This window comes from Convolutriloba macropyga, chromosome 7 (genome assembly GCF_964194025.1).
Source record: "Convolutriloba macropyga chromosome 7, txConMacr16.3, whole genome shotgun sequence".
In the NCBI taxonomy this organism is placed as follows: domain Eukaryota; kingdom Metazoa; phylum Xenacoelomorpha; order Acoela; family Convolutidae; genus Convolutriloba; species Convolutriloba macropyga.
The window spans coordinates 28,793,364-28,937,542 of NC_134474.1; the positions used below are offsets into that span (position 1 = coordinate 28,793,364).

Genomic DNA, 144,179 nt, shown 5'->3' on the forward strand with positions numbered 1-144,179 from the left:
AGCTCTTTGAACTTTTACAACATTTGCGCGCTTACTGGGCCGCTCAATGAAGATTTCCGAAATTTCTTAGTTCAATAGCAATGTAGCCTTGAATCTTCTCACGGGCTTGGAAAAACCATAAAGGTAGACTAAACAAAAGGTAAATACTTTTGCAAAGTTTCCGCTGAATGTTTTCATTTATTACGCTTTTAATTTTGTAATTTACAGTGACAGTTGACAATTGAAACGCATACATAGCCAATATGTGTTCAGTTGTTTCCTGGACAAAAGTTTTCTGTCCAATTACAAATCCGTTACATATGTGAACGTTAATAACGCTGGGATCTCTTGATATTGACTTAAATTCTCTCTTAGGTGCTGCGACGCAACTTTGTCCTTACGTTCAAAACCCCGTTCTTCATAATTCAATTTAGACTCTAATAGTGGCCGAAGGGATCATGTGCAGTCTTTGTATCACCCAAAGTCAATTTATGGAACTTCTTAGAGGGATTACAGTCGCTTACCTTGTTCACTCGTAGTTTGAAACAGTCATAAAACCTGCAGATAACCGTACTTTCAAGTTTGTCTCAGACCAGCCATATTTAACTATAGGCTTTTATCTAACTTTTTGTTTAACTACAACTTTTTCGTCGTATAACTGTTTATAAGTTATGTCTCTCTTGAACTTATCGCTTAGCTTGGTTATAACAAGTCAAATTTTCCCGACTGCGCTTTTTCAAAGTGATAATTACTTCGACAAAACTTACTTAGCAGAAAAAGTTTTAGAAGGCTACAATCGATTTATACGACCTGTAAAATCGGATGAGACAACAGTCAATGTCACATTTGACATCTCGCTCTATCGTCTTGCAGGGTTTGATGTCAAAGAGGAGACTATGACAACATTGCTATGGCAACGGATGTATTGGAAGGATGAAATCATTCAGTGGGATCCGGAGGAACATGGTAACACAAGTGTTCTTCGATTTGAGATGAACGATGTCTGGACTCCTGACATTTTCCCTTTCAATGATGTCGCCACTTATGACCCGAATATGTATGAGGATTCTATCCCGGTCAGAATCTAGTTAGTTTAATTTTGTGACATTTTATTGGGGTTGATATAGAATAAAATAAGCTTTTACTCTCCCAGCTTGTTGAGAGGCAGGTAGAGGAGAACCAAAAGTAAATTATTTTTAGTTCGTATATTACGCTGGAAAGTGAAAGACTATTCTCTGAATCCAGAAGTGGCTGAAAAAGAGTTGCGCCAGCTTGAACCTTTTAGTATCCCGGAGGTTGATGGCAGAGCAAATCAAGGCTGAATCAGTTTCGAGGCATTCTGTTTTTAGGATGGCCAGAACTCAATCATGTCACAATTTACACTGGCCAGTTCTAATTTTTGAGTAAAAATTACTGCATGAAAAATAATATGTTCAGCTTATTTCCCGCCAACCCGGTTTGCTTTATATGCGATTCAAACTTCTGCTTGGGTACTTGCATCATTTAATTTGCGTAACAAGTCGTAACCACTAAGCTAAATGGGCTTTTTGTGGTAATTGTTTACAAACTAGCTTATGTATAAATATTGTGTATACTACTATAGCAGTTACCAGTTATAAGCTACGTAAGTATGAATTTATTCTGCTCAGGCTTATTTTCAGTTTGTCGGTATTTTTCAGACAATACAGGATAAGTTTTGCCTGGGCTAACTCTTTGACTTCAAAATAATCATTATGAAGAAAAACTGCACATAAAGAAGCTTAAAACATTCTTGAGACACAATGTTTCATAACTGAATTAAGTTTTTACTCATGAATTGTACTGGTTCAGTGCTGAAATGCTCTGGGACTAAAGTCCTGGATAGCCAAATAACAAGACTCATGGAAGTTGAGAAATTGTTTGAAGCAGTCATTGCTCGAGTACATTTATATTTTACGTGCTACTTTAGTATGGTCGTTTTCAACCGATTCCAGAAAATTGCAATACTTTTAACTATTACTAGTATTAGTTTTCGTATTTTATTTAATTTTTTTTTTGAAAACGGATACCTCAAAATGGATATCCATTATAAGAAAGTAGAATTAAGATGTTTTGCATCATGGTTACTTTAGCAAGACTAGGAAATTCAATTAATGGACAGCCTCTGGTAGACATCATTAGGATTTGATTGGTGTGTGTGTGTCTGTGAGTGTGTGTGTGCGTGTGTGTGTGTGGGTGAGTGTGTGTGTGTGTGCGTGTGTTTGTGTGTGTGTGTATGTGTGTGTGTTTGTGTGTGCGTGTATTTGTGTGTGTGTATGTGTGTGTGTTTGTGTGTGTGTGTGTGTGTGAGTGAGTGTGTGTATGCGTGTGTGTATTCGCTTTTGTGTGAGTGTGTGTTTGTGTGTGTGTGTTTGTGTGAGTGTGTGTTTGTGTGTGTGTGTGTTTGTGTATGTGTGGGTGTGTTTGTGTGTGTGTGAGTGTGTGTGTGGTCTAGTTGCCATAATACGGTGTAATAATACGGGGTACATAATTCTATTTAATTTAACATAGTATGTGCACGCTTGGAAAGTTGTTAGTCAACTCTGATTGGTTAGTAAATAGCTCGCTTAAATTCTATTCAAGAAAAGCCCCCTTTTGCAAAAAGGGAATAGCCCCGTCTCTGATATACCAGAGCTAAATAGATGATTTTAAATAAAGTACAAGATGTACTTTTTTGTCCTTACAGATCCCTTAATTTAGTCATACCGGTACAAGATTTGATGTATTTTTGTAATTGTTTGCCAAAAAAGCTGGGCAAAAACAGAAAAGATCCGTTTTTTTCTATCGAGCAAGTTTTAGCTTGACATTCAAAATTAAACTAGGTGCTAAAATTTAATTGAGTTTAATACTGAAAGCTACAACAATAATTGTCATCGCGTTTCAGATTCATATATCTTTCAGCAGAAACGAAACAAATTATTATTAACCACGTTCTCAATTTATAACGCGTTCGTCATAGTCTGAGCAGTAATCGCCGTATAGAACAATTTTACATTGACTTTCATAAGATATTAAGTCAAGTAACTTCATTTGGTTAGTAGCATTATTGACCTTGTATTAAAACTCTATCGTTGGTATGTAAGAATAAGAAATTATATGTAATTTATAAATAGCGAAAACCAACTAACGGTTGCAGCTGCCTCGTCAACTCCTTCTGCGTTTTCTCGACAAAAACTGCTTGTTAGAACTACGTTTGCACTGTTAGGAATAACGGTTACAGTTCTCATCGACATATCTCTTGATAACGAATCAGATGTATCTGAAAACAAATCCATTGTCATTAAAAACATTATCACCAACAAGGGAACTTGATCTTACAGTAAACACCTAGTGATGAGCCAATGTGAACGCTTTGGAGCGTCTCCACTATTGACAAGTGATGAGCAACTTGTCATCCTCACGTTTACCTGTGACCTTCATTTGTTGTCCCAATCGGGAAGATAGCTCTGGACTCTCAGGGTGACCAGATGAAACAATAAACTTGACCACCCCCCCCCCCTCAACAAGATTACTTGATTCTGTAATGCTCTCAATGAGTTCTTCTGTTTTTTCAAGATAAAAACTGTTTGCTTAGTTGGTACATCTGTAACAGATCATTCTAGGAACCGAAGGGCGAACTACATGTTGTTGGCTGGTTATAATGTTTGCTCGCAGTAAGTCGTTTTGTTATATTTTCGAGATCCTGATTTATTGAACAGTGTGTTGTTACAATTGAGGATAACCAGTAGAGATAACTACATCTGATATTTGTTCGTATATCTTAATTAAATCCGGATGTTTAATTGACTGCACATCTATTCTCAGATTTCTGGGTGATATTCTGGAAAAAACTGATGGCAGTCCAGCAAACACCGACAAAAGCAAAAAGAATGACAACTTGAACTTTCACACTGCTTGCAATGACCCCGATAGTGAAAAGGCAGCAATTGTGAAACGACTGAACAATTTATTTTATTTCGACAAACGGTTCAAACCCCCCTCCAAGTACGCATGACGTCTGAATATTATTTGATTTGACTCCTCCAGATCAGCCTCGTACGACTTCAGGATGACGCAGTGCAGATAACGCGGCACGTTGAGAATTTTTTGCCATTCATGCTCGATTTTCGAAATTTTCAATTATCTGTTCTGTACATACTGATAGTTTGGTGATCATGATGTTCAGACTAAATTCAGTAGAAAATATGCACGAAATTGGAGCCGTGTTGAATCATTCTACACAGAAAGTGAGCCGTGTTAAATCATTCTACACAGAAAGTGAGCTGTGTATAAATCGTATATACAGAAAGTGAGCTGTGTATAAATCATGCTACACAGAAAGTGAGCTGTGTTCAAGTAATTCTACACAGAAAAGGAGCAGAATGTTAATTTTCTTTACAGGATGGATACAATTAGAGTATAATGAATCAGTACTGATATAGCCTATCACTAGGGCCCGGGTGATCTTTGTGGTTGATTTTCCGATTATTGAGCAAGATACAATTGCTCAATTGACATTTTTTTCAGTCTATTAATGTCATAACTTAATGCAATTCTTATTGACAGAAGCATGAGGTTGAGTTTGTGATAAAACAATAAAAGTTGGAGTCAATTTCTTCCCTATCAAATCCTCAAACTAGCTTTTTCTGAGATAAAAAATAATATGGAAAACAGATTAAAACGATTAAAATTTTTAAAAAAAGGTTCTCATTTGGTGCTCAACTTTGTTTATAACTGGAATTTCTGTTGCATGCTATCCGATTTTTGTGATCCAATCTCAAGAAATGCTAGCCTTCAAAACAATTTTTTTGCCCATCACTTATTAAACCAATACTGCTAAGATTACCCGCATTACTCATTTCTTAACTAATGTTGCGAAGACATGCTTTCACTTTCGAAACTGTGGTGACGTTGTTTTGGGACTCTAGTGCTGATTTATCATACATAACAGGCCTGCCTATCTTGTGTTTTTGTTTTGCATAGCGCATTTTTGTAATCATTTTTTGCCAACATAACGGGTTATTTCAAATCTTTTGTGTAAAGTATTTTCATTGCAAAGACAGATTTGTAATATTGCTGTATTCAAAGCAATCATCGCTTTTCTTATAGATTATAGATTCTATGCCGGAATACCCATGAAACACGAAACAGATGTCTCAAATAAATGATTCATCATTTTTCAGCTACGATGGGTCTGCGATATGGTCTCAGCCTGTCGTACTGACAACAACATGTGTCATGGACGTGACTGACTTCCCCTACGACTTACAGAGATGTTTGATCACTTTTGGACCATGGCAACACACCGCTGACGAGTTGGACGTATTTTGCCAGGAAGAATCCATCGATGTGTCAGCCTATACCAACCATACACAGTGGGCTCTATTAGGTACCATTTTTTAAATTACTTAAAATTGGTAGACCTGTTGGTAAAAGTGGCAAAATTGGCAAAATGATAATGTTTGCTGCGAATGCTGAAAACTTTATCGAGAATATTTCACTCAATGACAGAAGATTCCCTTTCATTTTTTGGACATTTTTTAGCAGCCAAATGTCAAATGTTACTGTTCTTCTAATCCGTCACCTGAAATACTCATTTTCAGTTTTGCTCTCTGTTTTGGTCAAAGCTCAATCTAGTGTTAGCTCAATTAGTGTTTAGATAGAAATTGAACGCTAATTTTCACTTAAAATAATGAGAACGCAAATTGGAGTTATATGTCAACCATTTCAATATGTATTAGCAAACAAATTTCCAAAGCTCTGTAGAAGTTTATGATAAATTTTGTTTAATTTTTAACCAACGCTTCTTCAGCTAATTGAAGCCTTTGGATTGTCACAAGAGCCCTCATTGTTAGCACCAGCAATTGTAGCGGTATCAAAACCAGCTATTTGTACTTCTAAAAAATTGAACTTTTTCAAGGGTTGCAAACCTGAAAAAAGGTTAACCTCTTTACAGGTTTGCTTCTTTTCAGGCTCAAAACTTCCTCTTTTGGAACATTTGTGACATATGAGCAAAAGCAGATGTTCTAGAGCTCAATCCTTGTATCCTTTGTGGTATCGCCGGTCAACTTTGTTCACCAGTTTTAGTTTCAATAATTCCTTGATGTTCTTTCTGTTCTTTTTTCTTGGTATATGCTTAGAATCTGGCACAAATCTCGCAAGATAACCAATAAAAGTTAACGGGGGGGGGGGGGGGGTGGCAACAAATTTTTGTTTGTTTAAAGGAAATGAGGTGGTTAGTCTGATGATAAGAATAGAAATATCAGCTTGTGGACAAGCAATTCCCGAATACCCGTTTGACTGCAGATAGTTCACCTTTATAAAGTATTGCAGGATCTTTACTAAAATACTGCATGATCTATTCAATAAAGAGCCGAAAATCAATTGGAAAAATAAAACATAGAATCATGAAAAATTTGTTCGTTTGTTTTTCTTTAAGTTGCTTATAGTGCTCATTCTGTTCTACACTTTGTAAAATTTACCATCACCACTGAATACTCTGATATCAGTTGTATCAACATATGGAAAATTTCTTACTGAACAACAAAATAAATGCCTAAGCCTTCCTCTAGATAAAATTATTAGGTTTGAAGTTTTTCACAGGTTTGAAGTTGCATTTCCAAAAGTTAAGTGAAAGCTGATGGTGCGATAAATGCAAAAATGCTTTCAAAAAGGGACTCTGGATCGAAAAAATTTCGCCTTGGTTTTAATCGGCATTATGAAACTTCTAAGGTTTTGTTATGACTACCATAAGGTAGATTAAGAGTTTATTGGTCATATGCACTTATAGTAATTGCATGCGTACAAGTTTACCTTTCAGCAGATCAAAAGTTTATCGCTCATATGAAACTAAAACAATTGCGAGATATAATTGTAAGCTGTAAAATCAAGACAATGTGTAGCTCAGACTTTAATTTGCTATAAAATAATTGATCTGAACTTTTGAATGCTCAATTTATTCTGAGAAAATTCAACAACATAAATGAACAAAAGTGCACATACAAAAACTGCAAATAATTTTAAGATACAAGAGTTGGAAACTGAACTGAGTTTTAACTAAAGAAATGCGCTGATTCGGAGTTGAAATATACTGAGAATTAAAAGCGGGAAAAATATACCTAGGACTCTGAAAAAACTCTGTACCGCTTCACTACTGTTTATTCGTATCTCTTCTCATAGCCTAACATTGCCAAAGATCGGGGTCAAATTTACGCAACTGAGGATGTCGAAGTTTACTTACCAAAAAGATTTCTTTTCAGTTCGTATTTGTTTCAACCCCAAAATAACTCGGTTTCGACTTCAGTATTACATTAAAGCAAGAGATCTAAGAGTTGTCATGCTGACGGTAAGCAAAGTTATTTGCATCAAGGTTGAAATATCCATAATACTTGTTCACGATGCCTGTTTTTGAGCAAACGTGGATATTTTTCCAAATTTTTCTCAACATTGTTCACGCTCATTGCTTCTGTACACGCTGTCACTATTGTCCAAGGTTTCAGTATCAAATATTTAACCGACAGTTAACAACATGTCAATTTTGACCAAAGTGAAGAAAATCCCACTTGAAGTGATTAATTACAGAATTTTCCCTCGCAATGATGATCATGGTTCCCTGAAACAATTAGCAGTTTTCTCATTTACTCATATCATGGCTCACAAAAACAACTAAGATTCAGATTTCAGTCTCAATTCATTGTTTATGAGTTTCGAGCAAGAACTTTTCGGATAAGTGAATGCTCAAACCGTTGCCAATGGTTATCCTTTTTATAAAAAGTAATGCAAGCATTTTCTGTCATAATTGATCATGGTTAACGTATGTGTTTTTCATCGTGGATAACAATGACGGTAAAAAGAATATGTGCCGAAGTATTGTCAATAGTCCAAGAAAAACAACGTCAAAATTAGCATAGGTAGTATTGCAACGTATTGATCACTTGCATATTAATTTTTGTTCAAAGGTGGCAAAGATGAAAGAGTATGCGAAATCCGGTTTGAAAAAATCACTCCATTGTATTAAGATTGAAAACAGGATACAGTTATCAATCAGAATACTTTTACTTACCTTTTAAGAGTTTAAATGAGCCAATTTAACCCCTGTAACGTAACGTTTCGTTACGCGTCAATTAAAAAAACAAATCTTGGATCTTTGTCGAACTCAATCAAGGCCAGAGTAATAAGAGACTTAACTTGCCCAGGATAGTCAGAAAAACGAAGACAGAGAAGTCGTTTGCAAAATCCAAAAAAGGGGATAAAACCAAACTTCACTATCGTTATTTAAAAATATTTGGCTCAAATTCCAGCATTTATCATACGCTCGCTCATCACAATGATATCTCATTTTAGAGACGACTTGCACACGTGTTGCGCACTCTTTTTCATTCGGACGATTCAGTGAAATCAATTACATGCTCGTGTACAAGCGACTGAACACATTCTACACAAAGAACCTGTTGTTGCCGAATGCACTGTTGTTGGGAGTGACTGCTCTGGTGTTCTTCCTGCCGGTGGACTGTGGGGAGAGGATTGGGTACGGGGTCACCCTCACCCTCGCCCTCTGTGTCAACCTCATGATAGTCACCGAGTACATACCCGAGACATCCCGCACCTTCCCAGACGTCGGAAACTACTTCCTCAACTCCATCATACTATCAGGAATTGCCATCATTCTAGCAGCGATATCCATTAATATACATCTTTGGTACCAGAAGAAACAGATGAATGAAAAAGTGCCAGAGGATAGAAGACAGTCACATTTTTTCACAATGGAAAATTTCACCAATAACGTGACCGTATCAGATGCAACACAAACCTGGGACGATCAACCTGAACAACCGGCGAGGAGGAAATTCTCGACCTATCGGAGTCGATTGAGGGCCGCTTTTAAGCAAGATGGAAATCACTCGCCATTTACCACTGCAGATTGGATTGTTGGTTCTATTTATTTTCTGGTCGTTAACTTCTACTCAATCTACTTCATAAAAGACCTGGCTAGCCGAAACTCGTAAAACTTTTATACATTACCGCTCAAAATTTGATAGTTTCCCCCACCTCAAGAAGTTGTCGCTTGATTCGAAAAACTAACATTATGCAAAAGTAACGCATGAAAAGTATAAATTTCTTTAAAACTCACTTTTGTGCCTTTTTTTAGATCCTTATTGTTCTAATCCGTACCCAGGATAAGGTCAGTGACCCTAGACAGGTGTTGACCAGACCGATTGGGTTGCGGAAAGGTGTCTGGTGCTCAATGGTCTGGAAAATATTTTGGTAGCACCTTCTGTCTTACCAATTGCAAATTTTTAGTCCGCCCGGTCTGGCCAATACCAACATTTTAGTCTGTTTGATCTGGCAAATGCTGATTTTTTGGTCTGTTCGGCTAACTTTTTGGTCTAGGACATTATCCTGGGAAGATTTCCAAAAAATAGAAAAATAGATAAATAATGACAATTGTTTTTTAAAAATATTGAGTTCATATCACATATCACCCTCATTCAGCTGGTGTCCAAAATCACCCTCTTTAGTTATCACACATCGCCGTCCCTCTCCACATTTCCGTCTGTTCTGTCTGGCCAATGTCCAATTTTATTGGTCTGGGCATTACTCATATCCTAGCGCAGAGGTCACGCCAAATGAACAGCCTGTTCTCTGCAAAATGTTAAACGAGTGGTGCATTGACTCTTCTGGAAAGTAAAAGCCGATAAAAGGCGCAACCAACACCTAGGTGATTAGACTACTTCACCAAATTAATATCTCAAGTTCGCAAATGTCTTTCAATCGACGGCTTTTTTCAATGAAAGTTTTGATTTTTTTTAGTTTAAAAATGTGAAACGAAGAAAAAAATATATTTTTTGTTTCCACATGTTTAATTGGGCTTGACCTAGGGTTTGATGGTCTGGTCAGTGGTCTGGACAACCGTCCGGCGCAGGGGCTGTTTGGTCTGGGCAATGATCGCCGCGAGAGTCTCGTCGATCTGGTCAATGGTTTGTTTCGTGATGTGGCCCTAAATCTGGTCTAGGTTTGTTCAGTTTGGCAAGCAGCGACTAAGGTCTGTTGGGTCTGGCCAGTGATGGCCAAGTCTGGGGCCAGTCTGGGACTAAGGGCGGTCTGGCCAAAATTTTTCTTGAGTCTTGGACCTCATTCTGGGTAGCTATTGCATTTAGGCGACTATTGAGGTTGCTTTGTAGATAATTATGAGTTTAGTGAGTTGCTCAGTATGAACGACTAACCACTAATAAGAGTTTCATTCCAATCGCATTTGGTTTTCATTTTACCATAAGGTATCCGCGAAGAAAACCAAGCGCATGACTTGAGTAGCCTTCAGGGAGCATCAGGTCACAAAAAAACATCATGGATCATCCATTGTTATAAACGCAACAAAAAAACTTCAGGGAAAAGTCGTATGATTTAGTATTTCTTGAATGACTCTGCTCCCACCAAAACGGCTGACTATCTAAAAACAACTTAAAACGTAATGAAGTATCTGAAATAACTGTTGTGCAGCAATCATTCTTGTACAGATTTTAAAATTTGTTTACTGAAATAGAGCTTCACTTTCATGAGAATAATTTTGAAAACTCGGATTATCATTCGGTTGGTATATATTTTATACTAAAATAAAATATATGATTTAAAAGTTATTCGTAAGAATGAAAGTTGGGAAATTTTTCATTTATGACGTACCTCATTACGTTAGAAACGTCCATTTTCTGGATTAAATTTACGGTAGTTTGTCACAATTAGTGGCGACCATTTTTTCAGATTCGGTTTAGGAGCGTGTGTCGACATTTGTGACAAGCAGTGAGTTTATAATTCAAATTAGCTTTAATCCTGGAAATATCCGTAATCTTTGTCCACGAAGTCTGTTTTTGGAGCAAGCTTAGACAATCGTGACAGACGGTGACAACGCTGTTACTGTTGTCCAAAGTTACAGTAGTAAATAATCGCGATAGCTAACAACATGCCAATGCGACCGAGCTGAAGAAAATCCTACTTGAGGGGATTAGTCACAGAATTTTTCGTCGCAAGTTTAATCATGGAATCATAAAACAGTTAGCAATTTTGCAACAACTCATCTCATGGTTCATAAAAACAATTAAGGTTTAATATTCGGTCTCAATTTACTGCTTGATAATTTCGAGCAAAAAAATTTAGAAATCGTGAACGCTCAAAACCATTGCCAATGTTTATCTACATCCTAAACGTAATTCAAGCTTTTTCCGTCCCATTTTCCCGGTTTAACGTTTTCTTTGTTCATTATGGATAAGCAGCATTGCATTAAAAAGAGTTTGTGACAAAGTGTTGCCAGTTGTCCACAAGAAAAAACCAAAGAAGCCACAATTTTATTGAATGTAACTTATGCAGCATTCGGTTACATTACATGTAATAATTGTTCAAGGGTTTCAAAGATGAAAACTGGTGTAAAGACCCTTCCCATGAATCAGGATCGAAAAACAAATTCTATATATATATATATATATATATATATATATATATATATATATATATATATATATCGAGTGAAATTGAGTATTTCTTTAACCTGTATATTCAACCATGGTAAAATAACGTTATGATTCATTTTAAAAAAATAACTTTTGGAGTCTTTCCAAACTCAATTCAAGGCCATATAAAATGAGACACAAATTTTCCAGGATGACCTGAAGAATTAACAGGGAGAGGTTGTTTGCAAAATCCAAAAGTAACTATCCTTCATGGAGCATAATATCAAAGAAAAGCACGGTAACGACTACCGATATGCGTGTACTAAAAATAATCTAAAAATGTGTAATAGAAAAAAAACATTTGATTTGGAATTTCTTGAACTATTCTGCTCTCATTGTTATACTGCTGAACTGTATCTTTAGTCAATTGAGCCACGATTGATTATTTTTAGTCAGAATAGGCTATTGCGGTGCGATTGCTAACTTTTCAAGACTGATTTAGAAATTTTCTTCTGAAATTGGGTATTCGCGACGCGAATGACTACTTCACTTTCTCAGCTTACTTTTCAAAAGCGGTGTGGTATAGTAGAACATTGTATAAAAAGGGGCTATTGATTTGGATATAACAAATCTTTTTATTTTAGTTAGTTTTAATTTAATTCATTTTGTTTGTCATTTAGTTTAAGTTCGTTTCCAATTTCTTGTTTGAAGATCAAATCTTCGTATTTCAAGTTTCTTAAATTTGTTTACATCCTGTGTTTGAAAACCCTGTCTGTTCATGAAGTCTTGTGATTTGAGTTGCCGCGATTAGAGATATTTTGTTGTGATCAAATTGTTGTTCAGATTTAGTTAACTTTAATTCTCCTTAATTTCATCTTTCCTAATTCAAATTTAGTTGTCTCTCTTTTAATCTGAAATCCGATCCGCCAAAGCGCTAATTCGTATCGAACAATTCTGAACTATGTTTCGTGACGCGAAACACGGGTTTAGTTGACAAATCTCATTTCGTGCCACCAATTTGACGTATTCTCTGTACTCCTCAGAAAATTGGATTAATAAATTACAAAATTAATGTTGAATTCGCTCCGCGAAACAGCTTAGAAATCCGAACAATAAATTCTGTAATTTGGCACCGCAAATTTACTCAGACTACAGTAACTCAATCTGTACGGCATGGTGCAGTCAGCTCGTGAATCTCGGAAAACGCCGCTGTCGATAGAACCATTTTTGGAACGTCCTAATTCGGATCCTCCAATAAGATGGGAAAAGTGGCGCATTCAAGTAAAACTTGCTATTCTCGCTCGAGAAAACATTAGACTAGATACGCTCCTACAACCAAAACCAACAACTGTCTGACTACCAGCTGAACCGAAGTATGATATGACTATTGAAGATGCAACGGAAGACACCGAAATAGATCGTCAAATAAGGAATAGTCAATTGAAACTTCAATGGGACTTGAAATGCCAAATAATAGTGGAGGCAGGCGTTCTGTGTGGAAAACGGCCATTGAACATGTGTGACCAAAAAAGTGTCTCGCTCTTATACCTTAGTATTGGAACAGAGGGACGACGTCTTCTGACACAAAAAATCCCTCATGAAAACATATACAATCTCACCAATCTCAAGCCCTGGGAGATGATGGAGATAGCATCCATTCGTCCATGAAATATCACTTTCGATCGCTATGTGTTTTTCTCAAGAAAGCAGAAAAAGGGCGAAACGGTAGAACAATTCTACAGTATATTGAAAGAATTGGCAGAAAATTGCGACTTCGAAAACCGAGAAGAGGTCATAATTCGAGACATCTTCATTACAAAAATGTTGGACGATGACATTCAACGTGAACTTCTGCCAGACACAGTTGACCCAGAGAGAGCTCTCAGTATAGCTGTAAATATGGAGATGCGCAATCAAAATCAACAACGGACTTCATCAAGCAACAATAACAGCGTAGCTAACAATACAATAAACGTAATACAATCCTACAATCGATTTCGCGGCGCGAGTGCACGTGGAAATCCGACAGGCAGGGTAGCAGTCAACCGTGCACCGATTGGTCAATGTAGAGGATGTGGCAGGTCTTGGACTACAACGCACCGCCAGGTTTGCCCTGCACTGGGTAAGAGATGCAATCATTGCGATTTGTCTAACCACTTCGCAAAGGTATGTCGAAAAAAACTCAATACTACACAAAATTCACGACTAGGTAATTGTATTAATAATGTAGAAACTGCTAAAATACAGAACAAACTGCGAATTCTGAAAATCAAAACGTTAATTATATAAACTATAATGAACAATTCAACTCCGGTTACGATTCTTTAAATGATAATTACGTTGCAACGGTAGAAAACGTTAGCACACCGTCTATTGCACTGCAAAATAAGACAATAGCAACTGGAAATACGGACTGTCATTTACTTCTCGATTCTGGAAGTGGTTGTACTATTATTAATATGTCACTCGCAAGAGAAATAATGCTTAAATGTGCGCAATCACAATGGTCGGAGAAAAAACCACTCGAATTAAAGTTTTCGAACGATATAGTTGAAACCCTAGGAACTTTAAAAACGCCAGTTCGTTGTAATGACTGGAAAATTTATAAAGCAAAAATCACGGTAGTAGCAGACGGATTTTGACCCATCCTTGGACGGGACCTGTTTGATCAATTGGGAAAAACAATTTCACAGAAACCTTGCCCAAATACAGAAATTAATAATATCGAGGCACCCTGTGCAATCAAAAAATCATTTGCGAAAGAATTTCTTGAACTTATCTCACGATTAGGAAAATCGAAGCACCATATGGTCAATTCAAAATTTCACAAAAATTATCGAGTTACACATCAAAAAGGGAGGAAAGTGCCCATTCATCTCCAACCAAAAGTAAAAACCGAACTTGAAAAATTGTTGAATGAAGCACATATCGAAAAACTAACAAATAGCTCTGATCAATTTTTCATATCTCCAATAATCATTACAGTAAAAAAAGGATCAATCAATCAAAATAGCACTAGATTGCAAAATCCTGAATAAAGTTATCCACAAAATTAAATACCAAATGCCGAATATAGACTCGCTTATCCAAATCATTTCATAAACACTGTCAACCACGCCGCAAGAGACGGCCTATTTTACGACTCTCGATTTGCACTATGCTTCAATTTACATAGTGATACGGCCCGCCAATGTAACTTTAATCTTCTAAGTGGAGATATGACCGAAACATATCGTTTTAAAACGGGATTTTATGGTCTAACGGATATGCCAGACGGATGAACATGAGAAACATTTCAAATTGATAAAAGAGAAGATTGCCGAAACAACCGAAAATAAGCATTTTTATCCGGACTTAGAAACACGTATAAATTGTGATGCCTCTCGAAAATTCTTGGGTTGCGCATTAGAACAACGAACTGCTAATGGTTGGCACACCGTGGCATTTGCATTGCAATTTCTGAATTCTGTGGAAGATAGATATAGCATCAATGTGCTCGAGCTATTGGGTGTTGTCTGGTCAATTGAACACTTCAAATGTTATCTATAGGGCAAGCCATTTACTGTAATAACTGATCATAGGGATTGATTTTTGATCATGAGAGAAAATAGAGCTAATAAATCTTACAATAGTCGACTAACACGTTGGGTAGATTGACTACTACCTTTTGATTTTACGATCGATCATCTTCCTGGTTCAAAAATGGGAATAGATGACTACATATCTGGCGACCCACAAAAAAAAGCTGTTAATATATCTGCTTATGACGAGCAATTCATAGTCGCTAAATTGGATTTGATTAAGCGCAGCGCGAAACGCTTTTATTAAATGCCGAGAATTACGTTGACTTTGCAGCGCCAAATTGGCTTACAAAACCAGTCTCAAATACTCCAAATTCCAATAGCCAACTATGTAGTGAATTCGCACCGCGAAATCCAGAATATTCTGCAATTGCGGAGAATGATAATTCAATTAGCAAATTAGAAACAAATAACTCAAATTCTAATCTTCAAATCGAGACAGTAAACTTTCCTCACTCGCTTTTTGCCTTGAACCGTTCTACGGATAAGTTGCCTACTAAATTGAATAATTTCCAACGAATTGCTAATAAGTTCAATAGTGTCTTCATGATGTCGAACTCTGATGAAGAAGCCCTGATGCAAGTAAAACATTCGACACGCTCCAAAGTTAGATTCGCCGATGAGGCAGGACCGTCAACGGCTCCTGTGATACAAGCAACAACCTCTACTCCGATTGCTGATACTACAACAGTCACGTCACCTTCCACCGACGATCTGTATACAGATGCCTTCAATTTTTCACTATCAAAAACTTTCTCCAGTACACTGATGGCCAGTCTAACCACCAAGGACGCGATCTTCAAAGAAATAAGAGACTGCATCTTGACGGAAAACGAGGACCAATGCAAACAGATTTCACCGTATATCCATTCCTTTTGGAAGGATTTGCACGTCAAGAATGGATGCCTGTGCATCGATGAAACGATAGCCATCCCGAACTCGATCAAGGATGCGTACGTGGAAGCCATTCATGCAACACACCCAGGGAGCTGGGGGATGACAGAATTGGCGACTCATGCATGGTTGCCCTACATGCATCGGGACATAGTTACAAAGACGGCAAAGTGCAATCCCTGTGTTAAAATCGGTAAAAATTTAAAGTCTATTATTCCTGCTAGCAAAGGGGCACCATTAAAGATATGCAAAGTACCAAATGAAGAGATCCAAATTGATTTTGGTGGACCAATATATATAATGAAAAAAATCAAGAAGTATACTTCTTTCATGTATAGATCGATTTTCAAAATTTCGGAGGTATTCGATAGAGCTAATCCCGATAATATTTTGAAATTCCTTCAAGAGTATGTTTTGCTACACGGAATACCCCGTTCAATTAGATTAGATCAAGCTCGATGCCAAACGGGTCACCAAATTAAAGCATTTTGTCGTCAAAATAATATACAGCTAATTGAAGCTCCAATACACGATCACAGAGCGATTGGACTAGTTGAAAGACAAACCCAAACAATCAAGAACCGTTTAGCTTGAATTAAAACGGCGGCACGAAATCAATTTAATTTAAAAGCATCGATAAATTCCACTATTTACCAGCTACGTTTATGCCGTCAAAAGATTACCAACATCTGAGGCTCATCTTGGTAGAAAGGCTAACACTCCATTGAGTAACATATCAACGAAACCTGACTCTAAAAGTCTCACGTATGAACACATTTTGAACAAATATTTAGATTTGGAGACAGTCCGTTGGGACGAACTCATCTCGGAAGAAAACTGGGACGCAGAGGCCAGAAGTGATACGGAACTCGAACATAACTGGGACAAACTGAGTAAAGATGCAGCTAGAGGAAGGAACGCGGATCCAGAAAAAGAATCCAGAATGATATCTCATCCTGAAGTTGGTTTGCCAGTACCACGGACACCAGCTTCCCTAGCAGTCAAATTAGCTAAAAAGAAGCCGATGACCAAAAGGTCGAAGAAAAGTTTAGATGGATTGTACGAGGTTTTGGCGCCAGGTTCCTCAGTGGTAAAAACAGACACTTTTACTTCTGTCATATACATAAAAAACCCGGAAAAAGAGACGTCACAATCCGCAATTCAGAATTGGCAAAATTCGGAACGAAAGTGGAGCGCCAGTTGAACTCCAAATGTATGCCAAAAGGAGGCCCAAAATACCCTCCGGAAAAACAACAGAAGACCTCATAAATCACCACGCGAAAGAGGCAAGAAAGAAATTAGAGGGAAACAAAAGAATGAAACATAGGAAATTAGCCGACGACGCTAGTGGGGTATCTTCAATTCATTCGAACGTCACAAGAGCACTCAAAGTACGCATGCCAACGAAACCCAAAACAACAGTCATAGCAGCACCGCCACAACCACCTACTGAAGACATAAGTAATTTCCCGCCGCCAATTGAACTTCCATTGACATCGATTGTAATTGCGGAGACCACAACGAGGCCAAAAAGGAAAGCTGCTACCAAGGCAACAGCAGCACTACAGCCATTAAAGAAAAAACGATCTTCTCCGTCAATCGCGGAATCGGACGAGTCGTTGGAATCCATTCAAACCTGTCCACCAACAACTTCTAGCTCCACTGCACCTTCGCGAAGTAATTGAAGACAACTTATCAAACAGACACAAATACAAAACAAATCGATTGTTACATCAATTAGGAAAGCTGCTACTCAAAGTCAACATGTAGAAACAGATTTTACAGTGGGGCCATGTTCCCCTGTACAGACGTATCCAACCCAGTATTACATTTGAGCCAATTACGAGTGCCCAGAGATGTCAATGACAGTCGGAGAGGCGGAGAGATTATATGAAAGTGATACAGATTAAAAAATTTACAAAAACATTACAGTATTATTTATAGTAATCAGTACATATGTTATTAATTTTCTGATAGGTTTCTTCGTTGTTTATTTTGTTGTGGGGGTAAATGTGGTATAGTAGAACATTGTGTAAAAAGGGGCTATTGATTTGGATAAACCAAATCTATTTATTTCAGTTAATTTTAATTTAGTTCATTTTGTTTGTCATTTAGTTTAAGTTCATTTCCAATTTCTTGTTTGAAGATCAACTCTTCATACTTCACGTTTCTTAAATTTGTTTACATCCTGTGTTTGAAAACCCTGTCTGTTCATGAAGTCTTGTGATTTGAGTTGCGGCGTTTAGAGATATTTTGTTGTGATCAAATTGTTGTTCAGATTTAGTTAACTTTAATTCTTCATTGTTTCATCTTTCCTTATTCAAATTTAGTTGTCTCTTTTTAATCTGGAATCCGATCCGCCAAAGCGCTAAGTCGTATCGAACAATTCTGAACTACATTTCATGACGCGAAACACGGGTTTATTTGACAAAGCTAATTTCGTGCAACCAATTTGACGTATTTTCTGTACTCAGAAAATTGGATTAATAAATTACAAAATTAATGTTGAATTCGCTCCGCGAAACAGCTAATAAATCCAAACAATAAATTTTGTAATTTGGCACCGCAAATTTACTCAGACTACAGTAACTCAATCTGTACGACAAGCAGTTTGCTAATTTTGAATTGGAACGGATTATGAGGAACATAAATGCAATAATGAAATGAAATTATACAAATTAAATTTAAAGGAAGTTAATATAAATCATAAGGTGATCACACAGAAGAAAGGAAGTTAGATTTGTTTATAAACGTGAATAGACAGTTTCCTGTCTAGATCAAGAACAAATTAGAGATTGCAACAATGACGATTGAATGAAATGAAGATTAAGGAAACTGAACTAATTAACTGCCCTTGAAAATAAAAGAATTAGGTTTAAAACTAAATACAGTAATGGATATTTTCAGAACAATTATCCAGTCCGTGTGTCACCTACAAAAAAGATAGTCAAAAACTGCCTAAAACAGTTGTGCAATTTAAGAATCTATAATATGAATGGAAACAAGAAGTAAATGCTTCGGCAGCAATAATTCTGGCACTACTATTACTATTTGATTAATAAATTGGAGATCCAATTGAATGAGATTAATTCTGCAGAAAAATTTTGGGTCGTGTATGACGGAAAGTATATGACTGCAAAAATATCCATACAAAAGAAAGAGGTGAACTTTTGCGTTTCTGACCCCTTTACGTGAAAACTTCCATGTTTTTCACTAATTGTTACGTCCATGTTTTAGGTTTTCGGAAAGAAGAGAGTTTGACCATTTGCTACATTAAGAGAATTTAGTTCGAACTTGCTTCATATTTTAATATTTTTCGGTTCTTTTTCATTTGTTCATGATGTCAGTTTTTGACATGCGTGGAGAATATTGATACTATTTTGATGCTCTTATTCACACTCCTAGTCACAATGTCCACTCGTTTTTCTGAATTATGTTCTTAAACCGCGATAGTTAAGAACTTGCAAATATTATGCGACTCTTGAAATATTATGCAATGATATATCCTAATTGGTGTTCAGAAATGCCCTTGCAAAATTAATTGCAGAATAAGCAGTTAATTGTTAGTTGCACCAGGATATGAAGGGCGGAGAGAGAGGTCCATAACTACAGAGAGGTCCATTGCATTTCTAAATGTGGATTAAGAAACATTTAGTAGTTTTTCATTTCTTCATTTTACTGCCCACAAGAACATTTAAGTCGGTGAACCGAGTTTACGTATGAATAGTGGCGAATATGAGTGACGTGCGCGGAGTTTTCTTGCAGTTCACTTCAGCAATGATTCAGCATCTTTTTATCATGTATTTTTGTCTTACAAGAGTTCTGATCATGATATATTTTACACATATCATAGCAAAATTCATAGCCTTTATCTGCCATTTCTTTGCCTAGGATGGATATTTAACTGGAGTTTGCATTCGCAGGATGAGTTATTTAACGGAGGTTTGTATGCGCAGCATGAGTTATAAACAGAGGTTTGTATGGGCAGGATGAGTTATAAAAGGAGGTTTGCATGCGAAGAATGAGTTATAAACTGAGGTTTGCATGCGAAGGATGAATTATACACGCAGGTTTGTATTCGAAGGATGAACCATACACGCAGGCTAGCATGCAAAAGAGGTTGTATGCGTAGTTTGAATACAGCGGTTACAATTAATGGCGAGAATTAGTACATCAAGTACCTCAAAACAAAGACGAGGCTGCTTATAATAAATAATTTATAATAAAATAAACATGTGGTGAAGATTGAACTGAAGATTATATTTCCACTTTCGATTAATCAATGGCACATGCATTTGGGGTTGGAAATAAGTTTAAAAATTAATTAATTTATAATATCAATTGTAACATTTATATCATCAAATGTAGCTTTTATAACATGAAATAAACGCAAATTTCAGGGAAGACTATATATCGACTCAATCAATTAAAATGGCACATGCATTTGGGGTGGTTGCAAATTATGCAGAAAAGGGGTTTATTCTGTCCCATTTACCCCCATCCTTCCCCCCCCCCCAAGTTTCTTTTAAGCCCCCAATGCAAATTATGAAATTTTATATAGCATGTTACTCTTGCTTTCACCTGCTTTTAAATTATAGTTGCACATTTTTGAAAAAAACGGTTGGTGAGGAACTGAAAGAGTTGAAAGGCGAAAGTGCAGAAATTGAAAAAAAAATCTAGCTTTTTTTCCATTTTCAATTCAAATATGAAAAAAAAAATCGAGAAAAAATTGAAATCCAGTCTGGGGTTTTGAACAATCGCCTTCAAATCAGTTTTAGTGGTTTTTCGAAGAAAGGTTGGGTGCTAGAGAAACTGGAAAAAGTTTAAATGAGCAAAAAAAATGCAAAAATCATTTTTTTTTTCATTTTTGATCGAAATTTTCTATCTGACGCAGCGAAAAATCGACCCCCCGACCTAAGTTTTTGAACCCTCCAGTTCTATTGCTCTTAAATTATATAAGCGGTTTTTGGATCGAAAATGGTTGGGTACAACAAAAACTGGAAAGTGTTGAGAAAGAAAAGCAAAAATCCGAACTTTTTATTTTCAATTGAATTTTTCTGTCCAACGCAGCAAAAAATCGAACCCCCCAATCTTGGTTTTTGAACTCTCCAGTTCATCTGCTCTCAAACTATATGAGCAATTTTTGGATCGAAACTGGTTGGGTACAACAGAAACTGGAAGGTGTTGAGAAAGAAAAGCAAAAATCCTAACTCCTTCATTTTCAATAGAATTTTTCTATCCGACGCAGCAAAAAATCGAACCCCCCAATCTAGGTTTTTGAACCCTCCAGTTCACCTGCTCTCAAACTATATGAGCAATTTTTAGATCGAAACTGGTTGGGTACAACAGAAACTGGAAGGTGTTGAGAAAGAAAAGCAAAAATCCTAACTCCTTCATTTTCAATTGAACTTTTCTATCCGACGCAGCAAAAAATTGACCTCAAACTGCGTGAGCTCTCAAACTCTTTTGCTATGAAGGTTGGAAGCAAAATTGATTTTCTTGTAGTCAATTGTTCTATTTGTATACAACATTTGTGCCAGAGCAGAGAATCGTTTAAATTAAAATCAGCAATAATTTTCAACGGAAATTTTTTATCACAGCCAAAATATATTTCGTGACGTTTTTATATGGGTCATATAAATACGTCCTTTCAGTTTACATTATTTTTAGACTGGTCCAAAGTGAATGGATAATGTGTGCAGAGATGTTTTTTTAAGGGCAAACAACACCAGTAGTAAATAATAAGAGTGTTATGAGCGGGGGGAGGGTATTCATGCGACGTTAAACATAGAAATATAGGGAGTAATCACGAGTGGGAATTAGGTTAGGAGGGAGGGATTGAATAGTTTGTACATGTAAAAATCTTTCCCTTCCGCTTTATTCCAATCTTTCTTTCTTGCCGCTTTCTCAGTACTCTTAGCCCATTCAAAACACTCAATCAGTTTAATTTAAAACCAAATACCTAACTCCATGCAAAATCAAGGCTTGTACAGTTTTGCGCGCGCTTTTCTGCGCTATTAAATTTGATTACACAGTCTAATAACGCCTGGCAGTTTTAAACACTGGTTCTCCTGGTTCAGTGTCACTATCGGGACTGGAGTTTTCATCCGAACTTGCATCAAAATCGACTATATCATTGCTCTCAATATCCGAATCGTTTATCAACTCAGCAGCTAGAAAACCAGGGTCGAATGGCTGCCATGTGTTGGAGCTTTGGGTGTTGGTTTCTGGAGACGATTTTGGCACAACGAAACTGTTATCCCACTCAGGACTTGAACTAAGCTGTAAGTCACTAAAATCGCCAGAATTGTCATAACCATACTCCACATCGTTGTCGCTCCAATTTATTTCATCTATAGCATAATTGCCCAGTTCATAGTGGCCAAGATGGAGGGTTTTTATGCCATCGTGTAGTATGTAGCGTTTATTATCAAACGCTGACAAGCAGATTTTGTTTGAAGTTTCTGTGCGCAGCGAGTGGTGGTCAGAAACAATCTGGGTGTTCTCTGCACGTACACTGTTGCCTGACAGCAGGGTGTTCACAAAGTCTGCGTCCCGTAGATGTTGATGCGCAGACTTCGTCACTCCTTTTGCTGAGAGTTTCCTACAACCTGAAAAGATAGAAATAAAATGAGAAAAAATAGGCGCTATTTTAATTACTAACCCTCTATATAATAACAATACAAACTAACAAGTTCCAGATTGGTCTAAAAATTAATTTCAAAGAGAATAAATTTACTTGTTGACAGAATGGAGTATACTTTGGATTTAAGCAGATGAATTCGGTAATGTAGTCGCCGGCGAATTCATTCTTAAATTTAAGGACTACTTTCATGTTACTGGCATTAAACAAGAAATGATCAGACGGGTAGTTTGAAAAATCGAAATGGCTCAGAACTGACTGCGGCTTTTCTGATAATTGCTTGTAGAAGTCTGGACTTTGAACAGAATATAAGTGGCTGTCCGTATCACTATATAACAGGCGACATTTTTGAGTTTGGACGCATGGCCCGATAGTGGAAATAATGCATGTGATATTTCGCCAAATCTAAGATAGTGGCTCCCACAATAGTCAGAGGGTTCCAAATGATGGATTTTGGGCGTGTCGTCCAAGCAGCCATGTTTTCACCGATTATCATGTAGCGGTCAAAATCAAACCTAGACAATACGTTCAGAACTTGTTCAGAATTACGCGTGATTGTAATTTTACTGCGGCGTCGCTTAGGTTCACAGTTCTTGCCGTATACAGCGTTGTTCATTAACATGTAAAAGTTCTCCGCGAACTTATTAGCTGCGACTTGTCGTTTTTCACTCTTTAGCGTAATATATGGTGATAGCCAGCTTTCTTGGCGGAACTGTAGCACTCTTTGCATTTTTTGGATTACAAGTCCAAGTTCAATATACAGTTTGAGCAATTTGTAGTGAACCACATATCTCGCCTTATCAAAAAATTTTGTAATAATTTCTTCACTTTTGATGTGGGCAGGTTGTGTTGCTCTTTTAATTTAAGTTGGTATTCTTCCAATCACTCCTCCTCAACAATGTCCTTGGTAGGGGCCATGGGGGAAATCCCGGTGATCGTCATGCAATCCTGGTGGGTATGAAAGGTCGACCTCCACAAAATATCCCACGCTGGCGTTGTCGAGTGTGTCTAGGACCTCTTGAAATATAACTTCTGTGTTGATGCAAACTCTGAGAGGGGAGTTTTTCAAGTTGCATCACTCCTCCGTATAAACTTTTCGCATCAACACAGAAACCGAATTGACGATCTTCTTTGCTATTGTAGTTTGGAATGATTTGGTTATTAGCAATGAAGCGCGGGTTTTCGTAGACAGATGTGACGCCACCGCGGATTGCAGGCTCGATCATATTTAGATGTTCTCGCTCTGTTAATAACTCGACATTTGCTTTGCAGATCCTCAATGATTCCTTTTTGGCCATATTGGGTAAAGTAAAAAAAGTGCATGCAGTCCAACTTTAAGGTAGTAAAACTCAATTCTCTGTGAACTGTTTGTCAGCTCCGGGTGAATAAAATCATGGGAAGCTTGTTGCGTGCTGGTTAAGTCAAAAACCATAAGGAAATGGCTGGGATACACGCTCAGTTTAATTCCATGACCGTTGTCAATATAAGCCAAGTCGGATATTGTGATAAAATAAAGACGTTTATTGTCATCGGTTGATATTGGACTATCCGCTACAGGCAGTCCGTTGCGATAAATATTTATATTTGTTCGGGACCATATTTCCGATAATGAAATGGATTGAGTCTGTTATTGCCTAAGAAAGCTTCGTTGGTGTTTAAACAAATTGCAAGTCTGCGGATTGGTTCCCGCGAGAAAATATCCTCTTGCTTCCAACTATGAAGACCAGCTGAAGCCAAAAACGTTTTTGTTATGGTTTTGAAGTAGGAATAAGATGCGGGATTACTTTACAAAGTTTTTTCAATGGTTGACATAACGTCATCACTTAGCGTCATCTTGCGGACATACAAAACAAATTGGCCTCTAAAATTTCTAACTTGTAGTGTTTTGCAGGGTCAACGGACATGATGACAAGATGATCAATTGAGCGTCTGAAAGCAACGCGAAGCGTAACACCGCTAAGCAGATGTCGATCACAGGTGAAGAAGTCAATGGCAACTTTTCCATAAAAAGCGCATTCGGCTGATTTTTTAACTAATTCTTTCCTCCTGTCAATTTCTGTTGTCGATAATATAGCCGGGTTCTCTTCGAATGAGTGGCTTTGACATGCTAGCCAATTGTTTTTTGCGTCTTTGTTGTGAGAAAATTCGGTCTCGATAAAACTTTTGTGCGCATAGTTTCCGTTTGCATTTGATATTTTCAGTCCATTAGCAGATACCGTACAATCAGAAACAATGAATGTAACACATTGTTGCAAAAGTATGGAGCATCAGTTTTTGCTTTGTCAGTAGGAGCTCCTGCGTCGTGTTTCAAATCAGCTCCGGACGACTGAACAAATTTACATTTGATTTCAAGAAAAATCTTTTGTAAATCTATAAAATTATTCCCACCACCAGAGACTTCAAACTCTAACATAGGTCCATTTGGACTGTAGAAAGGTCCCAATTTTTGGCAGTAACTTCCATCAAACGTTACTAAGAGAGCTGTTTTTTCAAATAAATCCAGAGAAATTTAAGTTGCTTCTTTTGGCAACAAATTAGCGATCATCGTTAACTTTGGCGGAAAAATCTGACCGACTTCTTTTCAGGGGCCTCCGAGTGTAAATGATGTTTATCCGTTTGGTTACTGCTGTTGACCTTTTGGAAGAGCTCTTTGACCGACTTCTTAGTCTACGTTGTCGTAATGTTCCTTTCCGTGATCCACCAGTCTGCTTTTCTACTGTTTTAGAAATTGTGTTTTTGAGATTTTTGGAGATTTTTACTGCTTACTACGTCCAGTAGCTCTGGAACACTCTGTTTCAACAGTTCCTTTCGATTACGTTTGGCAGTCGGTAGAATGAATCGACGTGCTAATGGCAGAGCAACACGACCGATACCCGCAGCCGAAGCTCCAAAGCCACTACCTCTTTGTCGATAGTGTCCAGAAAAATGCGGCAAAGAAGTTGCTTGATTTGCGTAATATGAATCCATTTTATCTTGAAAACTTTTTGAATTGTAACGTCAAGAGAACTTTTTCTGTTCCCGAGAAGGGAACCAAGTCACCTGTTTCTGTTCGCAATTCAACAGAAATGGACTGAATTGTGTTTGTCAATAGCTTTTTGTAATCCAAGTTCGAAAAAACTGTTCGATGTGTTGGCTCAACTTCGCACACACTACCGCTTTTTAAACGCTGTTTTGAAACAATGACTCGTAAAAGAAGCGCTTTGGCATCACCCACGCACTGACATTCAATAATATTTGCATTTACAAATATCAAATGTTTACCAGCCAACAGATCCGCTGGTAGCTCTCCGTAATAAGCTTTCGTTTCGTCACTTTTCATTAACTTATCTGCAGTCGTGTTCTTTTTATAAACAATATGAATACCATGCCATCAGGAACTCCCTAACAACAAAGGATACTTGGAATTTTCTTGCTTAAAAACGTAATTCCTTCATGTTCTCAAACAACATTTCGTATTTTCCAGAATTTCTTATTTCTCTGAAGGAAAAGTAAGGCAGTCCGGCTGTACGTTTAATTAATGCTAGAAGTAGATTTACGTTGTCAAATGTCCCTGGAATAAACCCTAATTTTGATCCATATTATGGTCGTGAGATAACATTGGCTTCTGCAGCTTTTTTCGTAGCTTCTTCATATTCTTTCAAGCTGAAAGCAATAAATTCCCCCTCCACGACGTTTTCAATTTTCGTTGGAAAAATAATTTCACTTAACGCTACCCTCCAATCGCCAGAAAATTGAATTTTATCATTAAAAAAGTTTCGAAATGACGCTAGAGTAATTGATTTGAATATTTGCATCGTTGCAGACGATATAACATGTAATGTTAACTCATCTTCAAATTGATTGCGCGCCATTTTATTTGCTGCGTTCATTAGCCAGTTGTAATTCTGGCTAATAGAATTTACTCTCTATTTTTTCTTTGTTTGCGTCAATGATAGAGTAGTTTGGGGGTGACAACGTTGGAATATCTGTGATCTCAAATACTTCGTCAGTAAAGGATTGTTTGTATGCTTTTCTGAACGCTTCGTCCTTTTTGACAATTCTAACAAAGTCTCCAATATAAAACTTTTGTCTTAGAAGAATACTTGTTTGAGCACTTAGGGAGACCAGTCTTGGTACATCTTTCTTTGTAACCTTATTGGGGGCAAGTTTGGTGACCCGGTTAACACGTGAATTAATTGAGTTCACAAACTGATCCAATTTATCAATTTATGAGTAAGTCCACTTTTCTTCAAGGTATCTGTAGATGAATATTTTTAGCGAGCGAATGTTTCTCTCTGCAAAAGCAGACTTTTTTCAATAAAGGTGTTATATAAATGAATCCCTCTTTTCTCACACAAGCTTTTGAAAGCTCCAAGAAACTCTTTACCGTCGTCAACCCATACTTTTGATGGTTGTTTGTACTTGATCATTTTTTTGAATGCTTGGGCTGCCTCTGTCGCATGTTTCGTTTTCATTGATTCCACTCTTAGATATTGTGACAGACAGTCAACTGCTACCAAAAGGTGTTTGACATCTCGATTGTACTTTGCAAGTTTATCAACATTAGCTAAATCCAGAGACCAAAATTCATTAATGTCCTTTATAATGACTCTTAGTCTTGGGAACTTTTTACGAATTGAGCGGTATTTTGTGAAGGACGGTTTGGTTTCTAAATATGACCTCACTTTAGTCATTGAATTTTTGCTTTGTGTATCAAGTCGCTTTCGGCTACCAAAAGAAGCAGGGCTTTTTGAACAAAGGTATTCCAAGGTTTTTATCTCAGAAGAAGAAGGGATCCCATTTTTTTGGTTCGCTCTGTTTGTCTTTTTGATTTTGTCATTTTTTTCTGTTGGGCTCGTTTTGGATTACCACTTCCTGATTGTGGAGTTTGTTGGGTTTGGAAGATTTCTTGTTCATTTTCATAGGCTTGCATGATTTGCTTGGCGTAAGTGTTTGCAACAAATTTAGGCTCAATCGGGAGAACAGCTAAAATTTGGGAGTGTTCTGATTGATCAATTTTAAGAATAGGTTGTTGTAGATCATACAAAAATTTGGAGACTTGTACACTTGTTGGTTCTTGATTGATGTACAGTAACTTGCTTTCCTCTCCAATTGTTACCGCTTCTGATTTGAGGATAAGATCAAGCAAGATTTCTGCACTTTAGATTTTGGGTTTTTCTTTCAGTTTCACTAGTGCCATTCTTGAATCAAAAGTTGCGGGGGCACTTCCGATTTTTTGTGACAACTGGATCAATTTTGCTTTCATCACTAAGAGAGTCCATTTTTTCGGGCTCTTCTACTTCTTTTTCCCGCTCAGTCAACACTGGCTCTGTTTGAACTACTCCATCTTTTCTTTCCACGCTACCGTTGGAACTTGGCGTATTTCTTTGCATGAGTGTTAACTGAGCTGCTTTGTTTCTATAGGCTGGGTTGTCAAGAATTTCGCTTTTTAATGGTTGTTTTGACGTGAACATTCGCTTCGGAATCAGAACGAATTCTTTTGCATACATTATGGTTTTTTCAAGTACAGATAACAAGCAAAGCTAACCGTTTTTAAAAGTTCTATTTCTCTTACAGAAGTTTTCTTTTTTGCCTTCAAACTTGTCTGTTTAGTTAAAATTTTTCTGAATGAACTTTCGTCGGTTTCTATCAAGTTATTCTTAATGGGAATGTTACCATTAACTACGTTATTGAAGCATTGGCAAAGCAAATAAATAAACTTTTTTGTAGCCGACTTGAAGATATTTTTAACTTGATATCCAATACTTGCAGCATTTGCTGAAGCATGCATACTTCTTTCTCTTTCATCCGTCAAAATTGTAATAACAGATTTGCTGAAGGTAAGTAAAAAATTGAGGGGCCTGGAGGCACAATATTATAGGAGTAACGTAATGCGTCTGAAATTTTTGGTTCTAGACCAATTAAAAAATGACCAAAAGGTTGCTTTGTTGTTAACTCGTAACTTTCTCTCAAAATTTGTCAGTTGTTGAGTTGTCGACCAATTAAACCAATTTGTTGAACCTCGCGATGCGATTTAAATAAAAAAATATGTGTTGTATTAAGATCAATCATTCTGGACCAATTGCTCTGTTGAAACAAGTTGTTCATCACGTAAATCACACTGATTTTTTTATGACATCCAGCTGTCGCTAACTTAGAAAATTCTTTATCATTAAAAATTTCTTCACATGAATAGTTAAATTCCAAATCATCTAGTTCTGATATTTGCTCAAAACTGGAAAACGTTATAAATTGAATGTTTATTTTTCTCTCAATGAACTGAAATTCAGGTTGGTCATGCTGGTAGAAATAAAATATTGATTCAAGTTAGGTGAGAAGGTGTCTTGAAGTAACATTTTGAAATTCAATTCAGTTTTTCCACAACATGAGGGGCCACAATTAGCCATAAAAAGTCTATCGGTAGTTGAAAGTATTTTATTCATAGTTTGGGGTTAGGTAGAGCGTATCCAATTGTGCAAGAGAGGAGTGAAAACCAAAATGTTGATTCTTTACAATCGAGTTTAAAAAACACCAATTTGAATAAAGAAAACCCTATAAGAAAAACTATTTTTGAAAATTTGCTCAAAATAAACGACCTCAGATCTAAGAATTCTAGAGTTACAAAACCGCCAAGATCGCCTTTCTTTGTGTTTTTCGTCAAAAACTAAGTCAGTTATAGCTCCTCCAGCGTCAATTTCGTACTCGGATGGGTTCATTTGAAACAGTTTTTCAAGTTAAACAATCAATTGAAGCTCAAACTCATGACAATTATTTGACAAAAAAAGTTTCATAACAAACAAATTGTGAGTTTTTATCAGGTTTTTGGTAAGCAATAGTATAGTTTGCATTAACATTGTCAGTTTTATCTCTGAACACAACTGACTCTACGTTGCTGTCTCTGATACTCTCCTTGATTTCAACCGGAAGACTTTCATCTGTTGGAGATATCTGAACTGGTACTGCATGCTTGGGCATAGGTAAAGAGGCTAGTTTCAGTCTTCGCGCATTCTGTTGAATTGAGATGGTATAATTTGAAATACTTCAAGAGGGAAAGGTACTTTTTAAGTGTTTCTATTTCTGTGTCAGAACAGGTGACTTGTTTCTTCCTTAGCCCAGTTTTCCTGAAGTATCAACTTTCTCTTCTTTAACAAATGTAACGGTTAGCTGGTCTTTAGCCGTTATGTAACTGTAACCTGTCAAATTTGGAGACAAATTCACTTGAAGGAGAGATGGAGTTGATTTCTCCAAACGGCGACTCATTCGTCAGCCACTGGTAAAACAATTTGGCCTTCTTAGTAGCACAGTGTCTTCTTCGTTGTCGTTTGAGACAACTGACCGCTTGTAGATCACAAATTGATATGTCGCGATATAATTTGGACATAACCTTTGGACATAACAACGTCTCCAAATTTCAACCTTTGGACATAACAACGTCTCCAAATTGATAACGTCGTTCTGGAGTAACTTCTTCTAATGGTCCGCTTTTTCAGTTTCTTTTGCATAAACATTGGCAAAGGGAAAACGAAGTTTGATGATTTGAATAATTTGCTGCAAATAGCGATCGGAGTAATCTCCGCTCTCCCAAGTTAAACCGTGAAGAAATTTTGAAACGCACTGGTAGGGCTTTTGTTCACTTGAGGAAAGTATATTGAAGGAACTTGGGGGTCGAAAAGAAACTGTAGCGCTGTAAATATGAGTACATACATAAAGCTCTTTGATTATAAAACCCGATTTTTTATGTCGAAAGCCTTCAATATCAAGAACAACTGGTCGCAGTTTCAACATTCCAATAAACTGAACAAATTTTTCTTAAACGTTTTCACATAGATGCAGAAAACTATGCCTGTCACGTGACCGAGATACTCACTTGTGACTGGACAGGGCAAGACGTAAGAATAACCTGGTCCTTTTTCCGCTGTGTTCAAAGAGAAAACTGGAAGCGTCATGGAGAATAGCATGCAATCTTAAAATTTTGTATGGTTTGAAATATTTGTCAAGTGTAGAATTGTCAATACAAATGAGACCACCATAGGGTCTTAACTTCAATGCAATATCCAAATACAGAGCAGGATCCAGGTAAAAACAAGTTGCTAAGAAGTACAGATACCTTTCACTCTACCCTGAATATTCTTTTTTCACTTCAAGGTATAGCTCGTGAAAACTTTTGAAACCTAACGTTGCAATCGTTGCCATTGAGCGCTCCTTGTGAAATGACACTTTAAGCCTAATCCCCCAATTTTTGTTGTTAAGCAAAGAGGTAGATACATAGAAAACAAAAAAATATTGAGAAAGAAATTGCAATTTAATCCAACCAAACCTATTTCAATAGTTTTCAACGTTGACCTATTTACGATCCCGCCCTAACCTTCCAATCCTATGCTCTTATGCCCACTTAGGATAATCCCGTTTAATCCCATGTTTATTCATCTTAAAAAAACCCGCTTTAAATAACCCCATATATTCCCATGTTTAAGTATCGTATTATTACCCACACCGCATAAGGCCCTAAATGCACTAGTTCAGGATCCCAGGAATGCCCACCTGGCGATCGATCCCTATATTCCCATGCTTAAGTATCGTAAAAAAATACCCACTTAAAGAAACTCACTTGTTTGAGCTCGCCAGTTTTTTCGTATTTCTGTCAACATATAGCCTTGTCTCAGTTCAAACAGGCGCAATTTTTTTAGTAAACTAAAACTTAATTTTTGTCTCGGTTTCATGCTTCAATTGATAATCATTTAATGGATTTCAAACAAAAAGTTTCCAAAAAAAATTTCTATGGTTTTTACCCCATTTTTTGTTTTTTGTTTTCTCTACACATGATCAATCGAATTACGTATCCCATTGTCACAAGAAGAACGCGCAATGGAACAAGATGTTTTTAGTGAATAGCTCAAGGTTTTTGTCAGCCTCGACACCGTTTTTCTGCTAAATTTATTTTATTTCAGATAATTGTTTGTATATAATTCGTCTTTTAGTGGTATGTGATACTCTGGATAATAACAATCCTCATTGGCTTCTTATGGATTTTTCCATGAAAGCAGTTAATGATTTCAGTTGCATGCAAAGGCTTTAGTGAATACGAAATTTATTTTGTTCAAAAACGTAAAAAAAAACGTTGCCAGTTTTTGTTCTTTTTTGTCTAAATGCCCTTCTGTCATTAATGACAGATCTCATAAGTGTTCCGTGACACATACAATAATCTCCTTCTTTACTGATGGTTTGATGGCTTTTACACTCCGTGTTGATAAATAATGGTGAGTTCTGTATATTGGTCTATATTTGTGGTTCCTTCTGTTTTTTTTTTCAAATAATTCCTCAAAAAGAAGGGCGCTTAAATAATCAAATTAGATCCAGTTAAAAGTTCGTAAATTTTTTTTTTCTAAGGATAGGGCCCATTGGCTTAATAGTTGATGTGAGTTTTGAAAAAAAAACGTTTTTTTTTCTGAAAAATCTTTTTATTATATTTTGTGAACCTGTAGCATAATCTCAATGCCTTATCATTGAGGCATGTCTTATCCTCTTACATATGGATAAAAAATTTAATTTTTCATTGGTTATTATTTTATTATTTTGCTCTTGGTTCTGTGACTTTGATTGCAGGATTTTCATAAATATTGTGATTTTTTTATTTGCATTATTATTTTTATTGCCCTCAAAGTTTTATCAGTTTTTTGTTTTTGCTTTTAGTTGTTGAATTGTTGTAGTCTTAGCAGATATTTACGATGCTTAAAAAATTCTTGGTTTCATTTGTAGACATAAATGAACGAATTTAAGGAACTCGATTGATAGCTTATGATTTTAATGACTTCGATAAAAGGCCCGGATTTTTTGAACTTGGTCATTTTATTCATTTTTTTTCGACTTGTTACCTATTCTCAATAAGGGAAAGTCCCATATAATTTTCTCTGAAATGCATGAATTGAGTTTTCGTCTGATTTCTATTCGAATTTTTTTATATATATTTTTTAGAAGTAGACATCGTGTTTTTGATTTATTTTGCTTGTTGTTGCTGTTACGTGATTTTTTTTGTCCTGTCTCACAATCTCGTTATGGGAAGGGCTTATTGGCCGTGAAATGCGGCACTGTTTTATTCCTTTTGGTTTTCTTTACTTATACATCGAATTTTTTTCCGAAAAATATGTCAATTTTTGAAAGATTTTTATCTCTCCCTATCAGGGAGAAAATTAAGTCTAACATTTTGACAATTTGGAAAGCAGTATGATGTATGAATTCACAAAACCGAGATTTTAATCTGAATTAGTTATTAAAAATTGAGAAATAATCTGTTAGCTGAGTGGAATTGTTTGTGGGAAGTGATCAGTTCTAAATTCAATCAAAGTTTGTTTTTATTCGCAATCTTTTAAGACATATTTTGTCACTTGAATTTAACAATTTATATACAAAACACTATTGTTGTCTCTTCATTGTCCAATATCTCAAAAATTTATAGTACAGCAAAAAGTATAATTGATTTAAAAACTTTTTGCTGTTTTGTTTTTACAAAATTTGTGAGGCGGCCTCCAGTCGAGGCTGATAGAAGAATGCAAAATTTTGAATAATTAACAAGATTTTATACGCTTTTGTATTATGACATTTAATCTCTGTAGTTTTTAAACCAGATCGATGGAGCAAATAGTATTGACTATTAACTACTTTATGTTGTCAGTTGAAATTTTAATTGCTGGTTCTAAAGTATCATCTAAGTCGGAAAGATGAACATATTTTCCAATAATTTCCCCAAAATTTTCTTGAGCACAATCAATTTTTTGGGTTACGTTTCATCTTACCGTTTTGTTGTTTTTGTGTAATTTGAATTATAGTACCGTTTGTACAAAATTTTGTCTCTAATTGACAGTTTTAGCTCTAGATTAGACACTGGCAATTAAATACTACAAACCTGCTAATCACATTTTTGCTCTGCACATTTTTGTCTTGATTGTCAACCAAATGAGGAAACGACAGGAAACTTCCAAAAATTCCCACACTGTTTGCAGATATGTGGTTTATGAATAATAGAAAACCTAAACGGATTAAATAACTTTGTATTAGATAACCGATGAGACCTGCCACTATTAAAGCAAGGCAATAAATCGACAAAAAGAAGAAAGAGGGGGCAAAGGTAGAAAGTCATGGGATTTGTTTTAAAAAAATTGATTTCAAAAATCACAAGAAACATTAAATTGATAATTAACTTGAAAAAAATAAATTACTTGAAATATAAAGAAGCCAATGGGGCCTTTCATTATCAATTGTCATACTACAAAGGAACAGCAAATACAAGAAAACGTTTAGAACAATCGATGAAAACAGAAAGATGTCAGCATTAAAACCGTAAGTTGTTGATCATTTAGTAAGGAAAGGATTACGTAAGATTATTTAGTTCAATTGTTCCTTGTATGAGAACCAAAGGGTCACATTTTCAAAGAAACAACTCAAAACAAAAAAATTTTCACCAGTATCTAAAGCACGTTCTTTTTTGGAAACACAGTCTCAGAGTCATGAAAACATAATAAAATACACAAAAGCAGTAGAGATGTTAATATCAACTTCACAAGAATTGTGAAGTTGATATTAAAGTCAGCAACAATTCAAAGTCAGCAACAATTGGTGTACCAGGAGAGGCACGTGCTAAAAACTGTAACTTTGAACACCAAGTCATAATGTTGATTATACAGATATAATTCAATGGTTAGGAAATGGATGACTTTTTCACGGTAGCAAAAGAAGATTTGTGAAGCAAATCTCAAGAAAGTTATAACTGTTGAAAAGGAACAACAGTGGGCAAAGGGTAGCCCAGGCATATCGTGCCAAAGTAACTATAACTCAAGGGTCTTTTTTGAAACACCACCAACACTGGCGTCAGTGAAGCAAGCTGATTAGTTTGCTTCTCTGACGTCCGGCCACAACACCGCCAACACTACACATTCAAAATTAACTGAAGGCGGAACACCGCACAGTTTTTTTTGAATGTGTAGTGTTGGCGGTGTTGTGGCCGGACGTCAGAGAAGCAAACTAATCAGCTTCTGGTACAATTGGAAAAAAGAGGAATATAGAGAGCATAGCTCTAAAATGCATTGACATTTTTAAACGAAAAACTCAGGGCCATTAAAACCAGTAGCTGTCAACTGAAGAAAATGAATAGGTTGGTTTATAACTTCATTGGAAGCCAGAAGTCAAAAATAGAAGTTTACTTCTGGCTTCATAAAAAGAGAACAGTATTGAAGCAATTAGAAAGATAAAGTATCAAATTGATTCGCTTTCAATGTCAATAGGCTTTTTAATTAGTGTGATAAAGTGAAATTATCTTAAAAGATACAAATATGTGCAAATAACAAAAATCACATCAAATTTTTGATATTTAAACTAGATTCGTATTGTCAAAGTCATAAAACCACCAATTTCAAGATTAAACTACAAGGCATATTAGAATTCGTTTAACTTGAAATCAGATGTGACCTATCAATGAGAAGACTCAGCTATAAGTTCACAGAAATGCGTTTGGAAAGGTGATAGATTTCAAATATTAACTGATATTTTTTACACAAATATATTGAAACTCGTAAAAGCGAATCGTTATCAAATGAAAGAATTAAATATGTTTACGACTACTTTATATTCACAATTGGATAATTGTTTTATGAGAAAAAATCATAAGACCGCAAAAAGAACAACAAAAACATGCAAAACTCAAGAATTCACTAAAAGTTGACAAAAGTTTCGTGATGCTATGAAGCCGTGAACTTTCTGAAAAACCAGAATTTGTTCATTGGGTCTCATTTAAACAGAAATGGGATCCGAAACAAAAACGTAAATTCAGACCGAAAACTGACTTGATTGTAACGGACAAAAAAAGCGAAAACTGTTTAAAAAAATTACAGTTGCAGTGTACCTTCCACAATTTTTTTGGATTGAAAATTTAAAATGTGAGCATAACTAGCCCGCTAGTGCCAGACATATACTAAGTCACCTAGTTTTTCTAAAATTAGCGTCATGCATAAATTGAGATCAAAATTGTAGCTTATCAAAACTAAACAATACTTTTTGTTTAAACATCGATTTAAATAAGCAAAAAATCTACGAAAATTTGATTGCAGAAAATTCTCAAGGGGTGCCGAAAAACTCCTCGCTTGAGTTTACAAGGAACATGCCCACACAATTTAGATTTGTATGTCAGGTATATTTGAACAGAGTAGGCTAAAAAAGGCTATTTTTGTGCCTTTTTTGATGAAAATTGCAAGGTTTTAAAATTTAAAAATTTATCCAGAAGCTTTGCCAAAAAAGTCTGATGAACCAATTGAGCCAATTTTCTATATCTTTAAAAAGAAAAACATTAACACTATTGCCAACTTTTTAAAAAAGTTTAGCAAAATTGATTAAAAAAATTTGGGAAATATTTAGGAAAATGTGAACAAACACAACGGTAATCTTCAAAATGTTCGCAAAACCTTAAATTTCGATAACTCAATAAAATCGACAGAATTTCAAGGAACGTCTGTAAAAAATTTTTTCGCTGACTAGCTTTCCAATGGTACTTCGCGCAAAATTGTACTATGAATAAAAGTGAAATTAGGCAGTAAGATGGAAACTAGGCACAAGTCACGTTATTTCTTTGATAGGTATGAATGGAAATCTAGATGATGATACTGTTTTATTTCGATACATCAATTTGCGCTCAAGATGGTCTTAATGGTCCATAAGTGCTCTAACCATAAATCGATTTGTCAAAAATCTCAAATTGCATAGTTTGGTCACTTTTTTGGTGTGATTTGTTATAGGTTATTGACAAGAGAAAACTCAGAAATGAGAAACGAAAATACGTGACACTTTCAAGAGCTTGCAAAACTTTTGAAAAAAAAATCTCTTCTTTTCCTTCTTTAATTTAGAATATGGTTTTGTTTCAAATGAAACGTTCAACGACAAGCAAAATTTAACTGGCATGTGTTAAAATGCTTTCAAATCATTTAAATATTATGGTTATTTTGTCTTTTCCCACAAAATAATTGGGGTCAATAAAATTTTTTGGAATTAAGTTATAAATTTTTGTTTCCTTTACTTCTAAATGATGTTCTAATGACTATTTCTTAACAATATGTTTACCAGTTAAAAGTGTTTCCGGTTGTACTGGTTTTGCGGCGTGAATACTCTTGAGGCATCATATTTTTACAGTCTCGATGGAGAAAAATTATTTTTGTTGAGAAATTTGACAAACAATACATTTATTTTTAAATTTTAATTTAGTTCAGTTGGTAATTGAGCTGATCTTTTCGTCAATTAACTTAAACTTTTTTGTTTTAAGTTTGTGAATCAAGTGTAAAATTTTTTTTAATGGTTTTTCGGCAGATACGACTCATCGATTTGATTCCGGAAGAATTCCGGCTATTCTTACACTAAGATCTGTTCAAAATTTCTATCGAATTTTAAGTCAAATTGAAGTGACAAACTTGCTCACGGCTTAACAGGAAGTGCAGTGAAGTAGCATGACTTTTTTTAACGTTGAAGGAGAAAACCGTGTCGAAACAAAAATTCCCTTTCTCGATTGTGGTTTTCCCACTTTTCGCATATTGACTAATTTCTTGATCAGAATTTTCTTTTTTTCTTCTCATTTGCTCATTGCCGTATTTATTCATTGGGTGTCACTTAAACGGAAATGGGATCTGCATTAATAGAAACATAAATTTAAAACTGACTTGAGAGTAGCTAAAATAAAAAAGAAAAAAGTTTTTCGAAACAGAAATTTCAATATGGGGAAACACTTAAATTCTTAAATTGTGCTTCAGTTCATTTGTTTATCGAGCTAAATTTTTGTTCATTTAACCAAAAATTTTTAATTAGTTTTATTTTTGTGATTCTAGTGTAAAATTTTTCTTGAAGGGTTTTTTCGGCAGATACGACTCATCTGTTTTACGCTGTTCACATTTTCTGTTCGCATTTTCCGTGGAACCTTAAATCAAATTGAAGTGAGTGACGAATTTGCTCACGGTTTAACAGGAAGTGCAGTGAAGTAGCTAGTGGTTTATTGACGAGGAGTTTTTATGACTTTTTTTAACGTATAAATAGAAAACTGTAGGCGCTTTTTGGCCGTCTGAAGAGGAGGCATTGTTTTTTTCTGTTTTTTTTCTCCAAAGTTCAATTACTGTTTTGATTTCGAAGGGATTGATGCCAACAAAAAGAATAAAATAAAAGAATAAAACTGATGATGTCTGAAAAAAACGGTTTGTCTATGTTTGTGTAATCTAACTGGGTAGTCACACAGGAAGACAAATTTTGCTCTTCACTTTTTTTCTCGAGAACTTTATTACTAGTTTTTTCAATATAATTCTTTTTGCGACAAGAATTTTTTTCTATGTTTTTTCTGTGTATATATGAGTCTACATATTACTTTTTTTTGTTTTTATCTTAAAGTTGATATTTCGCAGAGCAAATACTTGTTAGATTCCATCTTTGAAAGTTACTTTTGATTTAACTTCAGGAGATGTCTCGTTATAATTTTTTATTTAATTACAATTTTTAATGATAGAGGAGGTTATTTTTTAAGTTAGCTACATTTTAGGTATCCCTAATTTCTTTTATTATAATTTCATAATTTCCGTTCCAATATTGATATTTTGATGGGAGAAACCAATTTTAGCATCAGCTTTTGCTGCTTTAATTTGTACAGTCTTTTAATCGAACGTCCATTTCACTATCTGCGGAATTTTTCATACACACAAGTAGTTTCTCATAGTCAAGCGTGGTTTTCTTCAGTCTTTAAATTCATGATAAGTTTATATTTTTAGCAATAGGCTTTTTTAAGCAATCTATTTTAATTACAAGTAAGATTTTTGTTTCAATTAAAAACTTTTGACTCCTAGTTTTTCATTGTTATTTTGAAAAAAACTTGTTTAGTAAGCAACCACAACTGTCCTATGGCAATCTAGCACCAATAGTTCAAATTACTGCCCCTTCTGAAACCCGGTCAATTTTTGTTGAGTTAGCAGACTTCTGGTTTTCAACTATTCATGAAAAGCGCAATTCACAAGTTGACCTTTTGATTTGTTTTAATGAAAATGGTTGGCCTATCTTATCGTTTATTAAATATTATAGCGTTCTGTTCTCTTCGTTTTACGAAAAATCGAGACATATTGCTCAAATTGTTGTGTTTATAAGAACAGAGTTTAAATCAAAAACAGCTTAAAGAAGCTTTCAAAAACAGCAGATTTTTTTTAATCTAAAATGAAGATGAAAAAAAAGTTTTTAGTTGTATTTGTAGTTGCCTGAAAATTTTCGTTTTTATTCAATATTGTAAACCATATTTAAAGACTTCATTTATGTAGGAGAGGCCAAGAAAGAAAAGTCTCAACAAATAAAATCAATTAACAACTATCCTTCAAAGCTTAACTAAATAAAACAAAAATTTGTTATTAAACCTGTAAATGTTTTACAATTTACATCCGATTTTCTCAGGGAATTTACACACTTTTTTCTGCTCAGCTTCTAGTATTGCTAATTGGATAACGGCCGCCACAAATACCGAAACTACAGAGTCTTTATAAGTATTTAACCGTCGACTTTGTGAACACTTTAGACTTAGTCTAAGAGCTAGTCATAAGCCTCGTGATTTGATAGTCGTGTTGCTTGACTCAATTTTATTCACGTACGAGCCTAGAACTTGCTGTTGGAGAAAATCAGTTTTTCAGCTCAACAAGTGCGATTCAAGCCGTTTTTCTTCAACAATATTTTCTCTCTTTCTCTCTGTCTCCTCCGCTTCTCCTCCACTAAGCGGGGAAACACTGCAGCAATTGTAAGTCTGCTGATTGTATAGCAAAATAAAATTAGGGTAATATTTACATCCAGCAGTAAGATGGTTTTAATTACTTGATTTAGATTAGATAACCCACCATATTTTCAACGTAGGATTTACCCCCAATTGTGCTCTATCTTTTTTATCTGATTTTTAATTAATCTTTACATCTAATCACTTTTATTTCTAGCAAATCACACATAGGCAATTAGAAAAGGACATTGTGAGCATATAGTGAGACTTATTTTAGCACTTAATTAAGGTCACTTAAATAATATTGGTTTAACTCTAGTATGGTCTCAATGTAAGCACACGCGTGTTATTTGTCGATAATTTATCAGAAACTAAATTTAAAAAACTGATTTGTACTACTTGGATTACCGCTTGAAGTTTTGCGCAATAGAAGTGTCAAAGCTTTGAAATATAACAAACATCACAATTTAGTTCTAAAAATATGGGTTTCTAATGCTCGTTTTGAGTATCGTGAATTCTTTCCGTTGTCTGAAATAGTATCCAAAAGCTGCCAACTTTAAATCAATTACTTTAAATCAATCAACTTAAAGCAATTTTGCTGTAAAAACCCCTCTTTATAATTGGCAAATAATTGCATTATATATATATATATATATATATATATATATATATATATATATATATATATACATATATACATACATACATACATACAAACACACACACACACACACACACACACACACACACACACACACACACACACACATATATATATATATATATATATATAAATATTCATCTGTAATCTGTACGAGATGAATATGCGTGCTTTTTTTCATTAAGGACGTTTTAAATGGAAATTTGCTTGATAGAAGATATGGATTTATTGCTGACCGTTTATGAAATAATAATTCAAACCTTATATAAAAGGAATGTCCTAAAATGTAAGACCTGTCCTGACACTGCAAATCAAAATATGTCAGTTTGGAGACATTGACGCGATCTTGACAACCATCAATTCCCGAAGATTGCCCTAAGTGCCAAAATTTTGCCTTTAGAAGCTGAAATTGTGGTTTTGTCCATTATCGGGGTCGGTTTGTAAAATCATGTTCGCTATTGTTCTCTTATGCCTCTCGGATAAATATAACTTTGCGGTACTTAAATATTGAATCATCTCAGACTATAATCTTATCAAAATGTTTTTCTCGAACAGTTGAAGTCTAAATATACTTTCATTAGTGACATGACATGTTCATGGCACGTTTATCAATATTTGGCTGATAACATTGCAAACTTGTTTGTTCAAAATCGTGTTCTACCGATCCCTCCTCCATTTGACAATGAGATTATTTCAACAAGATAACATAACCAAATCAAAGAAAACTTAAAATAAAATTACTCAACGTGAATACAGTCAGTTTCAAATCTGCCAATCTGCCAAACAGTTTACTGACCTGGTTACTCAGTTTTTGGAACCAAATTTTTCCTCAGTAGGTTCCTCAATTTCAAAATTTTGGTAACTTTGTTTCCTAAAATGTCGGTGTGCAAAATTTTGCTGGCATCAGTCCTATTTCCTCTAATCCTGTGCGATGAAGAAGTTGCAGACTACTATAAAAAGACATCTGTCCAGGAGTCTCTGCTGGATGGGTACAGCCGGTTCATCCGACCTGTCAAGTCCACCCAGACACCAGTCAACGTAACTTTTGGTGTCTCACTCTACCGTCTGGCAGGATTTGACGTAAAAGCAGAAACCATGACAACGTTGCTATGGCAACGCATATTCTGGACGGATGAAATTCTACAGTGGAACCTAGCCGACAGTGGTGACGCGAGTGTTCTGAGATTTGAGATGAATACAGTTTGGAGACCAGACATTTTCCCATTCAATGACGTTAACTCATATGATCCGAATATGTACGAGGATGCGATTCCTATCAAAGTTACGTAAGTAGTTGAGTTCATCTTAATGTTTTTCATTGTCTAACAAATCACTCTTGATGATTATTCAAATGATCAGATATGAACTTTTGCTTTTTTCCTCATCGCCGGAGAATCAAAATGGAAAAATAGGCTCCGATTCGTTATTTATCTTCACGCACCAGTTGAAAGAGTCTAATTTGAAGAAATAACTGTTTCTGACTCGGGTTTATAATACTGTAGATGTGTTTGAAATATGGGTGATAATTAGGATTTTATTATTGGGTAGGAATGAAGGGAACGCGATGTGGTTCCAGCCAGTGGTGTTGACTTCCACCTGTTCGATGGATGTGCGAGATTTCCCCTACGACACGCAAAGGTGCACAATCTCGTATGGACCATGGCAGCACACAGCTGACGAAGTTGACATCTTCTGTGAGAAGGACACAGTTGATGTCTTATCCTACACCGAACATACCCAATGGGTTCTTCGAGGTTTGCTTCTATTACCAAATTTAGGTTTAATTGGACAACAATATTTTACAAAACAATTTTTTATATTTGTAAAATTTTTTTCAACTTCAAAAAGCATGGGGGCGCAAAAATTGGTCACTTTAGGAGAAACTTCAATAAGACAACGACATTTATTAATAATAAAACTTATAACACACTTAAAAATTGCAAATTAAATGATTGAGAATTTCACTTTTCGATTTGTGTACCCATCTAACAAAGACAACAGATCACATGTAATTGCTATAATACAAAATTTCAGTCTTCATATACACAAAAGCCTTGAGATTTTGTCAATTTTCTAAAGGAGATCAAATGGAACAAAGACTAAGGGGTTCTATTATGAGCTATCAAATAAATATATAAACAAATAAATATATAAAATTACCCCCATTACCCCCCTCCCACAGCATCGAATTACCCCCCATTACCCCCAAAATGATGCAAGAGTTTTGCGAGGAACTGGCTAAAAAACCCTAAATCTTACATCCTTTTGGGGTAAAAATTCGATAGGTGATTGCTCAAAAAGGAGCGTTTAAATGTTTGTTTTTGTTGATTCAGAGACAAGTTGTGAACGTCTGGAGGATTATTTTCAAGAAAAAAGATTCAGCCATCTTCAATACGAGCTTGTTTTCGAACGCCTGAACACATTCTACACAAAGAACCTGTTGTTGCCGAATGCACTGTTGTTGGGAGTGACTGCTCTGGTGTTCTTCCTGCCGGTGGACTGTGGGGAGAGGATTGGGTACGGGGTCACCCTCACCCTCGCCCTCTGTGTCAACCTCATGATAGTCACCGAGTACATACCCGAGACATCCCGCACCTTCCCAGACGTGGGAAACTACTTCCTAAACTCCATCATACTATCCACTCTTGCCATCATACTTGCAGCTCTGTCTATCAACGCACACGACTGGTACGAAAACAGGCGAGGGGACGATGAAGATGCTAATGACGAACACCCTGGAGAAAACAACAAAGTGAACCATTCGAAAGATTGGGAGGAAGAGAAAGAGCGAAGAGCTAAAGAGTCTTGGCTGGAGTGGATTCGAAACAAAAGATTTCTCGAACAAACGGGAAAGTATTCGCCTATCACTAAAATCGACTGGTTTGTGGGTGTGATATACCTTCTCATTGTCAATCTTTATTCATTATTTTTTGTGATTTCTCTCGCGTACCTGAAATGATACAAAACGCCGTTAATTATATCCAATACGCCCTCTACAAACTTTTGCCAACTGATATTCAGATATTGGATCCATCAGGATGCTATTAATCATCGACTGCGATTGTGATACATAACTGAACAAATTTGCATATCTGTTTACGCCTGACTTTTAGAAAAAAATTTAACTTTGCTCAACTGTGCATAAATCTTTCTGTCAACATTTTGAATTTATTATCATGATGTAATTGGATTGATATGATTATGTTGGTACTGAACAAAATTTTTAAAACTATGAATTTTGTCTATTGCCATTAAATCAAAAAGCCCGAAATGAGATCTGGGAATGAAAAAGCAGTTGGGTTGATAGTTTTCCCAAGATGAAGTCTGTGAATCAGATTTTCCAGATGGAATTGGGTATGAGCCAGACGGATTTGGGTCGCGAGGGAGGATCTGACCTAACAGACCCAAACGAAACCATGGCACAAACCAGTCAGACTCGGACCCTGAGCCAGGCTGAATAGACCCCTGCCAATCACATCAAAAAGTTTTGTACCACATAAAAAAAATAGTTTATGCGTTTCAATTTTCGAGGCCGAAAATTACCTTGAACTATTTTGACTGCTTTTTTAATAAAAAAAACTGTCAAATCCAAGAACTATGCAGTTTTCAGTAATCAATTGTTGGTGTTTATTTCGGTGTTTGTTCAATCGCCTAAAGTTACGTTGCAAAGATGCTTAAAATCAGATCCTGCTTACAAAAATGGTCATTTCAGGATTTAAATATTTTCTTTGCAGAGGAAGGGCTAAGCCTTGAATATGTATATGTACACAAAAAAAGGTATATGTGAGTTTCCGTGAATAATATACAGGTAGGGCCATGTGCCGGTAAAATTTACCAGCATTTTGTACCCCAAAATTACTTGCCTACACATCATTCAGGATACTTGTAATTTTTTCAATTCATGGCATAAATTAGAAGCAAAAAATTTCCAGAAAAACTGCATTTTGAAATAATAATATGTAAGCCATCATTTTTTACAGCAAAGAACATTTCGTGGAGTTTCAATATGATTTGTTCCAAGCTGGAATGAAATGAACTGTAATTTTTATTTTCTTCATTATTAAACTACTTCTTAAACACTGCAAAATTTCAATTTTGAATCTGGGACTTGTGAATTGGGCAGGGAATTTTTATTTGAAAAAAAGTACTGGTGAACAGAAAAAGTTTTGTGATTTTGACCCAAATTAAACCTCAGAGTACCCTTGCTGTGAGAGTATATTACATGAAAAATTAAGATAAAATGTGCATCTAATTTATCCTTAATTTGTCCGGTGCAGGTAAATTACAGGTAGTTTGTGCGGGAGCACTGCCTGTTTTTTTAGGTAATTTTAGCTGAATTTGCTGTTACATTCAGGTACTGTTCAGGTAGCTTGCAGAAACGCCAAAAGTCGTGAACAGTTCAAGATAAATTACCGGAATTTTTCAGGTAATTTTACCTGCACAGTTTTTAGATTGTATTTGAGTTTTCATTCGAACTAACTGTCCTGCTATTACCTCTACAAAGTGGTTCAAAAACTGAAAAAGCTTTTTTACTTGAATATAAAAAAGGGGCATTGACCAGACCTAAGAAACCAAGGTATAGGCAGTTGCCAGACCAAAGAAAATGAAGTATGTGTATAGGCCAGACCCAACAGACCAAAATCAGGTATTGACCTGACCAAAAACTGGCAAGTGCAAGACCGAACGGACGCAATTCCGGCCAGATGAAGCGACGCGACCGAAATTTGTCCAGACTATCAGCTCGCTTGCAGCTCCGTCTGGCCCCTAGTTGTCTTGGATCGAGAACGTCGTGTTAGTTTTTTGTTGATGACGCACCGTTTTTATCAATATAACTACGGTTTTTGGTCATTTTTCTTTCATGACTTTTTACACTGTTATATTGTAAAAAATGTCCCTTTTAACATTTTTCTTGTGGTTTATAACATAGACCCGTAAACTCTAATTGGATTGAGCTACGTATGCCTCACATGTTTTCTTGGATTTGAGTTTCAAATGTAGATAAACATTCTTAGTGTATGAATACTTTTTTACAGTAAATAAATACAAAGAAGAGCTGCCTTCAGTAGACAGAAGCAAAGTAAATATAGCAAGGAATTAGTGTAAGATAGAGAAAAACATTCAAAACTGTGAGTGATTGACTATCGTTAAGTGCTTGATTTTGCGATACGCAATAAAACTTGAAATAGTGAATCAATAGGCAAATTTACCAAAAACTCAACCACCTTTTATTAAAAATAATTATTTGATCGAAATATAAACAAAAAATCCACAAATAAAATCTAAGACCGAAATTCACAAAAGAAATTGTTTCCTGTAAAAATTAGGAACCTGTCAGTTTCATAAATAAAAAAATCTACCCCGGCAATCACCTTCTACAATCAAATATGACGAAAATGACCCGACATTGGTGAAAAGTCAATTTATTCCAAAGTTAGTTTTTGTTTTTCCGCACCTGTTTGCGTTTGCAATTGATTTTATTTCTCAATTGCCATTTTTCAGTTTATAAATCACATATGAGCTATTTGTCTTATCTGCAAACCGTCGAAATTTGCTTTAGATAAAATGATTGAACAAAAGTTGAACTTTGTTTTTTCTTTCATCTCCTTGGTTGATCGCCATTGTTTCCGAAATAGTAAATAACCAAGGCCATCTTGTAAAGGCTATCTCGTAAAGGGCATATTGTAAACACCATCATGTAAAGGCCATTTTGTTCATTAAACCCCGTTGTGTGATAAACAATCATTGCAAGTCCCAATGATTTTGAAAAAACTATAATTTTTAGCGAAAACTGGTGGAGCTCAAAAAGTCAAGCAATAAATGCGCAAACATCTCAAAATTTAGTCTCTGCACTAATTGAAAAGAAACTCCCATGTTCACCATAAGGCTTTGTAGGTTGAAATTTTATCATAAGAAACAATGTGAGCAAATATGTGGTAGTTTTTATGTCTTGAGTTGATATAATTTTTTAAACTGCTGATGATCTGACTTTCTCAGATGAAGCAGGAAATTAGAAGTAATTAGCTCAAAAACCAACCAATCTGAATTAAGTTGACGCTAAAATTTCTTGGATAGGAGAAGATGAAACATAGAATGTTATTCGTAGTGTGATTAGTTGGTATAATTTTCTGAAACTGTCCATTCTTTCATTATTTAATTTCAAAGATTTCACAACTTCCGGAGATTTGAAACAGTTTTGATGTTTTTACAGTAACTTCTAGAATGGCTGACAGTTCAGATTGTGCTGCGCTATAATAAACATACAATTAGAAGATTGGAGAAGCTCTCAGGAGATCCCAGGAGCTCTCAGGTTGGAGTTCCCGGAGCTAGCTCCCATAATAACTCAGACCTGACTCAGCAGACCTGAATTCAAAACTAAAACTTACATTTCTGATACCTTAAAAACGCATTGTAAAAGCAAACACACTGTGCTTTTCAAGGTTTTTTATGTGTTGCTGACCTCCAACCAAAGGTATAGTCTGTTCTAAAACCACACAGCGAAAGGTACGTTCTGTTGTCATTAGGTACAGTAGCAGGTATGTTCTGCAGTTTATCAGCACAGAGGAAGGTACAGTCTGAATTAATAGTGAACAGTGAATTGCAAGTTTTGTTTCGATCGCAGGCTATACAGAGTATTTGTTATCCCCTTTTCATTTTATCTACAGTTTAAATGTTACAAACGAAAAATTCAAGAACCTAACACGCATGGCAGAATAATCGAATAAAACAGCAGATTTCACGGTCTATATTGTTTTTTTTTACTTGATTTATTGTTTCGTTCACCGGCACAACAGAATATGGTCCAGATTACTTCAGTTCTGATATTTCATGTAGAATGGTAACAAGAATAGCTTCCGTGGAACAACCAGCACGCCACGGCTGGTACTTAAGATGAGTATAGAAGACACAGAGCTTGAACAAATGCTGCTCATCAAATAAACAGAGGCTAAATTTCCCTACTGTAAAATCATGCTGTACATTCAATATATTGACATAAAAAGTTTATGATCATTTGAAAAAGTCAGTATTGAGAATTAATTTTTCATTTCTGATTTTCAATGAAGCTTAGCTGCGGGTTAAATTGCGTTAATGTTACACTGAAGTTGATGGGCTCAAAATATCTGACCTCCTTTCCATCTCAATCGTTTTCTTTGAAGTTTTAAATCATATTTTGATTCAATAATATCCTTTCACTTGTTTAAATCCTTAAATCTTAAATTTGTGGACTGAAAAATCATAAAAATAGCAAAAATAAAACCTAGGGACTAAAATTATAGCTTTACTGTTCAAAGTAAAGTCGAGAGCAAATTCAAAAAAAATAATTTCTCATGATTCAAACAGAGTCTTTCCGAAAGAAGAGAGAGTCTTAAGAAATGCACTTCATGAGCCAAGAAAAAATGTTTTCTCATTATTTAGCTAACGGATAAAAATCGGATATGAGGAAAAAATGAGAGTACTTTAGCGCCATTATAGCAAGCATTAGCCAGCGCGCTACTTTGCTGTCTAACAATTTTCACGGATTTTTTCTTAGCCATTTTTCAAATCTCCCAGTCTGTGTAACAAAGATGCTCAACACAAGTTCTAAGTTGTTTGCTGTTATAATAAGTCTCATTTCTGCTCGCTATGCATTTGATTACTACCAGTTCGAATTAAGCATGAAAAAGAAATAATCCGAAAGATTAAAAAAGGATAGAGCATAAATGTAGACTGTTTTATCTTGAAGAAAATATTGGTTGGTGTCTAAAGTTAAATGAAAATTAGTTAAATATTAAAGCTCAATAATGAAAAATGTTGATTGAGCGCAATTAATTGACAGACTTATATTTCTGCTTAACAATTTCTGTTTAGAGGCTCAAAAAAATTTGGTGCCTTGCGCAGAAAAGCAGAAAAAAGCAGAAACCTTTTATTTGTGTTTAAAATGATTCAACGCAAAAGTAATCTGACCAGCTCCGAATTGGTTCATGTTATGGAGCAGTCTATTATTCTTAATTATTTTTAAAACTACAGTTTTACAATAAAATTTTTTTACAGTAGTTTTAAGTTCAATCTTACGTCTAGGCGTTTTCAAGTAATTGAGAAATTTAGGTTATCGAAGCATTTACCTTACAATTTTTACCATTTTTTCCACAGAAGCGCGAATAAAAAGTCGATGCAATTGCTGTATACAGTGAAACCAAAATAAATAAATGACAACAATAAAAATAACGACTCAGAAATTAATTTTGATCGCCGCAACCATGATTGCTTTAAAATCAAAAACATTGGATTTTTTTAAATGCTTTAAACTCTTGTTGTTAAAATTGTTAATATAATGAAGGTTTTCTTTTTCTGTTAGATTATTGATCGAAAATAATTTGTTGAACATCCAAAACAATTTGTCTTGAATTTCTGGATTTGTTCTAACAGTGATATTAATTGAAAAATCACAACTTTGAAACTTTTTGCTTCTCATAATTTAAAAAAGTTGCTGCACAATACCCTTTCCCTTATTTTTATTTCTTCGTTTATCATTTTAGTTATTTGAATAAGCATATTGAGAAAAAAAGGAAACTTTTATGAGGTCAATTTTTCTGCTAATACTTTTGCGCTATATTAGTTCTTGTTCACGGTCAAAAAATTGTGTTGAGTTTACAAAATTCAGGATGAACTTTAAGGCTTTAACCAAGAAAAATTATCATTTTGACGCATTTAGAATCAAGAAAAATATTTAACTTGGCAAAACTATGTAAAAATTTTAACTAATTGCCTTTTCTGAAACTCTTTCAAATTGAGAAATTCAAATACCTAATCGCTTTGAAAGATGGGGTATGAGCACCTCGAACAATTTTTTAATAACTAAAACCTAAATTAGTTGAAGCATGATTTTCAATGCTAACTAAAAAGTTAACTCTTATGTGCCCAGGATATAATGTTTATGTTTAATAATCTTAACATAACAAAAAAATCATCTAGATTGAAAGATGGAAAACTTCTTTTCAAAGACCAATAAAGGTAATATTAAGAAGATTATTTACTTTAGCAGATATCAAAAAGTCTCACAGTTCGGCAAACGAATCTCGGAGCTATAATTGTATATTTTGGTAAAAAAAACAAGGAAAAATATTCAAAACTATTTTTTTAATACAAGATATGTTTACCTACGCTGGACCATCAACATAAACATAAAAGAGCTGAAAATAATTGTTGTAAACTGAGAGATGCAAATTGAGTCGAATTCAGTTTTCATTTGATCAATCTGCTTCAAGATGCAGAAAAATCTCTTTTCAAAAAGAAGACAAAACAATGCTGGCCCAGTGGTGTTTTCTTAGCAGAAATTTGAAATTTCATCCAGTTATCAAAACTGAATTAAAGATTAAACTCTGATGCAACTTTTCATTATAAAACAACTTTGCCCACATTCTTCTGTGACAAATTGTTCCCTATTTCGAAATCCCCCATTGTTGACGAATGAGATCACAAAATTCTTACAATTTTTGACTGTGCCATTTGGTTGAAAAAATGAATAACGATATCAGGCGTAGTAATAATATAGCAGCAACTGTGATACAGCCTGGCCGGAGTTTAACTTTTCAAAAATGATAATATCAGGAAGAACTGAACCTGAATATTTGTGCGCTTTTGGATTTGTGCGCTTTGAACCACAAAAAAAAAATTTTTTTCATGCGCTTAAAACAAAAAGTGTGTAAGCACCCAAAACCAAAAACAAAAACTTGTGGGTAATTCTGACAGCAGAGGACAATGATTGAAGATTCGGACTATATTGAACAGTTTGCTTCAAGAATCTTGCACGATTGTACAGTTTGGTCCAAGAATCTTGCCAGATTGCGAAGCTTGGTTCCAGAAAATTGTAAGATTTTGCAGGTGGGTTCCAGTATTTTGCAAAATTGTACAGATTGTTTCAGGACTCTTACAATATTGTACAGTTTGGTCCAAGAATTTTAAGAGATTGTACAACTTGGGTCAAGAATCATGCAAGATTGTTCAACTTCGATGAAGAATCTTGCAAAGTTTAAATTTTGGTTCAAAATTTTTGGAAGATTGTCAATTTGATTCCACAATGTTGCAAGATTATAAATTTGTTCAAGAATCTTAAAAAATTACAGATTTGGTCCTTAATCTTACAATATTGTACAACTTGGATTGAAAATCCTGCAAGATTGCAAATTTTGGTTAGAGAAAATAGCGAGATTGTACAGTTTAGTTGAGGAACCTTGCGAGATTGTACAGTTCAGTGCAAGAATATTTTCAAATTGTGAAAATGGGTTCCAGAATGTTGCAAGATTGTATAGTTTGGTTTCGGAATCTAGTGAGATTGGAGAGTTTGGTTCAAAAATTTTGCAAGATCTACACTTTGGTTCAAAGTTTTTGTAAGATTGTCGATCTGCTTTAGGAGTCTTGCCAGATTGTACCAAGTTTATCAAGAATTTTTCAAGATTGTAAAGCTCGGGTTAATAATCTCGCAATAGTGTTCAGCTTGAAATAGGAACCTTTCTAGATTGTGAAGCTTGAATCCAGAATATTTTGAAAGATTGTACAGTTTGTTTTAAGAATCTTGCAAGATTGTACAGCTTGGTACAAGAATCTTACTCGATTGTGATTGTTGGATCCAGAAATTTGCAAGATTGTACAGTTTGGTTGAAAAAATCTTCTAAAATTTACACTTTTTTCAAGAATTCTGGAAGATTGTACAGTTTGGTTCAAGAATCGATCTTAATTTTGTACAATTTGGTTCAAGAATCTGGCAAGATTTACAGTTTGGAGCAAGAATTTTGCAATATTGTACAATTTTGTTTAAAAATCTTGCAAGATTCTCCCGGAAAAGATCAACCAATTGGCTGAACTAAGGTTTGTTCTATGCAAGAAGTTCACATGTTCAGACAAAGTTGTTGAGTTGTTTTATTTTTGCCCTATAATCAAATTATTTCGAGTAAAATCAAGGTCAAAAGAATGAATCTATTGAATTAAGAACTGCACTCTTCAAATGTTCTGGTGATAATAAATATTTTTATAAGAAAGTGGAACGTCTTGATAAAATTAAGCCTGATTCATCGTTTTCTCTGATACTGAGTCTGGAATATTTCTATAAGTACTCGATAGAGGATATGGAGACATCGAATTAAGAAGCATTAAACATTAAAACTTCTTGATACAGTTACTGCAAGATAGATAGATATCCTGATCTAATGATAAATCATAATAAATACAATTACAAGTTTGCACAATTCAATTTTGTTAATATATCGTGATCCCTCCTTAGGTTATATCTGATGTCTAACAAAAATAGATATCTTATCACAGGAACCACAATTATGTCAACAATATCAAAAGATTATCAATGTCATAATAAACGCTATTTGGAAACTCACTCGCACAGCCCATATTTTCCGCTTCTCATTAATCATGATCTAAATTCTCGTTCACAAATGCATCTAATTTTGTTTATTTAGAATCGCAACTTATATTCATCCTCTCTGGTAAATTTAAACAAACCAAACAATCCTATCACTAAATAAAACTATAAGCAAGCCAAACTTGTCAAATTTCTTTCTTTTTCTATATTTGCACCAAATACAGCCCTGTTAAACATAAAATTTGAGCAAATTTTGCGTCAAAACTTTTAAATAGGTTGATTTGAAGATATGTGGCCTAAAATGATATTTTTCGTGGAGGTCTTGCTCTTTTTGATGCTAATGCAAAGAATCCGATGCGAAGAACCTTTGCCTGAAAACTACTACATCAAGACCGCTTTACAAGAAAAACTCTTGGAGGGCTACAGTCGTTTCATTCGTCCAGTTAAAATGAGCGAAACGCCAGTCAACGTGACATTCGGCGTTGCTCTCTACCGACTTGCCGGTTTTGATGTGAAAGCGGAGACAATGACAGTTCTGCTCTGGCAACGGATGCACTGGGTTGACGAAATACTGCAGTGGGATCCGGCTGATCATGAAGATACAACTGTCCTCAGATTTGAGATGAATTCGGTTTGGAGACCCGACATCTTCCCCTTCAATGATGTGAACTCGTATGATCCCAACATGTACGAAGACTCCATACCAATCAGAGTAGAGTAAGTCGATTATTTTTTCAAATCCAGGAAATTTTCGGATAAAATTTTGTGATATCGGTCACGGCCCATAAGATACGCTTTGAGTAAAAATCAGTCCGAATCAGAATAATTTGCAGAAAGATATCAGTGCAAATTCAGAGCCATCTAGTGCTAATTTGCTGCACATTTTTCTCTTATATATTTGATTCACACACTGATACACAGTTAAATACACTGTTTCTACATGATTCTGATCTTGAACTCTGATGTTGTCAAACTCAGATACAAAATGTCGTTCTCATTTGGAGTTTGATTCAGAGGCTGCTATAAAAATTAACCCTTTCAGGACTTGAAAAAGAACATTAGCTAAGTTTATGAGCAAAGGAAGCTTAAACTCATTAGTAGTGGAAAAAACAAGGAAATGAAACACCACTAAAATTTTGTTTTATTTCCTAACACTATCACAGGAAACCAGCCACCAGCATAATTTGTTCCTTTCTCCTAACGCTAATCGCGCATGTCGAGCAGGAACAAATTTTACTGCTTGCTGGTTTCCTTGTTTTATCCACTACTACATATTCACTCTAAGTCTAACATTAAAATATGAAGTGTTTTAATTCTAGAAAAAAATAATATACAACTCACCAAAATTTTTGTTTTATTTCCTAACACTAATCACAGGAAATTAACCAACACTAAAATTTGTTCCTAAAATCAATCCACGAAGTGGTTGGGGAACCAAGACCGAAGGTCCTTACATCAATCACACATTTCGACTAGGAACAAATTTACTATTGGTTTCCTTAACCAAACACCACTCAAACTTGATTTATTTTCCTCATAGAAACTCAGAAAATAAAGCAAGTCGTCTGCTATCTGCTTTCCGTGTTTAATCCACAACTACAGCCACCAATAAAATTTAACCCCTTCTCCTTACACCAATCCGTCAATAAAAAACTACATGACAGATAAATTAATATTATACTTATAAACATGCTCCTTGAATTGATTTCTAGTATGGCCATATCTGTATCTATGAAGGTAAATACACAATCTACACTTAGCATTTCTAAATCTATAGTAAGAAATATGTTTATTAACCCCACACATACAACATGTTAAATATAAATTCTTATCATTATAATGTTTTCCTAAATGTTCAATATAATCCTTTACTTTGACTACATTCTCACATATATAACAAGAATATTCTAATTCTTTACAATTATCACAACACTCTTTCCAAGGCTTATTTTTACACTTATCACACTTCATTTTTTACTTTCGAAAAATTATTTTTTGCCATAATTTTCCCAACAAAATACACCATGTCTCACTCAACAAACAGTAATGTAAACCTTTGTGATATATGTGATTTATCCTTTGGTTAAAGGAAGGATTTTCTCAAACACACTTTAACAAACCAACACCAGAAAAGAGCTAGGGATATTATTATGGATCTTGATGAAGCTGAAACTAAAACTAAACCTAAAGCCGAAGACAAAATCTACACCAGAATTAAATCGGCGAAGCCGTTGGGGTACCAAGGGCAGAGCCCCTTTCACGGATATGAGTGTAAAGAATGTCATGAAGATTTTAGGAATAAAATAGCTCTAACTACTCACTCATATAGTCATAATCGTAAGTATATAGAAAACACAGAAGACTTTGATATAAACTCCAGTCAGAACATGAAAGAATTTTATATTACTGATAAAGGGGGGAATTACATTAAAGATATAGATGAAGCAACTTATTACTCTTTAGAAGAAATTAAAATTGCTACCAGAATCGTAGAGCTAAGGGTTTTAAATATAAGATTACAGTCGAGTGTGATTATAATAAGAGAACCAAAGAAGACGTTAAGATTGCAAAAATATTTTTCAATACTGACTACATTAATAATAATGCGATTTATGAAAATGGAGACTTCGCGGATTGGCTAAGCTTCGAAAAGGAAACTTATGAAGGTTATGGTTATGATTTCGAGTTTCTTGGAATAAGAAGTATTCAATTAAACATTGAACCAACTAAAGCATCTATTGGTAGCTATATAGATTTACCAGCTGATCTCAAAAACTCTAAATCGATATTAAATATACGCAATCCCAAATACAACTGCTTGCAACTAACTGCTACTGCTTGGCTATATCCAGTCATAGTTAATGCAACACGTGAAAGTAAATATGTAGATAAACTAATTGAACCAAAACAACAATATGAAGATGACTTTGGATATATATTAAGAATACAGAAATTATACAATATTAATATTTGGTTATACACACCTTGTGGTGGGGGTAAAGTAGAATTGTTTAAACCAGTGGATGACTTTAATAAAGATAGAAACGATGTAAGAATACTAGTTTGGGGGGATGGTACTACAGAACACTGTGCTCTAATTAAAAACATAGAAAACTTGTTAGATCGCCCAAATAAAAATAACATTAAATATTAATACTGTGATAGATGTACATATTGGTTTGATTCAAAAATTAAATATGATTAACATGAATGCAACAACTCATTCAAACCAGAGATTGTTTGTCCTAAGAAAAAACATATTACTTTTATAAATGAACACAAACGTCAGAAAATAAAAAATACTATAACTGCCGATATAGAATGTTGCATTGTTGAAGTCTCAACTAATGATTGTAAATATGTAATAGCTGAACATATTCCAATAGCTGTGGGTTACACCTGGCAAGGTAACTTCAAGCACTACTTCGGTCTTGATTGTATCAAAAGATTTGCTAGAGATCTATTAGAGATAGAAACGGAAAATAATTTCAAACATAATGAAAAGATGATATTCACAGGAGATAAATTATACCATGAAACTAATAACACTTGTCATATCTGCAGCAAAACATTTATTAGTAAAGTAAGAGATCATTGTCATGAAACTGGTAAATATAGAGGACCAGCATGTAAGATTTGTAATCTGAGGTATAAACAACAAAACTTCATTCCTGTAATATTCCATAATGGCTCTGGCTATGACTTCAACTTACTATACAGTGAACTCTTCAAACAGAATAATGATAAAAGAAAAGTAGATAACATACCACTAGCTGCTGGTAAGTCTAAGATGTTTAGCATTGGTTGTCTCAAATTCTTAGACAGTTATAACTTCATAGCTATGCCTCTAGATCAAATTGCAAAGATATACGGATATAAAACAAAAACATTATATCCATATGAATACTTTGGTTTAGACTCCTATAATAATCTTATAGGTAACCTAAAAATAGAAGACTTCAAATCCTCACTACATAATAAATTACCAACAAAAGAAGAAGTAGACAACTTTAATAATGAAAACAGTCATAAAACTGGTAAAGATCTAACTATAGAGTATTTACAGAATGATGTTAAAATATTCGACTATTGCATGAATGAATATGTTAAATTAAGCATGAAAGAATTCAAGCTCAATCCACTACATTACGTAAGTCTCCCAGGTTATAGTTTTGATTGTTGGTTAATGTCAAGTGGTGTTACACTAGATACATTGCAAGATAAACAAATGTTAGATGATTTTTTTGTAGCAAAGAGAAGTGGTATATGTGGAATAATGGGTGATAGATATATTAATAATCGGCGAAGGTCCATATGGTACTTAGACGCAAACAACCTATATGGTTATGCAATGATGCAAAAGCTACCTTATAAGGACTTCCAGTTTACTACTACTACTACTACTCTAGACACTATACTAAATACTCCAGATGATAGTGATCATGGTTATTATATATTTTGTGATATTGATTATACTAATGAATGTAAAGAGAGAACAGAGCAACTAGCACTAATGCCTAATAAGAGAAAGATAAATGATAATGAATTAGGTTACAGAGAAAGAGATGGAGGCAAAGCAAGATCAGAGAAATTAATCTTAGATCAAAACAACAAAACAGAATATATGGTTCATTATAGGATGTTAAAGTTCTATGTTAAGATGGGAGTAAAAGTAACAAAATACGTAGAGTAATTAAATTTAAACAAGACTATATATGTAGAGATAATATACAAAACAACACAAACAAAAGAGCAACAGCTAAAACTGAAGCAGAGAAGGATTTAAGGAAATTAATGAATAACTCCCTATATGGAAGAATGTGCATGAATCCCTTACACTTCCTTCAAAGGAAGTTCTTGCATGATGAAGAAAAGATAATGAAAAGTGTAAGTAAACCAATATTTAAGAATATAACTAGATATAGAGATTATAGCCAAACAGAATATATAAAGAAAAAAATAGAATATAGCTCACCTGTATATGTGGGAGTAACAATACTCGAACTTAGCAAATTACACATGTATGATGTATTTTATAATATTTTACAACCATCCCTCAAAGATCTAACACTTCACTATATGGATACAGACAGTTTTGTATTAAGTTATAGTGAAGGTAAAGTTAGTGATGAGCATATGGATCTATCCAATCTCGAAAAACCAATCGAGACAAAGAATAAAGTCCCCGGCAAGTTTAAGCACAAGCTTGGGAGTAGGATTATTGAGGAATTTATAGTCTTAACACCTAAGACTTATAGTTTTAAAGATAGCCCAAAGAATACTAAAGAAAAAGGAATAAAGAAGCATAATAATGCTAAACATGAAGAGTATTATGATGTATTAGTGAAAAATATACAGAGAACAGTAGATGAAGGTAGAATACAAAAAGTTGGTAATAACTTGACAACAACAAAAACAACTAAGATTAGTTTAAATATATTTGATGATAAAAGGTTTTATGTAAATAACATTAAAAACTATCCTCACGATGAGAATCTATATCTATTCAAAAGAGATCTAGTAAATAAAATCTGTGAAGCATATTTAAATTTAAACAAAGACCTACTTATAAATAATATTAAAGAGCTAACCATTAATGATGATAGAAAGTTAATCCCTGCTGCAATTACACTATATAATGATTTATTATAATTATAAAAAATGACTAAACTAGAGAAACTTATAGAATTAAATAATCTAGAAAAACAAAACAGAAGAAATAGATTAGACGATAAATTAAAACAACAAGAGTATTATGGTGAAATAGAAGAGTTATTTGATCCTTTAAAACAAAAACACTAAATGCAAACAGTGAACAGAATCTAGCATTAAGTGAACAAACATTAAGAGCAATAGATTGGCAAAATCAAGAGTTAGATAAACAAACTAAGATGATTGGTGAAACTGCTTCGCAGATCGAGCAAAATGGTTCCCAGTTTAATGAAACTGCTTCCAAGATGGGTGAAACTGCTTCGCAGATTGGTGAAACTTTAAAGGGGACCATAAAGCAAACTCAAGATATAGCACCAGTTTATGTTGATACAAAAACAGCCAAACTTCTTCATGACATGGGGGCTCAAACTAATCCTCAATTAAAATTAGAACTCGTAGATTTACCTAGTAGGAGCTATAAAATGAATGGTGTTGCTATAACTCTAGAGCAGGGTGCATTTTTAGTTAGGGATAATGTATATGAGTTTTCAGAAAGATTTACTGATTTTCTTACTAAAACAAATGTAACATATGAAGATAAGGTTGAGGAAGATGAAAACAAAATTAAAAGGTTTTTAAAGGATATTAGATATGATTTAGGAAAAGGGGATAAGAAAAGCGCTAGATATAGAACAATAAAACGTATAATGGAGGTAAGAGAAGATATATTTGGCAGAGGATTAAATGGCAACCCAAATAATTTAGTAGAAAGACTAGAATTATTAATGCTAGAAACAAAAACTGGTCATGATGGATTATATGATGAAATGCTAGATATTTCTAAGCAACTATTATCTATGAATATTATTAATCAAGACCAACTAGATAATTTTGTTTTTAACTATTGTAAATGAATAATGATGGAAAAACAACAACAACTAGCTAAAGAAGTATTCAGTCCTCAAATAACAAAGTTTAAAAGACAAAGAATAATACCACTATATAAAGATGAAACATGGTTAGCTGATTTAATTGAAAAGTCATCTCTAAGTAAATACAATAATAATTATAAGTTTATAATAACAGTTATAGATATATTCACAAAATTTGCATGGGCTATTCCTTTAAAGAATAAATCTGGTTTATCTATAACTAATGGCTTTAAAACAATCCTATCAGAAGGACGAAAACCACAAAAAAATTATGGGTAGATAGAGGTAGTGAGTTTTATAATAAAACATTTAAATTTTTACTTAAAGAATATGGAACCGGCAAAGCCGCTTCAGGGATCAGTGACACTGCTTCGCAGATAGAGCTATATTTTACTTATAGTGATTTAAAGGCTGTGTTTATAGAGAGATTCAATAGAACATTATTACACATAATAAATAAACCAATGTTCATCAATGCTGATGGTAATTGGGTAAATATATTAAGTGATGCAGTCATAACATATAACAATAATATCCATTCAACAATTAATATGACACCAGTTGATGCTTCTAATAATCCTGATAAGGTTAAATACACTTTTAATTTTAAGAATACTAAGCCAAAACTTAAAATCGGTGATTATGTTAGAAATGCAGATAAATGCAATATCTTCTCTAAGGGATACACTTCTAATTGGAAGAGAGAACTATTTAAAGTTAATGAAGTTCTAAAAACACAACAACCAACATATAAATTAGAAGATATTAATGGAGAGATAATAGAAGGTAAATATTATGAACAGGAATTATTAAAATCCAAGTTTGATTTCGAATCTAATAATAAAGTTTTGGAAACATTAAATATAAATCTTTCTGTAAACAAATACAAAGATGACAAGAAATAGATTCAATCAGGCTAAGCATCAAGGGACATCAACAAACAACCTAACACTAAGTAACGCTCATGGGTTATTCCTAGAAGATAATGATAATATTGATATGAAGGATACCTATAAATTTACAAATGTTCATCCTCCAATAGATGAAAAGGATGTGGTTAATAAAGAGTATTGTGACAATAACTTATTATCCTCTTCTAATAAAATTGGTTTTTTAAGTAGAAACATAACTGAACTAAGAAAAGGTGAATTTGATAAAGTTACAACTAAAACATTACAGCTAAAAGAAATACAAGTTAATGAAAATCTAGTTAAAGAATTCATTAAATCAGCAAATGAAGTCACAAATACTGTTAACTTTTGTAATAAAGTTGCCGCTGACACTATCTCTAAATACAATCAATTAAAACAAGAATATGATAATAATAAGTTTAATCAGAATATCACTAACATACAACTAGATGAAATGTTTACTAATGGTCTAAGGGAAATGAAAGAATACAATAAATCTCTTAGAGGTGTTACAGTACAATATTTAATTTCTATACTTTTACGAAGTAAGTTACTTGATAATAAAGAGCAAGACAGACTTGAGATGCATTATGCTTTTAAACAAGAAGATATAACAAAAAAAATAGAAAGTTATTTTACTACTGAAAATGAGTCAGCCAACAGCACCGAGTGAGAGATTACTATATCCAGATTTGTCATCAGTATCAGAACGATTGATCCGCGAAGCGGCTGAGAAACAGATCAGCAATGCTGCAACTGCCAATGAACAGTTGATAAATGAAAAGATTCAAGCTAATAATAAATTTAACAATAATATTAACATTATAAAAGATATTAGAAATTATTATGAAACTGAAACTAATAATTATAATAGGAAGTTAAGTAGATATAAAAATTATATTAACGTAGCTGAGATAACAGAAATACTATTATCATCAATTGCAACAACAGCAACAACAACATCAGTTGCATTAACAGGTATAGGATTACCTTATTCTATACCCAAAGCTTTTGCTGCAGCAACTGTTTCTGGTTCATTATCAAAAACAATTAATACTAAAATTCGAAATAAAATTATAAAGTATTCACAAATGTATATTTTAAGTAAACAGTTTAGTGATAAGTTTAATAAACTATATACTAAATCAATGAATGATAATAAAATAGATAATGACGAGTATAATGAATTTGTTAAGTTATATGAGGATTATAAGAAGAATAAGAAAAACAAGCTGAGTATTTTTTTAGATTAAAAATATTAGTGCTTAGTAATAACAATGTTTTCAGTAATAATAATATTAGTATTAATATTTATCCACGAACAGACTTCGTCTGTGGCAAGCCAAGCGGTTACACCGATCGATAAATATATAATCATCATCTTAGTTATAATCATAATATAATCATAATCATAGCTATAATCATAATCATAATCATAAACATAATTATAATCAAATAATTATCTTTTCTTTGTACCTAAGTATAACCCTCTTCCTTTTTGAACTACCTTTTTACCTTCACCAGTAGTTGCAAATTTAATTAAATCAGGTGTAGCCGCTAGAGCTGCTTTAGGGTTTCTAGATGCAGCTGCACTTCCTATTTTACTTGCTATTTCTAATGCTCTTACTGGATTATTAGCTACTTTCTTTCCAAAGTTAACTGTAGCCCTACCAACACTTTTAAAGAATTCTTTAAGTCCTTCTGCTTCTATTGTTGCATCAGATACTGTCATTGATTTATTCCTTCTACATAAAACACAATTACCTTTTAACATCTTAGTTCCTTTTGAAGTAATAGCTCCTCTTATATTAACAGTACCACTATAATGTCTACCTCCAACACAATATGAATTAGTTTTGAACTTATTTAAAAGACTCATTTCTATATATAAAAAAATAATGGAAGTTAAAAAGTATAATCCCTTTGTTGTTATTAAGCCTAAGCCTAAAGTTAGGCCCAAGGCTAAGATTAAGCTTGAAGCTGGAGGCTTAGCTCTAGATAATAGAAAGAAATTAGATATTATTTATGCTAAAGGTTTTGTTAATACTAATAAGAAATAGTTGGGTATTAACAAGAGTAACAATTAGAGCTGACTAGCTATAAATATAAGTATAAGTATATGGTTATGTATAAGTATATAATTACAACAATAACTATGTTATACTATAGTTATAATTATCACTAGAGTTATATCTAAAATTATAATTATCGCTAGAGTTATATCTAAAATTATAATTATAATTAAGACTTAAATTATATCTGTGATATTATGTCTACCATCCTATTACCATCACTATTCACACTAATAACCTTTCTAGTTAATACTAATGCATGACAAATAACATCTGCAACTGCAGCACTAAATTTAAAATTAAGATGTATTGGTTGTGGACCTATATGATCTCTTTGATATCTAGTATCGAATACATATATTCTATTATTACTTTTGAATGTTCTATGATTTATATATGGTTTTATATTATGTGGTAGCCCATTATAATCTTTATTAAAGCAAACAATCTCTTTAAAAGCCTCATTATAATCATTGGTTCCATAATTAATATTCATTCTATCCTCGAGATAAAACTCACTACCAATCTTACAAAAACATTCAGTAACATTCATTATATCAAATGTACTTGCATCATGAGTTTGTTCATTGACATTATTATTTTCAAAACCAACTATTATATATTGCCGTCTTTCCATACCACTTTCCATACCTAGATCAAACAAGAAGTTAGTAGCATTGGGTACATTCTTATAAAACGTCTTTCTTTCATAATAGCTAAAGTCTACATTATTCTTTTTACTTAAACCCTTTTGCACAATAATTCTGTTGTTATTACTAGGATCAATACTAGGTACACACCATGATATATCTCTAATTTCTATATTACCATCATTAGCAACTGCACCAGGATTAGCATTAACTCTATATAGAGCTCTATCATTATTATTCCTTTTTAATAATAGTTTAAATCCTAAACCATATATAATCTTTTCTAAATCATTTATGAAACCAAATAGATCGCTGATCTTAATCATCATATACATATGACCTCGTTGTGCAGCAATATGGTCTCCTTTAGGTTGACTATCTCTATTGCCTTGATTTTTAACAAAACCACTCTCAAATTCATCATCAGTACTAGTTAATAACTTATACATCAATAGATTAGGATGACAATGATCTATATATTCAATAGTCCTACCACCACTAGTTTCAAGCTTAATTGAACTGAACAATGCCATCATACCATAATTAACAAATCTGATATTAGCATCATTAGCAAATACACCACCAGCATCATCTGATACAACAAACTGTATCTCTAGATAGGAATCGTGTATATTTAAATGATTCTCTTCTCTATTGAGTATGATATTAATGTTAGTTTTGATTGTATTCATTGTTGCCAGATTATTTGGTTTATACTTTATAATCTTACTTCTGTGTATATCATTATTATAACCATAAGTTGTATCCAAATTAAAATCCATTTTCATATACCAAAAAGTTTAACTTTAAGTATCCACGAAGTGGTTTCACCAATCAGGGAACCTGCTTGGCTTGCCACGAGCAGAGCTCGTTCGCAGATGTTTCACCATAACCATAGCTATAATTATAACTAGAAAAAAAATCTTATATTTGAATATTAAAAAATGACTGACAGTTTGATCTTATGGGAACTACAAAAGATACATGATGCTTTAACTAAAACTAAAGAAGAACACACACTTAACTTTAGAATGATAAAGCCAACAGAAAAGTTTAACTTTAGTGAACCTATACTTAATACATCAAAATTAGGTTTAATTAGATTATCAGTTTATAACTCAGTGTTTAATGTGAATAGAATGAACAATCAACTCATATATGATACCCAAGATGAAACATGGTCAAATACCCGTATTTTAGGTATTATACCAGTAGCATATGAATTAAAAGAAATAGCAGAATTAATAAAAGAAGAAACTAATGGTAATGTTATAATAGAAACCGATAAGAATACAATTTAAAGTTTAATGGAAGTAAAACAAGGTGCAATTAACTTTGACATAGAAAATTCAAAAGCCCCATTACTAGGATTTAGAAAAATAATTTATAAAAAAGGTAAATATACATCTCAGAAAATTATTGATATTATGGGTTTTAGTAATATTAACATTCATTGTAATGTGATATCTGGTGTTAAAGATAATGGTAAGGATACAGACATACTATATACTTTTAATCTAACTGAACCACCAGGTTTTTGATAATTATTATACCAACTAATATCTTATATCAAAATGTAACTAATGATAGAATAGAATATATAGAGTTTCATATTAAAGATGAGTATGGAAGACCTATAGACTTTAATGGTGATGTATTAAGTTTTACTTTACATCTGATTTAGGCTTAGACTTAGTCATAGATATAGACTTAGACTTAGACTTATCTGCGAAGCAGGTTCCCTGATACTTAATCCAAACTACAAAACTCTCCGATCCCAATTAATTCTTAGTTTACCATTAATATTTTTATTTTTAGTTATATCAATGACAATGTAATTATAGGGCTCTTTCCATACCTTGTTACATATATTAGCAAAATCATTATAACTGAGTTCAACATTATTAAAGAAATCTTGATATATCGATGCTAGGGCTTTACCTCTCTATTCAAATAAAATAAATAGATTACAGTTCTCTCTAACACTCTGTCTATCCAGAGAGAACAGGTTTTGATTAAGATATATCATATTACAATTATTGTGTCTACCTCTACAAAAGTATTCGTTAATAATTGGTTCTTTGGCTCTAACATCATCAAATATCATTAGTTTCTTTAAGTCTTTGGGTAGTTTATCAGGAGATGGTAAATATTTTATATCTTTAATAAATTCTACATCTGCTTTGCCATTATCAACACCTTCATCTGCGAAGCAGGTTCGCTGATTTTGATCACCAGTAGGACCAATGATGTATAGCTTATCAAAATATATACTCGCTAAAAATAGTTTTTTTAATGATGTATAGCTTATCAAAATATATACTCGCTAAAATTAGTTTTTTTTATAACTACTTCGTAGATAAGGGAACCTGCTTTGCAGATCGGTGAATTTGCAAAACAACTCTGTTGAACCGCTTCGTAGATCATTATCTTTATCATTATCATTATCATTAGCATTATCATTATCATTATCATTATCATTATCATTAACATTATCATTAACATTATCATTAACATTATCATTAACATTATCATTAACATTATCATCTGCGAAGCAGGTTGGCATGCCACGGACGGAGTCCGTTCCCTGATTAACATTATCATTAACATTATCATCAACCTTATCATTACTACAACCTAAACAAAAACACTCATTATACATTCCTGGATATTTACATTGATTATCTGGAATATTCAAAGCAATGTTAATTCTAAATCCTCTATCAATGAGATAGATCATATATAAACAATAAGCCCCAAAAAAAGATTCATCATATTGTTGTATTCTCTCATTAGAGCCTAGATCAACATATTCTTCTAAAAATAAAGGTGGCGTCTCAACACCAAAACTATCAGAGTAATAAACAGGACCACCTTCTCTTCTTATAACTAAAACCCAATGTGTACCTTCAGTTGGATGTAAATTTACAATAATGTTGAAGTTAGGTTCACTGATAGGACTTCGTCCATGTGTCACCATCGGGGAACCCGCTTCGCCGATCTGTGAAGCCGTTTCACGGATACTATCTGGAGTTTGATCTCTCATTACAATTTCGATTGGTGTTAGACTTATATCTTTACCTATATCTTTTATTCTGATATCACTCATAGCATTATTATCAATATTAAATTTATTATTGAATTCCTCAAAAGTTAGGATAAGCATTTTTTTAAATAAAGAATATTATATTTATCTATGTTTTCATTTATAAAAATGGAGACAGGTAGTGTGGTTATAATTTTTATTTTCTTAATTATATTTTGTTTTATAATATATGATTCAATACCGAGTAAATACGCAAAACTGGAAGAAAGCTTTGGCGGATTTATGAATAGGAGTCTAGTTAGATTTGAATATGAAAAGTCACCTTTACATACTATTGTTTATGGTGGAACTGGTACGGGTAAAACAAATTTTATGAGACAATATTTAAAATTATACTCAGTTCAAAATCAAGATCAAGATCAAGATCAAAATCAAGATCAAAATCAAGATCAAAACCAAGATCAAAATCAAGATCAAAATCAAGATCAAAATCAAGATCAAAATCAAGATCAAAATCAAGATCAAAACCAAGATCAAAATCAAGATCAAAATCAAGATCAAAATCAAGATCAAAATCAAGCTAAAAATATAGTTATAGTGTGTAAAGATGACAGAGACTGGATAGATCCTGAGACTAATAAGTTTTATACTGGGTTTAATAAATGTGATATAAATATGATCACAAAAAACAATATGCAAAAATTTCAAAAATGTGTAATTGTTCTTGATGATATGGGTGATAGGTTAAATAAGGATATAGGTTATTATTTTACTGAAGGTAGACATTATAATATTCAAATGATTGTAATGTGTCATAAATCAGCTCAAATAAATAATATAGCAAGAATGAGTTGTGATACTATTTATTTAACAACATATAATGGACCTGATCTATTTAAAAACTTTAATGAAATATTTAAATGTGAACATGACTTTAGTAAAATAATTAGTGAGTTAAATAGTAACTATTATAATTATACAGATGGAATGTCAGATGAACTTCGTTATGGTATAGTTAAATATAATAAGAAAGAAAATACTTTTATTATTATTAGTAGTAATAGAACAATGATATATGATTCAAGAGTTGGTTTCCTTGATTTAAAAGCTCTCGGTTTAAAAGATGAGTTAGGAAGAGAAAATATAAATAAACTTATAGCATATATGAAACCACTCATGAAAAATGCAACAGATAGAAATGTTATTAGTCATGATAATTATCAGTTTTATTTTAATAAACTTCTGAAATTAAAAGGTACTAAAATACAAAATGATGTTTTAACTCAGGAAGTGGTTAAAGCAAATGGTCTTAGATTATTTTCAACTATTTTAGGTATTATAAGTTCAGGTTTAATGATATATAATTTCATGAGTCCTGATATAACAGTAAGAAATGCCGGACATGTGGCAACTGCAGCGAGTACTATGTTGAATAGAACAAGTAGATTAATGAACTATGGATTTGGCAGAAATCAAGATCAAGATCAAGATCAAGATCAAGATCTGGAACATGAAAGGGAATATATAGATCAGCGAAGCTGTTACACAGATCTGCGAAGCAGTTACACTCATAAATATACTGGAATTTTAAATAAAGAGGGACGAGAGAATTTAAACAGTCTATATGTAAATAATGAAAAATTTGGAAATGAAATTATAAATTATGTTAAAATAAAATGCAATTAAACCTTGAAGCAATATTAGATAAGAGATGTAAAACTAATATACTCAATACCTTAAGAAATAAATATTTAGCAGAGTGTATCAAATCTAAAGATAATACTAAAGATGTAATTGAAATCTTGGGTAAATATGTTGAGTGTAATTGAAATCAGTGAAACTGCTTCGCAGATTTGACCAATTACAAATGGTTATAAAATGTTTAGAGTGTAACTACAATTGTGGAAACATTGCTTGTTTAAAATATCATTACGAATCATGTCATAAAGATAAAATTGATAAATGTATATGTGGTAATATAACAATAAGTGCTATTTGTGCTAATGATTTTTCTCCATGGGGTTGTTCTTTAAAAATTGAATCTAGCTCTAGTTCAGGTTTTGGTTCTGGTTCTGGTTCTAACTCTAGTTCTAGCTCTAGCTCTAACTCTAGTTCTGATTCTGTTTCTAGCTCTAGTTCTAGCTCTAGTTCTGGTTCTGGTTCTGGTTCTGATTCTAGTTATAACTCTAGTTCTAACTCAGACCCTAACCCTAACTCTAACTCAGTCCCTAACTTTAACCCTAACCCTAACCCTAACCCTAACCCTAACCCTAACTATAACTCAGAAGTATTAATCAGTGAAAGGGACGAAGTCCTTGGTACCCCAACTGCTATGCAGATGGACCTTCGGTCATGCTACGCCATCAGAGAAGCTGTTCCACAGATCAGAGAAGCTGTTCCACAGATCAGAGAAGCGGTTACAACGATGGTGAAACATGGACGAAGTCCTATCAACGAAGTGGTTTCACCAATCAGAAATTGTAATAAATGTAATTATATAAAACCATTAACTGATTTTGATGAGAGTAAGTATACATGTAGAAGTTGTACTTCAGCTAAAGTTAATTGTCCATATTGTGCTTCTATTGTGAGATATGATGGGATACGAGCACATGTAAAGAAACAACATCCAAATGTAGAATTAACTAAAGGATTTAGTAGAAGTCTGCGAAGCAGGTTCCCTGATCTGAGTGGGACAAAGCAAAGTTCTAGAACTGTAAGTCCTTTAGTCAATAAACAAGCTGAAGATCTGGGAACCAGCTTGGTAAACAACGAACAAAGTTCGTTGGGTACCATGACGAAGTTGTTCACTGATAGTTGCTCATGTAAATATTATGATTTTGTATTATTTCTTATTAATAATGGAATAAATATAGAAAAAGTAAAAGAAAATATAAATTTATTGAAAAGTATAGATAATTTGAAATGAAAATATATATATTATAAATACAAAATGGAAATGAAAAGATTTTTAGCTTGTAGAAAACAGTGTCATAGTATAGGTGATTTCGTTAATCATGTTAAAAATCCAAATCATGATAAACAAACTATTTCATCCTATTCCAAGTATGTGCATACCCCTAAGAAAATAATAGACTTTACAGAATACAATAAAAATATATTTGCAAAAGCGGGAACGTTAAGGGATAGTCCAGACCCTATGGCAATAATGATGGCTGAGATGATGATATATAATATATTAACTACTAAACCAGCTGATGTAATACATGAACTATATTAATGAGTAGTAATATAACAATCATTTTTTGTATTTAACTGTAAATGTTATAATTTTGTATTGTTTCTTATTAATAATGAAATAAATATAGAAAAATTTATAAAAAGAGGGAATCACTCTTTAAGAGTGAAAAAAGCGATATTTCTACTGGGGGGATCACTCCGAATAAGAGTGAATCACTCTTAAAGAGCGAAATGTAAATTTTGCATTTTTTGATCTAATAGAATGTAGTCAAAGTAAAGGATTATATTGAACATTTAGGAAAACATTATAATGATAAGAATTTATATTTAACATGTTGTATGTGTGGGGTTAATAAACATATTTCTTACTATAGATTTAGAAATGCTAAGTGTAGATTGTGTATTTATCTTCATAGATACAGATATGGCCATACTAGAAATCATTTCAAGGAGCATGTTTATAAGTATAATATTAATTTATCTGTCATGTATTTTTTTATTGATGGATTGGTGAAAGGAGAAGGGGTTAAATTTTATTGGTGGCTGTAGTTGTGGATAAAACACGGAAAGCAGATAGCAGACGATTTGCTTTTTTTTCTGAGTTTCTATGAGGAAAATAAATCAAGTTTGAGTGGTGTTTCATTTCCGAGTTTGTATGAGGAAAATAAATCAAGTTTGAGTGGTGTTTTGTTAAGGAAACCAATAGTAAATTTGTTCCTAGTCGAAATGTGTGATTGATGTAAGGACCTTCGGTCTTGGTTCCCCAACCACTTCGTGGATTGATGTTAGGAACAAATTTTAGTGTTGGTTAATTTCCTGTGATTAGTGTTAGGAAATAAAACAAAATAATTGGTGAGTTGTATATTATTTTTTTTCTAGAATTAAAACACTTCATATTTTAATGTTAGACTTAGAGTGAATATGTAGTAGTGGATAAAACAAGGAAACCAGCAAGCAGTAAAATTTGTTCCTGCTCGACATGCGCGATTAGCGTTAGGAGAAAGGAACAAATTATGCTGGTGGCTGGTTTCCTGTGATAGTGTTAGGAAATAAAACAAAATTTTAGTGGTGTTTCGTTTCCTTGTTTTTTCCACTACTCTCATTGATTTTTATCTGACTCGAAATGAGATGTTGTCTGTGGGAATACGCAAGGGAGGACATTGAAATGAACTGAATACTGAATTACTAAGTAAAAAGCACTACTAACATTAATTTTTCTCGGTAACAGCAAATTGACCAGGAGAGACGATACCAGCTACTACAGACCCCATAAATAGCCCCATTTTAAGAAATTTTGCTCCATTTGCTTAGAAGATTTTGCTTCAGTCCAGAGGGACTTGAACTACCTTGTGAAAATTAGTTAATTTAATTTAGATTAATTTTTTTGGATTGGCTAATTTGTGAGAGATAAAAGTAAAGGTAGGAAATAAACCCAGGGATATTTGTGAAACTATTACAGTTTCTCAGCGACACATTGATGTTTAGTCATTTCATAGTGTTTTTACATGTTTTAAGTAATAGTCCGGCAATGTTTTTATAGCTCTTTGACACATAAAAAAGTTTTCAACAAGCTTGCAGAATTTGCATGTGAAACACAAAAAAAGTAGGCCTGCAATAACTGGCAATGAAAATGAAAAGAGATAAAAATTGCATAAAGGTGCGGTGCATTATTAACACTTGGACTTTGTTTTCTTTTGTCGGTGCCCAAATTATATGATTCTTTGATTAAATACGACGTCTTTTTTTCCATTTTTGTAGAAAATAGTTTAAAAAATGATTATCTTGTAAGATTCTTCCAGAAAAAAATGGCTGACAGAAATTGGGTATCTTGTAATAATCAAAAAAAAGTTAGCTTGTAGAAGTCAAGCAGAAAAATGGGTATATAAGATTATCGTTTAGGAATCTTGCAAAAATTTCTGCAAGAAGATGCATGCATTGCCTTGTAAGAAACTGACAAAGTCTTCCAGTTTTCTACTTCATAGCCATCCGGTTTCGACCAGGTTAAACTGACTGGAATGGAGAAAAAAATTGGTAACTGCTGAAAAGTCAACTTGAGGTTCTGGAGATTGAAAGATGAATTTCAAACGGTTTCCTGAGGAGTTTCTCAGATGCATCAAGTGGGTGACCCCATGCATCAAGTGGGAGAGCTCATGCAGTAGGGACATGAAACATCAATTATTTTAGGCCAACGTTGTTTTAGATAAAGTTTTTTTAAGACAAGTAAGAATGTAAGAGCAACACCTAAACATTCAAATTCGTAAACCTCAATGAATAGGTTATCAGACTATCAATTCATCCCTACAAAGTTTTATTAATAGCCGCACAGCGATAGCTGAGGCTATTATTGGCCTTCTCTTGGTTTTTTTTTTATTTCGTCGTCATGATTTTTGTTACGACCATATGACGTCACAGCCATTTTTTGTTCATTCGTTCATGCAATTTCAATTGAATTGCATGTGTGACGTCATTTTTCGCTCTTAGTGGAGCGAGTTTTTTTGTTCATGCGCGTGATTAAATTTTTGGTCACACTTGACTTACCTCACTCTCAAAAACGACTTCCTCACTTTGAAATTGACTTTTATTTACTTTAATTCAAAGAGATAAGGTCAAATGGGTGTGTATCACTCTAAATGAAGGTTATTTGAGATCAGCTAATAGAGGCAGCAATAACTTATACAGATTTTTAATCAAAATATAACAGATCAGCCTTCAATGAAAAGATAAATTTTTTTGGTCTGTCTTTTTTACTGTTTTTTTAGACTGCCGATCTACGAATCTATTGCGGCTATTTTCTGGCAATCTGCCAGCTATGTTTCATATGTAAGAGAGTTTTAAAGATTTAGATTATAAATGTCGCAACTTGGTTCTGAACCAGATTTCCTTTCAACAAATGAATGTCTTTTTTTCGTTGTTAGGAAATTTCTCCTTCAGATAATTTTTGATTTCAAATAAAATGAAGTTCATTTTTAACTCATACCCTCAACGTTAAGCTAACTCAGCTCAAATCTCAGTACAACAGAAATTTCAGCCGGCCCCATTCTTTCGAAAAAAAACTGCCTCAATTTTTTCCTTACAAATGTCTGAGGTTAACAGAACCTGAATACTAAAATCCCTAATAAAGTCAGAGATGCTCCTGTAAACAATGAAAATAATTTTCATATAAAATTAAACGGACAAATCAAAATAATTTGTCAGATATTAATAATCAGAGATAGAAAAAATCAAACTTTTCGTGTTAAGCTATACAAAAGAACATTTTTCTTTCTCATCAATCTTGATCAATCTCAGCAGCAGTATTTGTGTTGCAACAGACAAACATAAAACTGAAGATTTTTAAAACTAGTAACAATTATTCAAACAATATGTTAGTTCACAATTCTTCCTAAACTTCAACTACTGCGATTAACCAAAACAATAAGTACATAACTTAATAAAATCTTTTACGCCTAATTATATAGTAATTATATGCTCAGTTGTTTTCTAATTTTGAATCATAATTTCACTTTTTATCATCCTTTTCATTAATAAAAAACCTATTCATCGATTGAAAACACAAAAAAAAATCAAAAATTATAAACAATGGAACATTTTCGGCCGAAATGAGAGCTGGTTTTCTGACGACAAAATTTTTTCGTCCAGAGTTTCAGAAATAAGCGCTGTCTGACCATTTTTATCAAGTAAGTTTTTGAAAATCTTTTTTATAGTAACTAATGTTTATCTTTAGGTAAACAAAAAAGAGATTTTTTTGAGCTTAAAAAGACACTTGAATTATTCTTGTGCTCAGATTTGACAGCAGTTCAAGGCCTGATTTATAACTCTGCTCTGCTGCAATTTGTGTTAGCACCATCTCTTGAAGTGGGATATCTTGCAGTTTCTCTTCTTTGTGTATTTACCTTCATTTTCTTACATTAATTTGTTAGACCTCTTCCAAGCTTTGATTTGAAACTAATCAGCGTGATTGTAAGTACATCGAAAAAATTGATATGGTGCTGCTAATTGTAAATTAAACATCTTAATTGATAGAAAATTCGTTCGTTTGTTTGTTTTTAACTATTTTATAAACGCCTTTTTAGAAAAACCCGATTTATCTTCCGACACAAGAATTTTGCACTTGACAAGTTAAGACTTCCTTTACAAGGAATTTCTTTTTGAAGTCAAACATGTTTTTTAAACCTCTTGATGCTATTGGAGCAATGACCTGCAATGAATACAGTGCTCATATCTATCTTTTACTGGTAGTTTTCATAAGTTAATTTTCTGAACTGCAAAAGCAATTTTTATAAATTTTCTCATAATTCACTTTCATAAATTTCGGATTTGGAGAAGTTTTGCATATCCGGACTAGTTTCCTGAGAAGTAACATCGTTGTTTCTTCCCTGGTACGTAAATTTTTCTCTGACGAAAGAATATCGAGTAACGTTTTCCTCATTTAGATAAACTGACATAATCCGCTTTAGTTTTTCTGGACACAATTAGCCAATTGTTTCTAGAAACAGATTCTGAAGCAAGCCCGATTTCTTAAAACTGTAAATCTAGTATCGTTTTGAATGTTTCTGCTATAACAATTAATGGCTTCGCAATGTTTGGAAAACAATTTGCTGAATTCAGAATCGAAAAATGGAACCACTGTCTAGGGCTGCACCATTTAGAGAAAAAAAATCTATATTGTCTTCCCAGCACCATTTTATCTTTTACGAAACAAAATATTTGTCAAGCAGTGTTGCATTTTTCCGTCGCTTGAGGTCAGCTATTGTCTGACATTAAATTCATCATAAAATGTACACATCTTCGATGATTTTCACGTTGTGTTGTGGTAGAAAACTTTACAAATTGTGTAGTGATCAAGCTTTTATTTCAAAATTGCATCAAATAGTTGAGTAAGTGTGCGAACATAGCAATATAAAATAGTCTCTGATTTGAGATAACATAATTTGGGTTCATTGGAAAATTTCATTTTGATTCAGCACTAGTATTGGTTGGCAGTATAGGCTTCCATCATGAGGCTTTATATAATTAATTCCTTTAACTGGCTGTAAATTGCCTTTAAAAAGGAACAATCAAGGTGGAGTTCCATCAACTTAATAAATAAATTGCTTGATAGCGAAAGCACTAATCATTCAATTAGCCGTAGGTTCAAATCAACCATGAGCCCTATAAGTTTCAAACTATACATTCATTACATATCAAAAAGCACATTTGCTTGAGTATATATACTGGGCAAACCACTCTTTTACGCATGTTTATAGGCAAATGTAATAAAACCAGGAAAGTAGACAAGTGCGAAAAAGTGAGATACGCTCGAATTTTGCTATTTAGGTTTCCTAATTTTTGCATTTTACTGTGCGCAAATACTAGCGACACGTCTAATTGATTCTGATCCTTTGATTTCGTCACTCTTTTCTGCTCGTTTGATGTCGGCGGCTAACACTCTTTATGAATTTTTTTTAAGAATATTGTTTTAACTGAGGGATTTTAATGAAAATTTTAAGTCGGAATAATTAATAATCAAAAAGCGATAAATTAACAGTCGATTAATTAGTACCAAAACGTAACTACTGAGACGACGAAGGAATTGTACAAATTGGTGCAAAAATTAGCTACGCGGATTGGGGAATTATTCGACGATTTTCATAGTGCTATTGCCGCTAGAATTCGCTACCGGAATTAGCGACAAAGGAACGACAACTTGGTCGGTGATTTTCGCATTGTCGCTGATTTCTATAAATTTGGTTGTATTTTGACAAAGACACATGAAAAAACATATGTCCATTTGTAAATTTTTTAAAATGGCGTTAATTGATCTTGCTCGCTCAATGAATGTTATAAAGAGGCGATGATACAAACCTGAAAAAAATTGCTCGGAGCATGAAAAGACATTTGCTTTACTTCAACTAGTATGTAGTCAATATGGACCCTCCTCCTAAACTTTTAAAATCTTTTTCATTTACAGAAAATTATTTCTGTTTACAACATTTGGAGGAAAACTCAAACATCATTGTACTGAATTGTGTAATTTTAACATGATGCTTTTTGCTCAGAAACGTAACCTCTAAAATCTTCAAGCACTCGTATTTATGTATACATATGTGCGCATTTGTAGTAAAGTTTTTTACAAGTTAATATAATCGCCTACATGAAAATTGCCTCTTATCAATGTTCATTTGCAATCTCTAAATTCAATTGAGTATTCATAAATTCAATTGCCCACATATGTATACATAAATACGTGTGCTTGAAGATTTTTGAGGTTACGTTTCTGAGCAAAAAGCATCATGTCAAAATTACACAATTCAGTGCAATGATGTTCCAGTTTTCCTCCAAATGTTGTAAACAGAAATAGTTTTCTGTTAATGAAAAAGACTTTAAAAGTTTAGGATCTCAATTGATAACGTCATCAATTGAAATCTGAGCCTAACAAAAATATCGCAGTAAAGTAGAAAGGTTTACATTGTTGATAAATTTAGCAACGAGGGCAGAGCGCTATGGCTGCAACCTGTTGTCTTGACATCAACGTGTGTTATGGATGTGACTGTTTTCCCCTTTGACAAGCAAAGGTGCATCATATCGTATGGTCCATGGCAAAACACGGCAGAAGAAGTTGACATTTTTTGTCATCATGATCACGTGGACACCAATTCTTACGCCAAACACACCCAGTGGATGCTCCACGGTTAGTTCACATACCCGGACAGAGGTGCCAATCCCAAGCAACCCAGGCTCAAACCCAAATTCAGATCATATCGATCGCACAGTATTGTATTGTAATAGGGCCAACCAGAATAAATGATTTGGAAAGCATAAGATTGCATAATGGCTTGACCATAGATTTAATTTTGGTATGGAACAGTGCGATCGTACGCAAGTATTGGTAATTACCTCAAAATGCAGGCCCAGACTTATAAAGCGGAGTAAAGGCCTGAGTAGAGGTCAAAGAGTGGAAGTGACCTGGCACATTACAAACGGCCTGTAAAAGATATGGTTCGCCAACATAAAATGGTTGCGTGAGGGGCCCTTGTTGCACGCCTCAAATGGGGTTGCACACGAAAATAAAAGAACCAGTTCCGAATTTAGTATCACATTGATGAGTTTGAAAAAGATTCTCTGATAACAACAACTCGATTATGTTCCGTCTCCGTAGATCAACATTCTTGGCCTAATTGTCAACCAAATGAAGCTGAGATGAGAAATTTTTAAAAATCAACCAAAGGAAATTATGGTTTGTAATTCAAAACTGGATGTATTGTGAAATAAGGACAGACGTGTATGCCAGTTTTTATTTAAATTGAAGGGAAAAAAGTTGAACTGAGCAAGTTTTTTTGGTAGAAAAAATAAATAAAGCTTCTCAAGCAGAAAAAATAAAAAAAACCACTTGATTTTGCCATTCAACAAAAAAAAAACGACGAACAACAGAAAATATATCCCATTTAGAATAAATTTAAAACTAGCATCTTCCGAGCAACATTGACGCATAAATATCAGAGAACATTGACTCATAAATATCGTGAGTTAATCAGTGAGAACAGAGACTGAAAACCGATAAAGACTGAGCTAACAAAAACATAACAACAGAAATTCAGCAGCAGAAGCAACAGAGAAAAGTCAATCTTTAATTTCTTGGCGCATTATGAAAAATCAAAAATTTAAAAAATTGACAAAATGAAAATGTCAGGAGAGGTCCTGAAAAGCAATCCGCGAGAAGAAACTATTTAATTACTTGAAAAGCAACAATTTATGCTAATAAATTGATTTGAAGAGCTCCACTACGGTAACGAAAGCCTTTGTTAAATCAAAAAAGTAATGAACTAACAATAGATGTCATAATTTTTACACTTATATTTTTTCTAATTCCACTGAGCAGCAAAATAGCGAAGTTATCAGCAAGGGAAGTGATTAAGAACCAAAAACGTCAATAGTCAAAAAGAACGCATTTGCAAACAACAGATGCTTCAGAAAATTAATTTACATAAAAATTTAAGTATTGAAATTAATAACGAATGAGAAAATTATTATATAACTATGAAAATTCGAATAACTTAATTAAAAACAAAAGCACTCTTCAGACTCATATTTGTTCCATTAGCAGGAACCATGAAGCGAAGAACATCAATAACTTTGAAAACAATTAATTCCAAACCCACGAAAAAAATCTATATAAAAAGAAAACAGTATATATTTTCTTTTTTGGTTTCTTAAAACCCATAAGGATCTTTGGGCAATTAAAATAAAAGATTAGATAGACAACAAGGAGGCTCGGTAATGTGCATACGCACATAAGGTTCCGACCCCGCTCATCCACATTCCTGACTTAATTGGCTACCAAATGATGAAGAGGTAGAACACTTTCAAAAACATACATATCGTTCCATAAACAACCAATGGAATAAAAAACGCCACCCTAAACGGCCGATGAACGTTGTTGATAATAGGACTACTAGAATGGACAAACATAGCTGGCAGATTGCCAGAAAATAGCCGCAATAGCTTCATAGATCTGCAGTCTAAAAAACAGTAAAAAAGACAGATAAAAAACTCGTCTTTTCAATGAAGGCTGATATGTTATATTTTGAATAAAAATGTGTATAAGTTTTTGCTGCCTCTATTAGCTGTTGTCAAATAACCTTCATTTAGAATGACACATACCCATTTGACCTTATCTCTTTGAATTAAAGTAAATAAAATTCAATTCCAAAGTGAGGAAGTCATTTTTGAGAGTGAGGAAAGTCAAGTGTGACCAAAACCTTAATCACGCGAATGAACAAAAAACTCGCTCCACTAAGAGCAAAAAATGACGTCGCGCACGCAATTCAGTTGAAATTGCATGAATGAATGAACAAAAAGCAGATTTGAAGTGGTTGTGACGTCATATGGTCGTAACAAAAATCGCGACGACAAAATAGAAAAAACAAGAGAAGGCCAATAATAGCCCCAGCTATCATTGTGTGGCTATTAATAAGAAATAACAAACAACAATTTTTAATTACGACCAAAATTCGAAGTCTATAATAAATAAAATTATAACAATCATCAAACTCGCATCAGATAAAACCTAAACAAAACATTTTAACCTATACTTCTTTAGAAAAGATATGCAACTGGTTAACAGGTCGACAAAAAAGAGCAAAGAGGTGCGAAGTTCAAAAATACGTTTCTTTTTTTAAAAACAAATAATTTCACCGTTATTAATGTCATTAAATATCAACTGAAATCCCTAAAATGTTCATTTATATCTCCATAGGACGCAATTGAGACATGTCATTATCCAATGTTCAATTGCTCAAAATTTTAAAGCCAAGGTGACCAAGGATTATGGCATTGGAATAAAAAAGAAATAAAAAAGCTAAAAATGTACAAAGAAAAAAACACAAATATTTTATGAAATCTCGTAGTAGCAGTAGTAACAAATCCCAGAAACAAGTGTTTGAAGCTAAAACCGTTATAAACATCAGATTATAGTTCACTGGAAACAGGTTCCGACCTGGGTTTACAAAGGCTGAAATACAAATAGACCGAAAAACTATTTAAAAAATGACGAAGCTCAAGAACCCAAATGTGTTTTTGAAAACAAACATTTTCACAAGTCATAACAGACTTCAGATTGCAACAAACAGCGATAGATTAAGTTGCAAAACCCACCTCAGGAAAACGATTAGGCCTGTTAATAATGAGACTAAGTCAAGAAGATTATAATTTTTTTTTTACAAAAACAATTGGTCAGAGCCATAAAAAACTTGAGCTTAACTCGGAAACCGTAAAATAATTTTGTTGGGCCTCATTTGTTGTAAATATTATCTCGCATTAATTGAGCCCTGATTTGAAACTCTTGTAAGTAAAAAATTCACATAAAAAACAATTACGTATCCGAAATATTTTAAAAAGCCGCGCCCCATTAAAATCTAAAATGTTTTATCGTAAGGATACAAGGGGAGATCAAGATCAGTCCAGATGTTGCTGCGCGTCTAACAAAATACTCCCTTATTCAAATGGTTGCGAAATAGATCATTTTTTAAAAGTTTTTTGTTTGTCAAAAACACTAATGCATTTTGTAAAATTGTTGAGTTTAAATTTGCAAAAAACCAGCAAAATTATAATTCCAGAAGACTGTCAAAGCAAGTGGAAGTCCAACCAACTCGTTTGGGAGGCTAAAAAGAATATGGCCGCAGCTTTGATGTATCTACTTCCAGCACATTTAACGCAAGTGCGCTAAAAAAGCAAATTTGGTCCCGAATTTGGTCACGAAAGAATCCGAATTTTGAAAAATTTAGCTATAATTCTAACCAAAAAACTCGGATCAAATAATTCAGCAACCCTCCTGTATCTTTAGACATAAAAATCAATAACACTACAGCTAATAATTTGATCAGATTTTAGCAAAATTGTCGAAAATTAGGTCAAAAATACCGAAATTGTGAATAAAAACAGCTGAATTACGTCTAATATTCACAAAAATTTAAAGCTCGATAACACCTTTTAAAATGCGAAAAACGAAAATATTTTTTCAATTCCATATTCTACGCTGGACGGGCTTTTTAATGATAGCACTCACATTTCTCTACGATGAATAATCGATCGGCCAAACTTGTCTGAACAAAAAAAACCCATTTGAGTATATAGTTCCTCCCCCACTAAAGTTGTTCTGAACAACTACCAATACTCAGAAAACTGTGAAAACAACCGTAGATTCAATTTAAATCTGAATAAATAGAAGAAAAATATGTCGAAATAGGCAACACCCATTAAAATCCAAATCCTTCGGATTTTGGCAAACCTGATTGATAGCATCAATACATTCCATATCGTTCCGGCTATTGAAAACGTAAATGTTCCGAATATCAAAAAATTTTGACAAAAACTAACAATAGCATTGTCTGAAATGCATTAAAAAATCTGGAACACCGAAATTGAAGCTAATTGGAAAAAAGCTAACTATAAATAATCTAAATGTGCACCGACCCGGCAGAATGACAACTCCAAACCATTATTCGACAAGATAGATCAAGCTATACAAGCCGTAGATGTATTTTGTGAAGTTTATAAGAGCAAATTTTGTGAGTGCATTTTAACGCATTTAGGCAAAATGAAACAAAGATACAACAATTTTTTTTTGAGGAAATGGCCAAATGCGTTGACAATCATCCCATGATGATCATCAACAAATTTTAAACCTCGATAACAACTTGAAAACGAAGAATTTCCAGTGTAAGCCCTCAAATAGAAATATTGTTTTATTAATGGGTTCTTAAAGATACCACCACACTTCTCCAGTTGTGAGTATAACCAGTTTGGCGTATAAAAAAAACAGCCTGCGAAAGTAGTTCCTCCCCACTAATTTGTTTCAGAATAAAAAAGAAAAAAATTAAAATAGGAGAAATATTTGCGAATGAGTCGATATTTGAACGCATATGCGCACTCCATTGAGTTTTTTTTCATTTTGATTAAATCGGTTTCTAATTAACGTAATCATTTTCGACAATGATTTTAATAATAATTTTGCTCCATTTAATAATTAATCCTTAGCGCAACCCTAATGTTCTGTTGTTAACCTGGCGGTTAGGGTTCTAAATCTTCCTATCAGTTTTGACAAATATGAGCAATGTTTTCGCAATCATTTTTTAGAGTTTTTGATGAAACAATTAAAACGGGTTAGAAACGCACTAAGGTTCAAATTTTGCTGCGAAAACTAAAATAATATCGGATAAAAAATTGAATTTTAAATCGTTTCGGTTTATTTTTTTTACTTTGCAGCAAATAGATTTTCTTTTATGTCTTTTTTCGCTTCCTCTTCAGAAAAATTTGCCTAATTTTTTTTTCATAATTGTTTGGTCAAACTTTACTTTACGTCATCACATAACCAGTTTAAAAACATAGCAAGATTTTGCTCACAACAAAAACAACATTTTCGACAATATACGACCATAACTTTTTCAGAGGTAAAGTCTCAAATTTGATTTATCGTATGTAAAGACACTAATGACAGATTTGCCGAATTTTTTACACATTTATATCGGTAAAACAAGTAACTTGATAAATTCAGCTAAGCTACCCAGGTCGAGGTTATCGTTTGTGCTCGTTTATGACGCAGACCGTTTTTGAACGCACACAGGGGGTATGGTGCGTTCAAACATACACAGGCGAGGAATTTTTTTGAACGAGCAACATAAACGCACCAAGTACTTACGGTCGAGCCAAAGTCTGCCCCATAGACGAGCCAAAAACTGCCCCATAGACGAGCCAAAAACTGCCCCATAGACGCACCGACTCTGCAACATAGACGAGCCAAAAACTGTCCCATAGACGCACCACTTCTGCAACATAGACGAGCTAGAAACTTTATCATAGGCGAGCTATAGTCTGCACCATACACTTTTTAAACATCTTTTTGTAGAAGTACTGTCGGAAAATTGTCTCAAGTTGATTAAAAAAATCAACTTTTTGAGATTTTCCAGTATGTTCTGGGTGTGTTCCCCTCCTCCTTTTCTCAACCGGGCTGGGGACCGGCTACGGCGGAGTTACAAACAAACAACTATAGGAGAATTGAGCAGAGCTAGCTAAAAAAACTAGGCTCGAAAAGCTCTCTCCAAAACAACTAAGAGACTAACTTTTTTTCTATACAAGCTAAACCAAAAATTGTTTTTGCACTACGACCCACACAAAAAGTGGGACTCCTACGTTGCTTTTCGTTAGCTTTCGACAACTCTAAGATCCGATTGAAAAAAAAGACGTTTTAAAATAAAATTTTCAAATAAGCGAAAAACCCAACTTAGAGACTAACTTTTTTTCTATACAAGCTAAACCAAAAATTGTTTTTGCACTACGACCCACACAAAAAGTGGGACTCCTACGTTGCTTTTCGTTAGCTTTCGACAACTCTAAGATCCAATTGAAAAAAAAGACGTTTTAAAATAAAATTTTCAAATAAGCGAAAAACCCAACTAAGAGACTAACTTTTTTTCTATACAAGCTAAACCAAAAATTGTTTTTGCAATACGACCCACACAAAAAGTGGGACTCCTACGTTGCTTTTCGTTAGCTTTCGACAACTCTAAGATCCAATTGAAAAAAAAGACGTTTTAAAATAAAATTTTCAAATAAGCGAAAAACCCAACTAAGAGACTAACTTTTTTTCTATACAAGCTAAACCAAAAATTGTTTTTGCACTACGACCCACACAAAAAGTGGGACTCCTACGTTGCTTTTCGTTAGCTTTCGACAACTCTAAGATCCGATTGAAAAAAAAGACGTTTTAAAATAAAATTTTCAAATAAGCGAAAAACCCAACTAAGAGACTAACTTTTTTTCTATACAAGCTAAACCAAAAATTGTTTTTGCACTACGACCCACACAAAAAGTGGGACTCCTACGTTGGTTTTCGTTAGCTTTCGACAACTCTAAGATCCAATTGAAAAAAAAGACGTTTTAAAATAAAATTTTCAAATAAGCGAAAAACCCAACTAAGAGACTAACTTTTTTTCTATACAAGCTAAACCAAAAATTGTTTTTGCACTACGACCCACACAAAAAGTGGGACTCCTACGCTGCTTTTCGTTAGCTTTCGACAACTCTAAGATCCGATTGAAAAAAAAGACGTTTTAAAATAAAATTTTCAAATAAGCGAAAAACCCAACTAAGAGACTAACTTTTTTTCTATACAAGCTATACCAACAATTGTTTTTGCACTACGACCCACACAAAGAGTGGGACTCCTACGTTGCTTTTCGTTAGCTTTCGACAACTCTAGGATCCGATTGAAAAAAAAGACGTTTTAAAATAAAATTTTCAAATAAGCGAAAAACACAACTAAGAGACTAACTTTTTTTCTATACAAGCTAAACCAAAAATTGTTTTTGCAATACGACCCACACAAAAAGTGGGACTCCTACGTTGCTTTTCGTTAGCTTTCGACAACTCTAAGATCCAATTGAAAAAAAAGACGTTTTAAAATAAAATTTTCAAATAAGCGAAAAACCCAACTAAGAGACTAACTTGTTTTCTATACAAGCTAAACCAAAAATTGTTTTTGCACTACGACCCACTCAAAAGGTGGGACTCCTACGTTGCTTTTCGTTAGCTTTCGACAACTCTAAGATCCGATTGAAAAAAAAGACGTTTTAAAATAAAATTTTCAAATAAGCGAAAAACCCAACTAAGAGACTAACTTTTTTTCTATACAAGCTATACCAAAAATTGTTTTTGCACTACGACCCACACAAAGAGTGGGACTCCTACGTTGCTTTTCGTTAGCTTTCGACAACTCTAAGACCCGATTGCGAAAAAAGACGTTTTAAAATGAAATTTTCAAATAAGCGAAAATCCTCAACTAAGAGACGAACTTTTTTCTATACAAGCTAAACCAAAAATTCTTTTTGCACCTGAACCCACACAAAAAGTGGGACTCCTAGGTTGCTTTTGGTTAGCCTTCGACATTTCTAAGACCCGATTGCAAAAAAAGACGTTTTAAAATAAAATTTTCAAATAAGCGAAAAACCCAACTAAGAGACTAACTTTTTTTCTATACAAGCTATACCAAAAATTGTTTTTGCACTACGACCCACACAAAGAGTGGGACTCCTACGTTGCTTTTCGTTAGCTTTCGACAACTCTAAGATCCGATTGAAAAAAAAGACGTTTTAAAATAAAATTTTCAAATAAGCGAAAAACCCAACTAAGAGACTAACTTTTTTTCTATACAAGCTAAACCAAAAATTGTTTTTGCACTACGACCACACAAAAAGTGGGACTCCTACGTTGGTTTTCGTTAGCTTTCGACAACTCTAAGATCCAATTGAAAAAAAAGACGTTTTAAAATAAAATTTTCAAATAAGCGAAAAACCCAAATAAGAGACTAACTTTTTTTCTATACAAGCTAAACCAAAAATTGTTTTTGCACTACGACCCACACAAAAAGTGGGACTCCTACGTTGGTTTTCGTTAGCTTTCGACAACTCTAAGATCCAATTGAAAAAAAAGACGTTTTAAAATAAAATTTTCAAATAAGCGAAAAACCCAACTAAGAGACTAACTTTTTTTCTATACAAGCTAAACCAAAAATTGTTTTTGCACTACGACCCACACAAAAAGTGGGACTCCTACGTTGCTTTTCGTTAGCTTTCGACAACTCTAAGATCCGATTGAAAAAAAAGACGTTTTAAAATAAAATTTTCAAATAAGCGAAAAACCCAACTAAGAGACTAACTTTTTTTCTATACAAGCTATACCAAAAATTGTTTTTGCACTACGACCCACACAAAGAGTGGGACTCCTACGTTGCTTTTCGTTAGCTTTCGACAACTCTAGGATCCGATTGAAAAAAAAGACGTTTTAAAATAAAATTTTCAAATAAGCGAAAAACACAACTAAGAGACTAACTTTTTTTCTATACAAGCTAAACCAAAAATTGTTTTTGCACTACGACCACACAAAAAGTGGGACTCCTACGTTGGTTTTCGTTAGCTTTCGACAACTCTAAGATCCAATTGAAAAAAAGACGTTTTAAAATAAAATTTTCAAATAAGCGAAAAACCCAACTAAGAGACTAACTTGTTTTCTATACAAGCTAAACCAAAAATTGTTTTTGCACTACGACCCACTCAAAAAGTGGGACTCCTACGTTGCTTTTCGTTAGCTTTCGACAACTCTAAGATCCGATTGAAAAAAAAGACGTTTTAAAATAAAATTTTCAAATAAGCGAAAAACCCAACTAAGAGACTAACTTTTTTTCTATACAAGCTATACCAAAAATTGTTTTTGCACTACGACCCACACAAAGAGTGGGACTCCTACGTTGCTTTTCGTTAGCTTTCGACAACTCTAAGACCCGATTGCGAAAAAAGACGTTTTAAAATGAAATTTTCAAATAAGCGAAAATCCTCAACTAAGAGACGAACTTTTTTCTATACAAGCTAAACCAAAAATTCTTTTTGCACCTGAACCCACACAAAAAGTGGGACTCCTAGGTTGCTTTTGGTTAGCCTTCGACATTTCTAAGACCCGATTGCAAAAAAAGACGTTTTAAAATAAAATTTTCAAATAAGCGAAAAACCCAACTAAGAGACTAACTTTTTTTCTATACAAGCTATACCAAAAATTGTTTTTGCACTACGACCCACACAAAGAGTGGGACTCCTACGTTGCTTTTCGTTAGCTTTCGACAACTCTAAGATCCGATTGAAAAAAAAGACGTTTTAAAATAAAATTTTCAAATAAGCGAAAAACCCAACTAAGAGACTAACTTTTTTTCTAAACAAGCTAAACCAAAAATTGTTTTTGCACTACGACCACACAAAAAGTGGGACTCCTACGTTGGTTTTCGTTAGCTTTCGACAACTCTAAGATCCAATTGAAAAAAAAGACGTTTTAAAATAAAATTTTCAAATAAGCGAAAAACCCAACTAAGAGACTAACTTTTTTCTATACAAGCTAAACCAAAAATTGTTTTTGCACTACGACCCACTCAAAAAGTGGGACTCCTACGTTGCTTTTCGTTAGCTTTCGACAACTCTAAGATCCGATTGAAAAAAAAAAGACGTTTTAAAATAAAATTTTCAAATAAGCGAAAAACCCAACTAAGAGACTAACTTTTTTTCTATACAAGCTATACCAAAAATTGTTTTTGCACTACGACCCACACAAAGAGTGGGACTCCTACGTTGCTTTTCGTTAGCTTTCGACAACTCTAAGACCCGATTGCGAAAAAAGACGTTTTAAAATGAAATTTTCAAATAAGCGAAAATCCTCAACTAAGAGACGAACTTTTTTCTATACAAGCTAAACCAAAAATTCTTTTTGCACCTGAACCCACACAAAAAGTGGGACTCCTAGGTTGCTTTTGGTTAGCCTTCGACATTTCTAAGACCCGATTGCAAAAAAAGACGTTTTTAAATGAAATTTTCAAATAAGCGAAAATCCTCAACTAAGAGACGAACTTTTTTTCTATACAAGCTGAACCAAAAATTCTTTTAGCACCTGGACCCACACAAAAAGGGGGCTCCGAGGTTGCTTTTGGTTAGCCTTCCACAACTCTAAGACCCAATTGCAAAAAAAGACGTTTTAAAATAAAATTTTCAAATAAGCGAAAAACCTCAACTAAGTGACAAACTTTTTTTCTATACAAGCTAAACCAAAAATTCTTTTTGCACCTGGACCCACACAAAAAGTTGGACTCCAAGGTTGCTTTTGGTTAGCCTTCGACAACTCTAAGACCCGATTGCAAAAAAAGACGTTTTAAAATAAAATTTTCAAATAAGCGAAAAACCTCAACTAAGTGACGAACATTTTTTCTATACAAGCTAAACCAAAAATTCTTTTTGATAATGGACCCACACAAAAAGTGGGACCCCAAGGTTGCTTTTGGTTAGCCTTCGACAACTCTAAGACCCCATTGCAAAAAAAGACGTTTTAAAATAAAATTTTCAAATAAGCGAAAAACCTCAACTAAGTGACGAACTTTTTTTCTATACAAGCTAAACCAAAAATTCTTTTTGATCATGGACCCACACAAAAAGTGGGACTCCAAGGTTGCTTTCGGTTAGCCTTCGACAACTCTAAGACCCCATTGCAAAAAAAGACGTTTTGCAATGAAATTTTCAAATAAGCGAAAATCCTGAACTAAGAGACGAACCTTTTTTCTATACAATCTCTACCAAAAATTCTTTTTGTCTCAGAGTCTACATACCCTGGGGATACTCCATACCAAGTTTCGTTTGATTTGGACAACTCCTTGATCCGACGAAAGACCTATTTTTAAAATTCAATCGCAATTTATTCGAAATAATTGCAACTTTCTGTATGAAAAACTAACTTTTTTCCTAGGCTAGCTATAGCCAAAATTCTTTTTGTTTTAGCTTCTAAATAACCTGGGGATACTCCATACCGAGTTTGGTTCCATTTGGACAACTCCTTGACCCGATAAAATTTCTCTATTTTTGAAAATAGAATAAGCGAATAAGTCGATATTTCCGATTGAAATACGAACTTTTTTTCTAGACAAGCTATGACAAAAATTCGTTTTGTGTTAGACTCTAAGTACACAGTGGATACTCCATGCCGAGTTTGGTTCGATTTGAACTTTTCCCTGATCCGACGAAAAAGACTTATTTTTAAAATTCAATAATCGCAATTTATTCGAAATAATTGCAACTTTCCGAATAAAAAACTAACTTTTTTCCTAGGCTAGGTATAGCAAAAATGCTTTTTGTTGTAGACTTTACGTACACTGGTGATACTGCATACCGAGTTTGGTTCGATTTGGACAATTCCTTGACCCGATGAAAAAGACATATTTTTAAAATTCGCTATTCGCGAAATTCGCAATTTTCGTATGAAATAACGACTTTTTCCCTAGGCAAACTATAGCAAAAATTCATGGCGACTTAGACTTTACATACACAGGGGATACTCTATACTGAGTTTGGCTCGATTTGAACCACTCCTTGACCCGATCAAAAAGAGCTATTTCTAAATACACTTAATCAAAATTATTCGGAAATAACAGGAAATTTCCGTATGAAATACTAACTTTTTTCCTAGGCAAGCTATAGCAAAAATTCCCTTTGTGCAACACTCAAACTTAGATTTAGGTTAACTGCAGAAGTTTTCACACCAAAAACAATAGAAACTTGATTAACAAACTCAATTAGTAAACAATGCTTGTTTTAAGGTATGATTGAATTTTTAATACAAGTAAAGCCATAAATTTAATCTGCTCTGCACGAACAATGGGCTAAACAGATTAACTACAATTGACCAATTTAATTTCTCATATACCATTTGGAAGCTCGATTAAATCATCCGAATTTACCGAAATCGTAGTTTCAAAGCTATCGTCATTAGTCAAGTCAACCAACTCAATGTTCGCCTTCTCAAGTTTTTCGACTCTCTCGTTTAATGCTTCGACTTTCCTTTTGAGTTCATTGACTTCCACTTTTAAACTTTGTTCATTTTCAGCTTTTGCTTCTCTATTTTCTGCTGTTGACAAACCGGGCCTCTTACAGATTAGTCTTCCAGTTCTGGTTACAACAATTTGTGTTTGCTGCATAATAACAACTGAAAAATTAGGACAAGAAATTCAGACAAGCAAGAGCAGCAAAAAAATTTTGCCTAACAATTAACATTTGGAGCGATACTGTAAACTGAATTGGGTTGAACTAAAGCATCTTTCTGACCCTATGAAATTCCTTTTTTTCCTATAATTTACTCAAAAATTCAATATAATCGAAAAATTGAAAACTTCCTTATGCAAACCTCACTTTTTCCTAGGCAAGCTATAGCAATAATTCCTTTTGTTCTACACATTAAGTACACTGGTGTTAGCCGATGCCAAGTTCAGTTTGTTGTGAGTGTTCGTTTGCGTTTTTTCAGTTTCTATTCTTTTTTAAAATTGTAATACTTAACTTTCCAAATTATTGTGAAGAATTTTTGTTTTTGTTTGCCAAAAAAGACTGCATTTTTTGGTCCTAAGAGTACAAGTTCTTCACTCCAACGCATATAAATGGTGCTCAGAACGGTTTTTCTGCCAAAGAAAGAATTGAAAGATTGACTTTTTGACAAATTGGAACATTCTGTGCATAAAAACAGCAGAACAGACAATTTAAATTCCGACGCCATTAGCTGAGACGAGAATGGATTTTAAAAATTTACAAATTGAAAATGAGTAACAACTAGGCAGAGTAACTGACAATCAATAACAAAATAAGAACTATAGAGAAATTAACAAAAACTTGGAACATAGTTTCATTTGCGCAACTGGTCTTAGGTTTAGTTGTGTTCAAAGTGCTGCATCAAAGTGATGAAATACAACTCACTCTTAAATTCGAAGCGCAAAAATTTTGTTGAGACACTGCTCAAGGGAAGTTCTACCTTTTCATCTGTTTCCTCGACAATAAAACCATAAGGCATGACATCGGGAATCCCTGGGTTTAGTTTGATCTTCTTCAAAATCTTGAATTGCTTCAACATAACCGTTTTTTCTGGGCGTGCAAAGAAGAAAAGTATTTCACCAATAATTAAATTCTCTCGATGAGTCGCAACGAAACAATCAGCAGAAGATCCTCTTCCATAAGCAGCAGATGACAAGTTTAGATTTTCATGGTCTCTACAAAACACCCTAAATTCAGGATAATTTTGTCGGAAACTCCGTACTTCTTCGGTTTCACTCAAGCTGTAGGAATCGTCGAACTCCTTTGACTCTCGGAATTTCTCAAGCAAGCTGGATAAGCAATCATTTTCAATGCCCATCTTGAGAACCAACTTAGCCCGAATGAACCGTTGGACAAGTAACTCACAATGGTTCACAGTGCCAGTGAGAGGTGCAAGAAGAAGCCTATTAGCCGATTCAAACATAGCCGCTGAAGTCACGAAAAGCGGTCCAATCTTTCTCGCCTGCCAGCCAAGATGACGAAGAAGATGAAAATTGATGGAATCCATTTTATTCGTTTTTTCATGCATGCTTACACAGAATTCACACAACAATTCGTCGGCAATTTCTGAATTTTCACTACAGTCAAAAATTGTTCGCAGAGCAAAGACAAGTTTATTCAAATCTTGTCTATTACTGTTCTTGTCCTCTCCTAACAAATAGGGTGACAAAAGAATTGGAGACAAGTATAGCAAAACTGTTTTGACCTCCTTCGCCTTAAAAGTGCTCAAAACATCCAAACTGCGAACAGTATTTTTCAACTCAATGGGTAAGATCAAATCTGACAACACTTTGTTTAGTTCACTTTTATGCTCCGATTTCATCTGCTCGTAAAAAAAGGACAGAAGATCTTTACCAACACCAAGAAACAGCTGATGCATGGGATCGATTGGAGATGATAGAGGTTGATTACGGATAACTGATAAAAGAACACTTCTTCCCTTAACACCTTGTTTTCGCTTCTCAAAATCAACCTTTCTGCCATGCCTTGCACGGATCTCCTCAATGCTCCCATTTTCTAGCTCAGTGATGTTCAAAAGATGAGATTCAGGTGAGCGCATAACAAACTTCTCCGTATGAGGATAATGATGAGCACCGCTAAACCGAACTCCACGTTGGGTACACAAGGTGCATCCGTAATAGCCATTAAATTGCTTCATTTTGAGCACCTTTGACTTTGCAACTAGGTCAGATATGAATAAAATCGGTTCAAATCCAATTACTAGATCTTGATTATTGTAGGTAATCAATTCCCGTGTTTCTAACTCCTTCTTTAAATGGTTGAAAATGAGATCGAAATCAGGATAACCCGATCCAACAAACAGTGAAACAAGTACAACGTTTTGGAATAGTTGCCTTTTTTTGGGCGGAAGGTCAGCAACCGCTAAAAACACTGGACAGGCAGAGTAAGGTGGCGACTTGCAAACTAAAGCTCCATCCGTATTTAAGATTAATCGGATTGTCAGGCCGCCATTTGATACTTTTAGCGCCGGCATGTGAATATCATTAGTAAAAGATTTAATTTCACCGTAGTTTAGAATTTCCTGCAGTGACTTTTGTACGATATCGAGAAGAAGAGATCTGAAATTGAGCAGAATAAGCTCTCCGTTTTCTAGGTTTTTTTTTCATTCTGGTACTGCAGACAGAGTTTTTGCATGCGAGTTTTGACAGCGTATGGTGGCAAGGATTGATTAGAAAAAATTTTTTGATCGCGTTTCAAAAGATCAGCTAATAAAGAATCTGAACCGTTGTGTTTAGAAACAATTGCTACTAAACTTGCCGCAAGATTAACAGGTGTAACCTCGCATACTTCAGTAATTCTTGCTCTCTGTCTAGTATCTGATTGCGATATGTTTTCTTGACTCGATCCCTCAGACGAAAATGAGTAATCTGAGTAATTATATAGTCTCTCCGACTCGACAAAAGATTCTTCTTCCTCGTGGAAACTTTCAGACTCTGACTCAAGAGAAGCATCAGGTTCAACTCCAGTTGGAGAATCAGACTCGAAAAACCTGTCACAAGCCGATGTTGATAGACTTGTATTGTCAGATATAATACCAGCAGCAGAGCATTCACTTTGCTCCTCGTCGTAAAACCTGATCATACTAGACAGTTGACTGGCTCGTTCATCGGAACAGCTAATTTTGATGAGTGTCTTCACTTTTCTGCGCCTTTTGGGTCACTGAACACTAACTAGCACATCTTCCCGCTCAAGGGATTCATCTACATGAGCTTCTTTGTAACCACACAAGCAATTTCGGTTGCCATCACCGAAATAATTTTTGCTGTAAAATGTGAGTAGCTCTTCTCCAACTTCGATTTTATGAAGAGCGCGAAGTCTCACGCACTCTCGCCCTCTGAAACCACTTGACATATAATAGTCGCAATTTGGGCGACACGAATGGTTGGCCCAGCGAGCTACTCCCACTAAAAGCTTTTCTCCCTCCATCATCGACCACTCATCTAACTCCTGTCCTTTCTTTTTCTTACCAAGCAATCCAACAGTAGAGACAATTTCACCAATCCGTATAACTCTACCTGTTCTGTTTACCAAACAAAAACCGCCGAACTTATCAGGCTCTATGCGGATGCCAGCTTCATATGCCGCAGAGTACATATCTTCAAAATCGTCAAACAGCTTCTACAATTTCTTATCTTTCTCTCGAATTGCGCTAATTTCTTCTTTAGACAAAAGTTTGGTTAGGTTATGAGGTCTCCGATTTCTTGTATCAATGTAATTCACTGACACATGCCCCTCTACTTGTGCCAGCATTTCGCAAAAATCCATTTCCTCTGAAGCAGTTTTAGTTTTGAAGTTGAGGCTTTTTCAGGTTCAAAAACTCAAAAACAAAAATTTCGAAACAAAACACGTTGACTGCAATTAAATGTTCACAAAAACATAGAACTCAATTTAACTAAACTGATATGCCAAATCAATCTCATGGAAAACCACAGAAGACAGATTTGCAAAGTAGTAAACATTTTTAGAAAGTAGAATTTTGAGAAGTCTTGATAACACCTATAACTAACAATTGCATCAATTAAAAAGATCTTGTCATTATCTCGCAATATAGAACTGACATTGAATAGATTCAACGCTCACGAAAAATAGACTCAGTCTATGGCTGATACAAAGCAAAACTACTGCAAAATCTAGTTACTGAATGAATGTAGCTTCACTATTTTGCTGTTTCCTCAGATTTACTAATTTCAAGCCTGCTCATCACGAGAACCCGAGTTGTCAGGTGTTCTTGAGTTCTGATTTTCCAATTCATTTGTCAACTCAGCTGTTGCTGAATTCCTGATAACTGACAACCGCTCACGTCCCGCCTGGTTTGCAGCCGCTTTAGCTTTTTGAAAAGCAAGTCTTGGAGTAAGAGGATACTTCTGAGCGACAGTTTCTAAAATCACATGTGCAAATTCGTTTTCACCCGCCAAGATAATTAGCCAAGCAACGTTCAAGCAAACAAATTAATAATCAGCTTGATCATGCCACCTATTTCTCCAAGCTAAATAGACCCAAGACAAAGTTTTTCATTAAACAAAACAAAGAATGACCTTTGAACTTTAGACTGAGCTCTGTTGGAGCTTCCTTTCTATTAGGAGAGTTGGCACTGTCAATCATGTCAACTGTGAGGCCATCAGGTCCAAAGATTTCTTTCCTAAGTCTCCTTCCCAATAGTGATGGGTGGGCGTCAGCACGAAACGTCATTAGATCCACGCCTTTCAACATCACACTTTTGATGGGGTAAGCTTTAAGTAGATAAGGGTTTTCGTCCACACTTTTGAAGCCCTGCTTCTGTACAAGTGAGAGCTCTTTCATGTCTTTTAGCTACAAAAGAACAATTTTTAGCCAAAAAAATATCGTTTTTCCTATTTTCAGCATCATTTTAATCTTTTTGTTCCTATGACTGACAAGAAAGACGGCAAGCGTTGACTGCAATAAACTAAAAAGTAAAGAGAACTGATATTTACCGCCTCCTCGCTCGATTCAAAGATTTTTCTTCTTTTTTCCTCTGAAGACCTCTTTATGGATTGGGCTACTGCTACAGCTCTCTCCATTCGTTGTTCGTGTTTCTCAGCAAAATTTAGAAACTCTGCGCACACTGATTCTCTGCAATCCTAATTTAAACAAGATTACGCATGAACGCAATTAGGAGATAGGGTTCAATCATTATCACCAAATGAAACTGCGTCAGGAGTTGAGGACATATTGAGTCGGCATTAAATCCATAAAAGTAATTTCGAAAAATTTTGTTCGATGTTTAAAACCTTTCAAGATATACAGCTGATCACTTAAGTAACTTTCAGACATTGTTTAACAGGTTAACAATGAGACTGCAACCAAAAGGAAGTATTGGGAACACGTAATTAAAAATTGCCTTATTTACCCTGCTGGTCGGATTATCTGGAGCAGTTGATACATTAGGTTGTTGCCGGAACAAAAGAAGATCATTTCCGTCATTTTGAGAAAGCGGGTCAGCTAGGTCTGCGGTTTTTTCTTCAACTCGTTTTTTTTCGTTGCCTCCCAACCTCTTGGTTGACTCTGTCCACCCTCTGACTGACATGAAACCGGAGTTAAAATTTGACTCAAAGTTTGCGATTGAATGTCATTCTGACTTTCAATTGAGTTCCTATCTGCTGGCTCTTTAATTGAAGTTTGACCTGCATTATTTCCTTCAGAATACAAGTAGCGAAGCTCAAGACCTTTTGCAATTCTCTTTTCAGCGTCAGTTTTGAAACTCGAAGCCGATTTCGCGTTACCTCTACCAAGAAAAGTGACATCACAAGGAAGACCTTTGAGGATAATTTGGAATTTATCACCAGGCTTCAACTTCAGTTTATCGTCTATTGTTGTTCCAAAAGGCCATTTATCACCTTCCAAGGAAGCCATTGCAACCTTCTTTCCATTTGTGAATAAAAATCTAGTGTCTCTGTGCTCATAACGTAAGCTTCTAGTGACTTGAGTCTCAGGGTCCGTTTCAAAATTTGGTTCTTTTACAACTCTGCCAGAGCTTCGAGATTTTTGGGCCATAACACTGAAAATGGAAATCTCGGTATAAATCTTGCTAATGAAATAAAACAACTCCAAAACAACCACTAACGAGACATGTCTATACCTGATTCAAAAGAAAGCCGCCGAGAACCGGCGCTTTCTACTCTAAATCTCGAAATTACTTGCAGGACAGGAAAATAAATTTCCGATTTGATAATTTAAACACCAAGCTAACACTCGAGTCCTTAGATCTAAAAAACATCAAGCAAATGAAAGCTTTATCTTTTCAAACTGCACAAAAACACGCAAACAAACTTACTGACTTTTATCAAAATACAGCCATATAATTTAAGACTTAAAAAGTTAGCATTAAATGGAAACCTTCTTTACATCATTTCCGAAAGTCAGAAAAAGTATCAATAAATGCGTTCAACCAACAAACCAATAGCACTCAAGTCTGAACAAAGTTTTGATTAAGGGAAAGATCCTGAGGTATGTATCATTCGAACTACTTACACTATCAAAATCTAAAAACACTGGAATAAACAAAACAGTTACTGAGATGAGCCAAATGGGCGACAAACATTAGAACTGAGACATAAAAAAGCAATCATCTAAGAGCTTTCTTTAGCATTTTTCTGGTTTCTGCGCTCCTTTTTCATCATTTTTGCCTCGTTACTGTATTTACCAGTTTTCTCAAGTCGCTGCTTGACATTTAGACCTGCATTATTCGCGGAGTTCTTGGCTTGGCGTCTTGCATCGGGAAAAACACTGATGGGAAACTTCCGCTGAACTGCCCCTTAAATCAAAACGTGTCTGATAGAGAAAATTTCTTAGTTATTCAGCTTTTAGCTAAACCGTACCATCTACCTGCTAAAAATTACAATAATTTAACGGTTTGCGGTTTAGCGACGTCTGCCTATCTGTTACCTATGCAGAAGAAAATCCGCTCTATCCTGATTTTCCTAATTTCACCTTATTTTTGCAGTTAATGGTCTTTCTCACTTACGGAAAAAAATTAACAACTTATCCATCGAAACACACGTCCTCTTCAGTCCTTGTGCTTTTGTGGGCAGTATCATTTCGTACGCCAAACCATTTGCCCCAAAAATCCACTTTCGCAGTGCCAGGCCGTATTCCCATGGGTCGTGGCCAGTGTAAATTAGATCAAGATTTTTTCCATTTAACCCAAACTGAACAGGCGGCCTTGTCTCAATCTTACAATACACCGAAGCCTCCACAACTGAATCAGTTTCTTCTTCTCCATTTTCACTCGTTTTTTCACTGCACGAAGAACTTGTTTCAGTAGAATCAGTAAGTTCGCTTTCTGAGCCGTCGAGGTCATTAAGCGCGCTTTTCACCTAAATTATTTGAAATTTGTAAAAACTTTCATAATTGGGAACATGCTGGTTTGCATGGGAAAACCACAAGCCGTCGGATTGAAAGCAAACTGTCATCTTGAAATCTAACAGAAAATGCAATTTTGTTTCAAAGTCATATGGTGATAAATAAACCGGCATTAATGCATCTATGTTTTCAAGATTTTTTTTTTTACAAAAGACATAGATTTGAACAAAAATTAGCTTACAAGATTATTGACTTTTCTTTTCAAACAACACAACTCCTCTGCCGATTGTTCAGTGGTTTGTTCAAGAACTTTGATAACACTTCGTATCCTCTTCTCGTCCTCCAGCATCAACTCAGCTACATGTGTGTGCTTCTCACAACACTAAACAAATCGGTATAAAGCAGATCTACATTGACTCATTATTTTTGTTTCGCAATCAAATCACGTATAACCAGATGAACTCAATAAGGGGCCAAGTTAATCACTACTTTCTAACATCAAACCACATCTTCGCAAAAATATGAAACCTATATTGCTTTTGACTCTTAAAATTTCACTCATTTTTTAAAATAAGGAAAAATGATTAATATCAGTTTTCTTAAAAACTCATGGGTCTCAGAACACTAAAAAAACTGACATCTTGAAGAATTATCTTTGTTCAAATGCTTTTATTTCGCAAAAACGGCCGAGAAAAGTTAAAGCGAATCATTCAGCGCAAATTTAAGGAACCAACTTTTTAAATCACAATCTACAAGAGTCTACAATCTACTGAGTCGCGGTGCGAGCTGCTGCACATTCAGCAGGATTTTCAGATGAGTCAAGACCGTATTCACGCCTCAATTCCGCAAGCTCTTCGGTAATTTTTCCCGTTCCTTGTTTCACAATCAAGTAAGTTCTCAATCTATTATCTTTATACAAAACAGCCTGCTTGCCCACGGTTTTCATCAGTTTTTGCACCAAAGTTCTATCACCCCACATTTTCGACTCGGCATCTATGATCTGTATATCATCTTTCTCTACGCTCATTATCAACCATTGAAAGTTGCTTCCCATTTTCAAGACTCTACAAACTCATATAGTTCCTTTATTTGGTTAAATCATTAATCAATTGACAGGATTCGCTTGCGAGAAAAACAATATTAAACATACCCCTATTTATTTTGTCCGCAGCAGGCAAAGAACCGCTTAAAGAAACGCAAATAACTTATATTTTGTCCGCAGCAGGCAAAGTACCCGATGAAAAGAACGCAAATATTTTATTGACCCGCAGCAGGCAAAACAACCGCTGAAAAGAACGCAAATATTTTTTGAGCCGCAACTGGCAAAGCACCCGCTGAAAGAAACGCATAAAACTTTTATTTTGTCCGCAGCAGGCAAAGTACCTGCTGAAAAGAACGCAAATATTATTTTATTGAGCCGCAGCAAGCAAAGCACCCGCTGAAAGAAACTTATACAACTTTTATTTTGTCCGCAGCAGGCAAAATACCCGCTGAAAAGAACTTAACTATTATTTTATTGAGCCGCAGCAGGCAAAGCACCCACTGAAAGAAACGCAAAAAACTTTTATTTTGTCCGCAGCAGACAAAAAACCCGCTGAAAAGTACGCAACTATTATTTTATTGAGCCGCAGCAGGCAAAGCACCCGCTGAAAGAAACGCATAAAACTTTTATTTTGTCCGCAGCAGGCAAAGTACCCGCTGAAAGATTATTTTATTGGGCCGCAGCAGGCAAAGCACCCGCTGAAAGAAACGCATAACTTTTATTTTTTCGCAGCAGGCAAAGTACCCGCTGGAAAAAACGCAAATATTGTTTTACTGAGGCGCAGCAGGCAAAGGACCCGCTGAAAGAAACGCATATAAATCTTTTGGTCGCAGCAAGCAAAGCACCCGCTGAAAAGAACGCAAATATTTTATTGAGCCGCAGCAGGCAAAGCACCCGCTGGAAGAAACGCATAAAACTTTTATTTTGTCCGTAGCAGGCAAAATACCCGCTGAAAAGAACGCAACAATTAATTTATTGAGCCGCAGCAGGCAAAGCACCCGCTGAACGGAAAGCAAATACTATTTTATTGGGCAGCAGCAGGCAAAGCACCCGCTGAAAGGAACTTCTATTATTTTATTGAGCCGCAGCAGGCAAAGCACCCGCTGAAAGAAACGCATAAAACTTTTATTTTGTCCGCAGCAGGCAAAATACCCGCTGAAAAGAACGCAACTATTATTTTATTGAGCCGCAGCAGGCAAAGCACCCGCTGAAAGAAACGCATAAAACTTTTATTTTGTCTGCAGCAGGCAAAATACCCGCTGAAAAGAACGCAACTATTATTTTATTGAGCCGCAGCAGGCAAAGCACCCGCTGAAAGAAACGCATATAACTTTTATTTTGTCCGCAGCAGGCAAAACACCCGCTGAAAGGAACTTCTATTATTTTATTGAGCCGCAGCAGGCAAAGCACCCGCTGAAAGAAACGCATAAAACTTTTATTTTGTCCGCAGCAGGCAAAATACCCGCTGAAAAGAACGCAACTATTATTTTATTGAGCCGCAGCAGGCAAAGCACCCGCTGAAAGAAACGCATATAACTTTTATTTTGTCCGCAGCAGGCAAAACACCCGCTGAAAGGAACTTCTATTATTTTATTGAGCCGCAGCAGGCAAAGCACCCGCTGAAAGAAACGCATAAAACTTTTATTTTGTCCGCAGCAGGCAAAATACCCGCTGAAAAGAACGCAACTATTATTTTATTGAGCCGCAGCAGGCAAAGCACCCGCTAAAAGAAACGCATAAAACTTATTTTGTCCGCAGCAGGCAAAGTACCCGCTGAAAAGAACGCAAATATTTATTTACTGAGGCGCAGCAGGCAAAGGACCCGCTGAAAGAAACGCATATAAATCTTTCGGTCGCAGCAAGCAAAGCACCCGCTGAAAAGAACGCAAATGTTTTATTGAGCCGCAGCAGGCAAAGCACCCGCTGAAAGAAACGCATATAACTTTTATTTTGTCCGCAGCAGGCAAAACACCCGCTGAAAGGAACTTCTATTATTTTATTGAGCCGCAGCAGGCAAAGTACCCGCTGAAAGAAACGCATAAAACTTTTATTTTGTCCGCAGCAGGCAAAATACCCGCTGAAAAGAACGCAACTATTATTTTTTTGAGCCGCAGCAGGCAAAGCACCCGCTGAAAGAAACGCATATAACTTTTATTTTGTCCGCAGCAGGCAAAACACCCGCTGAAAGGAACTTCTATTATTTTATTGAGCCGCAGCAGGCAAAGCACCCGCTGAAAGAAACGCATAAAACTTTTATTTTGTCCGCAGCAGGCAAAATACCCGCTGAAAAGAACGCAACTATTATTTTATTGAGCCGCAGCAGGCAAAGCACCCGCTGAAAGAAACGCATAAAACTTATTTTGTCCGCAGCAGGCAAAGTACCCGCTGAAAAGAACGCAAATATTTATTTACTGAGGCGCAGCAGGCCAAGGACCCGCTGAAAGAAACTCATATAAATCTTTCGGTCGCAGCAAGCAAAGCACCCGCTGAAAAGAACGCAAATGTTTTATTGAGCCGCAGCAGGCAAAACACCCGCTGAAAGAAACGCATACAACTTTTATTTTGTCCGCAGCAGGCAAAACACCCGCTGAAAAGAACTTCTATTATTTTATTGAGCCGCAGCAGGCAAAGAACCCGCTGAAAGAAACGCATAAAACTTTTATTTTGTCCGCAGCAGGCAAAATACCCGCCGAAAAGAACGCAACTATTATTTTATTGAACCGCAGCAGGCAAAGCACCCGCTGAAAGAAACGCATATAACTTTTATTTTGTCCGCAGCAGGCAAAACACCCGCTGAAGGGAACTTCTATTATTTTATTGAGCCGCAGCAGGCAAAGCACCCGCTGAAAGAAACGCATAAAACTTTTATTTTGTCCGCAGCAGGCAAAATACCCGCTGAAAAGAACGCAACTATTATTTTATTGAGCCGCAGCAGGCAAAGCACCCGCTGAAAGAAACGCATAAAACTTATTTTGTCCACAGCAGGCAAAGTACCCGCTGAAAAGAACGCAAATATTTATTTACTGAGGCGCAGCAGGCAAAGGACCCGCTGAAAGAAACGCATATAAATCTTTCGGTCGCAGCAAGCAAAGCACCCGCTGAAAAGAACGCAAATGTTTTATTGAGCCGCAGCAGGCAAAACACCCGCTGAAAGAAACGCATACAACTTTTATTTTGTCCGCAGCAGGCAAAACACCCGCTGAAAAGAACTTCTATTATTTTATTGAGCCGCAACAGGCAAAGAACCCGCTGAAAGAAACGCATAAAACTTTTATTTTGTCCGCAGCAGGCAAAATACCCGCCGAAAAGAACGCAACTATTATTTTATTGAACCGCAGCAGGCAAAGCACCCGCTGAAAGAAACGCATAAAACTTATTTTGTCCGCAGCAGGCAAAGTACCCGCTGAAAAGAACGCAAATATTTTTTTACTGAGGCGCAGCAGGCAAAGGACCCGCTGAGAGAAACGCATATAAATCTTTCGGTCGCAGCAAGCAAAGCACCCGCTGAAAAGAACGCAAATGTTTTATTGAGCCGCAGCAGGCAAAAAACCCGCTGAAAGAAACGCATACAACTTTTATTTTGTCCGCAGCAGGCAAAACACCCGCTGAAAAGAACTTCTATTATTTTACTGAGCCGCAGCAGGCAAAGAGCCCGCTGAAAGAAACGCATAAAACTTTTATTTTGTCCGCAGCAGGCAAAATACCCGCCGAAAAGAACGCAACTATTATTTTATTGAACCGCAGCAGGCAAAGCACCCGCTGAAAGAAACGCATAAAACTTATTTTGTCCGCAGCAGGCAAAGTACCCGCTGAAAAGAACGCAAATATTTTTTTACTGAGGCGCAGCAGGCAAAGGACCCGCTGAAAGAAACGCATATAAATCTTTCGGTCGCAGCAAGCAAAGCACCCGCTGAAAAGAACCCAAATGTTTTATTGAGCCGCAGCAGGCAAAGCACCCGCTGAAAGAAACGCATATAACTTTTATTTTGTCCGCAGCAGGCAAAACACCCGCTGAAAAGAACTTCTATTATTTTATTGAGCCGCAGCAGTCAAAGCACCCGCTGAAAGAAACGCATGAAACTTTTATTTTGTCCGCAGCAGGCAACATACCCGCTGAAAAGAACGTAACTATTATTTTATTGAGCCGCAGCAGGCAAAGCACCCGCTGAAAGAAACGCATAAAACTTATTTTGTCCGCAGCAGGCAAAGTACCCGCTGAAAAGAACGAAAATATTGTTTTACTGACGCGTAGCAGGCAAAGCACCTGCTGAAATAACCCATATATTTTTCTTGAGTTGCAATAGGCAAAAAAAGTTATAAGACACTGATTTCTTACTTCTTCGCCATCAAGTAAGAAAGAACACATTTTTGTTCTCGAACAAGAAATTCTATTTGAAAACTGTCCGAAGTTGAAAAAAGAGGAAAAAGCATTGAATTATTTCAAAAAATGAGTTAAAGCAATGACAATGCGGTACACAATGTGATACACAAGTTACAAATCCAAAGTACAACACAATTATACATAAACCAGTGACAAAAAAGCAACACAATTATCAACATAAAATGTAACTTGAACAATTAAACTAGTACAAATTGTGATCTCTCATCGCCTTGTTGATTCCACAAGCTAACTCGCAGAAACCTTTATGCGTAAGATGGATACCATCCGATTCCTTGAAGCATTTGGACTTGGAGACTTCTTTGTGCATCGGAAAAAATCTTAGATCAGAAGTGGTGAGCATGGAATTGTATCTCTGAATGTTGAAGTGTTTGGCTTTCAATCGCTTCAGAACAGTGCATATCACAACTGTCGGCTTCTGCGGGAGAGCTCGAACAGATTTGTAAAATTTCTCAATCTCATTGAAGACCTCTTCTGGATGTTGACCGGGTTCATCGTGGAAAGAAAGATTGTTGCCTCCGATTAGTAGAATAATGTTGCGATATGAAACCAGCGTATCGAGTAAGGAATAAAATTGCGCAACCCGTCCACCAGATAGAGAGAAGACGGCGCAATTGTCAACGCACAAGGAATCAACAATACTGTCGCCCACAACAGCAGTGTGTAATTTTTCAAAGTTAGAAAAATTATTGCAGAGAAACTCCAAGTTTCCGCCAGTTGCTTCTTTAACCAAGCGAAATTGCTCCTGGGACTCTGAAAAAGCGGGCTTCATCTTCTTCTTAGGTGGTGCGTCGCTAACTGATGCGAAGGGAACTCCAATTCGAGAAGGATCCATCACTACTTGAAAAAGAGAAAAGATATTTCAATTGGTACCAAACGCTCGTTCCGTTACAGTTTCAAGAAGGGTGCAACGAAAGCGTTCAACATAGTCTCGAAAATTTGGTTTGATAATATTGCAACTCATATGAACCGGTTATCAACATGAAACGTCTGATAAAGGAAAGAACAGTTAGGGTGACATGTGAAAATAGTCAATAAATTAGCCGTCCTATAACACGTAGCCCACTCGTACCCACTTTTTAAATATAGAAACACTCATAACTACATACATACATACAAACAAACATACATACATTCAAGCCCGATGAAACGTATCTTCTTTTTTCGTAGACCTTTGAAAATGTCAATAAATTAGCCGTATTATAACACGTAGCCCACTCGTACCCACTTTTTATATATACAAACACACATAAATACAAACATACAAACAAACATACATACATTCAAGCCCGAGAAAACGTATCTACTTTTTTCGTAGGACCTTTGAAAAAGTCAATAAATTAGCCGTCTTATAACACGTAGCCCACTCGTACCCACTTTTTATATATACAAACACACATAAATACAAACATAAATACATACAAACAAACATACATACATTCCAGCCCGATGAAACGTATCTTCTTTTTTCGTAGACCTTTGAAAATGTCAATAAATTAGCCGTCTTAAAACACGTAGCCCACTCGTAACCACTTTTTATATATACAAACACACATAAATACATACATACATACATACAAACAAACATGCATACATTCAAGCCCGATGAAACGTATCTTCTTTTTTCGTAGACCTTTGAAAATGTCAAAAAATTAGCCGTCATATAACACGTAGCCCACTCGTAACCACTTTTTATATATCCAAACACACATAAATACATTCATACAAACAAACATACATACATTCAAGCCCGATAAAACGTATCTACTTTTTTCGTAGGACCTTTGAAAATGTCAATAAATTAGCCGTCTTATAACACGTAGCCCACTCGTACCCACTTTTTATATATACAAACACACATAAACACAAACATACATACAAACAAACGTACATACATTCAAGCCCGATGAAACGTATCTTCTTTTTTCGTAGGACCTGTAAAAATAGTCAAAATTAGGCGTCTTATAAAAGAATAATTTTTGAGCTCCAAATTTGACAACCTATTAAGTAATTTTTTCTCAGACCACCTAAATCAACAATTAGCCCTCCAGTAGAATCTACTAGGACTATGACACTCCTACATAGACCCTCAAATCATTTGAACAAGTCCTTGACTATATTGAAAATCACTTTTTATGAAAACGCACAAGAATAACTTTTGAGGTCAAAATTTGACAACCTATTAAGTACTTTTTACTCAGACCACCTAGATCACCAATAAGCCCTCCAGTAGAATCCACTAGGACAATGACAGTCCTACAGAGACCCTCAAATCATTTGAACAAGTCCTTGGCTATACTGAAAATCACTTTTTTTGAAAACGCACAAGATTAAGTTTTGAGCTCGAAATTTGACAACGTATTAAGTACTTTTTTCTCAGACCACCTAGATCAACAATTAGCCCTCCAGTAGAACCTACGAGGACTATGACACTCCTACATAGACCCTCGGATCATTTGAACAAGTCCTCGGCTATACTGAAAATCAATTTTATGAAAACGCACAAGAATAACTTTTGAGCTCGAAATTTGACAACGTATTAAGTACTTTTTTCTCAGACCACCTAAATCAGCAATTAGCCCTCCAGTAGAATTTACTAGGTCTATGACACTCCTACATAGACCCTCAAATCATTTGAACAAGTCCTCGGCTATCTTGAAAATCACTTTTTATGAAAACGCACAAGAATAACTTTTGAGCTCAAAATTTGACAACCTATTAAGTACTTTTTTCTCAGACCAGCTAGATCAACAATTAGCCCTTCAGTAGAACCTACTAGGACTATGACACTCCTACATAGACAATCAAATCATCTGAACAAGTCCTTGGCTATATTAAAAATCACTTTTTATGAAAACGCACAAGAATAAATTTGAGCTCAAAATTTGACAACCTATTAAGTACTTTTTTCTCAGACCACCTAGATCAACAATTAGCCCTCCAGAAGAACCCACTAGGACTATGACACTCCTACATAGACCCTCAGATCATTTGAACAAGTCCTCGGCTATACTGAAAATCACTTTTTATGAAAACGCACAAGAATAACTTTTGAGCTCAAAATTTGACAACCTATTAAGTACTTTTTTCTCAGACCACCTAAATCAACAATTAGCCCTCCAGTAGAATTTACTAGGACTATGACACTCCTACATAGACCCTCAAATCATTTGAACAAGTCCTTGACTATATTGAAAATCAGTTTTTATGAAAACGCACAAGAATAACTTTTGAGCTCAAAATTTGACAAACTATTAAGTACTTTTTTCTCAGACCACCTAGATCAACAATTAGCCCTCCAGTAGAACCCACTAGGACTATGACACTCCTACAGAGACCCTCAAATCATTTGAACAAGTCCTTGGCTATACTGAAAATCACTTTTTATGAAAACGCACAAGAATAACTTTTGAGCTCGAAATTTGACAACGTATTAAGTACTTTTTTCTCAGACCACCCTAATCAACAATTAGCCCTCCAGTAGAACCTACGAGGACTATGACACTCCTACATAGACCCTCAGATCATTTGAACAAGTCCTCGGCTATACTGAAAGTCACTTTTTATGAAAACGCACAAGAATAACTTTTGAGCTCGAAATTTGACAACGTATTAAGTACTTTTTTCTCAGACCACCTAAATCAACAATTAGCCCTCCAGTAGAATCTACTAGAACTATGACACTCCTACATAGACCCTCAAATCATTTGAACAAGTCCTCGGCTATCTTGAAAATCACTCTTTATGAAAACGCACAAGAATAACTTTTGAGCTCAAAATTTGACAACCTGTTAAGTACTTTTTTCTCAGACCAGCTAGATCAACAATTAGCCCTCCAGTAAAATCTACTAGGACTATGACACTCCTACATAGACACTCAAATCATTTGAACAAGTCCTTGGCTATATTGAAAATCACTTTTTATGGAAACGCACAAGAATAACTTTTGAGCTCAAAATTTGACAACCTATTAGGTACTTTTTTCTCAGACCACCTAGATCAACAATTAGCCCTCCCTCCAGTAGAACCCACTAGGACTATGACACTCCTACAGAGACCCTCAAATCATTTGAACAAGTCCTTGGCTATACTGAAAATCACTTTTTATGAAAACGCACAAGAATAACTTTTGAGCTCGAAATTTGACAACGTATTAAGTACTTTTTTCTCAGACCACCTAAATCAACAATTAGCCCTCCAGTAGAACCTACGAGGACTATGACACTCCTACATAGACCCTCAGATCATTTGAACAAGTCCTCGGCTATACTGAAAATCACTTTTTATGAAAACGCACAAGAATAACTTTTGAGCTCGAAATTTGACAACGTATTAAGTACTTTTTTCTCAGACCACCTAGATCAACAATTAGCCCTCCAGTAGAACCTACGAGGACTATGACACTCCTACATAGACCCTCAGATCATTTGAAGAAGTCCTCGGCTAGACTGAAAATCACTCTTTATGAAAACGCACAAGAATAACTTTTGAGCTCGAAATTTGACAACGTATTAAGTACTTTTTTCTCAGACCACCTAAATCAACAATTAGCCCTCCAGTAGAATCTACTAGGACTATGACACTCCTACATAGACCCTCAAATCATTTGAACAAGTCCTCGGCTATCTTGAAAATCACTTTTTATGAAAACGCACAAGAATAACTTTTGAGCTCAAAATTTGACAACCTATTAAGTACTTTTTTCTCAGACCAGCTAGATCAACAATTAGCCCTCCAGTAGAATCTACTAAGACTATGACACTCCTACATAGACACTCAAATCATTTGAACAAGTCCTTGGCTATATTGAAAATCACTTTTTATGAAAACGCACAAGAATAACTTTTGAGCTCAAAATTTGACAACCTATTAAGTACTTTTTTCTCAGACCACCTAGATCAACAATAAGCCCTCCAGTAGAACCCACTAGGACTATGACACTCCTACATAGACCCTCAAATCATTTGAACAAGTCCTCGGCTATCTTGAAAATCACTTTTTATGAAAACGCACAAGAATAACTTTTGAGCTCAAAATTTGACAACCTATTAAGTACTTTTTTCTCAGACCAGCTAGATCAACAATTAGCCCTCGAGTAGAATCTACTAAGACTGTGACACTCCTACATAGACACTCAAATCATTTGAACAAGTCCTTGGCTACATTGAAAATCACTTTTTATGGAAACGCACAAGAATAACTTTTGAGCTCAAAATTTGACAACCTATTAAGTACTTTTTTCTCAGACCACCTAAATCAACAATTAGCCCTCCAGTAGAATCTACTAGGACTATGACACTCCTACATAGACCCTCAAATCATTTGAACAAGTCCTCGGCTATCTTGAAAATCACTTTTTATGAAAACGCACAAGAATAACTTTTGAGCTCAAAATTTGACAACCTATTAAGTACTTTTTTCTCAGACCAGCTAGATCAACAATTAGCCCTCGAGTAGAATCTACTAAGACTATGACACTCCTACATAGACACTCAAATCATTTGAAAAAGTCCTTGGCTACATTGAAAATCACTTTTTATGGAAACGCACAAGAATAACTTTTGAGCTCAAAATTTGACAACCTATTAAGTACTTTTTTCTCAGATCACCTAGATAAACAATTAGCCCTCCAGTAGAACCCACTAGGACTATGACACTTCTACAGAGACCCTCAAATCATTTGAACAAGTCCTTGGCTATACTGAAAATCACTTTTTATGAAAACGCACAAGAATAACTTTTGAGCTCAAAATTTGACAACCTATTAAGTACTTTTTTCTCAGATCACCTAGATCAACAATTAGCCCTCCAGTAGAACCCACTAGGACTATGACACTCCTACATAGACACTCAAATCATTTGAACAAGTCCTTGGCTATATTGAAAATCACTTTTTATGAAAACGCACAAGAATAAATTTGAGCTCAAAATTTGACAACCTATTAAGTACTTTTTTCTCAGACCACCTAGATCAACAATTAGCCCTCCAGTAGAACCCACTAGGACTATGACACTCCTACAGAGACCCTCAAATCATTTGAACAAGTCCTTGGCTTTACTGAAAATCACTTTTTTATGAAAACGCACAAGAATAACTTTTGAGCTCGAAATTTGACAACGTATTAAGTACTTTTTTCTCAGACCACCTAGATCAACAATTAGCCATCCAGTAGAACCTACTAGAACTATGACACTCCTACATAGACCCTCAAATCATCTGAACAAGTCCTTGGCTATATTGAAAATCACTTTTTATGAAAACGCACAAGAATAATTTTGAGCTCAAAATTTGACAACTTATTAAGTATTTTTTTCTCAGACCACCTAGATCAACAATTAGCCCTCCAGTATGAACTACTAGGACTATGAAACTCCTACATAGACACTCAAATCATTTGAACAAGTCCTCGGCTATATTGAAAATCACTTTTTATGAAAACGCACAAGAACAACTTTTGAGCTCAAAATTCGACAACCTATTAAGTACTTTTTTCTCAGACCACCTAGATCAACAATTAGGCCTCCAGTAGAACCCACTAGGACTATGACACTCCTACAGAGACACTCAAATCATTTGAACAAGTCCTTGGCTATACTGAAAATCACTTTTTATGAAAACGCACAAGAATAACTTTTGAGCTCGAAATTTGACAACGTATTAAGTACATTTTTCTCAGACCACCTAGATCAACAATTAGCCCTCCAGTAGAAACTACTAGGACTATGACACTCCTATATAGACCCTCAAATCATTTGAACAAGACCTCGGCTATATTGAAAATCACTTTTTATGAAAACGCACAAGAATAACTTTTGAGCTCAAAATTTGACAACCTATTAAGTACTTTTTTCTCAGACCACCTAGATCAACAATTAGGCCTCCAGTAGAACCCACTAGGACTATGACACTCCTACAGAGACACTCAAATCATTTGAACAAGTCCTTGGCTATAATGAAAATCACTTTTTATGAAAACGCACAAGAATAACTTTTGAGCTCGAAATTTGACAACGTATTAAGTACTTTTTTCTCAGACCACCTAGATCAACAATTAACCCTCCAGTAGAACCCACTAGGACTATGACACTCCTACAGAGACACTCAAATCATTTGAACAAGTCCTTGGCTATATTGAAAATCACTTTTTATGAAAACGCACAAGAATAAATTTTGAGCTCAAAATTTGTCAACCTATTAAGTACTTTTTTCTCAGACCACCTAGATCAACAATTAGCCCTCCAGTAGAACCTACTAGGACTATGACACTCCTACAGAGACACTCAAATCATTTGAACAAGTCCTTGGCTATACTGAAAATCACTTTTTATGAAAACGCACAAGAATAACTTTTGAGCTCGAAATTTGACAACGTATTAAGTACTTTTTTCTCAGACCACCTAGATCAACAATTAGCACTCCAGTAGAACCCACTAGGACTATGACACTCCTACAGAGACACTCAAATCATTTGAACAAGTCCTTGGCTATATTGAAAATCACTTTTTATGAAAACGCACAAGAATAACTTTTGAGCTCAAAATTTGACACCCTATTAAGTACTTTTTTCTCAGACCACCTAGATCAACAATTAGCCCTCCAGTAGAACCTACTAGGACTATGACACTCCTACATAGACAATCAAATCATTTGAACAAGTCCTTGGCTATATTGAAAATCACTTTTTATGAAAACGCACAAGAATAACTTTTGAGCTCGAAATTTGACAACGTATTAAGTACTTTTTTCTCAGACCACCTAGATCAACAAATAGCCCTCCAGTAGAACCTACTAGGACTATCAAACTCCTACATAGACACTCAAATCATTTGAACAAGTCCTCGGCTATACTGAAAATCACTTTTTATGAAAACGCACAAGAATGACTTTTGAGCTCAAAATTTGACAACCTATTAAGTACTTTTTTCTCAGACCACCTAGATCAACAATTAGGCCTCCAGTAGAACCCACTATGACTATGACACTCCTACAGAGACACTCAAATCATTTGAACAAGTCCTTGGCTATACTAAAAATCACTTTTTATGAAAACGCACAAGAATAACTTTTGAGCTCGAAATTTGACAACGTATTAAGTACTTTTTTCTCAGACCACCTAGATTAACAATTAGCCCTCCAGTAGAACCTACTAGGACTATCACACTCCTACATAGACACTCAAATCATTTGAACAAGTCCTCGGCTATACTGAAAATCACTTTTTATGAAAACGCACAAGAATTACTTTTGAGCTCAAAATTTGACAACCTATTAAGTACTTTTTTCTCAGACCACCTAGATCAACAATTAGGCCTCCAGTAGAACCCACTAGGACTATGACACTCCTACAGAGACACTCAAATCATTCGAACAAGTCCTTGGCTGTACTGAAAATCACTTTTTATGAAAACGCACAAGAATAACTTTTGAGCTCGAAATTTGACAACGTATTAAGTACTTTTTTCTCAGACCACCTAGATCAACAATTAGCCCTCCAGTAGAACCCACTAGGACTAGTACACTCCTACAGAGACACTCAAATCATTTGAACAAGTCCTTGGCTATATTGAAAATCACTTTTTATGAAAACGCACAAGAATAAATTTTTGAGCTCAAAATTTGACAACCTATTAAGTACTTTTTTCTCAGACCACCTAGATCAACAATTAGCCCTCCAGTAGAACCCACTAGGACTAGTACACTCCTACAGAGACACTCAAATCATTTGAACAAGTCCTTGGCTATATTGAAAATCACTTTTTATGAAAACGCACAAGAATAAATTTTTGAGCTCAAAATTTGACAACCTATTAAGTACTTTTTTCTCAGACCACCTAGATCAACAATTAGCCCTCCAGTAGAACCTACTAGGACTATGACACTCCTACATAGACAATCAAATCATTTGAACAAGTCCTTGGCTATATTGAAAATCACTTTTTATGAAAACGCACAAGAATAACTTTTGAGCCCGAAATTTGACAACGTATTAAGTACTTTTTTCTCAGACCACCTAGATCAACAATTAGCCCTCCAGTAGAACCTACTAGGACTATCACACTCCTACATAGACCCTCAAATCTTTTGAACACGTTCTGAGGTTTGAAAACCGAAGCTGTGCGTGCGTGCACAGCAAACCAGACCAAAAAAAGCGGAAGCAAACAAAAAAAGAGCAAAAATGAAAATCCAAGAAGAGCGCAAAGCTTCAACGAACCTTCTTGCTTTGCAAGAACACTTTCCCACGACGTGGGAACACGGACCAAAAACCGGTCCGAAAACCGCAGCTCTGCGGTGCAGAGCAAACCAGACCGAAAGAAAGCACCAGCTAGCAAAGCTAGCGAGCAAAGAAGCGGGAAGAACTCACCTGAGGAGGCGGCAGCAGAGAGAATAGAAGAAAGGCAAACAAGCAAACAAATTCTGAAAAAATATTTTGTTAGTATACATAAAAGAACATCAGAAACAACACACAAGACGCACGGTCACCCCCACCCAGCGACACCCCCCCCGCCGCCAAACCGCCACCCCCCCCCCCCAACGACCCCCCCCAAAAAAAAACACCAACCGACCAATGCCAAATTTTGGCATGAGTTCTGGAACAATGCCATGGAACTCAGGGAGCATGGAAATGCAGTTTGCAATGGATACGAGAATGAAGTTAGGTCACGAATAGCGTCAGAAACGCTCAAAATGACCAAAATTACGGTTGACTCGCAGGCTAATTTCACAACTTTTTGAAAACAACACTATATGACATGTATACCATTGTAACCGTCTTGAACTACTGCGCTGTTAGTATCACTAAACAAAATGAAAATATTCTTTCTCTACAAGGAGTTATTAGCAAAAATCGACCAAGTCCGCTCGAAAATTGGGACGTTTCCCATGCTTGTACACAAATGTACAACTTCTGGGGAGTATTTATTCAGGTTATATTAGGTCAAAAGAAAGCACGCTTAACGAGCTTTCTGAATATGCAACTCAATAGGAAAAAAAATTCCTGTATGTAGAGTTATTAACGATCGAGTCTTTGGCACCAAATGCCCCAAAAAATGACCATGATGACCAAAATGACCAAACATCGTCATCAACGATTATAACTATAACAACCAAATTTTGCTGGGAATATCACTGGGATACACTGAGTCTACCCAGCTACCTAAACAACCCGAATGATAACAACATCAACGGTCAGTAACAGGCTGCAGATGACCATTCTCCTGTTTCAGATGGTAAAACTTGGGGTATGTTCAATGGTCAATATTTCCAAACTGACTGAACGAAACCAAACCAAACTTAGAGCAAAACAAGTACTGCTTGCGACACAATTTGTGTCAAAGTATCATCTAAATTGGTCCTTTCTACGAGAAGTTATTGCATAATTAAGGTACCGTACCAAAATCGCCAGAAACGAGGAGAGGTGACTTGCAGACCAAAAATTGACCACCTAAACTACGGAAAACGCCCTATAAAACATACACGGGGACAATCCCCATTATCAGAGGAATCTAACGGACTACTTATCGAGTCTAAAATAACAAATTTTGAGGGTGTAACATGTACAAACACGCAATGTACCGGACACGAATTGGACAAAATGGAGGTATGTGTCCTGGCCAATTTCTCAAAACGGCTGAAAGAAACAAAACGCTATTTACAGGGATTCAAGTACGGCTCAAGCTGAGTTCAAATCAACAAACAGACCAAAAATCGGTTCACTCTACGAGGAGATATTCCAACATAAAGGTACCGTACCAAATGTCAAAATTGACCAAGTACGTCTCATGTTTCGCTAAAATTCACCATCTGAACTACATAAAACTACATACAAAATATATATGGCGAGAATCCCCACTAACTGGGGATTCTAAAACACTAAGATTTGTAACATAGTTCAAAGCTTCAAGGTACGTGTCAACGGGGTGTCAACGGGGTGTCAACCGCTTCTGGGGCTAAAATCGAGGGCAAGTTTACTGGCCAATTTCTCTGAAACGGCTGAACCAAAATAAACGCCCTTAGTACTGTTTGTAGCACTGCTCAAGGTACGCATCATATTAAAAAGTGAGCACAATCGGTACATTCTTCAAGGAGTTATAGCAATTATAAGGTACCGTACCAAATGACCCAAAAAGCGAGGTGACCTGACTTCAGAGCCAAATTTGACTATCACAATTCCGTAAAACGCTATGGAAAATATATATGGGCATACTCCCCACTAACTGAGGATTCTAAAACACTAACGCTTGTTGGGTAAATCGCGCGTTTTGTTGTACCGAAATTTGGGTCACCCAGATTAGCCCGGAAATTCGAATTCGATCTATTTCAAATTTGAACATTAAAAACTTTTTGATTAGTGCGATTTGGGAAACGAACATAACACTGCAAGCAAGAGGGTTTCAGTGCTTACAAAATGCGACCACTCCCGTTAAAATTGGTCCAGTACTTTAGCAGATATTAACAAAATACTGTTCTGTACTCCATTTTTTGGGCTAAAATCGAAGCCCAAGATCTCCGGAACCGATGTAAAACAACCTGAAACAGCGTTCCCGGAGCATTTGTGGGTGTATTTCTGGTCCACTTCCACGTTCTAGGTAACGTCAAACCTTCATGGTGAGGTGGGAAAAAATTTCCCACCTCACCATGAAGGTTATGATGTTTTGTGTGTTTTGACATAAAACAACATCCACAGAAATTTGATGAAATCGTGAAAAAAGAAAAATTGTTGAATTAATCCCATTGTTTGGTACAATTAGCTTCAACAACCTAAATAGTGTCTAGAAAACACAAAACGCAAGCCCAAAAACTTGTTCAATTGCAAGCAACACCACTTCACTCATTCATTTGGTCAAATGACCTATTTTGACTACCAAATTTCAAGTTTCGCTAAAATAAACCTTCAAAACTAGTAAAAAAAAGGTACAATCTGTTTATAGTGATACTCCCCGTCAACTGAGCAATCTAAAACACTATAATTTGTAATCTTGACACAAAAAATTTCAACATTATGTCACCGCCGAATTGGCCGAAAGACGAGGTTCGGCGCCTACAGAGCAAAAAATGACCCACTCAACTCCATAAAACCAGATACAAAATGTGTATGGGGTTACTCCCAACCACAATAAAAATCCAACAAACCAATATATGCAGGAATACTATGGTATTTTGAGTTACGCATATTTGGTGAACAACAATATCACCTGAAATGGTGACTTTTTTCATATTTAGCAGTCAATAACTTTTTTACCAGGCCGAATTAGGGTAGTACAATTATATGATGAGCCAGTCGGTTACATTGCCAACACAATGAGCCTATGTTGGTAGAATTGTGCTGAGCACTTGACTACTTATCAACAAAACAACTAATTGTACCTCTATCACTCTGAATCTGAAACACTTTAAAAAATGGAAGCTACTCGAAGACCACATGTCGTTACCGCTTCTATGTTACTCCAATCCAGTTTTCCAGAGATTTATTTTATGCAGGAATAATAGATTTTGACTTAATACATAAGAAAGAATAACTAACAAAAAGATATCAATATTGAGAGATTCAATTACATAAAGAGCTTTCAAAAAATTGTGGTTCCTTCTCTATTAAAAACCTAATGAAACTAATTTGAAAAAACCCTAATCACTGATGCCACTTTAAATTACAACTCAATTGAGAAGATATGCGAAAAAAATCCTTGCTGAAAGCTTAATGCGACAAAAATCCATTTCAGAAATGACTTCTTGAACAAAATCAATTGAAATGACCGCAAATGAATTACAAAAAATTTTCCTTACTTTCCTATCAACTGTGTGTGTGTATTCAAAAATTTTTATCTTCAGCTGAGTTAGTGGTAAAGACTGTTTTTTGTTCAAAAAATGTTTATTGTGTAGAGAGTCAATTTGATCCAATTAATCCGTAAACGAGTGCCTTTTTATGAGACAAAATAAATTCTTTTCCTCAGCATTTGCAGTCTCTGCCTGAACGTCTACCGTAAATATTTCAAATCACTCGGACAATAGCCTGTTGTTAGGCTTGGAGGGACGCAGGTGATCAAAAACAACTTAGAGAAACGTGCGAAACAATTGATTTCAAATGTGAGTCCCATTTTTTAGACAAAAAATTTGATAAATTGTCATTTAAAGAAAAAATGTTGTAGTTTTCCATTACCAAAAGCTGAGAGAAGTTTTTCAGGAAAAAAGTGAAAGAAAATTGATAAAACGAAGAATAGCGCTCACAATAGGCGTCAAAAAACTAAAGAGAATTAAACAATTAAAAAACAAAACGGGATTTTTTAAAAAAGTTTTACTTATTTTTTTAGTTTTTAAAGTGCAGCATAGTTCGAGTGCTGCGTTCCTTCAAAAATTCAAGTTGTATGGCGTTGATTGATCTCATGAGGACTGCTCTGAAATGAAAATTTTGTGTTTGAGTTCACTTGCAATACAAAATTTTGTTTGGATTATTAAGGATGAAAAAAGGTTACTTGAAAACTTACCAGTTTTATAATTCAAAAAAGAACGAAATGAGGTCTTAATTTTTATTATATGTGCCCTGTTGGTTTTGTTTTGCTTGTGTGTTTAATAAAGTTCAAATCTCTTATGAAAAAGTTCCAAAAACGGTAGAAATTGGTAATTATTTCAATTGGCTACGGTGCCGTAGAAAACTTATTACGATCCTAAACGGTGCCGTACAAAGTCTTGTAAGTTTTCTACGGCACCGTAAAGGTCTCAGTAAGTTTTCAAAGTTTCGCCTAAGGTGGTCAACCTGGGTATATATATATATATATATATATATATATATATATATATATACATATATATATATATATATATATATATATATAAATATATATATAAAAACCGTTTAGTAGAGATCAACTAAATTGAAATCAGTTGGCCGTATTGCTTTTTTTGACTAAATAGGGGATGTCTGCGAAGTGGAAATTGTACAACAAAATTGAAGTCGAAAAAGAGACATTTGGGTCGAAACAGTGCATAGTGTTTTTAATTCCGAAATGGGCAAATCGAAATTGTGCATAAGATCGCCCGAGGCCATGGTTAAAATTGGGGTGAAATCGTTCCAATTTCAACCACCGCTACGGCTACAACTACTACTATTACTATTACTACTACTACTACTACTACTACTACTACTACTGCTACTACTACTACTACTACTACTACTACTACTACTACTACTACTACTACTACTACTACTACTACTACTACTACTACTACTACTACTACTACTACTACTACTACTACTACTACTACTACTACTACTACTACTACTACTACTACTACTACTACTACTACTACTACTACTACTACTACTACTACTACTACTACTACTACTACTACTACTACTACTACTACTACTACTACTACTACTACTACTACTACTACTACTACTACTACTACTACTACTACTACTACTACTACTACTACTACTACTACTACTACTACTACTACTACTACTACTACTACTACTACTACTACTACTACTACTACTACTACTACTACTACTACTACTACTACTACTACTACTACTACTACTACTACTACTACTACTACTACTACTACTACTACTACTACTACTACTACTATTACTACTACTACTACTACTACTACTACTACTACTATTACTACTACTACTACTACTACTACTACTACTACTACTACTACTACTACTACTACTACTACTAATACTACTACGATGATAGGACGATGACTTTATTACAACTGGCAATTTGAAACTGGCAATTTCGATTATCCGACGCTTCTCACAACCAATACGGATTACTTCTACGAAACCGAAAAAACCCTCGCTTCATACAAGCAAAACCGATGAAACCAACAAATAGCGACGTTTCATACGCCATTTTTGTCGGTATGTCTTAGCTCCTGTCTTTTCATAAATCGAACGAGCCAAAGTCTGGATCATATCGCATTTTGGTCTGTACGGGTCTTTTCATAAGAGTTCTTGAACGAGCACATAAACGCACCAAAATTTTGAACGAGGCAAAGTCTGGATCATAGGCATTTTTGGTCTGCCTGGGTATTTTCATAAGCAAAAATAGTCTGGATGGGTATTTTCATAAGGACTTTTGAACGAGGACCTCAACCTGGGTATTTTACTCACAACTATCTGGGGAAAATTTAGCGACAGTGAAGATTAAAAACCGCGCAGTCCGTCTTCTGTGAATAGAGCAATCAAAAAAGCCGTTTCTTTGTCGCAAAAGACTCTGCTGAGTGATAATTGATTTGTTGAACATAATATGCTCTGGACGCTGATGTGTTTATTTGAAAGATTTGAAATTGCCACTTTCTGAAAGCCATCTAAAAGTAACTGCACGGACCCTAGACTAATAGTATATGAATACTGATTCATCATATCACAATAGTAAATTGCCAAATCAGCACTGTATCATTCCAACTCAAGAGTATCTTTTGGTACATGACTTGGCATAATAAAGACATTGTCTCTTTCTGTTTCCTGATTTTAAAGTGCTCTTTCCGTATTTGCATGTTTTAACTGATCATTAGAAAAACGGTATAAATTTATGCGAATTTTGAAAATCATTTTGAAATCTTGACGCCTCACACGCATGATCATAAATTTCGGAGCGGGTGACGCGCAAAATCCAGGCTTTAGGCAAACATAGCAGCGCTCTCAGTCCAATACCAGTTAAAACGCAGTTCCTAGTTTTTTTTTCAGACCACGAATTAGAATTCTACCAATGGAGTAAATTTCTAGTTTTTAGTCTTTTTTTTGAATATTGGAGGGGAAAAAATTGAAAGAATTGAAATTAAGTAAAACGAATAATTTTTTTACTGTCAGTTTTGCTTGAAATTGTTTGATCTGTGAGCAACATTACAAAATATCAACGTTATTCATTATTTCGAAATTATGCAGTAGTTGTGTATCTTATTTTCATTTGTTCAATTGTGCTAGAACAAAAATGACATCCCAGCTCCTTTTGCAAATGAGAATACAGAATTTTAATTGATTTGCAAAATAGTTCTCTTCTAAATTGATTTAGATAAAAAAGGAAAACAAAATAGCTCATTAGCACTGGGTTTTTAATTTTTTTGATTATCGCTATTAAGATGCATTACGATGCAGAGGTATACCCAAATCGTCACGGGCAGATATGCCCGATGCGTGTATCTCGTGTTCGTTTTTACTATGTTAATACATTGAAAGTGGAATAATATTGCGGAAAATAGCTGCTATAGCAGAAACCGGCAAAATGGAAGGGAATATCGTATCCCGTGTTCGCAAAAGTGTCCGAATTTTAGCTGCGAAATACAAGTACAAACTTAATAACCTATTTATTGCGCAAGTTGTATCACGCATCCGCTCCATTTATATGTTGATTTTTTGCACGCAATGAAGCTCGATTTCGTATATAATCCGCAATTAAGCCTAACTTAATTACTACATATTTAATTAAGCCTAACTTATTACTATTGGTAGTACTTTATTACTACTTTATTACTACTTATAGTACTTTATTACTACTTTATACTACTTTTTAGTACTATTTATTACTACTTATTAAACTCGGCCAGTCCCACATTGATATACAAAGACTTTGATGTGTGAGAGATTTTTCGGGAAAAAAAATCAGTTTTTGTGGTTGCATGTATTTAAAGCACTTTAAAGCTTTGAAAGCTTCAATTAAATCTTTATTGAAGTGCTTATTGAATGCTCAAAATGCGCGCGAATAATAGATAGCTAAATTGAGCGGAAACGTGCTACAAGATTTGTTACCTGCTTTTCGCACCGAATGTTCTTTTATTTCGCAAAATTGGCGGAACCCCTTTTGCGAAAAGTAAGATACAAAGGATGTCTCCTAATTTCGTTCATTGTATGTATCTAATTTTCGAGCCAATTTTACTAAGGCGGAAATTTTGGAGTATACCTCTGCATCTTAATGGTGTAAATCTATTACTTGATTTGAAACAAAACAGACATGCATTGACAGAACATAGCACAATTGAGCAGAGTTTTTACTTAAAAATTCTGAAAGCGAACAGTTCTCAGTCTTCTTCTATACAAATTGACATTTGATGATGATAGCTGGGGTTTCTTTTTATATTTTTCGGTGAACCAAAACAAACTTTGAATTGACACGACAGAATTAGATTATATTTTTATTAAACCGAGTTTTGATTCGCTAATGATTTTCACTGAATTGAGCATTTCAATAGCGTTTAAAGAAGTTTTCGTGGAAAATCAATTAGAGTTTTTTTTAGTTTAGGATCGCTTTTTGGGTTTGAGTTATTAGCTCTCTTAGGAAACTTAACTCCAAATGTTTGTTTTGCCTATGAAGTGACTATATCAGCGAAAAAGCAGGAAATTAAATTAAGCAACAAGTCAAACGAAGGAGCGCATCTGTTAATCTTATTTTGTAATTTTTAATGTGTTATAGTAAAAAAAATACAATAGGCACAACATGATTAACTACGGATTGACAATTTGGTTGATGTTATTAAACAAACCCGAACATAAACAATTCGTGATGTCCTTATAGGTCTCTATCATAGCATTAGTATTGAGTTGCTGCAATGATTGTGCAAAACTAATTTGTGCAGCACTTTTACAAAAGCGTCTATAGGTGGTTTTTGGGAAAAAATATATTATCATGGACGAGAAGAACGAAAAATCACAAATCAAATCTGACAATTTTTTGGTTTCAGAAACAAAGTGCACGCGTGTTGAGGGGTACTTTCATGACCAGAGGTTCACTCAAATTCAATATCTACTCGTATTCCACCGCCTGAACACATTCTACGTAAAGAACCTTTTGTTGCCGAATGCACTGTTGTTGGGAGTGACTGCTCTGGTGTTCTTCCTGCCGGTGGACTGTGGGGAGAGGATTGGGTACGGGGTCACCCTCACCCTCGCCCTCTGTGTCAACCTCATGATAGTCACCGAGTACATACCCGAGACATCCCGCACCTTCCCAGACGTCGGAAACTACTTCCTCAACTCCATCATACTATCCACTCTTGCTATCATACTGGCAGCTCTGTCTATCAACGCACACGACTGGTACGAAAACAGGCGAGGGGAAGATGAAGATGCCAATGACGAACACCCTGGAGAAAACAACAAAGTTAACCATTCGAAAGATTGGGAGGAAGAGAAAGAGCGAAGAGCTAAAGAGTCTTGGCTGGAGTGGATTCGAAACAAGAGATTTCTCGAACAAACGGGAGAATATTCGCCTATCACTAAAATCGACTGGTTTGTTGGTGTGATATACTTTCTGATCGTTAATCTGTATTCAATTGGTTTTGTGACAGTACTGGCATATCGAAACCCCGGGATGAAAGATTAAATGATAAACGAATATTTGTACTCAATAGCATTGTGAAGTTTGGTTCGAAGGACTAATGATTGTCATACTAAGACCGAGACCATATGAACTCAGGAAACTTAAACTTATTTTTAATTTTAAAATACCAAAGTATGAAAAGACCGGCAAATTATCGCACACCAATTGAGTAACGTGGAGAACTCTCGGACAACCGATTCAAAGGAGTGATTTGATCAACTCAGTCGATAACCAAGATAGCACTATGATGAGAAATACAATGTTAAAAAATTTGTTATCTCAAATAAATCTTTAGCAGCGACGGGGTTCTTCTAATTTTTAACAATATGACTTCAAAAAATCAACAAGTGTCAACATATATAATAGAACCTCGAAACTTTTGAGAAAACCCGTTATATCAACGCCGTTAAATTCAATGGCTTTGACCAGAAGACAAAAAATACGCTAAGTTCTGCCTTAATGAGAAAACAAGGAGGTTTGTCAATCATAAGTCAGTAACAGGACAACACAATAAGCCTTATGGTTATGAAAACAACAACAAATATATGCAAAAACCAAAAATTCAGTAGAAAAGACCGAGAAGAAAGTGTCGAAGCCATTTAAACCAAACGCGTTTCTCTCAACTCTTCATCTATGATTCTTCGGACGTTTTTTATAAGCCAATGTGAACTATCAAAAATCGGGTAATGTGATAATATTTCAAATGGAACCAACATTACAAAAAAAATACGAAACTTTTTTTTTTGAAATTATGAGAACTCGTGGCATCGAAGAAATAAAACAAATATTTAGCAAAAAACCGCTTCCCAGAGCATTTTCCAATACAGTAAAAATGAGGGTGGTCCTGTCAATACTGAGGCTAACTTATAGTTCATGAAAAATGTTTTAACAATGGTTAGTGTCCAAAAATGTTTTTCTTTTTTAAGTCTTAATAGCCACTAAATCAATAGCTCTCAACGGAAGTCAAAAAATACGCAAAGTTATGCCTCAATAGGAAAGGATGTTTGTCATTATTAGGTCATCAATAAGACGTCAAAACAAGTCTTATGATTATGAAAACAACAATAAAAGCAGCCAAAAAAGTTCTGAAAATAATTGATTAGTCTCAACAGCCTTTAAATTCAAGAGCTATCAACGGAAGTAAAAAAAATACACTAAAATATGCCTACTTGGGCAGAACAGGATGTTTATCATCAATATGTCAGAAACAAGACATCATAACAAATCATTTGATTATGAAAACGACGTTAAAACAGGCAAAAACAAAAAAAACTCAGATGAAATTTGAAAAGAAAGTGTCGAATCCATTTAAACCATTTTTTTCTCTGAAAATTTTATCTCGGATCCACTGGAGGTCTTTATTAAGCCAATGGGGAGTGCCAATGGGGAGTGCCAATGCATAATGAGATAAGATTTCAAAAAGAACCAAAATTAGAAAATTGCGAAAAATTAGAATTACGAAAACTCGTGTTATCGAAGTCATAAAACCAATAGTTAGCGGATAAAACCGCTTACGAGATTATTTTTGATTGCCGTAAAAATTATAGGGGTCCTGTCTCCTGTCATTAAAGAAACTGACTTACTTTTCATGAAAATACGTTTAATACTGTTTATTCTTCAAAAAAAAATTCGAATTTTTTTTAGTCTTGACAGCCATTAGCTGTCCACTCAAAGCACTATTAAGGTTTACCTAATACACATTAGAAAGCCGATTGCACTTTTAGTTAGCAAGTTTATGCCATAGGGCTCCCAAAAACTAGTTACATCTCAAAAAGAAATTTCATTAAAAATTTCGAAAACTAGAGACGAGGACGAAAAAAACATGAGCGTTTCCTTGAAGTTGAACTTTTTGTTATTTGGTTATCATGTGACTGTAAATAAGATTGTCATTAAATGAACCTCGATATGAAAATGACTAGTCTCTAAGTGACTAAAAAAACAAAAAAATACGAAAGTTTTCTAAAAAAAAACAGCTCTCAAATTGAAATCGAGTTTTTTTATAGTAAATTTTCTCACGAGACCAGAACTAGCCTTTTTATCGGTCTTCTGGTAACACAAAACTGTTTCATTTTGTAACATGAAATATAACATTTTTATAGAGAAGCCTTAATTTGAACAAAAATTACGCTAAAAGTAAACAAAATCAGGCAAATATCATGTGTTCACACAAAATTTTAAACCTCTATCTCCTCGAAAAATACGAACTTCAAAGAAAATCTTTTTAATTTTGAATTCTACGCTAGACGAGCTTTTTAATGATACCACTCACATTTCTCTACGATGATTATATCGATAGGCCAAAATTGACTGAACAAAAAAAACCCATTTGAGTATATAGTTCTTCCCCCCACAATTGGGGTCGGAATAAAAATTCATAATCTGAGCAACTTCAGTTAAAAGACGTGACAGACCTAGCTAATTGATTTTTTTTTTGTGATCCAATTAGTCGTACATTCATTAATGTTGACTTTGGTTCATCACGATCACCATCACCATCGCCAATCTTGGTTTACTTTTGTAATAATATTAAAAATATTGTAAAATTTGGTTTATAAGAAATTTATATTTAAAAAGCATTTGTAGTTTGTAAAACATGTTTACACAAAATTATATATTAATCAGATACAGATTATTACTAAGCGTCTTCATATTCAAGATATAACGGATGTTTTAAGTCAATTAGTTGGCGGGCTGTTCTGATCATTTACTTACTGCAGTTTTGGACTTTTTACTACCTTAATTAACTGCGAGAACATTAAGCGTTTTCAACCATACAACCAGTCACCTTAATTGAATCAGAGAGGCAAAAAACAAGCATCATCAATTGATGATTCTAATCACAGAACAATATTTCAACTTACAAGAAATACAAAAGCACAATTCTTTAAACGACTGCTTCTGTTCTAAATCCCCCCTCTTAATTGCATTGAAGCAATTGGTCTTGAATTTCAGAACATCGAATAGGCTGAAGTTTTTTGTCCGTTTTAAGCATTATTTGAGTATATTATATATCATTGTAACGGCAAAGACAGGGAACAATTTACTGTGTAAAAAATTAACTCATGTGACTGTACGACTTGTACACTTTTGTAGAGTAGAACTGCTCAAAAATGTCAGAAATATCCAGGTGGCATTATAAGCGAATTACAGAGCTAGAAATGATAGTTTGCGCGGTTGAACAATACATTAGATCAGTGATCTGTTATATGTACGCAAACAAACAAAAAAGAATGTTTTCTTGCCATTCTTTAAAAGAGAAATAACAGCCACTCAAATCAAATCAAATCAAATCAACTCTAATCAAAAATAGATTTCAATAAACAGCAATAGAAATTCAGCAATTTAGATCTTTTTCTTTAAACAGAAACATTTTTTTGATTGCGATTACTTGACATTACTGAAGTAAAGCATATCATCACGAACTTTTGCCCCATCAATTACAAAGAGAAAAAAAAAATTTACAAAACAAGCCTATCCCGATTTATCAATTGAAATTAATTATAAGTTTGCGTAATTGAAAACCGTTCTGGGTTCAAATACTTTCGGCTCTCACGTTAGACTAGAATCAGAATATGTTTATATATGAAATTTGAATAGTTGGAATTGAGAAAAAACGTTTGCTTATTATACGATTATACGATGATTATAAGTCCTCAATGTCCAAAAATTATTTGTTTCAAAAGAATATTGGTGGTAAAATGGTAAGGGTACACTGAGCTTGAAAGCCCAGGTTGAGGCGCGAGACGGAAGCGACCTGTGATCAGAGCCAAGTTCAACACACGCGGTGTGTTTCCAGACTAAAATTACAGGGTCTGGAATTTCGTTAGAGCACACAATAGTATGATCAGAAGTCACTTCGATCTGGGGATGGTCTGATTAGATCTCACTTCCGGAAGATTAAGCTCTGATCAGAGGTAATTTCCGTCTGGGTTGGTCTGATCAGAGGCGGATTCAATCGCACATTAGTGTGATCAGAGAAGATTTCGAGCGAAATTGAGTCTGATCAGAGACAATTTTGAGCGCAATTTATTTCTTTCGATTTTTTGTATTTTTACTTAGAGATGTTGGCTCTGCCCAGTTGCAACAGAAAAAGCAGCATTCTGATCAGAGATACATATAGATTCTGATGGCTTGGATCAGAACCAGAGGGGTCCAGCTGATAGCAAATGCCGGTCCATTTAAGAGGACATTTTGGATTAACTTTAGACCACGACATCTTTTATGGAAAGCTACCTAAGTTCCTCTCTTGAGTCAGAAAAGTGCATTAATAGTATACTAAATAATTGTTTTTCTCAACAGTTGGGTTTCATTTTCAAGAGCAATACTTTTAGAATCGGCTTTTCCTTAGAAGAAATTAATACTGCAAATATCAATTTTTATGAATGAACAATTAGTAGAGAACATTAAAGAGATTCATTCATAATGAAAACCATTCACTGATCAGACTATTGTGAGCGCAGTTGAGTCCGATTAGAGGCAATTTCGAGCGCACAATAGTCTGATCAGGAGTGACTCTGGAGCGCAAAATAGTGTGATCAGAAGTAATTTTGAGCGCATAATTGTCTGGACAACAGTCTGTGTTTGGACAACAGTCTGGACAACAGCCATAGTCGCACAATCTTCTTGGCAATGGTCTGATTTTGATCTGTTAAGAGTTCATTTCCGTCTGGCCAGGTCTGATTAGAAACAACTTTGAGCGCACTCCAAGCGCGCACGGTGTTTCGAGCGCGCTTCAGTCTGATCAGTGGACACTTTGATTTGGGATGGTCTGATCAGAGGTTACTTTCGTCTGGCACTGCCTGATCAGAGGTCTCTTCCGGATGGCACCTCAACTTGGGAGGTCGAAAAAGTGAAGAGTTCGAAAATGCAGTTTCTTGATTTGTAGCTTCGAAGAGCCAAAAGTTAACTTGAACAAGTCTGTCAAGGAATGATAATGCTGTTCTGTCACAATAGTGCCAATTTTTAAAATTTTGTTGAAACCCTAAATTACAAAAGTTTCCTAAAAATTTTTGCTTCAGAATTATTCACTTTTTATGCTGTCAAGAAACATTTTCCACAAATTTATAGAATTAATATAACATTTGAAAAAATAGCAAGAAATTGACGATTGTTGTTCAAAAAGCGTATTATTTGACTCTAAGCGTTCTGGTACGTTGCATTGCGGAGAAAAATGAGGAATAAAACTGCGAATTCCTTCGGCGTAAAGAACCTAATTGTAATAATATTGAACTTTTCTTCTAAGAATTCTGCTAACATACTACTCTACGTCTCCTCACAAGATGTCGACCTGTCAAATTGTCAAATTGGCTGATCAATCAAAGCCAGGCTATATTCCATATCCACTGTGCGATGAGGCATCCTTTAACTGCTGAGCATAAGCACAGTTCAAATAAAACATTTTTTTAAAAAAATTCAGTTGAATAAATTGAAGACACTTTTTCAAGTTTTTTTGCTACACAATTTAATAGAATCCTCAATAAATACCAAATCAAATTTCGTTGATCTGGTCGTCCTACAAAGCTAACTGATTGTAAATCTTCAAAATTTCATTGATAGTGTGACTATTTAATTTCAGATCTTCCTTTATCTTGAATCGTTGAGAAAGGGAGTACCTAAAATGTGCAAAGAATTTAAAAACAACCAAGTTATTATTGATAAATTACCATTATTGCTCCCTATAAGTGTAATAAAGCAGATAAATCTGGTACAATTATTGTACATAAAAGTTCATCCTAGGTTAAAATCTATCATCAATGTCACTACTTAACAATTAAATTTCTGTTATAAACTAATTAAAGAACAGTTAATTGTTCCAATCCACTTTAGGGGAGGGGGGAGGGAGGGGGAGGAACAATATACTAAACGGGTTTTTTTTGTTCAGTCAATTTTCGCCGACCGTTTTCAATTTATATTCATCGTAGAGGGTTGTGTGTGTTTGTGTGTGTGGGTGTACGTGTGTGTGTGTGTGTGTGTGTGTGTGTGTGTGTGTGTGTGTGTGTATGTGTGTGTGTGTGTGTGCGCGTGTATATATATATATATATATATATATATATATATATATATATATATATATATATTTATATGAATCATTAGAAAGCCCGTCCAGCGTCAAATATGTTACTAAAAAGATTTAATTAATTTCGTTTTATAAACAGAGTTATCGAGGATTATAATTTTGCAAACATTTGTCTGAGTTTCGTTCTTATTGTTCGCGTTTTCTGTAGTTTTACCCAATTTTAGCCAATTTTTGCACAAAAATATTGTAAAATTGGTAGTGATAGTGCTTAGTGCTGTTGGGTTTACCTCTAAAACAAAGGGTGTTGTTGAATTGTTTGATCGAAATATTCGTCTAAAAAATGCAAAATTTATCGCCAGTTTTACTTGTGGATCCTTTGAGACTGATCTTGAATTAAACTTGTGCCGGTTTTTTGCTAACTCAGCTCGATAATTATGCTTAATGCATCGCTTTTTTCAGATATATTGACTTTTTCATCAAATTATCCGTATCCATTATATTCGCAACCATTGCGTGTTAAATTTAAACGGATGGCAATAGAAAGGCTATTTTTTATCTAATCGCTGTTTCTTAAAAGGCAAAAAAAACGGATTGTAATCATTCGATGATTTTTTTGCATTTATTTTGCATTTTCTTACGTTAGATAGAGAAAACATCAAATCAAATCAAAGCCTGCTTGAGACAGTTTTAAATAGCTTCCTAGGTGTTTCAGGAAATCCATCTGTTTTCTTGTCAGAAACTTTTTGTGCTTGTTTCTTCTAACAAGACATTTAAAAACTGAACAATCGCCTTTTGAGCTTTAAATGGTTTTATTGTGCGACATTTTCTCTCTGTTTTTTGGGCAAACCTGTAGCTTGAGTTAGGCAAAGACGGGTCTTTTTGCGTTTCTAACGATTTGAAATTTGAAATTTAGTTTGATTTTTAGTTTCAAGTAATGATTTTTCAGCTTCGTTACTACGAGTTTCCATAAAAAAATTTTGATTATTGGAGTTTTCCATTAATGAGGTGAAGGATCCTCTCTTTTTATAATTTTGTCATAATCTTTGTCATATTCAGATTATTGAAATTTAAAACAAGGCCTTATTGAAAAGCTGTCTTTCGGTGAATAGATTATGGTATTAACTGCTTCGACACCGTCTTCTAGGTGAATATAAAGCAGATTTTTGTTATTCTTTTTCGTTGTTTGTTGTTGTTCTCTAGCCGTTTGACTTATTCAGGATAAGTGCTTTTCCTTTTGGCCTCCAAGGAATGAATAATGGAGCCTATTTACTGATTCAAGAAGATACCTATATTTTAAGACTCTAAAATAAAAAAAATATATGGACGCTTGTTTTAATTTGCTTTTTATCATTATTTTGTCTACTTTTTACCTAGTTGCATTAAATAAAGGTTGTATATCAAAGTATTGGTGTCGATGAAAGTCAATATTGAACATATGGAAAATTTTCAGCTCATCATGCATTGTTTTGTCGACCTCAGTACCGGTTTTCGAAAAATGTTAAGTTATTTTCGTTTTTTCTTCGTTTGTTGCTCTTTTTGTGGTCGAATAATAAAATCTGTTTAGATGCAGGTCTTAGTAGCGACTTCCTTTAGATGGACAAAATATCTCATTTACTTTTTTTTCATGACTTTGTGATAAGATGATTTTAAGAAAAATATCGTTTTTTAAATTTGCAATTTCGCTGTTCTTTTTGTTTGTTGTTACCTAGTCCAATCAACAGCAGGTCAGATTTAAAATTTTTGGCGTTAAAAAATTGCCATGGATAGTATCTTGATTTTTTAGTGCGTTGCTTCCATATCGGTTTTTCGCAAAACGTTTTATGATGTTTCATTTTTGTCTATCTATTGTTCTTTTTGTAGGAGTATGTCATAATCTGAATAATGACAGACTTCAATGTTGTTTTGAGAAATAAAATAAGCTGCTTATGAATTTCATTTGCTAGCTACTATTTTCTTGATTTTGAAATCAATTTTTTCAAAAATACCAATGTATTTTGCAACTTTTCCTTTTTTGTTCTTTTTTTAATTCTTAATGCTTAGTTTTAACTGTTCTTAATAATTGTTCCCTAACCTCAATATTCAACGGTTACTGTTTTCATTATTGTTGTTCGAAGAAGCCAAAATTGATCTCACCTTACTTTTCACTGATTAGAACATGGTTTTATTATTATCGTTGAAATTTGTAATTTAATTTTGTAGACGTACGACGTACTCTGGATGCCAAAACGGTTCTAAAATTCTCCATATTCACACATGAATGAACATAAACCTATTTCAAATTTTGAATTGATATCTAATGGTTTTCATTATTTGAAACTATTTGTTTTCAAGAAAAAAATACGTTTAAATGTGTCCTTCATGCTCTTTTTTGTCTATGAGTTTAGCTTAGGTTTTTTGAGGCTATTTTGACCTCATCATTATGATTTCTTTAAAAAGAAAAATAAACATTAGTTTTTTGATGCAAATGTTTGTTGTTTTATGATTTATTTGGTTGTCTTGTCTTAATAATGACAGGTTTCATCGAACCACAAAGTGGCATAAATATACATTACTAGGTGATTGGATTTAGAAGAAATTTTTTGTTCATACACCATATTTTAATCAATATGTGAGAGTTCTTGATAGTTTTCTATCTCCTCATTTGGCAGACAATTAAGCCAAACTTGCGTTTAAGCGGTGTTTGAACATTATGTGCAAACGCACATTAATGCCCGCCTTGTTGTTTCTAGAGACAAATAAACTTTATAGATATAAAAACTTAGAAGAAGAAAATAACTGTCTTCAATTTTTGCTGAGAAAAAATAAAAAGAAATTGAAGTGCAGTCAGATACAAGTATTTTTTGGTGTTCTAAAATTGCGAAAGATTTTTTGTTCATCAGTATTCTTCTCCGGAAGAGTCGGCGACACTTCAACTTTTTCCTTGCATTTTTTAAATAAAATCTTCTGAATGTCTGCCAAATAAATCTTATATGAAACTTGGAAATGCCAATAAACAATATCACAGCCAGTCAAATTTTAAATAAAAAATTTTCTTCTTTGCTTTTCTGAACAAATAAAAGCTCATAGATTATTTCAATTAGTTTATATTTTTGCTCTAATTTTTTCATGTAAAATTTTTGCGCAAATTTATGAAAAAATTACTTCTTTCAGAACATTCAAAAGAAATCGTTTGCTATATAATTATGGAAAACAGGCGCACTGAAAAGTTGAATCCAAATTCTATGGTTTCTTGTTTACTGTCAGCTTATAAAAATCCTAATTAATATATCCGAGGTTTAGGTCCAGGCCATAATCGTCTCTGATCGGACCGTTGTAGACATAAGTGACTTTCGATCAGACTGGTGTGCGCTCGAAATCATTTTCCGCTCGAAGTGCGCTCGAATCCGCATCTTTTCCAGACCGTTCCAGACCGAAGGCCTCTGATCAGACAAGTTCCAGACCATTCTCCACACTAAAATGCGCTCGAAATTTTTTTCCTGACCTTGTATTTAGAGCGCATTGCGCACATGTGTGCGCTCGAAGATGGTCTGATCAGAGTAGAGGTCACTTAGGTGTGGGCACCTCGACCTGGGATGATTCATATGTAATATTAAAATCGAAGGATCAATTTTCGAAGGCAACTAATCTGGACAATTTCGGTTCAGGTTCTCATTCAATTATTAATGTATTTATTGTTAAATTGAATCTCGATTAATATTGATTCCAAAATATAGAAATAGTGCTGGTTTCTTTATATGTTTAGAGACCCTAAACTCAATTACCACAGAGTAAATATTAAATCTAGAGCCAGGTTCATCTGATCAGACAAAGTTAACAACTCTTGCACTGCGATTGGTTTTAGATTTTTGTGAACGCTTGCGAGACACTCAAATCAGTCAATATGAATTTGGAATCAGTATTTTGTATTCTGTCTCGCCTATTGGGCGTCCTTTAGTATCTATCAGTTTATAACTTGGGTCTGAAAATGTGTTCACGCAAAATGCTGCAATGCTATTGAGGATGAATCAACTATAATGTAACCAACCCATAACTGATTCAATATTAATCGAATGTTTCGTGTTCCTGAGAGTTGGAACAAGCAATTCATTTTTGGACGAATGAAATGCATAATTAGGATAGTATATTTTTTTCGATTCAACGAGTACTAAGTTAAGAAAAATTGTTAAAGGTTGGGTTCGCTGAATTTTGCAGTTTTAGCTGGTACTCCACCTAGTATTTTGAAAACTTCCAGTCCCGTAATCAAGTAGGAACACCCAGTGAAGCGAAACTTAATACACTTTGATAAGACATTAATGATCTTGACATATCTAAAAAATTTTGAATCATCTTGCCAAGAACTTGAAATACCTACACTTCATGGCAAATCTTGATAACATCTTGGCAAGACCCTCTAAAGATAAACCTAGAAAATTTCTTGTCACTTATAGACATTTCATTAAAGTAATTTTTATAATTTCCAATTGCTGCTTGACATATCTCGTCCCAAGAAAAAAAACATCTCCTGTGAACTCAAATTACATTGTGAGGTTAAAGTGGATCAATACAAAGCGAGGATAAAGTGGCAGTTGCAGTTTCAAAATTGAAACATAATCATATAAATCCTTCAAAAAAGAGGCCAGGGGATATGTTTTTGTGTTGTATAAAAGTTATGTTATCTTTGCTTCCCTGGTTGAGGTCGAGACCCAAATTGGTTTATGATCAGACCCAGTCGAGCGCACACCCGTGTGTTCCCAGACCGAAATTACAGGGTCTGGAAGGAAGTTCGAGCGGACTACAGTCTGGACGATAGTCTGGAGATGGTCTGATCAGATGTCGGTTTGGTCTGAAAAGTCTGATCATAGGCGGATTCGAGCGCATTTAGGTCTGATCAGAGCCAACTTCGAGCGCAATTGGGCCTGATCATAACCTCTTCGAGCGCACTTTTGTCTGATCAGAGGCCACTTCGACCGCAATTGGGTCTGATCATAACCTCTTTGAGCGCACTTGGGTCTGATCAGAAATATTTTCGAACGCAATTGTGTCTAATCAGGGACCATTTCGAGCGCATTACTTTTTTTCAATTTTTTTTTACTGAGAGATGTTGGCTCTGCCAAGAGGCAGCCACAAAGCAGCGTTCTGATCAGAGACCCATCATAAGTCCGATAGCTCTGATCAGAAAAAAGGAGTCTAGTTGATAGCAGAGGCCGGTCCCCTTCAGAAGAAACTTTGATCAACTGGAGACAACGATGTTTCATATGGAAAGCTGTCTAAACTCATCCATTGAGTCAGAAATATACACTAAATTGTACACTAAATAAAATTTGTTCTCAACAGTTGGGTTTCGTTTCCTGTAGCAATACTTTGAAAATTGATTTTTCCTGAGATGAATTAAATACTGCAAATATCAGTTTTTATGAAAAGAAAATATTAAAGCAAAACTAGGAGATTTTTTCATAAGTGAATTTTTTCTCTGATCAGACTACTTCGAGCGCACTTGAGTCTGATCACAACTGGTTTCGAGCGCACTTCAGTCTGATCATAAACAGCTGCAAGCGCAACTGGGTCTGACCATAAACGCTTTGTGCGCAACTGGGTCTGATCATAACCTCTTCGAGCGCACTTGAGTCTGATCATGGTCTGATTAAGGTCTGGGCAATGGTCTGAATTTGAGTCTGGACCAAGGTCTGAAGATGGTCTGATCAGTACACGTTCGGTCTGAAAAGTCTGATCAGGGTGAATTTCCGTCTGCAAAGTCTGATCAGAGATAATTTTGTTCTGGAAAGTCTCATCCGACGGAAATTTGGGTCTGGACCTCAACCTGTGTTGTGCTGAATATCATTCTGCTTCAGGACAGTCTCATCTTCATTTTATTTTTGGAATCGACCATTTTGAATAGAATCGACCATAGATTGAAAAAGTAGATCTACTTTGTCTTCCACATTAGAGTAATTTTTTGTCTTTTTCTGTCTCATCTGCTTTTATTAATCCATGATGACCAGTTCTGTAGTTTCTATGTCCAATAAAAGACGTGTATTCAAAAACGAAGTTTGATGCAAAAAGAACCCATACTTTGGTGTAGCCGGGACTAGTAAAAGAAAAATACCTTTTTTGATTGAAATAAACACTTCTCTCGATCAGAATTTTCTTCTTAGAGATATAGAAGATGAGATATATGAATTTTTTTGTTTGTTGTCCCATTATAGCCCCCCCCAGCTTAGTGGTCAGATAACCTAAACTCCCCATGGTAATTAAACCATAATGGGGGTTGGGGGCTATAGTTTCATGGGGGCTATAATGGGGGCTATAACTCGTTTTTCGAACAGCTGTATTCGCTAAGTGAAGTGTGTTTCAAGTTTGTAAAATAAATGGTTTTTTAGCCTAGTTTTCTGTGATTGCTACAAAAGCTTAGTTCGATCCTCAACAAAGATTTTAATAAAAATTTTAGTTGTGTTAGGCTCTGCTATTGATTAACTGATCAGAGTTTTTTTTAAAGCAGTTCAATTAGATCTTATTAGAGGCCTTACCGGTGGTGGTCCTGTAAAAAAAGTGTGTACTATGTACATACCGATCTAGGATCCACTTACATTTTTCATTATAGCAGAAAAAGTAGGCTCAATTGTTGGTTAATAAAATAAAGTGTACTGATTTTTAATGCAATTATGATATTTTTTGAAAAATCTTGATACTTCGTTCCTTTAAATCTTAGTTCCTTTAAAATCTTGATTAAATGTGCTGGAAAATTTTACCAAATTAATTTTTCTCGCATAGTTTTTGTTAATCTTCCTGGTTAGTTTTCCAAAATCTTATTACTTGACTCCATAAAGAAGAGCTCGCAAATTGGTAAAAGTCTTGATGTTTTCTTAGCAGTTACCATGTCAAGATCTTGATAGATATGCCATGTTTCAATATTTCTATTGTCAAGTTGTATCCAGGTTCGGTTCATTAGGCAACAGAAAAATTGTGTTTTAAAGAAAAAAGATGTGACAGCAAAACATTTCATACAGGGCTAAGTTTATGTTTCTGCTGATTTCGTTTCACTCTTTTCATTAATAATGCATTTCGAATTTTTCCGAGCATATTTAGTCTGTATTAATATCAATAACCGTATCCATATATAAAATTCTACAATATAACTTGTTAATAGAATGAATAGAAGTACTCTCCTAATCTGATTCAGATAAATATTTTTCTCCCAAGACGCGGCAAATTCTATATCCTGCTTTGATTTTCGTCACATTTTTTGAAGAAGTAAATTGGTTTTTTCAAATCAGAATTTGATTACCAAATTTGATCACTTTACCTAGTAAACCACTATCACTCGTCTTGAATGTCATTATTCAACTTTTTGTAGCAATTTTTATTATAGCAGTTTTTTGCTGCTTTTCGCTATCTCTTGGGTGAGAAGGTAGCCTATCGTAGGCTGCTTTCGCTTTGGTGAAAAGTTATTTCCAATGAAAAAAATTTGTTCTCAAATATGATCTACTGTTCCAAATCACCAATCCACCACTCGGACGGAACAGTTTTAGTTTTCCGGTCTCTTTTTCGTCTGCATGCAAGTTTGTCAATCCCCATTTAGCACTGCATCAACTTTTATTAGATTGTGCAAAGAACTCAAAGTATGAAAATTGACAGTGTTGCTCAAAATAAACCTAGTCTTTAGCGTTCTCGCCGAATCAATACGGCGTTTCGAATTTAGGCTTTTAGCTTTCAAATTAAACTTAGTTTTTTGCAGATCGAATCGGATTTTTGAGATATCGGTTAAAAATTACGCTGACTTTGAAATGTGTTATAGCTAGGGTGAAATGTGTTTTTTTCTATGGGAGAAAAAATTTTGAGTTATAAAGTCCTGGCGGCAGGACAAAATTGGGAAAAAAGGAGGCGAATCAAGGTAACGATATGCATGACCTCAGATATGGATAACATGTATCGCTTTTATATGTAAATTATGATTCACATCCCCCACAAGGAAACAACAGAGTGAACAATAAACTTATTGCAGACTGATACTATGAATCTGCAAAAAAACAAGATGAAATTTTCACTTGCTGTCAGCCCTAAGAGTTTATACTTGTGTCGGTTTTCTATCTATTAATTATAATAGGCTTTAGGCTTTTGGGCTACATAAAAGTTCCATCCTCGTCTTTATTTTGAGCTTCGGAAACTGTAAGATTTTGGCAGTCTAGCAATCGTTGAGGCGTGTTAAGGAAACGTCAAACTTAAGGTTAGAGTGGCGAACCTTCAACTAAAGTGAAATTGGACGATTCGTGTAGAGGAATTTGAGCATCAATTGGAGTGATTGTATCGACTATGTCAGTACATTAAACGTTTGAAGAAAATTTACCTTTTTCTTATTTGGATGCGTTTCGCGGGTGGAGAGGAAAAATGCGGATGTTTCATTGTTTTCATTAAAACAACAAAAAACAGGATCTTACAATGTCCTTCACTAACTCGATTGGGCGAAGTTGCCCGGGTTGAAGTTCATTTGATTTTGTACAAGGATCTTATATGATTTAAGGCTGTCCAAACTTGATTTCTTAGTACCATCCTTGTATGAAACCAAAGAAGTATTATTTGATCCTTGTAAGATTACCCCAAAAATCATATATGATGCTAGTATGATTACCAAGAACCATACATCTGTTGTAGCTCGATTTCGCATATAATCCGCAATTAAGCCTAATTTAATTACTACTTATTTAAGTAAGCCTAACTTATTACTATTAGTAGTACTTTATTACTACTTTATTACAACTTATTTTATTTTATTTCTACTTATTAATAATTATTAGTACTATTTTCACTAATTATTAAAATCGGCCAGTCCCACATTGATATACAAAGCCTTTGATGTGCGAGGGATTTTTCGGAAAAAAAATCAGTTTTTGTGGTTGCATGTATTTAAAGCACTTTAAAGCTTTGAAAGCTTCAATTAAATCTTTATTTAAGTGCTTATTGCATGAACAAAATGCGCGCAAATAATAGACACCTAAATTGAGCGGAAACCAGTTACAAGACTTGTAACCTACTTTTCATTCCGAATGTTCTTTTGTTTGGCAAAATTGACGAACCCCTTTTTGCGAAAAAAAAGATACAAAGGATGTCTCCTAATTTCGTTCATTGTATGTATCTAATTTTCGAGCCAATTTTACTAAGGCGAAAATTTTGGGGTAAACCTCTGTGTCGTAATGTCCAATTTGATCTGCCAAAAGACACTAACATACAACGTCATTTGCAAAGCTGAACACTAAATTATTAATTCTATACATACAATTTATGTGAAACCATTCGTTTAAAGAGGTTTAACAAACATTAAGATTGAGTTTCAGTTTCAAATGTAACGTTGAGAAAATTATTCTTGTTAAGACTGAGCTTCTTGTAATTCTTGTTAAGACTGAGATTTCGAGATCATTTTATGAAAACAGTTCTATTGCTCAGGCACACTCAGTTTTTTTCAAGTACCATGGAGGGATTCTACTGGCTGATCTTGAGTTGGCTAGCCTTGTAGGAGATGGCGTGAGGTACAAGTTTCATATTCTTAAAGTAAGTATCATTTATATTTGAATGATTAAAACAAAATATAAATAAAAGATTGTCAGGAAATTGAAAGCATGATATACGTTGGTGGGGCTCGAACCTCCTTAGGTGGATCTGAGTAAGCTCGCTAATACCGCACTGCGCTGAGATGTTACCTGTAATTGAAGTTTTTTTCATCGCTACCTTCTTCTGTTTTTCAAATCGTCGCTAGAGAGCAAACGGAATCAGAACATGATGGGTTTGGAACAGACACCCGTTTTGATGACGTGATGTCTTCATGTGAGATGCCGCATATCTTCAACTTTTCATTCAGTTTGAAGAAATGAAAGCCTAGACGTTTTCATCTGGCCAGATGATAAAACAGTCGTTTTTTGATTTAGACATCAGACTAAGAAGAATGAACGGTTAAATCGGGAAAAAGAAAGGAATAATTTTGACAAAAGGAAACAAAATAGAAGTTACAAATTAAAAAAAGTCAAAAAAACTGGTTTATTAAAAAGTGCGACGCTAACCTGAATCCTGAACAGCACAGAAACTTTTTTTCGATTTAACAGATATGTTCTTTTTTTTCAACCTTTTCAGAGGATTGCTGAGTGAAGGTAAATGTTAAGGTGGAATGGATTTCAGAAACTACGAAACGCTATTCAGCAATGAAGACCAGCATTTGTGCCCTCTCCACAATTGATGTTTTTTGTTGCGCAATCAACATATGGCATTTGATGTCAATCACCTGTGTTTCCCGGTGTTGGATAGAATACTCAGCACCGATTATACTAAAAGAGCATCGGGCTGAGCATTTTAAGACCAAATAGAAATTAAGGATAGCATGATATTAAAATGGCTTTTTGTTGTCGAACTGCTTTGGATATAATTTAAGCGTCGAAAGCGAAGATCGGAATAGCGGAAATGAATAGCACAAAACTGTTTAACAAAACAAAATTGTTTGATAGAAGTGCTGAACCGACCTGAATCATAAAACCAAATCTCGCGCTGCACGCAAATGAAAGTCATTTGAATGGAAGCTTTAAAAGTCATTTAAAAAACTGCTTGAGAAGGATAGATAGGGTAATCTAAGAAGGTGGATTATGCTAACTTGCTCTATTCATCAAGTAAAATGTGGGGGTTGTGTTTGCTTGTGTTAAATTGTGTTGTCAAATACGTTCAGCACCGAATTCTCTTAAGCGAGCAGCTGGATGAACAGTGATATATATATATACATATATATATATATATATATATATATATATATATATATATATATATATATATATATACACATATATATATATATATATATATATATATATATATATATATATATATATATATATATATAGCTCACTGCAAACCTTCGCTCTATTTCTATAAGCTAAATATCTGTTGATAAATTTCAGCAAAAAACTTAATTTATGGAAAACAACAACCTGAAGAAACACTTATATATAATCCTGCGAGAGTTGGACTCAAACCGTTGTTGTACTTTCCTTCATCACTCGTTTTTGAGCTCTTCGCAAAAGTGCCCTTCTCTATTAAATCAAGTTCGTCCGCCTACTAGTCTTTCATTTGCTCTCTTGGTTAGTCTTAGCTTTTATTTTTTGTTGCTATGCTTGATTTCTTTCCGGTTTTACCTCGTTTTTGTTTTAGTCATTTTTCCTTGTTTTTAGGCCTAAAAGCCCAATATTACTATTGGATAGAGTTCGATTTATGATATTGTTTTGCGGGTTTAAGCTGGGTTCGATCCTCATTTTGACGCGCTTTTGAGTGTCTGGAGTTGTCAATTAGGCCTCATGATTAAACTATGCTGTACTAAAGTTTTTAGTAAAGAAGATGGTCGGAGTACTAGTGAAAATGTTGCGTGGGCACTGTTGCTGTTTTGTGTGCCTAATATAAAATTTTGGATAAAACTGTTTGATTATCTAACCTGCATTTCTCTGACTGGGTTCATATTTGCCTTGCCGTTTTTGAGCTCTGACTCTTTTTTTTCGCAGACAAAATTGCAGAGCTTGGTTCTACACGCCTCGTATTCTATCGACGAGAGCCTGGGAGTGATCTAACAAGCAACAAATGGAGTAAAGAAAAAGGGGTCGAAACAGGATTTGTATACAAGATGAAGAATTTCTTCGCTGATATTTAGGTTACAAAGTTTCAAGAGCCGAAATAACCTGCTTTTCTCTTTTATAACTGGGATTTTGCAGTGGAAATCGCGTTTAAGATTAATGAAATTGATAACCCAGAAACTTTTTGACTGTGTTTGCTGAATGGGCACTACTTTTAAGTTAAGTTCCTGAGACAAATCCTTCTTTGAAGGGTTTTTAAATATCATGTCCTGAGTTTTTTTTGGTTTCAATTTGACTCCTATTATGTCACACAAATGTGCTTTAATGTTCAACGATGTTTGGAGAAGCTTTTGATTTATTATTACGGACCATGACCTGTAGTACACGGCAAAGTCGTCATAGAACTATAAAATCTGAGATTCTAGTGGAAGCAATAGACTTATGTACATAAGGAGGAGATTAAGATCAGTTGCAGTCCCTTGAGGTTTTCCAGCTGCCGGGCAAAAACTATAGCAGACAGTAGAGTTTATCTTAACGTATATGTTCTTTTGTCGCTGGAAGGAATTTATCCATTTATTAGCTGAAAAGTTTAAACAAGTTTATTGTAGTTTGTGGATTGGTCTTAGACGCCATACAACACTTTTTCGAAATCCAAGCCCAATAAGCACATCATTTAGGACCGCTGGAAGGCTTTATTACGAGCCCAGTGGGTTTGATAAGTTTATCTGTGGTGCAGCGATATTTTTGTAAGCAGTTTGAGTCTTGCCAAACAATTTTCTAATTTTGCAGTTTTCTTTAACAACGTTTCTCACAAAAGTTGTGTAGATTTCGACTAAGCAATTTGTAAGTATAGTATGTCGATAATTTTTGGCCTTTAATTGGTCTTTGATTTCTTTCTGTTTCATTTTGATCTAATTTTCTCTCAATTTTACAGGCACATTGAAGTTTTTTTATGGAGCGAGACAGTCAAGGTCTTCAACACTTTAGGTAATTTTAATTTCTTGATGGGTTTATAGCAAAAGTTGTAAGAGCCTGGCGGATTTTTCTTAATTCTTTTAAAAACTTCAAATTTTTCTGTTGCTACCAAAATGCCAAGCTATTCGTCGTCGCCATTCGTATCTAAAATTAGTATCATTTTTGAAGTTCCCCATTGTTCAAATGAAAATTTAAACCACAACAATCGCTCAATTCATCGCGTTAGACAACTTTGGTGTGATATATTTCATCAATGTTCTTCCATGATGGAAAGGAAAGCTAGATGGTCTGTGCTGACTTGTATGCTTAGTTTACATATAAAATATAACTTATCAAAATAACAAACAACGCCTAGCTACGCCTAGCTGATGTTGCTGTTGGTTTGATGTTGGCATGTTTTTTATTCGCTTATTTTTCTGAAGTGCGAATTGGAAGCAACTTTTTTTAATCAATTTTGACCGTGTTTTTTTATCCGTCTTATAAGCCTAAGCGCACTCCAAGGATGGGATTACAATGACTGTTTTCTGTTGCCTTTTTAGTACATTTGTTACCCAATCAGCTCATCTCATTTTTCAGGAAATGGCACTTAGACAGATTGATCCACAGACTATCATTATTCACCAAACTTTGTCCTTAGTGGGTGCATGATTTCCGTTTGAGGGACAGTTTATACAAGAATGAGGAATCCGTTTTAACACACCAATTCGACTGTTTGTATTCTGTGCTTTTGTTACGTTGGAGTTTCGGAATCTGAGCGGAAACTAGTTACAAGACTTGTAACCTACTTTTCGTTCCAAATGTTCTTTTATTTGGCAAAATTGACGGAACCCCTTTTGCGAAAAATAAGATACAAAGGATGTCTCCTAATTTCGTTCATTGTTTGTATCTAATTTTCGAGCCAGTTTTACTAAGGCGGAAATTTTGCGGTAAACCTCTGTGTCGTAATGTCCAATTTGATCTGCCAAAAGACACTATCATACAACGTCATTTGCAAAGCTGAACACTAAATTATTAATTCTATACATACAATTTATGTGAAACCATTCGTTTTAAAGAGGTTTAATAAACAATAAGATTGAGTTTCAGTTTCAAATGTAACGTTGAGAAAATTGTTCTTGTTCAGATTGAGCTTCTTGTAATTCTTGTTAAGACTGAGATTTCGAGATCATTGTATGAAAACACTTCTATTGCTCAGGCACACTCAGTTTTTTTTCAAGTACCATGGAAGACTTCTACTGGCTGATCTTGAGTTGGCTAGCCTTGTAGGAGATGGCGTGAAGTACAAGTTTCATATTATTAAAGTAAGTATCATTTATATTTGAATGATTAAAAATAAAAGATTGTGAGGAAATTGAAAGCATGGTACACGTTGGTGGGTCTCGAACCTCCTTAGGTGGATCTGAATAAGCTCGCTAATACCGCACTGCGCTGAGATGTTACCTGTAATTGAAGTTTTTTTCATGGCTTCCTTCTTCTGTTTTTCAAATCGTCGCTAGAGAGCAAACGGAATCAGAACATGATGGGTTTGGAACAGACACCCGTTTTGATGACGTGATGTCTTCATGTGAGATGCCGCATATCTTCAACTTTTCATTCGGTTTGAAGAAATGAATGCCTAGACGTTTTCATCTGGCCAGATGATAAAACAGTCGTTTTTTGATTTAGACATCAGACTAAGAAGAATGAACGGTTAAATCGGGAAAAAGAAAGGAATAATTTTGACAAAAGGAAACAAAATAGAAGTTACAAATAAAAAAAATCAAAAACTGGTTTATTAAAAAGCGCGACGCTAACCTGAATCCTCAACAGCACACAAATTTTTTTTTTCGATTTAACAGATATTTTCTTTTTTTCAACCTTTTCAGAGGATTGCCGAGTGAAGGTAAATGTTAAGGTGGAATGGATTTCAGAAACTACGATACCCTATTCAGCAATGAAGATCAGCATTTGTGCCCTCTCCACAAATGATGTTTTTTGTTGCGCAATCAACATATGGCATTCGATGTCAATCACCTGTGTTTCTCGGTGTTGGATAGAATACTCAGCACCGATTATACTAAAAGAGCATCGGGCTGAGCATTTTAAGACCAAATAGAAATTAAGGATAGCATGATATTAAAATGGCTTTTTGTTGTCGAACTGCTTTGGATATAATTTAAGCGTCGAAAGCGAAGATCGGAATAGCGGAAATGAATAGCACAAAACTGTTTAACAAAACAAAATTGTTTGATAGAAGTGATGAACCGACCTGAATCATAATACCAAATCTTGCGCAGCACGCAAATGAAAGTTATTTGAATAGAAGAAGCTCTCTTTTTATTTGAATCACTGGGTAAAAAACTGCTTGAGAAGGATAGATAGGGTAAGCTATATAGGGTAAGCGAGCAGCTGGATGAAGAGTAATATATATATATATATATATATATATATATATATATATATATATGTATATATATATATATATATATATATATATATATATATATATATATATATGCGCACGCTGTTGCGCACGCTGCGTTGCTCACTGAAAACCTTCGCTCTATCTCTATAAGCTAATTATCTGTTGATAAATTTCAGCAAAAAAATCAATTTATGGAAAAAAACGACTTGAAGAAACACTTATATATAATCCTGCCAGAGTTGGACTCAAACCGTTGTTGTACTTTCCTTTATCACTCGTTTTTGAGCTCTTCGCAAAATTGCTCTTCTCTATTAAATCAAGTTCGTCCGCCTACTAGTCTTTCATTTACTCTCTTGGTTAGTCTTAGTTTTTATTTTTTGTTGCTATGCTTGATTTCTTTCCGGTTTTATCTCGTTTTTGTTTTAGTCATTTTTTCTTGTTTTTAGGCCTAAAAGCCCAATATTACTATTGAATAGAGTTCGATTTATGATGTTGTTTTGCGGGGTTAAGCTGGGTTCGATCCTCATTTTGACGCGCTTTTGAGTGTCTGGAGTTTTAATTTAGGCCTCATGATTAAACTATGCTGTACTAAAGTTTTTAGTAAAGAAGATGGTCGGAGTACTATTGAAAAGGTTGCGTGGGCACTGTTGCTGTTTCGTGTGTCTGATATAAAATTTTGGATAAAACAGTTTGATTATCTAACCTGTATTTCTCTGACTGGTTTCATATATGCCTCGCCGTTTTTGAGCTCTGACTCTCTTCTTTTTCACAGACGAAAGTGCAGAGCTTGGTTTTACACGCCTCGTATTCTATCGATGAGAGCCTGGGAGTGATCTAACAAGCAACAAATGGAGTAAAGAAAAAGGGGTCGAAACAGGATTTGTATACAAGATGAAGAACTTCTTCGCTGATATTTAGGTTACGAAGTTTCAAGAGCCGAAATAACCTGCTTTTTGCCTTTATAACTGGATATTGCAGTGATCCTCGCGTTTGAGATGAATGAAATTGATACCCCGGATTTTTTTTGACTGTGTTTGCTGATTGGGCACTACTTTTAAGTTAAGTTCCAGAGACAAATCCTTCTTTGAAGGGTTTTTAAATATCATATCCTGAGTTTTATTTGGTTTCAATTTGACTCTTATTATGTCACACCAATGTGCTTAAATGTTCAACGATGTTTGGAGAAGCTTTTGATTTAATATTACGGACCATGACCTGTAGTACAGGGCAAAGTCGTCAGAGAACTATAAAATCTGAGATTCTAGTGGAAGCAATAGGCTTATGTACATAAGGAGGAGATTAAGATCAGTTGCAGTCCCTTGAGCTTTTCCAGCTGCCGGGCAAAAACTATAGCAGACAGTAGAGTTTATCTTAACGTATATGTTCTTTTGTCGCTGGAAGGAAATTATCCCTTTATTAGCTGAAAAGTTTAAACAAGTTTATTTTAGTTTGTGGATTGGTCTTAGACGCCATACAACACTTTTTCGAAATCCAAGCCCAATAAGCACATCATTTAGGACCGCTGGAAGGCTTTATTACGAGCTCAGTGGGTTTTATAAGTTTATCTGTGGCGCAGAAATGTTTTTTTGTTAGCATTTTGAGTCTTGCCAAACATATTTCTAATTTTGCAGTTTTCTTTAACAACGTTTCTCACAAAAGTTGTGTAGATTTCGACTAAGCAATTTGTAAGTATAGTAGGTCGATAATTTTTGGCCTTTAATTGGTCTTTGATTTCTTTCTGTTTCATTTTGATCTAATATTCTCTCAATTTTACAGGCACATTGGAGCTTTTTATGGAGCGAGACAGTCAAGGGAATGATTTTTGTCACAATTTTTGAAGAAGTAAATTGGAATGGATTTCAGAAACTACGATACCCTATTCAGCAATGAAGATCAGCATTTGTACCCTCTCCACAAATGATGTTTTTTGTTGCGCAATCAACACATGGCATTTGATGTCAATCACCTGTGTTTCCCGGTGTTGGATAGAATACTCAGCACCGATTCTACTAAAAGAGCATTGGGCTGAGCTTTTTAAGACCAAATAGAAATTAAGGATAGCATGATATTAAAATGGCTTTTTGTTGGCGACCTGCTTTGGATATAATTTAAGCGTCGAAAGCGAAGATCGGAATAGCGCAAATGATCGAGCTGGGGCTTGAATTTTCTGGTACGCAGTTAAGCACAGCAACCCTTTTGTTCTGGTTTTTTGACAAATTTGCAAAAGGAAATAATTTTTCGATCAAATGATAGAATGAAAAAAAAGATGACGAAAAAAACAAAAACTAAAGTGTTTTCAATTATGAAATTTTCAAATCTGTTACACAAAACTGTTTAACAAAACAAAATTGTTTGATAGAAGTGCTGAACAGACCTGAATCATAATACCAAATCTTGCGCAGCACGCAAATGAAAGTTATTTGAATGGAAGAAGCTCTCTTTTTATTTGAATCACATGGTAATAAACTGCTTGAGAAGGATAGATAGGGTAAGCTAAGAAAGTGGATTATGCTAACTTGCTCTATTCATCAAGTAAATTGTGGGGGTTGTGTTTGCTTTTGTTAAATTGTGTTGTCAAATACGTTCAGCACCAAATTCTCTTAAGCGAGCAGCTGGATGAACAGTAATATATATTTATTTATATATATATATATATATATATATATATATATATATATATATGCGCACGCTGTTGCGCACGCTGCGTTGCTCACTGAAAACCTTCGCTCTATTTCTTTAAGCTAATTATCTGTTGATAAATTTCAGCAAAAATTCAATTTATGGAAAAAAACGACTTCAAGAAACACTTATATATAATCCTACCAGAGTTGGACTCAAACCGTTGTCGTACTTTTCTTTATCACTCGTTTTTGAGCTCTTCGCAAAATTGCTCTTCTCTATTAAATCAAGTTCGTCCGCTTACTAGTCTTTCATTTACTCTCTTGGTTAGTCTAAGTTTTTATTTTTTGTTGCTATGCTTGATTTCTTTCCGGTTTTATCTCGTTTTTGTTTTAGTCATTTTTTCTCGTTTTTAGGCCTAAAAGCACGATATTACTATTCATTAGAGTTCAATTTATGATGTTGTTTTGCGGGGTTAAGCTGGGTTCGATCCTCATTTTGACGCGCTTTTGAGTGTCTGGGGTTTTAACTTAGGCCTCATGATTAAACTATGCTGTACTAAAGTTTTTAGTAAAGCAGATGGTCGGAGTACTATTGAAAAGTTTGCGTGGGCACTGATGCTGTTTTGTGTGTCTGATATAAAAATTTGGATAAAACTGTTTGATTATCTAACCTGTATTTCTCTGACTGGTTTCATATATGCCTCGCCGTTTTTGAGCTCTGACTCTCTTCTTTTTCACAGACGAAAGTGCAGAGCTTGGTTTTACACGCCTCGTATTCTATCAACGAGAGCCTGGGAGTGATCTAACAAGCAACAAATGGAGTAAAGAAAAAGGGGTCGAAACAGGATTTGTATACAAGATGAAGAATTTCTTCGCTGATATTTAGGTTACAAAGTTTCAAGAGCCGAAATAACCTGCTTTTCGTTTTTATAACTGGGATATTGCAGTGATTCTGGCGTTTGAGATGAATGAAATTGATACCCAGGAATTTTTTTGTTTGTATTTGCTGAATGGGCACTACTTTTAAGTTAAGTTCCAGAGACAAATCCTTCTTTGAAGGGTTTTTAAATATCATATCCTGAGTTAGACGCCATACAACACTTTTTCGAAATCCAAGCCCAATAAGCACATCATTTAGGACCGCTTGAAGGCTTTATTACGAGCTCAGTGGGTTTTATAAGTTTATCTGTGGCGCAGCAATGTTTTTTTGTTAGCATTTTGATTCTTGCCAAACATATTTCTAATTTTGCAGTTTTCTTTAACAACGTTTCTCACAAAAGTTGTGTAGATTTGGACTAAGCAATTTGTAAGTATAGTAGGTCGATAATTTTTGGCCTTTAATTGGTCTTTGATTTCTTTCTATTTCATTTTGATCTAATATTCTCTCAATTTTACAGGCACATTGGAGCTTTTAATGGAGCGAGACAGTCAAGGGCATGATTTTTGTCATATTTTTTGAAGAAGTAAATTGGATTTTTTAAATCAGAATTTGATTACCAAATTCGATCACTTTACCTAGTAAACCACTATCACTCTTCTTGAATATCATTATTCAACTTTTTGTAGCAATTTTTACTATAGCAGTTTTTTGCTGCTTTTCGCTATCTCTTGGGTGAGAAGGTAGCCTATCTTAGGCTGCTTTCGCTTTGGTGAAAAGTTGTTTCCATTGAAAATATTTGTTCTCAAATATGATCTACTGTTCCAAATCACCAATCCACCACTCGGACGGAACAGTTTTAGTTTTCCGTTCTCTTTTTGGTCTGCTTGCAAGTTTGTCAATCCCCATTTAGCACTGCATCAAATCTTATTAGACTGTGCAAAGAACTCAAAGTATGAAAATTGACAGTGTTGATCAAAATAAACCTAGTCTTTAGCGTTCTCGCCGAATCAATACGGTGTTTCGAATTTAGTTTTTTAGCTTTCAAATTAAACGTAGTTTTTTGCAGATCGAATCGGATTTTTGAGATATCGGTTAAAAATTACGCTGACTTTGAAATGCGTTATAGCTAGGGTGAAATGTGTTTTTTTTTCAATGGGAGAAAAAATTTTGAGTTATAAAGTCCTAGCGGCAGGACAAAATTGGGAAATAAGGAGGCGAATCAAGGTAACGATATGCATGACCTCAGATATGGATAACATGTATTGCTTTTATATGTAAATTATGATTCACATCCCCCCACAAGGAAATAACAGAGTGAACAAAAAATTTATTGCAGACTGATACTATGAATCTGCAAGAAAACAAGATGAAATGTTCACTTGCTGTCAGCCCTAGGAGTTTATGCTTGTGTCGGTTTTCTATCTATTAATTATAATAGGCTTTAGGCTTTTGGGCTACATAAAAGTTCCATCCTCGTCTTTATTTTGAGCTTCGGAAACTGTAAGATTTTGGCATTCTAGCAATTGTTGAGGCGTGTTAAGGAAACGTCAAATTTAAGGTTAGAGTGGCGAACTTTCAACTAAAGAGAAATTGGATGATTCGTGTAGAGGAATTTGAGCATCAATTGGAGTGATTGTATCGACTATGTCAATACATTAAACATTTGAAGAAAATTTTTACCTTTTTTTTCTTGGATGCGTTTCGCGGATGGAGAGGAAAAATGCGGATGTTTCATTGTTTTCATTAAAACAACAAAAAACAGGATCTTACAATGTCCTTCACTAACTCGATTGGGCGAAGTTGCCCGGGTTGAAGTCCATTTGATTTTCTACAAGGATCTTATATAAGGCTGTCCAAACTTGATTTCTCAGTACCACTCTTGCATGAAACCAAAAAAGTATTATTTGAACCTTGTAAGATTACCCAAAAATCATATATGATGCTAGTATGATTA

General features: G+C 34.8%; 3 protein-coding genes across 3 annotated transcripts; all 3 read left to right on the forward strand.

Annotated features, from left to right (window-relative positions):
* Positions 1–485: 485 nt before the first annotated feature.
* On the forward strand, positions 486–9,105 carry LOC142342755 (neuronal acetylcholine receptor subunit alpha-6-like). The gene is made up of 3 exons (XM_075394290.1): positions 486–1,066; positions 5,160–5,365; positions 8,320–9,105. The coding sequence occupies exons 1-3, from the start codon at positions 651–653 to the stop codon at positions 8,979–8,981; spliced, it is 1,284 nt and encodes a 427-aa protein (XP_075250405.1). The 5' UTR covers positions 486–650; the 3' UTR covers positions 8,982–9,105.
* A 31,539-nt stretch (positions 9,106–40,644) lies between these two features.
* LOC142342187 (neuronal acetylcholine receptor subunit alpha-3-like) lies at positions 40,645–43,169 on the forward strand. The gene is made up of 3 exons (XM_075393413.1): positions 40,645–41,214; positions 41,477–41,682; positions 42,262–43,169. The coding sequence occupies exons 1-3, from the start codon at positions 40,805–40,807 to the stop codon at positions 42,885–42,887; spliced, it is 1,242 nt and encodes a 413-aa protein (XP_075249528.1). The 5' UTR covers positions 40,645–40,804; the 3' UTR covers positions 42,888–43,169.
* An 8,275-nt stretch (positions 43,170–51,444) lies between these two features.
* LOC142342188 (neuronal acetylcholine receptor subunit alpha-6-like) lies at positions 51,445–118,060 on the forward strand. The gene is made up of 3 exons (XM_075393414.1): positions 51,445–51,992; positions 74,204–74,409; positions 117,122–118,060. The coding sequence occupies exons 1-3, from the start codon at positions 51,565–51,567 to the stop codon at positions 117,760–117,762; spliced, it is 1,275 nt and encodes a 424-aa protein (XP_075249529.1). The 5' UTR covers positions 51,445–51,564; the 3' UTR covers positions 117,763–118,060.
* Positions 118,061–144,179: the final 26,119 nt, after the last annotated feature.

What these genes read in the sequence shown, in the direction of transcription:
- LOC142342755 (XM_075394290.1), top strand. Translation starts at nt 651, where the DNA reads ATGTCTCTCTTGAACTTATCGCTTAGCTTGGTTATAACAAGTCAAATT. An exon ending in TCTATCCCGGTCAGAATCTA is followed by an intron (nt 1,067 to 5,159) that starts GTTAGTTTAATT and finishes ATCATTTTTCAG; the next exon opens with CTACGATGGGTCTGCGATAT. An exon ending in TACACAGTGGGCTCTATTAG is followed by an intron (nt 5,366 to 8,319) that starts GTACCATTTTTT and finishes ATCTCATTTTAG; the next exon opens with AGACGACTTGCACACGTGTT.
- LOC142342187 (XM_075393413.1), top strand. Translation starts at nt 40,805, where the DNA reads ATGTCGGTGTGCAAAATTTTGCTGGCATCAGTCCTATTTCCTCTAATC. An exon ending in GCGATTCCTATCAAAGTTAC is followed by an intron (nt 41,215 to 41,476) that starts GTAAGTAGTTGA and finishes ATTATTGGGTAG; the next exon opens with GAATGAAGGGAACGCGATGT. An exon ending in TACCCAATGGGTTCTTCGAG is followed by an intron (nt 41,683 to 42,261) that starts GTTTGCTTCTAT and finishes TTGTTGATTCAG; the next exon opens with AGACAAGTTGTGAACGTCTG.
- LOC142342188 (XM_075393414.1), top strand. Translation starts at nt 51,565, where the DNA reads ATGTGGCCTAAAATGATATTTTTCGTGGAGGTCTTGCTCTTTTTGATG. An exon ending in TCCATACCAATCAGAGTAGA is followed by an intron (nt 51,993 to 74,203) that starts GTAAGTCGATTA and finishes TGATAAATTTAG; the next exon opens with CAACGAGGGCAGAGCGCTAT. An exon ending in CACCCAGTGGATGCTCCACG is followed by an intron (nt 74,410 to 117,121) that starts GTTAGTTCACAT and finishes TTTTGGTTTCAG; the next exon opens with AAACAAAGTGCACGCGTGTT.